The following is a 104,333-nucleotide window of genomic DNA, read 5'->3' as shown; positions in this document are numbered from 1 at the left end:
GAAACCAAAGTTTCTAAAGTTGGAAGTTTCTATTCTTGGAGGTTTCCATTTTCGAGAGTTTCTATTCTTGGTTTTGGGCTTTTAGATGACCTAAACCCTAATTCCTTGTGGACCCTAACCCTAGCCGCACCTAGGCCTCTAGAATATCTGATTTCCTTGCCTTGCAAGGCATTCTAGAAGGCCCATCTCTAAACCCTAACCCTAGCCGCACCTTAGGCCTTATTCCCACTAAAAATCTGATTGTTTTAACCTAATTTCTGGTGGATTTGGGCTTCTAGAAACCCTAATCTGATTACCCTAGGGTTTTGGATGCCTATATATACTCATTATAACCCCTAGATCAGATCATCACCTCTCATACATAACCATTCACGCCAGAAATTAAACCTTGATTTCTGCCGCACCTTTCCATCACCAAAGTCCCAAAATTCTGCCCAAAATCATCCCTAGCCATACCCCCATCAACCCTAAACCTTTCCATACCATTCCCCATCCATTCTACACCACAAATAACCCCAAAAACCTGTTCTAAAGTCTCTGCCGCAGCAAGGAGGAAGGAGAATTCGTTGGATGCGCTTGCTGCCAAGTTGGAGCGTTCTAGGTGTTTTCTTTCTTTGGATTTTAATTTCTAAATTTATGTATCTTGGCTTTGCGAGTATGAGGAACTAAACCCCCCCTTGGCTAGGGGGGATTCGAAACCATGTTTATGCTTGCTATATGATTTGATTACTTCTAATTGCGTTTCATAAGTTGGGAATTCAATTTACTTATCTACAAGAATTAAAACTGATTTGTGTATGTTGGTTGAGGGTCGACACTTAATTTGCATGCATGAATTTGATGCTAGGATATAAGGAAATTTCACCTAATCGTTATGGACTTATATTCATAAGTAGTAAAGGTTGATGATCTCAATCGCGTTAAGTAAATTCTTGGCATAAGTTTCATGCAATCATAGTAACAAGTGCTTCGTCAATGCTTATGGTTTTCATAGAACTTAATGATTCTTGCTTGTATCTCTATTATGCAATCATGTAGGGGACTTGTGGGGAATGCTTTGGGTTGTCGTATGCAATCATCCAATTCAATAACGTTAGGAAAAATCTGAAGGTTAATTTAAGCGGACCTAATTAACTTGGGGCATTGAGAATTCATGGGTTATTGAAAATCAATTGGAAATCGTTTTGAATGCAAGTATAACATGTGTGGAGATGAACCCCTTAGCTAGCTTTCTATCCATTCAATTCAATCAAATTCGTTTTAAAATCTGTTTTGATTTACAAGTTTATGTTTTGTTTTCAATTTCGTAAAAACCAAATCCCCCTTTGTTTTCAAGTGTCAAATTAGTTAGAGAGTGTGTTAGTTTGTGTTTTTAAGTGTTTTGAGTCAAGTTAAAACCTATTTTCGTCAAAATCTTGTTTAGAGTTCAAAACTGCCCAGAAAGTGGTTTTAAGGCAGTTTTGAGTGTTTTTGTGTTATTTTGAGTCTTTTGGTTTGTTTTGGTGTTTTAAGTTATAGTTTTACATTCTTTGAGTCTAGTTTAGTGCTTTAAACTTTGTTTTTACGTTTTTGAGTCAGTTTTCAAGTGATTTAGCAATCCCTCCTAATCCCCGGCCTAGAACGATCCCTACTTACATACTTACTACAATTGATAAAAAGAGGGTTAATTTGAGTGCTACTTAATATCATATCAAATTTTGGCGCCGTTGCCGGGGATTAGCAACATTGCTAATCCCTTGGATTGTTTATTTTAGTTTGTTTTAATTCGTTCTAGATTCTGAGTTTGTTTTGTTTCTTGTTTTAGGTACTAGTTTATGACTCGGAGTTCTCATCCGATTCGTGAACACATCTTGGACTCTGACGACGATTTTGAGAGGACTTTGAGAAGGAATAGGAATCAACAAGATCAAATTCCTGAACCTGAGCGTGAGGAACATCCCATTGAAGAAGAGGACCAACCCACGACAAGAGTGGGTGAAGAAGAGGAAGTTATGGCACAAGACAATCGTACAATCAAGGAGCTTTCGGCTTCGGGATTGGACAATGCCGCACCCCTATGCATTCAATACCCAGCGGCTGCCCAAGGAAAGACCGAGGAATTCGAGTTGAAGTCAAGTTTGCTACACCACATTCCTAAGTACCATGGTTTGTCCATGGAGGATCCTAACAAGCATTTGAAAGAATTCGAGGTGGTGTGTTCAAGCATGACTCCAATCAACGTGGATGGGAGCATATTGAAGATGAAGGCCTTTCCTTTTTCTCTCTTGGAAAAGGCGAAAGATTGGTTGTACGAATTGGCTCCCGGAACTGTCACATCTTGGGAGAGCATGAAACGGGCCTTCTTGGAGAAATTTTTTCCAACTTCTCGAGTCATCCTCCTACGAAAAAGGATAAGTGGAATTCAACAAGATGAAGGTGAGTCTTTTCCTACGTATTACGAAAGTTTTAAATCTCTTGTTGCTTCATGTCCACAGCATCAAATGAAGGAGGAGCTTCTTTTACAATATTTCTACGAGGGACTTCTACCAATCGAACGACAAATGTTAGATGCCTCAGCGGGAGGAGCATTGGTGGACAAGACCCCTACGGCTGCAAAGATGTTGATTGCTAATCGAGCGTTGAACGCTCAACAATACGAAGGTGTTGGACAAAGGAGCATGCCACAACAACATCAAGTCAATGAGGTAAGTGCCATAATCGAACTTCAAAATCAAATGGCTAACCTTACTACGTTGCTTTCTCAGGTGGTGGAAGGTTCAAAAGTCAAAACCGTAGCTTCTTGTGGCGTATGTTCCATGCAAAACCACCATACGGATAAGTGCCCCCAATTGATAGAGAATGGAGGGTGGGAGACACTCAATGCTGTGGGATATGGCAACCAATACCAATCACGTGGTGATCCGTTTTCCAATACTTACAATCCCGGTTGGCGTGATCATCCGAATTTCAACTGGCGAGACCCCCAACAAGGCCAACAACAAAGCGGATTTAGGCAACAACCCCAGGGTTTCTATCAAAAGCCGTTGGCACCATCACAAGCGCAAGCACAACCTGCCCAAAGCAATGCAGGTAATTCAAGTGATAATGATAAGATTTTTCAATTACTTACTACCTTGACGCAGGAAGTCCAAAATCAAGCCAAAGAGAGGCAAATCCAAGACAAGAGGGTGGACAACTTGGAGAAGCAAGTGGGACAAATTGCCGAGTTCATAGGGCAATTTCGTGAGCAAGGAAGGTTGCCTAGCTCAACGGTGGTCAATCCGAAAGGTGGATTCGAATCTGCAATGGCTATCACGCTAAGAAGTGGGAAAGAAGTAGGAATCGAGCCAAAACCATCCAAATCTGGCCCCAAGGAGGACGAGAAGTTGAAAATTGAATAGGAGGACCAAGCAAAGGCCACGGCAAGGATTGAGCAATCCTTGCCGCAACCACCCAAGCATTCCAATTCGGCCAACACAGGTAAGAAAGGTCCAATTCCATTTAATTCTAATGTTATTCCTCCGGATGTACCCTTTCCTAGCATATTTTTGCAATCCAAGAACGAAGAGGAGGCAAAAGATGTTCTAGAGACATTTAGGAAAGTTCAAGTCAACATACCCCTTTTGGATGCAATCAAGCAAATCCCGAAGTATGCGAAGTTCTTAAAGAAGCTTTGTACAACAAGGAAACGTTTTCGGGAGAAAGAAGTGGTACATGTAAGTGAGAATGTCTCCGCCATGTTGCAACCCAAACTACCCCCCAAATGCAAAGATCCGGGTAGTTTTACAATTCCTTGTGTCCTTGGTAACACTCGCTTTGATTCCGCCCTATTAGATTTAGGTGCATCTATAAATGTCATGCCATATTCAGTTTATGCATCTATGAATTTAGGCGAGTTGAAAAATGATGGCGTGATTATTCAATTGGCCGATCGATCTAATGCCTATCCAAAGGGAGTTTTGGAAGATGTTTTGGTGCAGGTAGACCACTTGATTTTCCCGGCAGATTTCTACGTGCTCGATATGGAGGATACAGGCCACTCTCCACCACCACCACTGTTGCTTGGCCGACCTTTCATGAAAACGGCTCAAACCAAGATTGACGTGGCCAAAGGAGAAGTCACTATGGCATTTGGTGGTGACATGATTTGTTTTAAAGTTTTTGAATTTATTGAGACTCCTAATGTTGTTCGTTCTTGTTGTGCCATTGATGTAATTGCAAATATAGGGCAGGAATGTTCAACACTCATCAAGACGAAAGTACCTCGAACTACCATCGAGGAAGGAATTGGAGTGAACAACCAGGGGAGCACGGCCCCACCCCTGAAGTCACCAAATCTGGCCAAGTGCACTCCTTGTGCATCTGTCCAGAGTGCTACCATTTCTTTGCCGTACAAAGGTAAGCCACCTATTCCAATTTCGATTCCCATTTCAACTAATAGGTTGTTACCTTGTATGGTGCAGGTACCAAATCGAAGACAACGTGGTGGGAGAGTTCGTGTTGATTTCGAGAAGCAAAACATGACAATAAGAAAGGATCATTATCCCATCCCATTCAAGGACCCAAAAGATGAAGTATTTCGTAGGTCAGATTGTGGAAACAACCCTCAATGCCGTGGGGTTCCATAAACCTTCAATAGAGCATCGTCCGGCTGGAAGACGTTAAAGCAAGCGCTTCTTGGGAGGCAACCCATGCAAATAAAGAGGACCTAGGAAGCTCTGGCATCATCATCAGATTTGCGTTTCTAAACCCTACTCTTTATTGCTTTTACTTTGCCATATTTGTCATGTTTGCTAGTTGTGTTATTTGCTTGTTTTTGTGTGAGTCTATGTTTGAAACATTGAGGACAATGTTTGGTTTAAGTGTGGGGGGTGAACAAAGTGTTTTTGTTGCAAAATTCGTAGGATTTTACCACCTAACATTTCAAAGGTTGTTTTTCATTGTTTTTAAGTGTTTTTAGAAAGTTTTGATGTGTTTTTATGTGGCTTTACCAGAAAATACGAAAATTCAAGAAAAAATTGAAAAACGTTTTGAAAAAAACCCAAAAAAAAGAGTCGTTTTACAGTTGTTTTTGTTTGTTTGTGTCGTAGAGTACCTTCCAACACAATGATGAGGATTTGGTTTTTAATTGCATGACCGTTAAAGAAAGTTACAAACATGGATGAAAGTTTGATATGCTCTTTTGTTTATGCTTGGTCATCGTTGTTGTTTACGAATTCACATATAATCACAAAGAAAAAAAATCAGTTTTTGTAATATGCTTGAAGGAAGTAACTCAAACTAACGCTACAACCTTGTGAGACTTGAGCCTAAACGTTTATTTGGAGAGTTAAAATCTGTGCATTGTTGTTTTCTAAAGTCGTTGCATGATCTCATTATTCTTTGCTTGGTTATTACTTAGAAGGCGTTTCATCATTTAGTTCCAAATGCTAGAACTCATGCCAATTTCATTCAAAACATGTTATTGAATTACATAACACATATTCAAGATGAAGTTAGTAGTTACCACCATAGCCAAAAAGCCTTCATTCCATGCAGTCGTTTTTGTAGGTTTTAACCCCGTTGAGCCTTGTTTAGCCTATGTTTTCTTCGTTAACCCACATTATCCTCACCTAGCCTAGATTAGGACCATCCATACCTTCGTTCTTGAAGCATAGTAATGAATGACTCAAAATGAATTCCTTTTGGTCATTGTTGGCAGAAAACAAGTGTGGGGGAAGTGAGTTTTGTTGTGGGTGTGCCAAAGTCTTGAATGAGGCACGAAAAAGAAAAGAAAAAGAAAAATTTCGTGGGAAATAAAAAAGAAAAAAAAAAGAAAGAAAAAGTTGAAAAGATGTGAAAAAGAGTTCTTAAGTGTTGTTTGTTGAAGGAAGGGTCCAAAATAGTGAATTCGGCCCTAATTGTTGTTAAATCTTCCCTTTGTGTTTAAAAGTTAATTTCTGCATGCTAATGGGAATTCTGAGTACGATTTCATTGTTTTGCTTACTATTGCTTAAAGAACGTTTGTTTTCCCTATCCTTTCGTTGTTAGCCAACTCCCCTAGCCCCGTTACAACCCTTGACTTTAATCTTGAGTGTTATGTGTTTCAATTTGTGGAGTTTAAAATTGGTATGAGCATATGGTGTCACTGGTTCTCGCATCTAAGTAGTAGCATTCCATTCATGAGATTATATCTAAACATGCTTATTAACTCCGAAAAGTGCTTTCTTTGTTATACATATATGTGAGCATTCGTTTTCATATTTACATCTATCTTCTCACATATAACTAGTATAGGGTGTGTAGTCAGAAAAGCTGTGTGAAAATTGAGTGCATATCTAGTAAGGAATTGAGCAAATTCTCTAAGGCATGTTACTACATTCAAAATCATGTTTTAATTGGTTAAATGTGAACTAGTACGTGGTGACTATGATTAAGTATGTGTTTAAGTGTGAAGATGACTAAAATCTGTGGGAGTGATGATTTTTAACATGTCATGGGCATTGGAAATCCCTGAGGCAAATGTTGGAAGGTTTAGATTGTGTTTTTGTTTTGTTTGGTTTCTTTGTTTTGCTCAAGGACTAGCAAAAGCTAAGTGTGGGGGAATTTGATAGGAGCATATTTATGCGACTTAGTTGGCTTGTTCTTAAGTATTTATGTTGTTTTTCTTTAGTTATTTTAGTGTTTAAAGTCATTTTCGTGCAATTTCAGGTTTAGAGACGAAGTATGCAAAGAAGTGCAAAATGGAGCATTTTAGAGCAAAATTGAGCTAGAATGGAGTGTATGCTAATGGAGCACAAGGAATGGACGAGTTTGAAGGTCAAAGGAGCTTAAGAAATGAAGAAATGAAAGTGAAGAACAAAGAATTCAGATTTGGAAACCAAAGTTTCTAAAGTTGGAAGTTTCTATTCTTGGAGGTTTCCATTTTCGAGAGTTTCTATTCTTGGTTTTGGGCTTTTAGATGACCTAAACCCTAATTCCTTGTGGACCCTAACCCTAGCCGCACCTAGGCCTCTAGAATATCTGATTTCCTTGCCTTGCAAGGCATTCTAGAAGGCCCATCTCTAAACCCTAACCCTAGCCGCACCTTAGGCCTTATTCCCACTAAAAATCTGATTGTTTTAACCTAATTTCTGGTGGATTTGGGCTTCTAGAAACCCTAATCTGATTACCCTAGGGTTTTGGATGCCTATATATACTCATTATAACCCCTAGATCAGATCATCACCTCTCATACATAACCATTCACGCCAGAAATTAAACCTTGATTTCTGCCGCACCTTTCCATCACCAAAGTCCCAAAATTCTGCCCAAAATCATCCCTAGCCATACCCCCATCAACCCTAAACCTTTCCATACCATTCCCCATCCATTCTACACCACAAATAACCCCAAAAACCTGTTCTAAAGTCTCTGCCGCAGCAAGGAGGAAGGAGAATTCGTTGGATGCGCTTGCTGCCAAGTTGGAGCGTTCTAGGTGTTTTCTTTCTTTGGATTTTAATTTCTAAATTTATGTATCTTGGCTTTGCGAGTATGAGGAACTAAACCCCCCCTTGGCTAGGGGGGGATTCGAAACCATGTTTATGCTTGCTATATGATTTGATTACTTCTAATTGCGTTTCATAAGTTGGGAATTCAATTTACTTATCTACAAGAATTAAAACTGATTTGTGTATGTTGGTTGAGGGTCGACACTTAATTTGCATGCATGAATTTGATGCTAGGATATAAGGAAATTTCACCTAATCGTTATGGACTTATATTCATAAGTAGTAAAGGTTGATGATCTCAATCGCGTTAAGTAAATTCTTGGCATAAGTTTCATGCAATCATAGTAACAAGTGCTTCGTCAATGCTTATGGTTTTCATAGAACTTAATGATTCTTGCTTGTATCTCTATTATGCAATCATGTAGGGGACTTGTGGGGAATGCTTTGGGTTGTCGTATGCAATCATCCAATTCAATAACGTTAGGAAAAATCTGAAGGTTAATTTAAGCGGACCTAATTAACTTGGGGCATTGAGAATTCATGGGTTATTGAAAAGCAATTGGAAATCGTTTTGAATGCAAGTATAACATGTGTGGAGATGAACCCCCTTAGCTAGCTTTCTATCCATTCAATTCAATCAAATTCATTTTAAAATCTGTTTTGATTTACAAGTTTATGTTTTGTTTTCAATTTCGTAAAAACCAAATCCCCCTTTGTTTTCAAGTGTTAAATTAGTTAGAGAGTGTGTTAGTTTGTGTTTTTAAGTGTTTTGAGTCAAGTTAAAACCTATTTTCGTCAAAATCTTGTTTAGAGTTCAAAACTGCCCAGAAAGTGGTTTTAAGGCAGTTTTGAGTGTTTTTGTGTTATTTTGAGTCTTTTGGTTTGTTTTGGTGTTTTAAGTTATAGTTTTACATTCTTTGAGTCTAGTTTAGTGTTTTAAACTTTGTTTTTACGTTTTTGAGTCAGTTTTCAAGTGATTTAGCAATCCCTCCTAATCCCCGGCCTAGAACGATCCCTACTTACATACTTACTACAATTGATAAAAAGAGGGTTAATTTGAGTGCTAGTTATTATCATATCAAAAGAGGCAGATGGGTTCTTTAGCAATTGAAAATTTATAAAATCATTTGCAAAAATTTGAGAGAAAAACAACAATCAGATTCAATCTGATTGAAAAAAAAAGTTGGAAGAGAAATAGGAGGGTAGAACAAAGAGAGAAGAAGAAAAATTGCAAGAAAACAGGGAGGAGGAAGAAGAATCTCAGATTCAGAATTGGAGAAAGAACCTTAGATTCAGAGAGGAGAGCAAGCGATGTGAGAGGAGTAGAGCGAGCGGTTAGAGGAACTCTTTGTAATTTGAAGCACTTTTCTTATCCCATTCAAGTTTCGTCAGTCCATCGCGATTGTCCTTTTACGCCGTTCGAGGTGATCAGAGAAGGAGGATGAGGAGAAGTTGTATGAGGGCGAAACTGAGGAGGAGGAGGAGGAGTTGCAGGAGGGCGAAACAGATGAGGAGAAGAACCTGGGATTTAGATTAGAGGGCAAGCCATGCGGGATAGAGAGAGCGAGATAGGCGTGTTTCTACCCGACTAAATAATATCGAGGTTTTGGGCTGTATAACTAAGCGGGTATCAGCCAGATAAAGGAGGGGGGTCAGATTATTTAATCCGGTGGTTATTTAATCCAAACTGATGTGAAAATTAACGAGCACTCAAATTAAACCCTCTTTTTATCAATTGTAGCAATGTATGTAAGTAGGGATCGTTCTAGACCGGGGATTAGGAGGGATTGCAAAATCACTTGGAATTGACTCAAATACGTAAAAACAAATTTAAAATACTAAACTAGACTCAAAGAATGCAAAACTAAACTCTAAAACACCAAAACAAACCAAAAGACTAAAAACACAATCTGGGCAATTTTGAACACTAGACACAAAATTGGACGAAAATTGGTTTTAACTTGACCTCAGACACTTAAAAACACAAACTAAACACTTACTAACTAATTTTGACACTTTAAAACAAAGGGGGATTGGTTTTGGACGAATTTAAAAACAAAACAAACTTTGTAAATTAGAACTGATTGTAAAAACGAATTTGATTTAAATGGGTGAATGGAAGGCTAGCTAAGGGGTTCATCTCCACACATGTTATACTTGCATACAAAACGATTTCCAATTGCTTTTCAATAAACCATGAATTCTCAATGCCCCAAGTTAATTAGGTCCGCTTAAATTAACCTTCAGATTTTCCTAACGTTATTGAATTGGATGATTGCATACGACAACCCAAAACATTCCCCACAAGTCCCCTACATGATTGCATAATAGAGATACAAGCAAGAATCATTAAGTTCTATGAAAACCATAAGCATTGACGAAGCACTTGTTACTATGATTGCATGAAACTTATGCCAAGAATTTACTTAACGCGATTGAGATCATCAACCTTTACTACTTGTGAATATAATTCCATAACTATTAGGTGAAATTTCCTTATATCCTAGCATTCAATTTATGCATGATAATTAAGCGTGCACTCTCAACCAACACACACAAATCAATGTAATTCACATAGATAAGTAAATTGAATTCATAACTTATGAAACGCAATGAGAAGTAATCAGATCATAACGCAAGCATAAACATGTATTTCGAATCCCCCCCTAGCCAAGGGGGGTTTAGTTCCTCATACGCACAAAACAAAGAGAATTGAATTTAAACATTGAAATCAAAGGAAAAGAAACACCTAAAAATTCCAGCGACGCGAACTTGAATTGCATGAACTTCCAAGCTTCCTTCTCCTCCTCCTTGGTGCGGCAAAGGGTCTAGGGACAGGTTTAGGACCTTAGGTGTAGGGATGCATGGTGATGGATGGATGTAGTAGTGTTTAGGGGATGGGGATGGTGCGGCAAAGGTTAAAAACTAGGGAGAAAGGTGTTTGGTGGCTGCGGCAAGAGTGTGGAGAGGGTTGGACGAATTTCTGGAGTGAATTGTGAATTGTGGTGAGTGGTGATCTGATTTAGGGGTTAATATGAGTATATATAGGCACTTAAAACCCTAGGGTAATCAGATATGGACTTGGATAACCCAAATCCACAAGGAAATAGGTCTAAACAATCAGATTTTGCAAGGAAAAGGGATAAGGGTGCGGCAGCAATGGGATAAGGTGATAAGGTTTCTAGAATGCCTTGCAAGGCAAGGAATTAGGGTATCTAGAAGCTAGGGTGCGGCACCAAAGTAGGGATTAAGGATAGGGCTTCTAGAAAGCCCCAAAACTGATAGGAATTGCATGAAACCCACGGCAAGGATGGAAACTTTCTAGAAACTTCTCATTTGTGTCCTACAACACTTAGGAGTCCTTCTAGCATTAGGAAAACATGTCTCAATCCTCTCTTGACTTGGAATTCTTCTCCTACTTCATCTTGGAAACCTTTCCTTCTTGGACTTGGAAATCTTCTTTGTAGCTGCAACTTGATGCCATTTGGATTTAACTTTCCTACTTCGAGTAGGAAACCTTGTTTGAGTAGGAATCTTCATTCTTCTAGGAATCCATCTTCAACTAGGAATCCCTCGTTGATTAGGAATCCTTCTTCAATTAGGAATCCTTTGTTGATTAGGATTTCATCTTTAATTAGGTGATTTCCTACTTCGACTAGGAAATCTTGTTCAAGTAGGAAACATCATCTTCAACTTTTCAATTTCGTCCATCCTCTTGGCTTCAAACATATGATGTCCATTCCAAGCTCTCATATGCTCCAAAAGGCTCCAAAATGCATCCTTTTGCATACTTTGCCCCTAGAACCTGAAAACACATAAAACTAGCTTAAAAGACTACTTTACTAAAGAAAAACACTATAAATGCACAAGAACAAGCTAAACTAAGGCGCATAAATATGCTCCTATCACAAACGGACACCAAACACCGTACTCCGTATTATTAGTACTATCCGGTGTGCCAAACAGGGTCTAAGTAGTCTGATCTTACATAATCCCACATCGACATTCGTCCGCACGTCATTAAAACTGTTGTGTTGGATAAACCGTGGAAAAAAGAAAGCATCAGAAACAAATCGAATAGCTCCAAATGTTTTCTCCAATCACAGAATCTACAAAATTCTTGTAGCACTCATGATCTACTACAAAGCTACACTACTAATGCCATGCAAGGGCATATGGCTGGATCTTAATAAGCAATTGCAGTAAATTATACTTGATATTCCAATACAAAACTTCGCAGAAAAACAAGCTCGGAGCAATTTATCAACGCTTAACCCATTGGAAACTCTTACTTGCCTTTGCATTTCCGGGTTTTTTCCTTTCCACCACACGCAAGTCCCTTGTCAAGAAACCAGCTGGAAAGACAAATGAATTGCTAGGTTAGCAAGCAAAGAACACGTAGCTATACAAAATCGTGTAAAAGAAAACAAATCAGTACAATCGACAATCTTGCAAGGTTAAGATCAGTTTCTCCCTATAAAACATAAATAACCAGCGGACAAAGGGGGAGGAGAAATATTTACATTCTTTTAATGCAGGACGCAAGCCGGGTTCCCAATTTTGCAAAGCCCTGCTCACTCCTAATTGAATTGCTCCAACTTGACCTGGACAAAATACCTTTTTAATGTTCCATATTTAACACAGACATATACATTTACGCAAAGAATAAACATAATGAACATATTAAACATTGTTCATTAAAAAAGGGTTTCAACGTTAACAGTAACAATGTGCACAATGTAGCAGTATCTTTGTACCTAACTACTATATAGGAAAAAGAGCTAGCCTAAAAAATACCATAAAACAATCTTTAAAATCTACAATCAATTCGTATGTAATTCTGTCAGGATTTTGGCTCCGATTGTCTCCACTTTGCCTCTGCTCTCTTCCAGTTTAATTATCTAATGTGAAATGGAAATCTAACCACAATTAGCCTAGTAAGAAAAGGCCACTAGCATTCATTTGACTCCATGAGAGCGGGGAGGAAAAGCTTTATTAACATATGGAACTGGACAAAAATTTGTTTTCCATGAGAGTCTAGCAGTGTAGGTACACGTAGACGTAGTGGTTTTCTGGCATGTAGGTATTTAGAAAGATATTTCTCATTGATTGAAACTGATTTTACATGATGATAGTTATACAAGTCAGCTAATAAAGATTAGATATTAACTAATGTAACTTGTTTGTACCATACTTAGGACCTCCGTATTTAGATCTCATATAAATACTCGGGGGACTCAAATGTCATTATGTAATAAATGAAGGGGCAAATATGTAATAAGTGAGGAGCCCTTATTCTATAAAAGGACCACTCACCCTCCTCATTGGGGGGAGGCCAAGATTGAGGCCATGGGAAGAGAGCACATAGAAAATGGGCTAGAGAGAAAATAAGCTAGAGATCACACTGCCTCTAACCTTCTTGTATATTCATCATTCAGAGTGAAACAGTATCAACATCAGTGTGGACGTAGCCCAAACATTGGGGTGAACCACGATACATCTTGTGTTCTTTACTTTCTTGCAGATTCACGGTCGGATTTATATTGTTTAAAGACCTTCGGTTTTGTGCATCAACATTTGGCGCCGTCTGTGGGAAGCGACACGAAAAGCTATGTCGGTTCTCTTTCATTTTTTATCTCACCACCGTGAAACTGCAGAAACCCAAGAACCTAGAAAACCTCACTCTTTGGGCTTTTCCAGAAAACCTTCGCAGACTCTGTGCAGTTTAAAAAACCATCCAAAAACCCATTTCTCTCTCTCTATTCATTTTTGGAAGATCTGCAACTCACAAATTTGTGTCTACACAAAAACTCTACGTTTTGCTGCTTCCTGAGAAAAGAAGCCATGAGCAACCCAACTTCACCACATCCCACCCATTTCGTGACCGCCGAGCGTCCTTCATAGCCACTGTTATTGAAATCCAAGGTCCAACCTGTACTAGTAATTTCCTTTGCTTTTTAAACACTTTTGTTTTTGGTTTAAATGGACCAAACAGCGACGGCAGCAGCTGTATCAGGTGGCGACCTTCGTGAGAAAATAGAGGCATCTGGCTTGAGAGCAGGTGTAGGGGCTGAGCTTGGCTTTGTCATTGCCAAGGGGGACAAGGATAACTCGGATCACAAGAGTAAAGTTCATAAGTTGGAGCGGAGCGGATCGATCCATGACCTTGTCCGTGCTGTAACTAGTTTAGGTGTCCTTATGAAAAAACGAATGATCAGACTGAAGCATTACCGCCGGGTCAGAATCCCGTAAATCACGATGATCAGACGGTGGACGACGATCCGTCCTCGACGGTCCTCGATCTCACCAACTTCCAGCTCCACGACTTCGACTCGATCGAGTTACCGCCGAGTCTAACAGAGTTAGACCTGACGACGAACCACCTCACCGATTTGGACCCTCAGATTGCGACCCTCTACAACAAAAAAAAAACCCTCAAACCCTCTGCTGCCTCTCTCATCTGCAACTGGAATCTTCACTTCCTTTTTCATAAGGCAAGCTTTAGGGATCAAATCCACGGGGTAGCAACCGTTGATCTACAGCTTCGTGGTGTGCGGCATGGTGATCCTCGCAGAGTACAAGGAATTCACTGGAAACTTCACCATCATAGCTTCCCAGTACCTCTAGAAACTTCCAGCCACTAACAACAAGTTCACCTCCAACTGCGACGGCCACACCTTCAACTACCTCGTCGATATTGGCTTCACATATTGTGTAAGTGCAGTTAAGGCGGTTGGTCGACAAGTTCCTATTGCCTTCCTCGAAGCAAATCAATGAGGATTTTACCGGTAGATATGGTGGGGGGAAAGCTGCAATCTTTGTTTGCCATGGTTTTGTAATTTTTGTTTGCCCCTACCCTCTCTCAGGACTTTCAAGCACCTAGCAGTGGCGCATTTAGGCATTCAGTAGCAAAGATGGGTATAGGTCTATCAATTCTGATAGGGTTGAAAGCAGCAATCTTGTTTTAGTTATTTGCTTTCCTCAGAAGCTCTGGTTTCACTGTGTTTTCGATACCATTTTTGTACACCTCTCTGGTATCCGCGTTGGTTTCACTTGCTACTCACCCATCCATAGACCTTCCCATGCTACTGGGGAAAAACCCAGATGAGAGTTTCCCCATTTGGTCAATTATAATGTTCAGCCCCTATTTGTATTTTGTTCACTTTTTCTCGGCGCTACGGAGATTGCGGAGTAGGGAGGCTTCGTATACTGAAATCTGTGAGGGTTTTTTCGTCGGCGGGTGGCCTTCTTAGCCAGATAAACTGCCACCAAGAAATCCTAAGTTTTCAGGGCATTCTTATTTGTGTGTGGCAACATGGGACACAAGGGCTCCTCCACCGACTGCCATTGAATCCGCTGTCAAGTGGGCTTGCCGGAAAAGGGATCAGAATAGGCATGTCTTCGTCCACTGCGCTTACGCAGAAAAAGAAAAAGGAGAAGGAATCAATCATGACGCTGTGGAAAGAAAAAAAGCAAAAGCAAGTCTGGATATGGGCTCTGCCAACCCTGACGCTCTGAAAGTTGCAGGGAATAGAGTGGAATAAAAAAGAAAAGAGGAAGTAATAATGGTGTCAGGTGCACCAAAAGCAATTACAAAAAAAATAAATAAAAAGGAATGGAATTATAGTGGCAGACACCACTCTGAAAAAGAAAGAGCAAGAAAGAAAATAAATAAAAAAAAGGAAAAGAGGAAGAGTGGAATCAAAAAAAGAAAAGAAGAAGTAATGATGGTGCCAGGTGCACCGAAAGCAATTCAAACTCCAACCTCCATCCCTCCACTTAAAGTTCACCTTCTATTATCACCAACCAGGTGATCAAAAGTACGCCCAGTACTCCAAAATTATTCGACAGCCTACCACTATCATCACCAACCAGGTGATCAAAAGTACATCCAGTACTCCAAAATTATTCGGCAGCCTACCGCTATTATAACCAACCAGGTGATCAAAAGTACGTCCAGTACTCTAAAATTATTCGACAACCTGCCGCTATTATCATTAACCAGGTGATCAAAAGTACGTCTAGTACTCCAAAATTATACATGAGCATCACTCATGTCAATCATACATAAACATTCATGAGCATCACTCATACATAAACATTCATGACCATCATTCATGTCAACATTCATGAGCATCACTCATGTTAACATTCATGAGCATCACTCATGTCAACATCCATGAGCATCACTTATGTCAATCAACATAAACATTCATGAGCATTACTTATGTTAGTCAGCTTCGAAAGCTTCATTTACAGAGCTTCAACTTCAAAAGCTTCATTTACAAAAGCTCCAGTTTCAAAGCTTCACTTGCAAAGCTTCACCTACAAAGCTTCAGTGTAGGGTATACAAATACCGTCTCCGAACAACTGCCAGTTCGGCCCATACATGGATTCAATTTGAAGTCTCCAGCAAACATACTCTATTAACTGAAGACTTGGGGGACTACACTATGTACCATATATTGGGCTTCCGTAACTAGGCCTCATGAAAAATACTTGGGGGACTTAACCCATTATTTATAGTGTACTATATATAAAGCACCCATTATTCATGTATTGAGGAGCGAACCCTTATTTTATAAAAGGAACTCCCTCACCTTCATTAGAGAGAGACTCTTAGCCCATCACTTATGTATTGAGGAGCGAGCCCTTATTCTATAAAAGGGACTCCCTCACCATCATTAGAGAGCATCGCTGTCTGCTGAGCAACCCCCTCGCCACGAACATCACTCTAACCCATCACTTATGTATTGAGGAGCGAGCCCTTATTCTATAAAAAGTGACTCTCTCACCATCATTAGAGAGCATCGCCCCCTACTGAGCAACCGCCTCACTGCGAGCATCAACTCTAGCCCATCATTTATGTATTGAAGAGCGAGCCCTTATTCTATAAAAGGGACTCCCTCACCTTCAACGCCACAAGCCGAACCAACCAAGGCAACATAAACCATAAGCCAAGCAGCCTCTCAATATGTGCTACTTCTAGTTGAACATCATTACACATTGGGCACCGCCTCATATCGAGTATCAGTTCTAGACGACATCTTAACTGAAGAGTTGAGGGACTACTGTTTGTACCATACTTAGGGCCTCCGTATTTAGATCTCGTATAAATACTCGGGGGACTCCAATGTAATTATGTAATAAATGAAGGGGCAAATATGTAATAAGTGAGGAGCCCTTATTCTATAAAATGACTTCTCACCCTCCTCATTGGGGGAGGCCAAGATTGAGGCCATGGGAAGAGAGCACACAGAAAATGGGCTAGAGAGAAAATAGGCTAAAGACCACATTGTCTCTAGCCTTCTTGTATATTCATCATTCATAGTGAAACAGTATCAACATCAGTGTGGACGTAGTCCAAACATTGGGGTGAACCACGATACATCTTGTGTTCTTTACTTTCTTGCAGATTCACGGTCGGATTTACGTTGTTCTAAAACCTTTGATTTTGTGCATCAACATAATTAATTAACCTTAAACTATGATTAGTTACAACAAACAAAACTTCTACACTAAGTAATTGTTGACTATACTGATGAATTGGATCCTAGCTGGCACTGTTGAGTTGACTGAGGATGATGTGTCTCTTTACACCCCCTTAAACTGAACGGAGGAGCACCAAGTGAAAGCTTGGATTTGAGAAGCTGAAATCAAGCTTTGGATAATGATTTAGTGTGAATATCTGCAATTTGATTGTGATTAGGAACAAATTGAACTGACAGAAGATAAGCTAGGACCAGTTCCCGAATGTAGTGATAATCAATTCCACGTATTTAGTTTTAGCATGGAAGACCGGATTAGATGCTAAAGAGATGGCAGATACATTGTCATACCAAAGTACTGGAACCTTAGACAGAGGAAAGGCAATGTCCTTGAAAAATTTTCATACCCAAGTAATCTCAGCAGATGTGTCTGCCAACGATCGATATTCAGCTTCTGTGGAGGAACAAGCAACAGTGTGTTGCTTCTTCGCACTCCAGCTAATGAGATTACTCCTAATGTAAACACAGTAGCCATTGGTAGAGCGTCTATCAAACACACATCCTGCCCAATCAGCATCTGAGAAGGCAGTGAAATGCAGGGAACTTTTCTTGAACCAAAGACCTTCATCAACAGTACCTTTGAGAAATCTTAGAACTCTTTTAGTAGCCTGAAAATGTGTCTCTATTGGACAATGTAAAAACTGACAAAGTTGGTTTACAACAAAAAAGAGATCAGGCTGAGTCCAAGTCAAGTATTGCAATGCTCCAACAATGGATCTGTATTCATATGGATTAGACAAAAGTGTACCATTATGATCCAATTTGTGAGTACCAAAAGGTGTAGCACAAGGTTTGCTACCATCCATTTTTGTTTTGAGTAGAAGATCAACTGCATATTTATGTTGGGAGAGAAAGAGTCATTCTGAGTTTCTGTGAACTTCTAAACCCAGGAAATAGTACAAAAGGCCTAGGTCTTTTACTGGAACTAGTTTACTGAGCTTATGAATGAAAGCTTGATAGATTTGTGCATTAGGTCAAATCACTAGGATATCATCAACATATACAAGGACAATAACAAGAGCAGGCTAATATGTAACAAACAGAAAACAATCTGATGTAGAATTGTGAAAACCAAGAGAAATCAAAGTCTGATATAGCTTGTCATACCATGCCCTAGGGGGCTTGCTTTAGTCCATATAGGGATTTGTTGAGCTTGCAGACATAAGATGGTTTGGATTGATCAATAAACCCCAGAGGTTGTTACATAAAGACTTCCTCCTTTAGTGTTCCATGTAGAAATGCATTACTAATATCCAATTGGTTTAAGAACCAATCAAACTGCACTGCTAAAGTCAAAAGAATCCTGATAGTAACTGGTTTAGCAACGGGACTGAAAGTTTCTTTAAAATCAATCCCCTCTTGTTGATGGAACCTTTTGGCTACTAAACGGGCTTTGTACCTGTCCACAGTGTCATCTGGCTTCCTTTTAACTCTGAATACCCATTTAGAACCCATCAGATTCTGATGGGGAGATGAAGGAACAAGTGACCAAGTTCCTGTAGATTGTAGTGCTTGAAACTCCTCAGCCATGGCTTTGTTCCAATGATCATGTTTGGAGACTTGAAGGTAAGTAGTGGGAACAAAGTGTAAAAGGTCAAAGGGATGTTTAGTAGCTGTCAAGGCCTTTGGTTTAAAAATCCCAGCTTTAGATCGAGTTATCATAGAATGAGTGTTTGTGGGAATATGTGGTTATGGTAAAGGTGAGGAAGAAATAAGGGTAATGAATCAGACCTTGAAGAAATAGGGGATACGTGGAAAGCTGGCTGAAGTTAAGGGAGTTGACTGTGATAATGAGGTTTGTGTGTGGCAAGGAATTGGAAATGGAAGTGTGAATATAGGTAGATGAGGGATTTGTGGCTGTGAGAATGGCACAGTTGAAGGTTTAAAATCATGAAAATGAAAGTGTTTTTCATTGAATAAGACATGTCTGGAGATATATACCCTGGATATGAGAGGATCCAAGGTATCTATAACCTTTGTGTTGCAAGCTATAGCCCAGAAAAACACACTGAACACTTTTACCATCCAACTTAGAAGTAGTATATGGTTTAAGCCAAGGATAACAACTACATCCAAAAACTTTAAGTTTGGAGTAATTTGGAGACTTGTGAAATAACAATTCCCATGGAGAGACTACAAGACCAGATATTGGAAGCCGATTGATCAAATACAAGGTAGTGGAGAATGCCTCAGCCTAGAATTTATGGGAAACCTTTGATGCAGTAAGAAGGGTTCAAGCAGTTTCTGTGAGATGTCTATGTTTCCTTTCTGCACAACCATTTTGTTCTGGTGTGTGAGGACAAGAAAACTGATGCATAATACCATGTTGTAGCAGAAAATATTTGAAATTAGAACTAGTAAATTCACCCCCTGAATCAGTTCTGAGAACTTTGATTTTATTCCCAATCAAGTTTTCTACATAGCTCTTGAAAGGAACAAAGATGGAATACACTTCAGATTTCAGTTCCAATAGAAAGAGCCAACTATACTTTGTAAACTCATTAACAAACAAGACATAGTACCGATAACCACTAACAGAAGATGTAGGGGCAGGTCCCCAAACATCACAATGCATAAGTTCTAAAGCAACAAACACTGAACTAACACTGGTAGTAAATGGCAATTTGTGATTCTTGCCAATTGCACAATTTAAACAAAAGAAAGAAGTGATCTTTTTACCAGTATAAGCAATATAACTATTATTTAAAGTCTTTATGAAGATGGCAGATGATGGATGACCAAGCCTGTTGTGCCAAACTTGTAATGGAGCTTTAGTGCTAATAAGTGCAGAATGAGAGTTAATTGCAGTTGGTGTGCCTTGAAACGGATAGAAGCCATGTTTAACTGGCCCCTGAAAAAGCATCATCCCCGAAATACGATCCTTGATTTTAGATCCATCATAATCAAGGGTTAATTTGCAGTGATTATCTCGTAGGAATTGATAAGCAAATAGAAGATTATGCTTCATTGCAAGGACATGAAGAACATTATTTAAACGAAAATTAGTAATATGAGTACTAAGAGTGGCAGTACCAATGTGATGAATTGGCATACCTTAACCATCATTTATATATACCTTGTCTTGACCATTGTATGGCACTGGAGATTAAATGGCAAAAACATCATTGGTAATATGTGATGTAGCTCTAGAGTCCATGAGCCAAGTAGGAGCAGAAGGTTTGTAACTGGTCTGAGCACACATAGCTGCCAGTTTTGCAAGAGGCACTTTACCAGCCAAGGCATGATTCATTCTTTTAAAGCAATCAATAGCTTCATGATCCGAAGAATGGCATATTTGACAAGGAGATTTGTGACCAGAATGACTACCAGATAAAAGTCCTCTAGAGTTGTGATTATAGCCTCTAGATTGCGATTGAAGATATTAGCATTGCCTCTGTAATTGCCTCGATAATTCCCATGATAGTTGTTACCCTGAAAATGACCTTTACCACGATAGTGAGTGCCATCAGAATTGTGTGGAGCATAAGTCTGTGGTGTAGGAAGAAGAAGGGGTTGAGGCTGAAAATATTGGGCTGCATAACCCTGAAAAGGTTCAGAGACAAAAAAGGCAATAGACTTCTTTTTGCGATTCACAAACACCTCTTTGTTGATCAACAATCCATGTAATTCATCCAGAGAGGTGGATGAGATACGGAGCATAATTGAGTCAATGAATGACTCATAATCATTACAAAGGCCTTGTAGTGTGATCGCAATTAGATCACTCTCAGAGATTGGAGCTCCTGCATCCATGAGTGCATGAGAAAGGTTCTTGATGAGTTGAATATACTCTGAAATAGGTAGATCTCCCTTTTGAACAGAATGATTGCGAGATCAAAGCTGATGGATGTGAGTGGCTGAGACACCTCCGAAGCATTGCTCAAGAGTGAGCCAAAGTTCACGAGAGGATTGAACACCAACTGTGAAAGGGATAAGATCTTCCGAAAGTGTAGAATTCAGCCAAATAAGGATATTTTGATCCCTTTCATACCACAAATCAAAGTTTGGGTTTGGAATTCCAGTGTTCTTGTCAAATTCATCAAGAACAAATGGCGAGGGACAAACCTCAGAGCCATCAACAATTTCTGTAAGCTTATATCGACGAAAGATCGAGGCAAATAATGCCTTTCAGACGAGGTAATTATCTCGTTTTAGCTTCGTAGGAACCATACAACTTATATTTTGTATTGAAATGGAAGAAATTGAGGGAGAAGAAAGAACCGTACCAAAATTAGGGTTCATCGGAGTAAAATTTAGGGCAAGAACTTCAGGATTCGCCGAAGAGGAGGTCAACGATGTCATTGTTACTGTAGATCACATAGAGGAGAAGATCGGCCAAGATTTAAGAGAAATCGAATATTAGAGATCGCAAATTGAAGAAATCGCAGAGATCAAAGAGCGCACAGAGATCGCAAAGATTGCAGAGAACGTAGAGATCACAGAGATTGTAGATCACATAAGTTGCAGATCACATAGATTACAGAGATCGGCGAGCACGAAAGGTGTAGAAATTGCAGGAAGCGAGGGAGAAGAAGATCGAGATAGAGGCGGTTAAGCAAAAAGGGATGATACCATATTTAGAAAGATATTTCTCATTGATTGAAACTGATTTTACATGATGATATTTATACAAGTCAACTAATAAAGATTAGATATTAACTAATGTAACTAATTAACCTTAAACTATGATTAGTTACAACAAACAAAACTTCTACACTAAGTAATTACTGACTGTACTGATGAATTAGAATCTAACTGGCATTGTTAAGTTGACTGAGGATGATTTATTCTCTTTAGTAGGTACACGTAGATGTAGCTTATTTCTGGCATATAAAGCAATAGAATTGCAAGTTCATGGATAACAGAGTTGAAGTGGATCTCAAACAAGTCAATATCAGAGCAACTCCACCCATGGAGCCCTCCCCCTGGCAATCCACTATTGAATCCACCCTATTGAACAATAACTGACTTTAATGAATAGTAACTGCCCTTAATGAACAGTAATTGTCATTTGCATCTCCACCCTTGGAGCCCTTCCCCCTGGCAATAGGCAATAAAATATTAGTTTTTTTTGTTTGTTTAAATAATACAAAATAAAATTATTTGTAATTTCGGATAAGATTTTTTAAATCGTTCTCGTTGCGCCACGTGTCATTTTATAAAAAAAACAATTATTTAGCAATGGATTTCGATAAGATTTTTATCCAATGTCATCGTGCCACGTGTTGCTATCTTTTGAGAATCTTTGACAATAGATTTCGATCAGATTTTAACTCGTTCAAAATTGTGCCACGTGTCATTATCTTAAAAGATAATTATTGAAGATCGATTTCGATAAGATTTTTATCCAATACGATCGTGCCACGTGTCATTATCTTTTCAGAATCTTTGAGGATAGATTTCGATCGGATTTTTAACGAATGACGGCATGCCACGTGGCCTTATCTACAATCCAATCCTTTCTGAATCGTCCATATAATCCACCATCCATCCTCACAAATCTCACACCAATTTTCTCAACATCTCTATCTCATTATTCATAGTTTATGCTTCTTCTTCATCAAGGATGATGTGGGAAATCGATCAGCAAGAGGAAGAATTGTTTAACCAATCTGAATGTTCAACCTTCAGATAGCCGAAGAACCCATGCAACACGAGCCATTAGAAAAGGATGGACGTTACAATGAAAGGGTCATTCAACGATATACTACACTTCAAAGGTCATCTATGCACAATAATCGGCAAATTGACTTGATAGAGCACCAGTGGGCATTGAAACAAGCTAAAGATACTTAAGTTTATTTAGTATGTTTGTTTGTATTTGGTGTGTTTATGTAATTTTATTTGGTGTGTTTTTTGTAGTGAGTTTTTTATTATTTGGTATGTTTATGTAATTTTATTTGGTGTGAATTATTTGGTATGTTTATGTAATTTTATTTGGTGTGTTTTTTGTAGTGAGTTTTTTATTATTTGGTATGTTTATGTAATTTTCTTTGGTGTGTTTATGTAATTCCAATTGGTGAGTTTTTTAGTTTTATTTGGTGTGTTTTATAATTTCATTATACGTGAACAATTTGATGAATAAAGATTCTATTATTATGATAAATCTATTACGAAATTAAATAAATGTACTCTCACTTTAAATAAAGTACTAACTTCAATAAATTGGAAACAACATAAATAATAAATTACAACCCAAAGTGATTGGAAAACTATGGGCTCCGATTACAAAAAGTACCCTATTCATCATCACTTAACCAATATGTGGTGCTAGGATCATCTTGTCTTGTTGTGCTAGGACTAGGGGTGGATTTTTTTGCCAAATTGCCGTGCCAACCGAATTGCCAACCGTGCCATACCGATTTTGTGCCAAATTTTTTGTACCAATCGGTAATGGTACGGTATTGTACCGTACCGAAATTTCATGGTACGGTATTGGTAATGGATACCATTACCACGGTATTACCGTACCATACCGAAAATACAATATAATATATAATTTAGAAATTATATAATAGATAATTATATAACACATATTTATAATATTACAATAATTTGAAAATAAAACCCTACTTATATTAGCATTGTTGTTGGTGACTTTGATCTCTTGAAATTGTGGAAATCAAACACAAAAGAGTTCCTAATTCTTTCACAAATAACCAAAATATCTTTGTAACCCCCACTTCTACTTTTGCTAGTGAAAATGCATTTAGCCTAGGGAGGAGGGTTGTGGACCCTTTAGGGTATCCTTGACTCCTAAAATAATGGAGGCACTAGTGCGTACTAGTGGTTGGCTTAGGGCAGATAAAGTAACCGTACCGAACCCACCCCTAGTTAGGACCATCTTGTCTTGATCTCGCTTCTCTTGCACGCCTCCTTTGCACCACATCCGTTTTCTCCGACTGCCAAAAATATTTAGAATTTGGAGACATCCCTTCTAAACGCGTGTTCATAATGTCACGATCTCGTTGTGCAATTATTTCTTCTCTAAGCAACTCCCTTTCTTGCCTAAATGGCTCTCTTTCCCTCTATTCAGCTTGAAATGCTTGTTGAATAGCTGCAACTTTTGCCTCATCTCTAGCCTTTTCAGCCTCATATTTCGCCAATTCCCGCGCCAACGTCAATTCACCTTGATAAGCAAGTTCTTGCATGTACTTTCCATAATCATTCTTGGAAGCACTCCCTTTCCTTTTTGAAGCCTTCTTACCTTGAGGCCTAATTGAATAACGCGTCGACCCCGACACTTGTTCAGGAATGGGCGTTTCAGGCACTTCTTCTCCATCTTCTTCATCAACGTGGTAGCCATGATCGGGTGTAGAGTATGGGTGGGTGCTATGTACAAAGGTGCTGTGTAGAAGGGTGCTATTCATGCATACTTCTGGACCAACAGGCACAACTTTGAATTTAGGACAATTTTTAACAATATTCCAACATTTCCACCGGTGGAATGATTTGTTTCTTGATTTGATTTTGGCAGCATACCATGCTTGTGCTTGAAGTTGCTACAAATGAATAATAATGAAATTATTAGGTAACAAATAAATAATACAAACAAATAATAATAATGAAATTAGGTCACAAATAAATAATACAAACAAATAATAATAATGAAATTATTATGTAACAAATAAATAATACAAACAAATAATAATAATGAAATTAGGTCACAAATAAATAATGCAAACAAATAATAATAATGAAATTAGGTAATAAATAAATAATACAAACAAATAATTATAATCAAATTAGGTAACAAAATAATAATACAAACAAATAATTATAATATATTCTTACCTCATCCGCATAATTTGCCCCACTTCGAACATTACTACTAGCTTGTGTCAAGGCATCTTTCCACGTACTAAAGGAATGGCTAAGTATTTTCCAACGACTGGACATCGATTCTTTGGTTCTTTTCCCACTCATTTGCTCAAGAAATTTGGTATGAATTAAACTCCACATTTCTTGCAACTGCATCTCATTACCTGTAAGGGAATTATGAGTAACTTCAACCCAACTAGTGCACAACGCAACATCTTCAAGAAGTGACCAATTCGTACCTGCATCGGTAGTCATTTTGTGGAAAAAAAATTGGATTGAAACTTTGAGAGAAAGATAGGAATTTGATTGAAAGTAGTTGAGAAAATATGAAATTGTAGTGTAAGGTAGATGGAGAAGAAGTGGTATTTATAGAAAAGTAAAAAAAAAAAATAATCACAAATTTTTTCCAGATTTTTTACAATTTTTTTCGAATTTTTTACAATTTTTTTTAATTTTTATTCAAATAATTAATCTCTGCCGTTGGATTTTAAAAAATTTGAATTCCAACACTCCAGATTATGCCACGTGTCACAACAGTAACTTTTCTTAATTTTAAAGCTATTTTTTCTATTTTTTTTAATTTATAAAGCAGATTAATATCAACCGTTGATCTTAGATCGAACGGTTGATATAAAATCAGGTTTTTTTTTTATTACCGTTACAAATCGGACTGCTCGTATTAAAGAGTCGTTAGGATTGAACGGACCGTGGGAAGCCACGTGGCTTCCCAACAGTAACTGGGTTTTCTGGGCGCACGGGGCTGTGCCCTGAATTCCTGTCAGGCGATGCGCCCCCACTCGCGAGTGAGGGGCACGCGCCTGACACAAAAAAAATAAAAAAATAAAGGCCGGACCCAGGCTTGACGTCACGGACCTCGGGCCACAGGCCTGTCTATTCCCCACCCCCGCGGCCCTCGGGCTCCCACCCTCACTCGAGCTCTCCAAGGCTGGAGGCCTACCAACCGGCCCTCGGGCCCTTTCCTGAAGCCTGTCCCCCGAGCAACCACCATGGGTGGACTTGCTCTCAAGGAAAAAGTTAAATATATAAATTAAAATAAAGTGAGATATAAATTAAAATAAAGTGTGTAGCAACAAACTTGGGCTTACCTGTGGTGCCGCCTCCTTGAACAGTACAATTGATGTCCCAAATGCCCAACGTTTTTGTCTTAGAGGAAGGTCGGAAGAGAGCAGAGCGATGATCAAGCATTGGAAGATAGGCATCGAATTGTTTATCATTAATCGTGAATTTACCATTACTGGGTTGAATCCAAACACGTGCTACACTGCATTTCCTTCTTCCTGTTCCATAAGCTCTCCCCTTGTCGTCTAGTGTTCTCATTCTTGCTTTGGCAACGTCCTCCTGTTTCTGACGCTCTATTTCAACTCTTGAGGATTTTCTTGTATTTTTTCATAATTAATGTCTTCAATCTCTGATAGAGGGGGCAATCCTTTTATCCCTTGAAAATCCTTCAATGCAATCAAAGTGTCAAAGCATTTCATCTGTGATTGCAGATGCAGCAATAAGCTCACCAAATGCATGATTCGGACCTGCAGTTACCATACTGAATCAGTATAACATCTAAAGAATCACCTAGCTGATAAATGGATAAGCAACTGCATTCAAAACAAAGTACCATATGAGCTACAAAATTCGAGAAAGCCAAATTAATATCCCATGTGGAGTGCTTCCAGCTAAAATTCGAGAAAGCCAAATTTTAACTCCTCCTCCCACTTTAAGTGCTTTTAAAATGACTGAAAACACTTTTGGTGAAATGATTTTAGGTTTTAAAAGCACTAAGTGTTTTTTGAAAGAAACACCAGATATGTACTTCTTGCAGGAAACACTACAAATGGTTTTCCAGGATCCACTTGGAATTTGCCAAAGGATTGCATTTCCAAATGAGCACAATTAGTATTATAGTTCCCAAAATCAAAAGCAGGAAAATAGACACTCCAACATTTTAATGAACTTGCAGAACTCTCAACAACAAAACATACAATTGGTTGATGCCTAAATCAACCCAAAAGGCAACAGTACAGTACAGGTTGTTCCACTAAGCTATCCACTTTCCTACATTTAAGCATATCAAATGTTATCCAGAAATTTACGAAAAAGAACTAACCTTTGAAAACAGCAATAAGATCATGCTCCTCTTTCTCAAGCCTCTTAGCCTGTTCAGCCTTCTTAATCTCCTCTATACTTGTATTTCTGTGCTGTATCCCACTTTCAACCAATCGGAATCGGCCTTGCCAGGTTCAACTCCAGCAATCCTGGAAATTTCCTCGAAGCTCTCCGAATAAAGGGTCGAAACTTACATCAGTTTCCTGAGAAAGTTTCCAAACATCTGATTGGGAGGGACCCTTTCCATCGTCATAGGAGAAGAACCTTGGACTGAAAGTAGTGAAAATAGGGTTTTGGGGTTGGGGACATGGATGGAACTTGGAGGAGATTAGGGTTAGGGAGAGAAATGTGACTGTTTGGATAGATGACGAGAGAGCATGGTGATGAAGCAGATAAATGTAATGCTTTTATCCCTTGTACAACATGCATTAATACAAACTGTATAACATCATTTGGGCACACCACCTGAGAGAAGATTAAAGGGAAATTCCAACCAAATATATAAAGAGTCATTCAACTGACAAAACTCAGAATCCATGTATGTTTGCAAATCGAACAAAATGTAGAAAATATATATATAAAAAAAACAGATAGGAAGGGACTTGTGCACAATAATTAGAATTGAAGTATGCACATGGAATTTTTCTCACTTTTCCCTATAGATTATATTAGGAGTTTAGAACATCAAATTTGTGGGACCAAAAGATCAAGGGAACGTGTAATTTATTTGAACCCCAATGTTAAAGTTTTTAAATATAGTAGAAATTTATATTGTAAAAAAGTGCATATTTCCGAAGGTTGAGGGAGTGACATATGCCATGCTTTGTTTGCAGCGTTTCCTAGTTCAGCTGGTGGAGGGAGTGACATCTGTCATTCACACTCGTCGGGATATCGGTAGGGCATAAGCTTCCTTTGGACATCGGTGGCTCCATTGTTGCATATAAACGTTGGGTATTATAAAAATTTGAAAGGAAAGGGAACATAGTCCCACATTGACCAAGTCAAGATCCTACAAGCTCCTGATAAGTAATAGTGTAAATTAATAACTAAAAACAAAGTTATGCGTGCCAATTGGAATAATTAATTAATAATAGACGGGCCTTGGGAGATGAAAAAACCTATTAATTCTAAATTTTAAATTTCGTGCGAACTTTTGGAGCCGATGTGATTTGCACATGCGTAAAGGTTATGGGGTCATGGCCAAAGAAACGGTTATTGAAAGTCATAAACTAACGGATGCGATTATATCAACTCACACGCACCGCATTCCATCAGAACTCCAAAGTTAGGCGAGTTTGGGCGAGAGTAGTACTAAGATGGGAACTCCGAAGTTAAGCGAGTTTGGGCGAGAGTAGTACTAGGATGGGTGACCTCCTAGGAAGTCCTCGTGTTGCATCCCCCCCCCCCGGCGTACCTTTTTTTTTTTTTTGAAATTCGTTTCTGCGTTTTTCTAGCGGCTTATTTGTGGCACGTGTCGTTTATAACTGAGTCCCGTGCTTGGGAGATGAAAGAAAGGAACCATAAGGACTATTAATTCTATCTTTTTGAATTTCGAGGGATTGTCTTGATTAATGTTTCTTGGGAGATGAAAAAACCTATTAATTCTATATTTTAAATTTCGTGCGAATGTTTCAAGCCGATGTGATTTGCACATGCGTAAAGGTTAAGGGATCATGTCCAAAGAAATGGTTATTAAAAGTCATAAACTAACGGATGCGATCATACCAACTCACATGCACTGGATCCTATCAGAACTCCTAAGTTAAGCGAGTTTGGGCGAGAGTAGTATTAGGATGGGTGATCTCCTGGGAAGTCCTCGTGTTGCATCCCCCCCCCCACCTTTTTTTTATTTTTCGTAATTCTTTTCTGCATATTTCTAGCGGCTTATTTGTGGCGTTCGTCGTTTATAACCGAGTCCCGTACTTGTAAGATGAAAGAAATGAACAAGAAGGACTACTAATTCTATCTTTTTGAATTTCAAGGGATTGCCTTGATTAATGTTTCTTGGGAGATGAAAAAGCCTATTAATTCTATATTTTAAATTCCGTGCGAACTTTTGAAGCCAATGTGATTTGCACATGCGTAAAGGTTACGGGGTCATGGCAAAAGAAACGGTTATATAAAGTCATAAACTAACGGATGCGAGCATACCAACTCACATGCACCGGATCCCATTAGAACTCTGAAATTAACCGAGTTTGGTCAAGAGAAGTACTAGGATGGGTGACTTCCTGGGAAGTCCTCATGTTGCATCCCCCCGCCTTTTTTTTTTATTTTTCGTAATTCTTTTCTGCGTATTTCTAGCGGCTAATTTCTGGCGCGCGTCATTTAGAACTGAGTCCCGTGCTTAGGAGATAAAAGAAAGGAACGAGAAGGACTGTTAATTCTATCTTTTTGAATTTCGAGGGATCGTCTTGATTAATGTTTCTTGGGAGATGAAAAAATCTATTAATTCTATATTTTAAATTTTGTGCTAATGTTTCAAGCCGATGTGATTTGCACATGCGTAAAGGTTAAGGGGTCATGGCCAAAGAAACGGTTATTAAAAGTTATAAACTAACGGATGCGATCATACAAACTCACATGCACCAAATCCCATCAGAACTCTGAAGTTAAGCAAGTTTGGGCGAGAGAAGTATTAGGATGGCTGACCTCTCGAGAAGTCCTTGTGTTGCATCCCGCCCCCCACCATTTTTTTATTTTTCGTAATTCTTTTCTGCGTATTTCTAGTGGCTTATTTGTGGCGTGCGTCATTTATAACTGAGTCCCGTACTTGGGAGATGAAAGAAATGAACGAGAAGGACTATTAATTCTATCTTTTTGAATTTTGATGGATCGTCTTGATTAATGTTTCTTGGGAGATGAAAAAACCTATTAATTCTATATTTTAAATTTCGTGCGAATGTTTGGAGCCAATGTAATTTGCACATGCGTAAGGGTTACGGGGTAATGGCCAAAGAAACGGTTATATACAACCAAAAGTCATAGACTAACGGATTCGATCATACCAACTCATATGCACCGGATCCCATAAGAACTACGAAGTTAAGCGAGTTTGGGCGAAAGTAGTACTAGGATGGGTGACCTCTTGGGAAGTCCTCGTATTGCATCCCCCCGCCCTTTTTTTATTCTTCTTAATTCTTTTTTGCGTATTTCGAGCGGCTTATTTGTGGCGCGCGTCGTCTAGAACCGAGTCCCGTGCTTGGGAGATAAAAGAAAGGAACGAGAAGGACTATTAATTCTATCTTTTTGAATTTCAGGGGATCGTCTTGATAAATGTTTCTTGGGAGATGAAAAAAACTATTAATTCTATATTTTAAATTTTGTGCGAACGTTTGGAGCCGATGTGATTTACACATGTGCAAAGTTTATTGGGTCATGGCCAAAGAAACGGTTATATATAATTAAAAGTCATAGACTAACGGACGCGATCATGCCAACTCCGAAGTTTAGCGAGTTTGGGTGAGAGTAGTACTAGGATGGGTGAGCTTCTGGGAAGTCCTCGTGCTGCATCTCCCCGACCTTTTTTTTTTCTTCGTAATTCTTTTCTGCGTATTTCTAGCTGCTTATTTGTGGCGTGTGTTGTTTGTAACCGTGTCTCGTGCTTGGGGGATGAAATAAAGGAATGGGAAAGGCTATAAATTCTATCTTTCTGAATTTCAAGGGATCGTCTTGATTAGTAATTCTTAGGAGATGAAAGAAAGGAATGGGAAAGACTATTAATTCTATCTTTTTAAGTTGAGAGGGATCGTCTTGGTTAATAATTCTGGGGAGATGAAAGAAAGGAATGGGAAAGACTATCAATTCTATCTTTTTGAATTCCGAGGGATCGTCTTGATTAAAATTTATTGGGAGATGAAAGAAAGGAATGTGAAAGACTATCAATTCTATCTTTTTGAATTTCAAGGGATCGTCTTGATTAATAGTTTCGAGTTTCGTACAAACGTTTGGAGCCGATCTGATTTGCATATGCGTAAAGGTTACAAGGTCATGGCCAAAGAAACGGTTATATACAACTAAAAGTCGTAGACTAATGGATTCGATCATTCAAACTTACATGCACCGGATCCCATCAGAACTCCGAAGTTAAGCAAGTTTGGGCGAGAGTAGTACTAGGATGGGTGACCTCCTGGGAAGTCCTCGTGTTGCGTCCCCCCGCTTTTTTTTTATTCTTCGTAATTGTTTTCTGCGTATTCCTAAAGGCTTATATGTGGCACAAGTCGTTTATGACCGAGTCTCGTGCTTGGGAGATGAAAGAAAGGAATGGCAAAAGACTATCAATTCTATCTTTTTGAATTTCGATGGATCATCTTGATTAATGTTTCTTGGGAGATGAAAGAAATAGATGGGAAAGACTATTAATTGTATTTTTTAAATTTCGAGGGATGGTCTTGACTAATATTTTTCAATTTCGTGGGAATGTTTGGAGCCGATGTGATTTGCACATACGTAAAGGTTACAGGGCCATGTCCAAAGAAACGATTATATACAATTAAAAGTCATAGACTAACGGCTTCGATCATACCAACTCATATGCACCGGATCTCATCAGAACTCTGAAGTTAAGCGAGTTTGGGCGAGAGTAGTACTAGGATGGGTGACCTTTTGGGAAGTCATCGTGTTGCATCCCCCCCCCCCCACGACCTCTTTTTTATTCTTCTTAATTCTTTTCTATATATTTCGAGCGGCTTATTTGTGGCGCGCGTCATTTTTAACCTAGTCTAATGCTTGGGAGATGAAAGAAAGGAAGGGGAAAGGCAATTAATTCTATCTTTTTAAATTTCGAGAGATCATCCAAATTAATGTTTCTTGGGAGATGAAAGCAATAGACAAGAAAGACTATTACTTCAATTTTTAAAATTTCGAAGGATCGTATTGATTAATATTTTTGAATTTCGTGTGAACGTTTGGAGCCGATGTGATTTGCACATGCGTAAAGGTTGCGGGGTCATGGCCAAAGAAACGGTTATATACAATTAAAAGTCATAGACTAATGGATGCGATCATACCAACTCACATGCATCGGATCCTATCAGAACTCTAAAGTTAAGCGAGTCTGGGCAAGTGTTGTACTAGGATGGGTGACCTCCTGAGAAGTCCTCGTGTTGCATCCCCCCGCCTCTTTTTTATTTTTCATAATTCCTTTTTGCGTATTTCTAAAGGCTTATTTGTGGCGCAAGTCGTTTATGACCGAGTCTCGTGCTTGGGAGATGAAAGAAAGGAATGACAAAAGACTATCAATTCTATCTTTTTGAATTTTGAGGGATCGTCTTGATTAATGTTTCTTGGAAGATGAAAGAAATAGATGAGAAAGACTATTAATCGTATTTTTTCAATTTCGAGGGATGGTCTTGACTAATATTTTTGAATTTCGTGGGAATGTTTGGAGCCGATGTGATTTTCACATGCGTAAAGGTTACGGGATCATGGCCAAAGAAACGATTATATACAATTAAAAGTCATAGACTAACGGATTCGATCATACCAACTCACATGCACCGGATCCCATCAAAACTTCAAAGTTAAGCGAGTTTGGGCGAGAGTAGTACTAGGATGGGTGACCTTCTGAGAAGTCATCGTGTTGCATCCCCCCGCCTCTTTTTATTCTTCGTAATTCTTTTTTGCGTATTTCGAGTAGCTTATTTTTGGCGCGCGTCGTTTTTAACCTAGTCTAGTGCTTGGGAGATGAAAGAAAGGAATGGGAAAGGATATTAATTCTACCTTTTTAAATTTCGAGGGATTGTCCTAATTAATGTTTCTTGGGAGATGAAAGAAATAGACGAGAAAGACTATTACTTCAATTTTTTAAATTTCGAAGGATCGTATTGAATAATATTTTTGAATTTCGTGTGAACGTTTGGAGCCGATGTGATTTGCAAATGTGTAAATGTTGTGGGGTCATGGCCAAAGAAACGGTTATATACAATTAAAAGTCATAGACTAATGGATTCGATCGTACCAACTCACATGCATCGGATCCTATCAGAACTCTAAAGTTAAGCGAATTTGGGCAAGAGTAGTGCTAGGATGGGTGACCCTCTGGGAAGTCTTCATGTTGCATCCCCCCGCCTCTCTTTTATTCTTTGTAATTTTGTTCTACGTATTTCTAGCTTCTTATTTGTGGTGCGCGTCGTTTGTAACCGAGTCTCATTCTTGGGAGATGAAAGAAAGGAATGGGAAAGGCTATTAATTCTATCTTTTTGAATTTCGAGGGATCATCCTAATTAATGTTTCTTGGGAGATGAAAGAAATAGATTAGAAACACTATTAATTCTATCTTTTTAATTTCGAGGGATCGTCTTGATTAATATTTTTTAATTTCTTGTGAACGTTTGGAGCCAATGTGATTTGCACATACATAAAGGTTACGGGGTCATGGCCAAAGGAATAGTCATATACAATTAAAAGTCAAAGACTAACAGACGCAATCGTACCAACTCACCTGCATCGGATCCCATCAGAACTCCGAAGTTTAACGAGTTTGGGCAAGAGTAGTACTAAGATGGGTGACCTTCTGGGAAGTCCTCGTGTTGCATCCTCCCGGCCCTTTTTTTTTCTTCGTAATTCTTTTCTGCGTATTTCTAGCTGCTTATTTGTGGCGTGCGTTGTTTGTAACCGAGTCTCATGCTTGGGGGGTGAAACAAAGGAATGGGAAAGGCTATAAATTCTACCTTTCTAAATTTCAAGGGATTGTCTTGAATAGTAATTCTTGGAAGATGAAAGAAATGAATGGGAAAGACTATCAATTCTATCTTTTTAAGTTGAGAGGGATCATCTTAGTTAATATTTCTGGGGAGATGAAAGAAAGGAATGGGAAAGACTATCAATTCTATCTTTTTGAATTTCGAGGGATCGTCTTGATTAATATTTCTTGGGAGATGAAAGAAAGGAATGTGAAAGACTATCAATTTTATCTTTTTGAATTTCGGGGGATTGCCTTGATTAATATTTTTGAGTTTCGTGCAAACGTTTGGAGCCGATGTGATTTGCACATGCGTAAAGGTTATGGGGTTATGGCCAAAGAAACAGTTATATACAACAAAAAGTCGTAGACTAATGGATTTGATCATACCAACTCACATGCACCGGATCCCATCAAAACTCCGAAATTAAGCGAGTTTAGGCGAGAGTAGTACTAGGATGGGTGACCTCCTGGGATGTCCTCGTGTTGCATCCCCCGGCCTTTTTTTTAATCTTCGTAATTGTTTTCTGCGTATTTCTAAAGGCTTATTTGTGGCGCAAGTCGTTTATGCCCGAGTCTCGTGCTTGGGAGATGAAAGAAAGGAATGGCAAAAGACTATCAATTCTATCTTTTTGAATTTCGAGGCATCGTCTTGATTAATGTTTCTTGGGAGATAAAAGAAATAGATGAGAAAGACTATTAATCATATTTTTTTAAATTTCGAGGGATGGTCTTGACTAATATTTTTGAATTTCGTGGGATGTTTGGAGCCGATGTGATTTGCACATGCGTAAAGGTTAAGGGGTCATGGCCAAAGAAACAATTATATACAATTGAAAGTCATAGACTAACGAATTCGATCATACCAACTCACATGCACCGGATCCCATCAGAACTACGAAGCTAAGCGAGTTTGGGCGAGAGTAGTACTAGGATGGGTGACCTTATGGGAAGTCATGGTGTTGCATACCCCTGTCTTTTTTTTATTCTTCGTAATTCTTTTCTGCGTATTTCGAGCAGCTTATTTGTGTCGCGCGTCGTTTTTAACCTAGTCTAGTGCTTGAGAGATGAAAGAAAGGAATGGGAAAGCCTATTAATTATATCTTTTTAAATTTCGAGGGATCGTCTGAATTAATGTTTCTTGGTAGATAAAAGAAATAGACAAGAAAGACTATTACTTCAATTCTTAAAATTTCGAAGGATCGTATTAATTAATATTTTTGAATTTCGTGTGAACGTTTGGAGCCAATGTGATGTGCACATGCGTAAAGGTTGCGGGGACATGGCCAAAGAAACGGCTATATACAATTAAAAGTCATAGACTAATGGATGCGATCATACTAACTCACTTGCATCGGATCCTATCAGAACTCTAAAGTTAAGTGAGTCTGGGCGAGAGTTGTACTAGGATGGGTGACCTCCTGAGAAGTCCTCGTGTTGTATCCCCCTGCCTCTTTTTTATTTTTCGTAATTCTTTTTTGTGTATTTGTAAAGGTTTATTTGTGGCGCAATTCGTTTATGACCGAGTCTCGTGCTTGGGAGATGAAAGAAAGGAATGGGAAAGACTAGTAATTCTATCTTTTTGAATTTCAAGGGATCGCCTTGATTAATTTTTCTTGCGAGATGAAAGAAATAGATGAGAAAGACTATTAATTCTATTTTTTAAATTTCAAGGGATGGTCTTGACTAATATTTTTGAATTTCATGCGAATGTTTGGAGCCGATGTGATTTGCACATGCATAAAGGTTACGGGGTCATGGCCAAAGAAACGATTATATACAATTAAAAGTCATAGACTAAAGGATTCGATCATACCAACTCACATGCATCGGATCCCATCAGAATTCCGAAGTTAAGCAAGTTTGGGCGAGAGCAGTACTATGATGGGTGACCTCCTGGGAAGTCCTCGTGTTGCATCCTCCCGCTTTTTTTTTATTCTTCGTAATTCTTTTTTGCGTATTTCGAGTGGCTTATTTGTGGCACGCATCGTTTAGAACTGAGTCCCGTGCTTGGGAGGAGATAAAAGAAATGAACGAGAAGGACTATTCATTCTATCTTTTTGAATTTCACGGGATCGTCTTCATTAATGTTTCTTGGGAGATGAAAAAAACTATTAATTCTATATTTTAAATTTCATGTAAACGTTTGGAGCCGATGTGATTTACACATGCGTAAAGTCTACTGGGTCATGGCCAAGGAAACAGTTATATACAATTAAAAGTCATAGACTAACGGATGCGATCATACCAACTCACATGCACCGAATCTCATCAGAACTCCGAAGTTAAGCGAGTTTGGGTAAAAGTTGTACTAGGATGGGTAATCTCTTGGGAAGACCTCGTGTTGCGTTCCCTTGCCTCTTTTTTATTCTTCGTAATTCTTTTCTTAGTATTTCTAGCTGCTTATTTATGGCACACATTGTTTATAACCGAGTCTCCTGCTTGGGGGATGAAAGAAAGGAATAGGAAAGACTATTAATTCTATTTTTTTGAATTTTGAGGGATTATCTTGATTAATATTTTTGAATTTCGTACGAACGTTTGGAGCCGACGTGATTTGCACATGTGTAAAGGTTACAGGGTCATGGCCAAATAAACGGTTATATACAATTAAAAGTCACAGACTAACGAATACAATTATACCGACTCACATGCAACGGATCCCATAAGCACTCCGAAGTTAAGCGAGTTTTGGCAAGAGTTGTACTAGGATGGGTGACCTCCTAGGAAGTCCTCGTGTTGCATCCCCCCGCCTCTTTTTTATTTTTCGTAATTCTTTTTTGTGTATTTCTAAAGGCTTATTTGTGGCGCAAGCCGTTTATGACCGAGTCTCCTGCTTGGGAGATGAAAGTAAGGAATGGCAAAACACTATCAATTCTATCTTTTTGAATTTCAAGGGATCGTCATGATTGATGTTTCTTGGGAGATGAAAGAAATGGATGAGAATGACAATTAATTGTATTTTTTTTTATTTCGAGGGATGGTCTTGACTAATATTTTTCAATTTCGTGGGAATGTTTGGAGCCGATGTGATTTGCACATGCATAAAGGTTACAGGATCACGGCCAAAGAAACGATTATATACAATTAAAAGTCATAGACTAACGGATTCGATTATACCAACTCACATGCACCGGATCCCATCAAAACTTTGAAGTTAAGCGAGTTTGGGCGAGAGTAGTACTAGGATGGTTGACCTTCTGGGAAGTCATCGTGTTGCATCCCCCCACCTCTTTTTTATTCTTCGTAATTCTTTTCTGTGTATTTCGAGCAGCTTATTTGTGGCTTGTGTCGTTTTTAACCTAGTCTAGTGCTTGGGAGATGAAAGGAATGGGAAAGGCTATTAATTCTATCTTTTTGAATTTCGAGGGATCATCCTAATTAATGTTTCTTGGGAGATGAATGAAATAGACGAGAAAGACTATTACTTCAATTTTTAAAATTTCGAAGGATCTTATTTATTAATATTTTTGAATTTCGTGTGAACGTTTAGAGCCGATGTGATTTGCACATGCATAAAGGTTGCGGGGTCATGGCCAAAAAACGGTTATATACAATTAAAAGTCATAGACTAATGGATGCGATCATACCAACTCACATGCATCAGATCCTATCAGAACTCTAAAGTTAAGCGAATTTGGGCAAGAGTAGTGCTAGGATGGGTGACCTCCTTGGAAATCCTTGTGTTGCATCCCCCCGCCTCTCTTTTATTCTTCGTAATTATGTTATGCGTATTTCTAGCTTCTTATTTGTGGCGCGCGTCGTTTGAAACCGAGTCTCGTTCTTGGGAGATGAAAGAAAGGAATGGGAAAGGCTATTAATTCTATCTTTTTGAATTTCAAGGGATCGTCCTGATTAATGTTTCTTGGGAGATGAAAGAAATAGATTAGAAACACTATTAATTCTAGTTTTTTAATTTCGAGGGATCGTCTTGATTAATATTTATGAATTTCTTGTGAACGTTTGGAGCCAATGTGATTTGCACATGCATAAAAGGTTACGGGGTCATGGCCAAAGGAATAGTCATATACAATTAAAATTCAAAGACTAACGGACACGATCATACCAACTGACCTGCACCGAATCCCATCAGAACTCCGAAGTTTAGCGTACTAGGATGGGTGACCTTCTAGGAAGTCCTCGTGCTGCATCCCCCCGACCCTTTTTTTTTCTTCGTAATTTATTTGTGGAGCGCGTTGTTTGTAACCGAGTCTCGTGCTTGGGGGATAAAACAAAGGAATGGGAAAGGCTATAAATTCTATCTTCCTGAATTTTGAGGGATCGTCTTGATTAGTAATTCTTGGGAGATGAAAGAAAGGAATGCGAAAGACTATCAATTATATCTTTTTAAGTTGAGAGGGATCGTCTTGGTTAATATTTCTGGGGAGATGAAAGAAAGGAATGGGAAAGACTATCAATTCTAGCATTTTGAATTTCGAGGGATTGTCTTGCTTAATATTTCTTGGGAGATGAAAAAAAGGAATGTGAAAGACTATCAATTCTATCTTTTTGAATTTCGAGGGATCGTCTTGATTAATATTTTTTAGTTTTGTGCAAACATTTGGAGCCGATGTGATTTGCACATGCATAAAGGTTACGGGGTCATGGCCAAAGAAACGGTTATATACAACCAAAAGTCATAGACTGACGAATGCGGTCATACCAACTCACATGCATCGGATCCCATCAGAACTCTAGAGTTAAGTGAGTTTGGACGAGATTAGTACTAGGATGGGCGACCTCCTGGGAAGTCCTATTTCAAGCGGCTTATTTGTGGCGCGCGTTGTTTATAACCGAATCTCATGCTTGGGAGATGAAAGAAAGAAATGGGAAAAACTATTAATTCTATCTTTTTGAATTTCGAGGGATCGTCTTCATTAATATTTCTTGGGAGATGAAAGAAAGGAATGGGAAAGACTATCAATTCTATCTTTTTGAATTTCGAGGGATCGTCTCGATTAATATTTTTGAATTTCGTGCGAACGCTTAGAGCCGATGTGATTTGCACATGCATAAAGGTTACGGGGTCATGGCCAAAGAAACGGTTATATACAATTACAAGTCGTAGACTAATGGATGTGGTCATACCAACTCACATGGACCGGATCCCATTTGAACTCCAATGTTAAGCGAGTTTGGGTGGAGTGTAGTACTAGGATGGGTGACCTTTTGGGAAGTCCTCGTGTTGCATCTTCGAACGTCTTTTTTATTTTTCATAATTCTTTTTTTCGTTTTTTTAGCTGCTTATTTGTGCCGCACATTGTTTATAACCGAGTCTCGTGCTTAGGAGATGAAAGAAAAGAATTGGAAAGGCTATTAATTCTATTTTTTTCAATTTCGTGGGATTGTCTTGATTATTATTTTTGAATTTCTTGCAATCTTTTTAGGCGGGTGTTATTTGCACATGCATTAAGGTTACGGGGTCATTGGCCAAAGAAGTGGATGCGATCATATCAACTCACATGCCCCGGATCTTGTCGAAACTCCGAAATTAAGTGAGTTTGGGTGAGAGTAGTACTAGGATGGTTAACTTCCTGTTAAGTCCTCGTGTTGCATCTCCCTACCTCTGTTTTATTTTTCATAATTGCGTATTTTTAGTGACTTATTTGTGACGCACGTCGTTTATAACTGAATCTCGTGCTTGGCCGATGAAAGAAAAGAATGGGAAGGACTATTAATTCTTTTTTTTTTTAATTTCGTGGGATCGTCTTGATTAATATTTTTTAAATTTTGTGTGATCGTTTTGAGTCAGTGTGATTTGCACATGCATAAAGGTTACGGGGTCATTGTCAAAGAAATGGTTATATACAATTACAAGTCATACACTAAAAGATGCGATCAAAACAACTCACATGCACCATATCCCATCAAAACTCCGATGTTAAGCAAGTTTGGGTAAGAGTTATACTAGGATTTTTGACCTTTCGGGAAGTCCTCGTGTTGCATCCCCTACCTCTTTTTCTATTTTTCATAACTCCTTTTTGAGTATTTTTAGCAGCTTATTTGTGGTGCACATCGTTTATAACCAAGTGTCGTGCATTGGGAGATGAAAGAAAATAATGGGAAAGACTATTAATTCTATTTTTTGAATTTCTTGGGATTGTCTTGACTAATATTTTGTCATTTTGTGTGATCATTTTGAGCTGGGGATTTGCACATGCATAAAGGTTACGGCGTCATGGCCAAAGAAATGGTTATATAAAATTACAAGTCATAGACTAATGGATGCGATCTTACCAACTCATATGCACCAGATCCCATCAGAACTCCAAAGTTAACCGACTTTTGGTGGAGAATAGTTCTATGATAGGTGACCTCCTGAGAAGTCCTTGTGTTACATCCCCTAACCTCTTTTTTATTTTTCATAATTCTTTTTTTTGTATTTCTAGCATTTTATTTGTGGTTTGCGTCGTTTATAACCGAGTCTCATGCATGGGAGATGAAAGAAAAGAATGGGAAAGATTGTTGATTCAATTTTTTTATTTTTGTGGGATCGTATAGATTAATATTTTTGAATTTGTGTGATCATTTTGGGCCGTTGTGATTTGCACATGCATAAAGGTTACGCGGTCCTCTCCAAAGAAATGGTTATATAAAATTACAAGTCATAGACTAATGGATGCGATCATACCAACTCACATGCACCGGATCCCTTCAGAAGTTCGCAGTTAAGCGAGTTTGGGCAAGAGTGGGAAAGACTCTAAATTCCTATTTTTGAATTTCATGTGATCATTTTGATTAATATTTTTTACTTTCGCTTGATCATTTGGGGGCCAGTGTGATTTGCATGTGCCTAAGGTTGCATGGTCATGGTTCAAAGAAATGGTTATATGTAATTACAAGTCATAGACTAATGGATGCGACCATATCAACTCACATGCACCGGATCCCATCAGAACTCCGAAGTCAAGTAAGTTTGGGCGAGAGTAGTACTAGGATGGTTAACCTCCTCATAAGTGTTCTTGTTGCATCTTCCCACCTTCTTTTTTATTTTTCATAATTCTTTTTTGCGTATTTCTAGCGGTTTATTTGTGGTGCACGTCGTGGATAACCGAGTGTCATACTTAGGAGGTATTTCTAGCGGCTTATTTGTGGTGCGCGTCGTTTATAACCGAGTCTCGTGCATGGGAGATGAAAGAAAAGAATGGGAAAGACTATTAATTCTATTTTTTTTTTTCGTGGGATCGTCTAGATTAATATTTTTGAATTTTTGTGAGCATTTTGGGCCGCTGTTATTTGCACATGCATAAAGGTTACGGAGTCCTAGCCAAAAAAATGGTTATATACAATTACAAGTCCTAGACTAACGGATGCGATCATACCAACTCACATGCACCAGATCCTTTCAGAAGTCCGAAGTTAAGCGTGTTTGGGCGAGAGTAGTACTAGGATGGGTGATCTCCTTGGTAGTCTTCGTGTTGCATCCTCCCACCTCTTTTTTACTTTTCATAATTTTTTTTTTCGCTTATTTCTAGCAGCTTATTTGTTGCGTGCATCGTTTATAACTGAGTCTCGTACTTGAGAGATGAAAGAAAAGAATGGGAAAGACTATAAATTCCTATTTTGGAATTTGATGCGATCATCTTGATTAATATTTTTTAATGTTGCGTGATCGTTTGGGGGCCTATGTGATTTGCATGTGCCTAATGTTGCAGGGTCGTGGTTCAAAGAAATGGTTATATACAATTACAAGTCATGGACTAACAGAAGAGATCATACCAGCTCATATGCCCCAGATCCCATTAGAACTTCAAAGTTAAGTTAGTTTGGGCGAGAGTAGTACTAGGATGGCTAACCTCTTGGGAAGTCCTCATGTTGCATCGTGTTGCATTCCCACCGCCTCTTTTTAATTTTTCATAATTCTTTTGTGTGTCTTTCTAGTGTCTTATTTATGGCACGCGTCATTTATAACCAAGTATCGTGCTTAGGATATGAAAGAAAAGAATGGAAAAGACTCTGATTTCCTATTTTTGAATTTTGTGTGATTGTTTTGATTAATATTTTTGAATTTTGCATGGTCGTTTGGGGGCCGATGTGATTTATGCATGCATAAGGTCGCAGAGTCATGGTTCATAGCAATGGTTATACACAATTACAAGTCATAGACTAACAGATGCGATCATACCAACTTACTTGCTTGTGTTGCCTTCTGGGAAGTGCTCGTGTTGGCTCCCCTACCTCTTTTTTATTTTTCATGATTCTTTTTTGCATATTTCTAGCGGCTTATTTGTGATGCAAGCCGTTTATAATTGAGTCTCATGCTTGGGAGATGAAAGAAGAGAATGGGAAAAACCACTAATTCCTATTTTTGAATTTCGTGTGATCATTTTGATTAATATTTTTTTAATTTCGCGTGATCGTTTGGAGGCTGGTGTGATTTGCACATGCATAAGGTTACGGGGTCATGGTTAAAAGAAATGGTTATATATTATTACAGGTCATAGACTAACGGATGCGATCATACCAACTCACTTCCACCGGATCCCATCAGAACTCTGAAGTTAAGCATGTTTGGGAGAGAGAGTACTACTAGGATGGGTGACCTTCTGGGAAGTCTTCATGTTGCATCCTCCCACCTTTTTTTTTTTATTTTTCATAATTATTTTTTGCGTATATTTAGCAGCTTATTTGTGATGCGTGTCGTTTATGACTGAGTCTCGTGCTTGGGAGATAAAAGAAAAGAATGAGAAAAGTATTAATTCCTATTTTTTAATTTCGTGTGATTGTTTTGATTAATATTTTTGAATTTCGTTTGATCGTTTAGGGGCCGGTGTGATTTGCACATGCATAAGGTTACATGGCCATGGTTAAAAGAAATGGTTATATACATTTACATTTACAAGTCGTAGACTAACAGATGAAATCATACCAACTTATATGCATCGGATCCCAACAGAACTTCAAAGTTAATTGAGTTTGGGCGAGAGTAGTACTATGATGGGTGACTTCCTAGGAAGTCCTTGTGTTGCATTCCCCCACATCTTTTTTATTTTTTATTTTTCATAATCATTTTTTGCATATTTTTAGCAGCTTATTTGTGATGCCTATCATTTTAAACCATTTTTTTAGTATTTTTAGCGGCTTATTTGTGACGTGTGTCGTTTATAACTGAGTCTCGTTCTTGGGAGACAAAAGAAAAGAATGGGAAAGACTATTAATTCCTATTTTTAAATTTCATGTGATCATTTTGATTAGTATTTTTGAATTTGGCGTGATTTATAACCGAGTCTCATGCTTGGGAGATGAAATGAAAGAATGGAAAGACTATTTATTCCTATTTTTGAATTTTGTGTGATCGTTTTGATTAATATTTTTTATTTTCACCAGATCGTTTGGGGGCTGGTGTGATTTGCACATGCACAAGGTTACAAGGTCATGGTTAAAGGAAATGGTTATATACAATTATAACTCACAAACTAACTGTTGCAAAGTTAATCAAGTTTGGGCGAGAGTAGTTCTAGGATGGGTGACCTCTTGGGAAGTCATCGTGTTTCATTCTACCCACCTCTTTTTAATTAATCATCCGCATGTAGAAGTAGGACAGAGAAAGGCCGAGCAAAGTTTTGGATGGCTTGGGCAAAATTGCTAGTGTACTAGAGAATATGGTGGAGGGTCATGATTCTAAAATGCACCAGATGGCTGATGGGTTGAAGGAGCAGGGCGAAAATGATGACCATAAGTTTGAGGGACAAGAGCTCAAAGAGATGGGGTTTTCAATTAGAGATCGGATTACCTTACCCTGTTTACGGATCTGGCAAAAGTGTGTGTGTTCGAGAACACTAGATGAAAGTGAAGATAGGTTCGAGTATGTGAGGACACTCCATGGAGATCGATCGTAGAGCTCATGACTTTTTTTTTATTGTAGAGCTCATGACTTAGATGTAGTTGCTTTTTATATTCTCTAGTTGAATTTTAAGAATTAACATTTGGATTTTGTTCTATTTTCTAGTTGGATTTTTAAGAATTTAACTTTGTTATGGAATTTTAATTTGGACTTTGTTATATTCCAAAAATCGTACTTTTTGGATGATTATATAGATGTATCTTCACATGATTTTCTTATTATCAAAGTTGTGGTTGTTTTATTTGCTTTGATTAATTATACGTGATATTGAATAAATGAAAATTAAAAAAAAGTTAAGTCCAATTTAGTCATGTACCAAATAGTCGACTGGATTTAAGTCCAATCCATGTTTCACCAAATAATGGAGTGGGATTCAAAGCCTAATCAATCCATGTCAATCCAATCTTATTCTAAGGCTCAATCTCATCCAGCCCACCAAACGGACCCTCACGGGAGGCAAATCGGCCCGGATGGAAGGGCAAGCAAACTCAATCTGCTCCCCTCCATTGTCATCCCTAATTATACAAGTCGAGTTTTCTAAGATGAACCGTTCATGTAAAATTCAATTTGGATTTATCCCAATCTTCTTTCCTTTTTTTCTCAGATCATGCATGGAATATGCCTATATTCTAAATTCCAGATTTTAACATACGCAGCTGAAGAACAAATATAATATCTGATTCCTCAGTGTAAAAGATAGTAGCAAGACTAACAAACAGGAGAGGTTCAAAATACTAACAAAGTCTACTTCCATTAAAAAATAAAAATTAAAAATTAACAAGTATATACATTGTGTAGTTTACATGCACACCGGCACACGTACGTACGTACGTTAAAACTACTTTCTTACTGGAGTTGGAGGGAGCGTGATGTTATTTATGCCAAAAGTGCTGCCTCTTGATCTGCTCGAAAAAGATGAAGTAGTTGATGCCTTCTTACTCTTAGAAATGGTGGCCTTCGGAAGTGTGTACGATCTGTAAGAACCCAAGCCACCGCCATAGCTCTTGCTTCCTTTTAGTGCCTTTCTTTGATTATATGGAGACTTTTTCTTTGCAAGATCTTCAATGCTCTTTACCTTTGATAAACGTGTAAAGGATTGGCACTTGCCTTCAAAATACTTTGAAAGTCCTCTCCTGTACATGTATAATAAGAAATTTAGCAGAAAGTTAACAAAACCTTTTGAAAGAGGATATTCTAAACTATTCAGATATGGGAGGAGAGATTTAAATTTGGATTTCAGAGAGCGATTATACTATCCTAACCAGCTGATCTAATCTATATTCTGCCTACTTAATCAAATGTTTCATTCTTTCATGCATTGTGTGGAAAATGGAAGATTTTGGTACTAATTAAATTAGATGTTTCTTTTCTTTTTTCATAACGCAATATAAACTTATGGAAATTTGGAAATATATACTAATATACCCGAATGCTAAAACTATCGAACATCCAAAACAATGCAAAAACTATCCAACATCCAAAACCTAAAACTAAATATCGTGCGTGGTTATAAATTAATGGAAAAGAAATTAGAAATATAGTCATGATGAGAATTGAGATGGGCTTTCTTTTTCTCTGTTCTTACTTGATGGGTAGCTGAGCCATGAGATCTGACAAGTCGAGCAACGATCCATGAGAATGAAAGGAAGAAGAACATGATGATGATGTTGATGGTGAAGATGCATCATCTACTAAGTCCGATGAAGATGTCGATGATCTATTCGAAATCGACGTCGAGGATGTTGTGTCGTACATATCATCATGATCATCATGATCATCATGATTTCCTTCCATGATCACCCAGCTATCTTCCCTTTTTGTGTAGTTGTCATAATTTGTGATCGAGCTTCCACCCAGAAGCATTTGTTCGTCACTACCTGCACCCACAGATTTTGAGGAAGAAAAAGAGGAGGACAAGAAGAAGAGCAAAAGAAACTTACGGATAATAATTTCGAAGAAGTTTCGTGTAAATGTAATTAAGCTAATTGGCACATTCTTTTGGGGAAGATATACATACAAAGGAAAATATAACATATGTACATAAAGAGTTATGTGGATTAGATTGCTTGCTTCCTATAAATGTGTATAACTATGACAGGCGATTACACGGAAATTCTATGATTTTTAGGTAAAGAAGCAACACATGCACTGGCTTTTAATCTAAAATCTTGGAAAGGATGGTATTTCAGACTTGTTGTAAATAATGTATTTTCGTATAATAAAGTTTATAATCAGAATTGCACAATATCTTAGTCTTCATTTGAAAATTATCTCTACAAAGAGTCATTCTAATCAATCATTGTTTATGCATCCAAATATAAAACAAATCGATAGTACGAATATCAAGTAACATATTCATGAACCGTCCATTTATTTGAAACATTTGAATGACCAATTAATCTCTTATTTAAATTTTGTGAATAAATGTTAAATGAAGATGAAAAAATTAAACTATTTTGATCGTAAAATTTATACCATAAAATACATTATTGGTAAAGAGTGGGACATGAATTCAAGTATTATTAAAAAAATAAACTAAAGATGCAATTGACAATTTTTCTTACATTTTAAATTATGGGTGCAATTATGGACCACAGCTAATCTAGACAACATGCAAGAATCCATGCACTCGACTGTCTCCCAATTCTTTTTTTTTTAAATAAAATTTAAAAACTTGGTTTTTGAAATTATACCTAGGTTGTTTCCTTTTCATACATTGCCTTATCATAAGATTCTTCATTATCTTCTCATACATGGTTCGAAATATTGACTTATAACTATGGTACGAACAAAAGAGGATAAGTTCTATATCCTTTAAGCCACCCATCCATCCACCCACCCACCCACGTAACTGAGTCACCATTAATTGGACAATAGTGTCTAATTTAATAATGCAATTTTCAATGATTGTAACTTCTAATAGTGGGTCAAAAATGAAGGTCGTTCTAGATGTACCAACATTAGGACACATTGTTTGGATAGGTATGGACTTACTCCAACATATTCCCTAAACCTACTTCTTTATTAAGAGAAAAAAAAATTATATAAAATGGTTAAAAAAATTATAAATTTGGAGGACTTAAATACTCATTTCTGTTGCAGTTCTAATTAGGTTTAAAATGTAATTACGTAAATCCTAGAAAATCCTTATAGGATTCAATCATATCTTTTAGGTAGTATCATGTTTAAGTTGTAATACCTATTGAATAAAGAATTTACCTGCTAATACTATAAATAGAGGCAAAATGGGGTGAGATAATATAACATTAGAATGACACCAAATTCTCTCTCCCTCTTATTTGCCAAACTCCTCTCTCTCCCGCTTTATAATTTTTTAGTTAAATAGGCCTACAACACATTATCAGCACGATCTTATCTGATACTAAGGAACTGAAGGTTCATGGAGGAGGTTCTTGTACACATTTAAAGGCTCGGTTTAGTTTTCTGCTAATCAAGTTCTCCTAAAACACAAATGTGATATTTCATACACCCTGTTGCGTGAAAATATTCCCCATCATTCATGAAGCCCCAGTCTACTATTTTTTTTTTTTTACAATTATATATTGTATATATCTGCAATATATATGTTCATGCATACGCAATTGATATTTTCTATATAGATTTTTGTGAGTAAAAAAGCTGAAAGAAAATAAAAGCATGAATTTTTGGGTTCTAAAAACCCTAAAACCCAAAAAAAAAAAAAGAAAAGAATCACGTCGAGCCGTGCCTTGTTGGCATGTAGCCAAGCAAACTTTAAAATTTGCAAAATCATGAAATAATTCAACAAATTAACTGATGCAGATCGGAAAAAAAAAAGCAAATGGGTTCGTCTAAATGCCATAATCGGACTCCAATATCGCATGCCCAGTGCCCACATTCAAATTCATAGTCAAGTCCACAATAGATCTAGAAAATTCCAAAACATATTCAGAGAAAAATACAAACTTTTCCACCTTAAATTACATAAATTTCAAATGGGTAACCATAAAATTAAAAACCCATAAACTGAAAAATAAATAAAACCCACAACCTTTGTTGCAACGATATCGCAATGATCGTCGCAAGCTCTTACAATTCCTCTTTTCGTCGGGTCTCAAAAGGGGCGAGGGAAAATCATTGTTTGGAAGAAAGAATCCGCGAGGAGGACAAGAGAAGACTGGAGAGAGAGTGATTTGGAGGAAGAGAGGAAGGAGAGGGAGAAAGAGAGAGAGACTGAGGAAGCAGCGGCGGGGAGAGAGAGCGAGTGTTTGAGAGAGTGGGACACTGAGACGGCTAGGGTTTTAAGCTTAACAAATTTTATAAAGCATTCAATATCAGAAACCTATAAATAACATACTGGTACAATTATAACAACACAAAGCCTACAGTCAAGTTGGCTTGCAGCACCTAAGGGTTTTTATGCTTAAGAAATTTTATAAAGCATTCAATATAAGAAACCTATAAATAACATACTGGTACAATTATAACAACACAAAGACCACAGTCAAGTTGGCTTGCAGCACCTAAGGGTTTTTAAGCTTAAGAAATTTTATAAAGCATTCAATATAAGAAACCTATAAATAACATACTGGTCAATTATAACAACACAAAGACTACAGTCAAGTTGGCTTGCAGCATCTAAACCCAACCTGCAGGTCAGGGGTTCAAACCCTTACGCTAACTTGTTTTTTAGTATTTATATATATATATATATATTTTTTTTTTTCGGTTCGGTTCGGTCCGGTTCGATTTTTTTCGACCTCGGTTCGGTTTAGTTTTCGATTTTTTTCGGTTTTCAATTATTTGAACCCACCCCTAATCATGGCAGTATCCCTCTAGCTTTCCTGAGCGCGTGCCACAGAGCATGCTTGATGCTTGGGTCCCTCTCTGATTAGCCTGAAGCCCTCGGCCCACGTTCCATTAGCAAGCCTGCAGCTTTTCGCGAGCCCACTTATAGCCTTCTGTGATATTGGGCGTTTGTTTTTCCTCGGCCCATGACTAAGCAAGCCGCAGGCTTGCTTTGCAAAATATTAGTAACCTGCACTGAGCCCACAATGCCTAGCCTTTGCTCCAGGCCGTGCCTTGACAACAGCCTACAATCCTTTTTTTTTTTTTTTTTTTTTTTTTACCAAAGCCTAACGTTGTTGGCCCTCGTTGCTTCTTAACCGCACGCAATTATTTTGGGGTGTCTTCAGCTAAAGCCTTATCAGGTCATATTTTCTTAATTGCATGGCCCGAAGCCTACCAAAGCTAATATTATTATTTTTTCTTTCACGATCGATTCTATATGGTCTCGATTTATTGAATATTAATTTAAGTGACCAACAATTCATTAATTCAACAAAAGTCTAAAATTATTGGCCCGCATTCCACTTTTTGGAATTACGATTCAATATTTTAGGCTTATTATATTAACACCCTACAAATTGTTGAATAAACCACATATACTTAATACACCCCACATTTGCTTTTTCATTTAAAATTTATCTTAATACACCCAACTTACTTCCCTGTAATCCCACACCCCACATTCTCAATATACACCTTATATTTTCTACATACACCCCACATTTCTCAAATCTTTTAACATTCATTTTTAATTTTCAGGGACTGAATCTAAACATTTGAATGTTTAGTTTGCCGAATGATTTCAAATCATCTGAACGTTTAGTTTGCCAAATGATTTGAAAAATGTTTAGATTCATTTGAACTTTTTCAATAATGGAGAGAAAAAAGGTAAGAGTTTTATGGGATTGGTGCAATGGTAATGTTCTGGATGGTTTGTCTGGAAAGAAATACCAAGATGTTTAAGCATAAATTTGGAGACTGAATTAAAAAATAAAGGATAAGTATTGGGAATTGTTTTGGGTTCGGTTTCTAATGACTTAAAGAATGCCCTTTCTTGTTGAATGTGAACATTTTCTTTGATTTCTCTTGACTAGAGGGTTATGTGTCTTTTAATTGCATTTTGTATTCTTTGACACATCTTTGAGGTCTTTGAGGTAGAATACTGGTTCAAAGTGTCTCTACTCATTCATACTATTTGTTTTGGCAAGCATTAGAAAAAGTGTAACCTTTTGGAAGCTTCAAATTTCTGCCTCAAGTCAGCAATCTCAGCCTCAGCAGCAGCTAGCCTTTGTTGAGAAATTGCCTCAGCTTCATTTGTTGTCTTAACTGGTAATTCCAAGTTTGCGTTCATCAAGAGAGGACTTCAAACTTTGAACACGAGCCCATGCCCTGCATTCTAAATCTCTAGATTCCAAGACATCCCTGTGAATAGAAAAGAACCACATGCTAAGAACATATTACATTTGCACAACGAAACCAACACATGACAAGAAAACCAACTATTTTTGTATAATCACATTAATTTACGGAACACAATTAATATAGTTGAGTTATAACACAACTGAATGCAAGTGAACTAGAACATGAGATCTCAAAAATTTAGTTGTAAATAACTAAGTAAAACCCCTGCTGCACACTTTACAAAATTTGTATTGATTTAGTTAATAAAACAGAAACGATTTAATACCAGAAAATAGAAGCACATGTTGAAAAGCCTTTGATACACTGAGAAGATGGTTCAAGTGTCATTCTTTGCACAATATGCAAAATTGAAGTTATGAATAACTAAATAACCAAAAACCAATAAATGTGCCTCACCTTGAATCAATCAACTCATTTCTATACATTTCCAAGATCAGATTTAACTCTAGTCACTTTCCTTTAAATCTTGGACCTACACCAAATAAATGAGGGAAATGAAAAATTGATCTAAACAAATTACATGAGAGTGAAAAAGTACAAAGCAAATTTATAATTTGAGAGCCACAAATATTTAATACTATATGAACAGATGCAACTCAATTTCATGCGTGTGGCTGTCTAACATTCAATTGAAATAGATTCCTATAGTTGCTACTTTTTTTCTCAAGGGTGGCCACAGAAAATGTTGCCTTTCTTAATTGCTAAATTTTTCTCTTTGGGATGACAAGACGGGATTTCACAGACATATGCTGCCATTCATATATTCAGGAACCAAGTCTCCATCTTTCTAATGCAAAAAACATAAAAGAAACAACAAATTTGATGGGGATTGGCACCAAATGATTCCATTAGACTTTCAAAATTACCTTCTCTCAATCCATGTGGAAGATACATCGATTTCGTGTTCCACTTGTCAAAAATATTTTTTCTCAATAAACATGTTTGTAGTTTCATTGGTTAGGATTTCGTTCAACAATAGAGGGTGAGAGGGGTTTTGATAGTTGAAGAAGAGAAATAATACGCTAAAAGTGATATGGGATGTATTTAGATATTTTTTATTTTTTTAACCTAAGAAGGACAAAATTGTCATTGCGTAGTGAGGTAAATAAGTGATTTAATATAAAATTTTAATGTGGAGTGCATTCAACATTTTGTGAGATACTAATATAAAAAGCCATATTTTATTTGTTTTCTTTGAACCATTGACCTCTTTTTGTAGTCCCAAAGCTACTCACACTTGGGTTCCTGAAGCAGCTACAAATTCACCACATTTAAATTGGATATTGTATTCTGAGTTCTTGCTGGTACCCCTTTTTATGAACCCGAAGTTCATAATAAACTTGAACCTATAGTTTCGAACTTTGTGACTTTGAAAACGCGAATTTTCAATCAAAACATATACTATGAAACCTGAATTTTTGCATGATAAATTAAACCAATACATGTCTATAGAATCTCGAATGCTCTAATTGTATGTTTATCAATCTTTGATTTTCCATAAGACTAACCATGATCTTGTTCCCTCCATTGCCGTGACATGTTGAACTTGAATAAACTCGACTGTACCACTTTGGAAGTATTCGAAGAAACTCCTTGAAGTGGGTTCAAGACATGAAGCTCCATCTCACTACCAAAAGTCTTAGACCCACCATTGAAAAGGCTACAAACGTTCCGGTAGGCAAATCTGACAAAGTCACTGTCATGATGTTCATCCGAAGACATATGCACAATGCCCTGCAAACTGAGTACCTTGTTGAAGAGAATCCCAACACTCTTTAACTCACTCTGGCAAGCACTTCAATCACTGGAAATATATTGTTGCCTAAATCAAGACATGACTGACAGCAATTACGCTTCCAAGACTTTGAGTCTGTAAATGAATACAACTCTGAAGCTTGTTGAATCTAATTGCTGCTCAAGTTCTATAGATAAGACTTCACTGAACATGATCTTGTTAACCACTTTAGCAACCTAAAAGATTACTAAAGTTTCTAAGCTTTAACCTTGCAAGTGCACAAAGATGTTAATAGTATAGTAAGCAAGCAAGGGTCAATCCCATTGAAGATTGTTTATTACTTTGCAACTCAACACACAAACACACATTTAAAAAGATTTGATTTGGTTTTGAATTGGTACTAAATAGAAAATTTAATAATAAAATCAACGAAATTAAGAATGGATTTTAAAATCAGATATGAGTCAAGTTAGAGCATGTAATCCACGACTAAACATTCATCAACCAACATTATAATACCAACCTACAATTCCAAGCAATTGGAATGAAGACATTCAAAACACATCCATGGCATGAAGATTATGTTATTGATTCTCTCTAAGATATGTAAAGTGCATGTTGTTTACCTCATTACAAGTATTCTATCAAGCAACCTAGCATGACGTTTACTCAAGTTAACGAAATAGAATCCATTAAGTTCAAAGAGAATATGAATATCACAAGAACCTTAGAATATGTCGTATATTACTAAGAATTCAAGATGTTACTTCACTTTATTACTTCATAATCAATTACTGCCAAAGAAAATATGATAGATATGTTGATCATCATATAATCACAACAATAATAACCCAAGACAAGATTTATAAGGTGATCAATCAAAGAAACAAGTCATAGGCATCCATTATAATAGTAAAGTAAGCATTCATCCAAAAAACTAGAATTATAAACTGGAATTATATTATAATGAAGCAAGAATCATGTCTAGGGCATCATACTAAGCCCTAACTACAAAGAGTTTAGTTACTCATGTCCAACAATAAAATAGCACACTGAAAACTCATAAAAAAAAAAAAAACTTTAAAAAATGGAGAAAAATCCAAGGAATGAGCAAGCACTTTCATCCAAGCTTCCCATGCGATTGCTATTTTTGAAGTTTGTCAAACTAGCACATTATAAACTTTACTTTTCGTTCAACCCTACTCTGGACCCTTCAGGTTCAAAAACCCATCCAATTTCTAAACGGCTAACTTCAAAAGCTAACGTATTCCAATTAAGAATAAGTTAATAGCATTTATCTGGGCCCTTTTTTTAATCTTGTGCATCTTCCACCTTTTATAATCAAATTAGAAGACCTAAAGACTCCTCCATTTAATGTGGTGTCATCTCTTGTTCCTTGGATGTTACTAAATCTCCAAACTCTCGACAATATTCGAACTTCGCAGGGAATCTTCATTATGCACTGTCTGCACCAAAATAGCAATAACGTCTTTTATAAAACTCGGAATCGTAAACCGTAAAATTCTCCAGAAACTAGATATCCAGAGCTTTCCAAGCTTAGAAGGCTCCATATTTGGTTCCCTCTGAGGAAATACAGTTTAATCTTCCAACTTGACTAATCTGCACAGCAAACCTCTACTTCCAAGGTGGAAAATGTCTTTCATCCCAATAATAATTTTTTTTAGCTTTAGACTTCAATTTTCTTGCCTGAGAAAACAAATGTAAACAAATTAATGAAAAGCAAAAGGAAAACATAGAATACGACACAAGAATTAAGTTTAAAAAGCAATAAAGATAGGTACAAAAACGAACCTATCAGATCTCCTAAAGAAGACCTATTCAACCTTCCATGCCACCAATATTGGCATGCAGTAACAATATTAGGCACGAAAGTTTTTCAAATTTTCAGATTTGATTTCCGTTTTATTTATCGTTGAAAATTAGAACTAATAGTTGATGAACAATCACTAAACTCGACCCACTGACTCGAACACTATGCTTGAAGCGCAAGCAATCACTTCTCGAAGTCACAAACGACAAGGACACCTTCATGGCCGCAGAAAGGGACGCAAATTCCTAGCCACAGGCCCAAGGTAGAAGTCCAACCAAGGTACGAAATTTAGCCTCGAAGCTCTATTCCCTCTCCCCTAATGCTTCTAACTTTAAGAACAAAGGCAAAAGCTAACTGCCATTAATTCAAATTCCACTGAATTGGACATATGTTATCGTCGTGGATCAATAGCACATTGGTCACGCATCTTTCGAGCTTCTCTTAAGGTCATTGCCAAGTATAATTCACGTCGTGCAAACATGGAGACTAATTTTGCACAAGTGGAAAATCCCAAAGATACCACCGCCACCACCATAGAGATTTCAGATTTTCAAGTGGCATATGCTCCTATAGAAGATTAAACTTTATTTTTCGTGACATGTAGGGTCAAGATTCCCCTAGTTACCAGAGCCACAAGCTTTGGCTAAACTCCCTTTTTTAATTTTCTTGTTCATTTAAGTTTCGAACAGTTTTCTATGTACTTCGATTATTTGTTTGATGTTTTGTTTTGAATTTTTTGATATTAAATTTATATATTTTATTTCTCGAATGATTATTTGAATGAATGAACTTATATTTATGTATGTACAGAGTTCAATTAATTTATTTCTAGGTATGTCTTATGGAGAAGTTAGTTCTCATGAGATAGTGCAACTACGCACACCATATTGCATGAGTGACACTATTTCACTAACTTTGTACCTGAAAATGCACCTCTGGCAACTTTCTCAGGCTCATCCAACCTAATTGAAGGATACAAAGACCATCTATTCTCCGCATTCATAAACATGCTCCTTAAGGAAGCTGAACCCAACCCTCAATTACAAAGATTATTCAAACGCCTCACCCCCCAAGTTTCTTCAAATGATTCAAGGGGATTGTTATGGACCTATCCAACCAACATACGGACTATTCAGATACTTTATGGTATTGGTTGATGCATCGACACGTTGGTCACACGTCTATTTATTGTTCATACATAATAGTGCCTTTGCAAAACTCCTAGCTCAATTATAAAGTTTAAAGCTCACCAACCTGATTATTTGATTAAGTTGATTTGACTAGATAATGCTGGAGAGTATACGTCGCGATCTTTCGACAATTATTGCATCTCAGGGATTGAAGTTGAACATCTAGTACCCCTATTTTCACACCCAAAGTGGCTTAACAAAAGAGTTCATAAAGCTCCTTCAAGTGATCGCTTGGACCTTGGTCATGCGAACCAACATGCCGGTATCTGCCAGAGGGCATGCAATATTGCATGTAACCATGTTGGTCTGCGCTGAGGCCCATTGTTACTTAATCCTATTCATCAGGTCCTTAGAGAAGAATGAGAATATATGTCGGTTATAATTCGCCATCCCTTATTCGCTACTTAGAGCACTTGACAAACGATCTTTTTACCACACATTTTGCGAATTATTAGATGAGACAGTTTTCCTGTCGTTATGGGGAGATAAGGACGTCGTGAATTGTTGTGGATTACCCCAATATGTATCATTTAGATCCTTGCATTGCCCATTCTGAAACTAAAGTGTGCCATATTCTAGATCTACATACCATTGCTCAAAGTATGTCGTATACATTTACCGATCTAGCAAAGGTAAAGAGATTATATATACCTATTACAAACACGCCTACAAGGATAAAGTACCAAAAGTACACTATACATCGCCCCAAAAGAACAAACCATCCTCGAATCGAGGTCAGTCTTACCTAGGGCACGACGAGGTACATTGGCGACTAGCTAATCATCTACTCTAACCCTGAAGCATGGCAAACTAGTTGGTTCAAATGATTCATAACCCCAGAAGAAGAAATTAGCACAAACTAGTGAACCTAGTGTGAATCCAACCATCACCTACTCAATTGTTTGAACATATAAGGTTATTCTAGTTACGGAGGCGTCCTGAACGAGACGTCTCCACTCCTTGATAATAGTGAGATTTCAATCCATTATGCAAGTTTGGATGAGTTGCCTTTGCATATATAGTAGCTACTGATATCATACTAACCAATGATAATGAACCATGTTTCGTTGATGAGTGTCGACGTAAAACATATTGGTCAAACTAGAAATAAGCAATCCAAGTCAAACTCGACTCACTTGCAAAACGCATTGTGTTTGGGTCCGTATTTCCTACACTTCCACATGTGAAGCCAATTGGCTACAAGTGGGTTTTCTTACGAAAGCGTAATGAGAAGAATGAAATAGTGCGATATAAGGCATGCCTCATAGTACGAGGCATCTCTTGACACCCAGGGATTAATTACAATGAGATGTATTCCCTTGTAATTGATATCATAATGTTCTGCTACCTTATCAGTTTGGTAGTTTCTGAAAAACTGAATATGCAGCTCATAGAAAGGGCAACTGCGTATCTCTATAGGGATCTTGATACAACAATCAATATGAAAGTTTTCGAAGGACTTACATTCACTAGATCAAATAGTTCTAGAGCCAAAACACCTTATCGATTCGTTTGAAGAGATCACTCTATGGATTTAAACAATCCTGGCAGATGTGGTATAACAGTCTGAATAAGTATTTGGTAAGTGACAAAGAAAACAAAACAAAGCCTAAACCTTCCAACAATTATCTCAGGGATTTCCAATGAAACATGACATATTAAAAATCACTACTTACATATATTTTAGCCATCCTTAATCTTAAGCTTGTACGTAACCACAGTAACCACTCGCTAGCTCGCATTTAATCTATTAAAACATTTGAAAGTAGTAACATGCCTTACAAAATTCACTCAATTCCTTACAGGATATACTCTCTATTTTCAGATAGATTTTCTGACTACACTCCCTATACTAAGTATATGTGAGAAGATTGGTGTAAACATGTAGACTAGCACTCACATATGTTATAACAAAGAAGGCACTTTCTAGAATTATTAATACAAACATGTATATGATCTCATGAACGAAATGCCACTACTTAGAAGCAAGAACTAGGGATTCCATATGCTTGTATCAATTTCAAACTCCACATATTGAAATACATAACAATCAAGATAAAAGTCTAAGGGTTGTAACGGGGCTAAGGTATTGGCTAACAAAAAAAGGTTAAGGATAAACAAAAGTTCTTAAAGTGATAGTAAGCAAAGTAATGAAATCAACTCTTAGAATTCAACTTTTGATTACAGCACCCAACTATAAACACAAAAGGGAGTTTCGTACAACTTTAGGGTCAGATTCACATTTTTGGACCCTTCTTCAACAACCAACACTTATGAACTCATTCTCACTTTTTTCAACCTTTTTTTTTCTTCTTTTTTTTTTCTTTTTTGTTCTTTTCTCAACTTTTTCTTCAACTTTTTTCTTCTTTCTTTCAAACATAAAACATAAACACTACTTCACTAGATTCAAAAGAACAAATCATTCCTCCACACTTGTTTTTCTACAAATTGTAGATCAAAAGGAATTCCCAATAAGTCATGCTTCACTATTCTTTAAGAATAAGGGTATGGATATTCCTATACTAGGCTAGGTAGGGATAATGTGTGCTAACAAAGAAAATAGGCTAAATAAGGCTCAAAGGAGTTAAAGCTAGATACATATGGAAGGGATAAGGCTTTTTGGCTCTAGTGGTAACTAGACACCTTCATCTTGTTATTTGTTATGCAATCAATTTTATGTTTTGAACGAAATGGGCATGAGTTCTAGTATTTGGAACTAAAATGATGAAAAAGCATTCTAAGTAGCAACCAAGCAAAGAAATAATGAGATCATGCAACGACTTTAGACAACAAGAATATCACAGATTAATAACTGTCCAAACAAAGCATAGGCTCAAGTCTCATAGGGTTATAGTGTTAGTTTGAGTTCCTTCCTTCAAACATGTTACAAAAACTGATTTTTTTTTTTTTCCTTTTTTGTGATTACATGTGATTCATAAATGACAATTAAAACTGCGTAAAGAGCATGTCAAACTTCCACCCATGCTTGTAACTTTCTTTATAGACATGCAATTAAAAACCAAATCCTCATCATTGTGTTGGAAGATACCCTAAGACATAAACAAGCAACAAAAACGACTCTTTTTGGTTTTTTCTCAAACTCGTTTGATTTTTTTGTTCAAATTTTGTTTTATGACACACGATATAACACTTTAAAACAATGAATAGCAACATTAGTAGTGATAGGTGGTGAAATTCAAAGAGAAGTCATGAAAAGCAATTTTTTTACACCCATGCACTTAAACCAAACATTGTCCTCAATGTTTCAAAATAAACTTAAACAAGAACGCAATAAAAGACAACTAGCAAACAAGACTATCATGGCAAAGTAAAAACAATAAAGAAAAGGATAAAAGAGAGCAAATCAGGTTATAGGAGTTGTTGTCTCTTTATTTGAACATGGGTTACCTCCTAAGAAGCGTTTGCTTTAACGTCTTCCAGCCGGACAATACCTCCATTTAATCCTCACTAGGAGTTGTGGCATGGAGTTGATCTTTGAATGGAATGTGATACCTGAAATGATTCAGTAATGGTTTAAATTCTAGAGTGGGTGCCTGAATCATTGAAATCAACAACATGTTAGCAGAAAACAAAATTGAAATTTAAGGAGGCGACTTACCCATGTGTTGTGACAAGAACTCAAGGAAAAACAATATTTCAAAAGTTTCAGGAATATTGCTCTTGGCTGGATTTGGTGTTAGGGCAGTGACTTGTCCCGTGTCATCAAATCTAACTTCTTTGGCAATGGTTGTCTTAAGTGCATCCTCTTTGATGAATTCTAGATATTCCCCCAGCCACTTTTTTCTCTTGAATCCTTCTTCTTGTTGTACAAAGCCCTTTAAAAAATTAGCACATTCTGGAACTTGCTTTATTGTATCAAGAATTGGGATATTAACTTGCACCTTAGGAAAGGTTTCGAAGATGTTTTTCTCACTCTCTTCTTTCTTGGATTGCAAAAAACCTACGAGGAAAAAGTTACATTTGGTGGAATAAGGTTAGAAAAAATTGAATTCGGAACAACCTTACTAGAATTGGATGGTGGTTGAGCTAGGGTAGCGGCAATACTAGGATTCAAGATGATTTGGTGCTGCGACAAGGCTTTTTCTAAGCTTGCCGTGTCTGAGTCTTCCACCTCATTTTCCAACAGCTCTTCTTTGTCTTCTCTAGGCTATGGTTAGACACCTTCAAATCACCTACAATCTCCATACCACTTCTCAACTTGATAGCTTCAGCAATTTCAAAATCTCCCATCAAATTGACAATGGTTGAGATAGAGAGTTCACTTTGTTCTTGAATTTGTCCCATGAATTCTGCGATTTTTCCAAGTTGATTTTCAATTCGACCATCTCTTTAGCTTGGTTTTCTAGATCCTAAGTCAAAGAAGAACAATAAGTATTTAGTGATTGAAGAATTTTAACATGATCCATAAACATACTTGAATTTGGTTGGAATTGGTGTGGGGCAATTTGTGGTGGCTGGATAGATCTTGGATAGAACTCTTGAGATGGCTACCAACATCCTTCTTGTTAAACTTGAAGAGGTTCCCTCCACATAAAATTTGAATGATCTCTCTAACCTCAATTGTAAGTGTTGGAAAACAAGTCGTTCCTTGATTGATTATGGCCTTGATAACCCCATGCATTGACACTATCCCAACCTCCATTCTCAATGAATTGAGGATGTTGACTAGTTTGATATCCTTGCCTAGAGGACACACCAAATGTAGCCACACTTTGCATTGTGGACCTTTCGATATACTGCGACATAAGAGAAGTAAGATTCATCATTTGAGCTTGAAGATTAGCAATTGCCATGTCTTGCTTCTTTAGTACCTGAAATCAAAGAAATAAAACTAAATCAAATATCAAAAGAAAAACAAACAAAGAACATAGACTGATTAGCAATTTTACTAATCCCCGACAACGGCGCCAAAATTTGATGTGGTAGATACTAACACACAAATTAAAACCTATAAATTATGCAATTGTAGTACGAGTAAGTAGGGATCGTTCTATTCCGGGGATTAGAAGGAATGCTAATCAACACAAATTAAACTTATAAAACTGAAAACTAAGTTAAATTAACAACAAAACAGTGACTGGAAAACATGAGTAAATGGCAGCAAGTAAATTAAGTTTTGAATGAAATGTGAATGAAAGGATAGCTAAAGAATTCTTCTCCATATATGAAACATATGCATACAAATCGATTTCCAATTATTCTTCCTATAAACTATGAATGACAATGCTCCAAATTAACCGTGAAAAGCACTAATTAACTCTCAGATTTTCCTAAGTTCATTGAATTGGACTCAGCGACACAACCAAATTATTCTTCTCAAATTCCCTAACTATGAAAAGCATGATAGAGATACATCTCAAATATCATTAAGTTCTATGAAAATCATAAGATTGACAAAACATTTGTAACTATGAAAAAGCATGATACCCCTGCCAAGAATTTACTTAACTCAATCATGACAAGTGACATTTTCTCCTTGCAAACATAAGTTCATAACGATTATGTGAAATTCCCTTATATTATAGCATTCAATCTTTGCATGCAAACTAAGCAAGCATCCTTAGTAAACATACAATAATAAGTTTTCTATAAAGCATATAAGTATTCACATTCATGTTTTATGAAACAATAACTGGATGTAATCAAATTATGTAAAACATATGATCATAACTTTGAATTCACCTCTAGCTAAAAAGAAACTAAGTTACTCATGTTCATCATAATTGAAAAGCTATCTAAAATAAACATTGAAACTTAAAAACAAAGATAGAAAGAACTCTAAAAATTCTAGTAACTTCAATGGATGAATGGTAGCCGTGGCACACTTCTAAAATATTGCAAGACACTTTATATATATATATATATATATATATATATATATATATATATATATAGGGCACGGTTAAATCCAAGGAGGAAAGGGATTAGGCGTTTTGCATTATTTTAGGACTCTAAGAAACAGTTGGAGAGTGTTGGAATGTGATTAGGATTCTTACTTGCAGCTGGAGATAAGATAAGATAAGATAAGATAAGATAGGATAATGTTTTACTTCAACTAGGATTCCTTTTTCTTGTGCAATTGCTAGTCTTCCAAGCCTTAACTTTAATTTCTCCAAATTTTAGCACATGTTTAACACCTTTTAAACACCAAAAACATCCATCCTATATGCTATCCACAACTGCTATCTAATCCAAGTCCAAAACTACTCCAAATTGCTCTATTTGATCTCTAATTGTCAACTTTACCAACTGGACCTAAAATAAAACGAAAATTACTTAAATTACTATAATAAATGGAAATTAACTAAGTAAATACAAAGAAATAAGACAACAAAGTTGCATAAATATGCTCCTATCAAGGGTTATGTGAACAACGAACTACGCCTATGCGTGTTTATTATAAGAAGTCACACTCCAGATTTTCAATTGTTGTAGTTTATGTTGATGACATGGTTCTCATTGGGATTCCTCATGACTCATGAGCTTGAGAAAACTACCACGCACTTAAAGTCGAATTTGAGATGAAAGATCTTGGGAAAATTTGATATTGTCCTGGCCTGAAGATCAAGGATTGTTTAGATGAATTTCTAGTACATCAATCAAACTATACTTGGAAGGTGTTGCATTATTTTACTAAGGATAAAGCAAAACCTTCAAGCACTCCTATGGTCATTTGGACAATAAATTTTAAACGAGATCATTTCCTTCCTAAGGAGGATAAGGAAAAGGTTTTGGAGCCTGAAGTTTCATACTTGAGTGCAATTGGTGTTTTATTGTACTTAGAGTGCACTAGACCTAACATTTTCTTCGCTGCATATCTTTTGGAAAAATGCAGCAATACACCCATATGCAGACACTAAACTAGTGTTAAAGACAACTTCTGTTACCTCAAGGGTACGCTGGACTTGGGCTTGTTTTACCTATACAAATCCTCGAGAGCAATTGCTGCCCCATCAATCCTAGGGTTCATTCTCGCCTTGTTGGTTACGATGATGCAGATTACTTATTCAACTCGTATAAGGCATGTTCTCAAATGGTTACGTCTTTATCGTTGGTGACACCATAATATCTTGGACATCCACCAAGCATTCCTTAGTTGTGACTTCCTTTGACCATGCTGAGATCCTTGCCCTGCATGAAGATACTCGTGAATGCTATTGGCTGAGAGTAGTAATAGAACATATTTGAAGCACATGTTGTCTTTCTTCTATCGTTGACATCAATACAACGATTTATGAAGACTACACATCATGTATCGACTAGATTAAGAAGGGATACATCAAAGGAGAGAACACCAAGCATATTGCGCCAAAACTCTTCTTTTTACATCAACAACAAAAGCATCAGAACATTAAAGTCAAGGAAATCTATACCCAGGACAACCTAGCCGATCTCTTCACGAAGTCATTACCAAAGTCTACTTTTTAGACCTCATCCAAGTAGTCTGTATGAGTAAATTATTTGATTTGAATTGCTTATAGTTCTCATTTTTGGAAGTTTTGTCAAACATAGAGAAAGTATCTAGAATGTGGGACCATGATTTTTTGGGCGCATGACACATGGAGAGAATGATCGAAATGCTCGAAGCCTATGGAGCATAGTTTGGTTGGATAGGCTTAGGCCTATTAAAGATATTACTAGTCTCCCAAGTAAAGGAAGCCATAGTTAAAGTCAAATTAGGATATCTTAGGGATTAGGCAATATAATCATGTTTCTAGGGAGATTGGATATTTTATCCTAGATTTCCTCCTAGATAGTCTCCCGATTTGATAAAGATTACTTTTCCTACAAGTACTCTCAAGATCCCTATAAATACACTAGCTTGGGTATTTATCATGAGACTTCGATCTTTCTTTCTCGGATCTATCTCCCTCTAGGACAATCATTTTATTCTCTACAAGACTACCATAGATATTCACCTACACTTCTATCTCTCTCTCTCAATGCCTAACAGAGGTCTTTACGCTGTCATCCACGCGTAGACACATGCATGGAGAACTCATCTCCCAATGCCCTACAATAGGTTATTCGTCAATGATGGTTCACACCATTCTTTTGTAGAACTACACCCGTGGTTTGATTCTACTTCCCAGAGATATGTAGGCAATCCTTTTCGGATTCAACCACACCCCCAATCAACCCTATTCTACCCTCATCGGTGATCATGGATAATTTCGACTTGGTTCTCGCCTCCGTCCGTGGAAGTGTGCGAATTTAGCTCCAACACAGAAGTATAATCACTTAATCAATGTACTTTTTTTTCTCTACGATTATGAGCATTTTTCTCACTGGATTTTTGCTACCTAACTAGGTTTTAACGAGGCATCCTGCCTAAGTTAGTCGTACCCTTATGAGGATTTTCTACTTTCGTCCCATAAACATTTAATGTTGACATTATGTGTACTTCTCACCTTTAGAGAGAGAATGAAAGAAATTCAAGGTTATACTGCACCAAGTAAAGGAAATCACTCTCTAAGTGCAAGCAGCCTTGAATCGTGGAGATAGTCATCTTCCTACAATCTTAGTGGTTCCTCCAAGCTTCCTTTGATCTTCCTTAGTCAATAAAAGCTCTCTAAGAACCCTAGGAAACCACGATCACCTCACTTTGAACATCATGCAATCAAGTAAAGTTCTCTCTCATGCTAAATCGACAAGTTTCTAGCATCCACGCCGCACTTTGCTTAGGCAAGTCATTATTTGTCCAATCATGTTGTCTTCAAACCATTAATCTAACCGATCAAGATAGACACGCTCATTGTTTCAAGGTATCCTTGGACTCAGTATTCAAACTGACCAGGAGAACAAATGGTGTCTACCCCAAGTCTAGTTCAACCGAAAAATCCCCCAACACATGTTTACCAAAAAGTCACCAAAATAAGAAACCGTATGAATGTTGGATCAAACTGTAGTCATTTTAGTTTTCTTTGAAGAACTATATTCGTCTATTTTCTTCATTTTAATTGGATATTCTTAGTGATTTTGAATCTAACTTTTGATAAAAAAAAATATATAATTACATGAATTATAATATAAACTATTCAAATCATCAAAGAAAGTTAAAAGTAGACCGCAACAAGGTGCCACCTCTTGTGTCTTAGCACACCAGAAATCAAGCTCCTTGTAAGATTTGAGATACATATTATGTATATAATATAAATCAAGAGATAAAGATAGGACTTGATGGGCAAACGAACCTTCTCACATCAATTCAGAATTAGTCATCGCCAACCGTGGCCTACCAACCATTTTCTCCCTCCCCTTTATCCATCCATATTTATTTTTCTACCTTAAACCATCCATCAATATCATATTTTACGACGGTCGCAAAGGATTAAGAATTTCTACTAATTTATCTTATTTCGTGTCTATCTTAACATATTTTTAGAGTGTGGGAGAAATAGTCAATTTCAGAGACGAAGTTGGGATTTTATCAGGTGGTTTATAACTTTAAGCTAAGCTATAAAAATTATGATATATAATGAATGCAAATCAATAATGAAAGTGGTAATTTTACCATAAACTTGCTTGAATTTTATTTTTCTCTCGTCCGATATTTGGTACTTACCCACGTTGAATGAGTACCCGGTGAGATTAAGGCCAAACTCAACCAAACCCATACCACCTCAATTTCCAAAAAAATTAAAAAAAATTAAAAATAAAATAAAATAAAAAACTTATACCACCTAATACATGGATCAACTGCCGTATAATTCATTGCGGTATTTTGTCGAGTACTTGGAGCACATTGCTGAAATCGGTCCACAGATGCACAATGGGCCTACCAAGAAGAGATGAGTTGGGCATTGACAAGTTATACTCCAATCTCCACCAAGGCTCATTTTTGTCCAACTTGCATCCAATTGTTGGTTACTGTTTAGATTTTTTTTTTTTTTTTTTTTTTTTTTAACAAACGATATTACTATATTAAGGGGGTGGACGAGTGTGCTAAACCTCATAATAGGTTAGCAATAATGTGGTTCAAATTTACATTTAGAGTGTTGTTAGACACTAACATTTTCTGCCACCGCAACTATAATACAAGAACATTTCTTCTTTGACATAGAAAAAATAATTTTTACTACACCGTCGTAAGGTGAAAATTCCCAAGGATACTCAGAACTTAAGAAAACAGAAAAATCGGACAGATGAACAAATCCTAGAACACCAAAAGACAATCCTTCCGTCACGGTTATTTTCAGTAACACTACCAACAAGTATATGCAAGCCAAAAAAGAGAACTTCAGGATATGAAAATCATGACGGTGATATGAGTTATGGAAATCGAATCAGATTGAACTTTACTACATTCTAAATGACTCAATCCATTTAAAAGATCCATCATGTCGATAACACATAGACCAGAACCACTTTGCGTAGACAACAAGCAATACATCATAAAGGAACATGAAAAAGGCATTAGCTTTGGTGGTTGCAACTGCACATACCTGCATCTGCAAAGTTACGGACCTCATAATTCATGAGATGCATCATGTTGTTGGGAAGAGTTTGTTACTAAACTAGCACACTAGACAAATCATATGCAATTAGGCAACCATGTGTTTTCGTACTTTAGCTATGTGAGACTATTTTCAACGACGACTGTGGGACTCTTGAAGCTCTATTATAGAACAAGGAACCCAAAAGGAAATTTGAATACACAAAAGAGGAAATTTAAAGCAATTCACCGGTAAAACTCTTGACGATCTATTACTATTCTTTTAATGCAATACTATTATCTAAAGTCCTCTAATTAGCAACAGATGAGAAGCCAGAATGTTGACTGCAACATAAAAAAACTTCAACAGATGGAATTGATGGTGAACAATTTTACAAGTCAAAAAGCTAAAACAATAGATGGTGAACAGTTTTAGAATCTATTGCATGATTTTGGTATGTAATTAGATAGTATCTGTTACATGAAGCTCGAACTTATGATCATTTCCACAAGCTTTCATTCTTCCTAAAAGCACACATGGTGAAGATTAAGAAGCAGTTCATGAGTGATTTAATTTGTTTATGCTTCATAGCAAGATCTATCGCTTGAACATAAATTGTCCACATTTCATGTTCACTTGTCATTTGAGAAAGCAATCATAATCGTAGACGTGATTTCATGAAAATGTAGGGTTCTTGGAGGTTACATTAGATAATACATTGTCTTAGTCGTTTCTTTATTCGTTAAAAATTACTATTTACTTGTTTCTTCTTCTTCTTCTTCTTCTTATTATTATTATGAAGTTAAGACCTGAAACCTTTTGCAAACATTGTGTTAGTCATGGACTGAAATCCTAATCAAGTACAACACTTTCGAAAGGGAATTTTCTCGAAATGATCATTTTCATCTCAAACAAATATACCTAACTTGAATTACTCCAAAATGAATTCAAACAATGTTATCAATGACCTATTGGTATATGATGAAGGAGAAGAGCAACATAACAAACCTTGCCACAAATAACAGCTCCGCCCTCGCCCTGAATAACCACGTACTTTGTCCCACCAAGGTGTAATCGAGTTGGAGCAAGAGACCTGGGCTCAACGAAATCTTTTATTATTGCCGTAATTTCTTCTGGCTTAAACTGCACATAAATAATGAAACAAGCAAACCAATCTGTCTCCATCACTCACTACCTACAACAGCATATAACATTTTCTCAGCAACCAAATAGAAAATATGAATCACAATTCACAGACTGTATCGATCAAAAAAATAAAAACAAAAATTGATTCCTATCAGAATCTCAATTGAAATGTCGAAATCAGTATCCGTTAGTTTTACAAGTCCTCGCAACTGCAATCCAATTACTTCACCTTCCGTGAAAATTGAAAATTTTCCGAGGGACCAAACCGAGCTCTGTGTACATATCAAAACGGAAAGTAATCGGAGAGAGGAAAGTGAAGAAGAAGGGAGAACCTTGGGAAAGGTGGAGCTCTAGGCCCACACACTACCGTCGTGACCGAGGATGGCCGCAGCGGTCAGGTGGTGGCCGTCGATGTTACACATCAAGTGATCGTCGACATACGCCTGCCACGACATTATCTGATTCAATCGTGATCGTCGAATTTATATCTTATAAAATTTGAGAAATTTTTTGCAAATTTCTCCTACTCCTGGTTCGAAGTAGGGAGGTATTCATGCACACGCGGAGTCGACTTGAAACTTGAAAAAGAAATGGAGGGGGAATTTGGTGGGGCCTACTGTATGTCGGTGTAAACATATGCACGTTGGTGTTGGGAATGTGATCTCTTCTCAGCCGTTGGATAAAAACGTGATTCATTGAGTGCCTTTTTTCGTTGGACGAAATTGATTGCCTGCCTTTAAAGTCCTGCTACTGCATATAGTTGGGCCGGACATCAATTTGGTACGGACCAAACCTGCCGATCCGAATAGGAGTGGCCAGTTTATTATTATTTTTCAAGGAAAGTCAAATGGTCCAAAATCTAACCGAATCATATGATAAATTGGTTTGCTTGTTGTATTATGAATTTAGTGAGGGGAGAAAGAGGGAGATCGGACAGAGAGAAGAAAGAGAGAGAAGAGTTTGAGGAATTTGTTCTTTTATATGTACTAAAAATGGAGAGAGAAACTCTCTCTAAGTAACACAAGTTGCTCAAGGAACATCTACATCTCATAAGATTCATATACTTAATCTACTAGGATTTACGCAGTCACACTTCTAATGGAGTTAGGACTGCAACACTTCCCCTTGAGTGTGTAAATACTCAAATAAGTTGCACATAAGGTCTTCATGTGATGGTATATAAATAGTTGATGAAGAAGTCACATCTTCTCGTCAGAACAATGAGTCAATGTGAGTCTAAAAAAATAAACAAAAGAATACAAAACTCAGAAAACCTAGCAATGTTAAAGCTCAAGGTAGGATAAAACTCATAGTCTAAGAAGAAAAGTGAGAAATTACATTAAGTCAAAACTAAGCGCCTTAACTAAGCAAGTAAAATGCACACAAGTGTATGACCAGCTCAGGATAGGTGCCTCGTCAAAATTTCATCAGATAGGAAAAAAATTTAAAAACAGTACATTAAGGTCAAGTGATTATACTTCTGGTAATTCCCCCTCTGTTTGACCAAACCTTCAAATGAGAACTACAAGCATTGCAAATGAGATAGTTTCGCATACGAATTCCTTGGACAAGCTTATGGAAGGCTGGCTTCAACAATGACTTCATGAAGAGATCGACAAGGCTGTCTTGGGATCAGATTTGTTTGACTTCAATCTCCGGAGGCTTTGTTGATGTGATGAGGGCGCAATATGCTTGGTGTTGACTCTGTTGATATGCCATGTCTTAGTCTAGTCGATACATGCGGCATTCTCTTCATAGATCGTCGTTAAAACTCAAGGATGGATGAAAACCGCAAGTATTTTGAATATGCTCAATGTAAGCTCTCAAACATATCATGGACTTTCAAGATATTAATGTGTCCCTAACAATAATGACATAACCATTTGCGAACGTGCCTTGTATGGGTTTGATAAGTAACATGTGTCAGCATAATAAACAAGGCAAGCATTATTCTAAGGATCAAGAGGTTGGATCCGCTCGAGATGCGTATGGATAAGCCTAAATCCGTAGTAACTTTGTGCTAGTAGAAAAATGTCTTTAATGCAATTCGATGTATGTAGGCGCAATGTTGTATATTGTCAATATATCAACATGAAAGAGATGTGTTGCCTAATGTAATAATCAAACTACAACAAAGCGCAATGTGGAACTTAGATATGGAACTTCAGGTTCTACAACCTTTTCAAGGGTCTCATTTACATCTAGTATATGGATGATCAAGGGCATACTTAAAATGTAACACCTTAAGGGTGTGGTTCGGCTTATGGACTAGAATATCATTAGAGCAATGCTCAAACTTCAGGTCAAGGCATAAATATGTTTTCCTAAGATCCTTCATCTCAAAATCCGTCTTCGTGTGCGAAACAGTTTTCTCAAGCTCTTCTAAAGTTTTAGTGAGATTTATGTTATCAACAGAAACTACAACTCTAGCAATTTGGAATACTTCATAGTTAACACGCAAGGGCTTAGTATATTTTCATATCCCTAATTGATCAAATAATCACTTAGACCAGTATAGCACACTCGACTGAATTGCTTCAATACGTAAAGTGAACACCTTGTTTGAATTGAGAAAGTGTAATTCTTTGGAAATTTAAACGTAAATTTCCATATCATATCCCTATGGAGAAATGCTTTGACTGCTGCAATCAATCACATGGCGTTTGAGAGAAAACGTATGCCATAAGGCGTGTAATCCATCGCACTATTTCATTAGTCTCATTACGCTTCCTTTCTCACTTGTAACACGAATGGTTACTGGGGGATCATGACATATGATGCAATGAGTGGCAAGAAGGAATGGAATTCCCATGCCCATGAAGTTTAGTCTGACAACCTTAGTCAGACAGACTAGGCTTAAGCCCATTAAAGATAGTACTTATCTCCCAAGTAAAGAAACCCTAATTCAAGTTAAAATTAGGACATCTTGGGGATTAGGCAACGTAATCCTAGGAGGATTTGATATCTTATCCTAGATTCCCTTTTAGATAGTTTCCAATTTAATCAGGATTATTTTCCTCACAACGTTTCTCAAGATCTCTGTAAGTATTCTAGCCTGATTATTTATCTCAATAATCTGATATTCTCTACAACACACATATTATCTATGTGAGTACAATTCCCTATAAGGGCTTTGCAATGAATCAATGAAGGAACAAATAAGGCTCTTGGATCTCTTTGATCTACCACAACTAAAGATATATCTCCCTCATACTATTCCTACGCCTAACACATACTCATCTTGCATATACGTCGTCGTCTACACATAGACACATCCATGAAGAACTCATCTTCTTAACACCTAGTCATAGTCTATTCTTCAAGGATGGTTAAAAATGTATTGTACACATCACACCATTCTTTCTTAGAACTACATCAATGGTTTGATTCTCCTTTCCAAAGATATGTAGGCAGTTTAATTCGGATTCAACCACCCCCAATCAGCGTCATTCCCCCCTCACTAAGATAATATGTGCACAACTGGATCTTGCCCTCATCCACGGATGTGCACAATTATGGTCAATCCTACAAATCCTAAATGCTTCATAAAATATGAATGAATAAAACAACTCGAAGGCCCATCCAATGGGTGAACAACCTTGGTCCAAACCATGGTAGCATTCCAAGAGATAAATATTTTTTATTATTTAATTATATACTTGATTAAATGTGGCTGGATAAAAAACCCAAAACTGGGACTGATCTTTTCAGATCCTCGCACGCCTTTGTTTGTTCTTCTTACACCATTCATTGCGGTACATGGAATGCTTTAAATTCCCAAATAACGCACTACCTTTGTAACTATGCAAACATCGCCATAGTCTAACTTACTCAAAATGTTAGTGTTAAAGTAGTCTCTTGCAGCATATTCCATTGTGTTTTATAGCAGTTTGGGAGGGTCGAGTTTTATTAAGTGCTGTTATGATACGAGGGTTATAGATACGGGGAAATAGCCCCATAATCTGGAAGTCCAGCGCACCATCCAGCCTCTTGAAAGATTAAACAATCTAAGCGTTGTGGGTTATAACATTCAAACCTGGGTCTATGCCATAATATGGAATGATTGAAAGGGCGATCTAAAAATCAGTTGATTGGTGGCTCTGAACTTCGACCTTTAATACAATTACTTATATCCCAGACTAACGTAAGTCAAGTATGTTTTGCGGCACCATGTGTCTAACCAGGTCTAAAGAGGCATCCAGACTAGGAAATCCTTAAGAGGAATTTTATTCTAACGGAGTTTATATACTTGGAAATGCCTTAGCCTAGTTAGCTTAATGTAAACTGATTAGAAATGCTCAGGTTCAACGCATAGAGTGACAAAAGAATTTTAAAGATGTTTCTGACCCACATGCAAGCGACCAAGTCCTAAAGAACTTTCGTTTAGGATTCACGAGCGATGGACACACAATTTAGATTGAGAAGGAAACATTTTTATTGGTGACACGTTGTGACAAAATCTCATAACCAGAATGGGGCAAGGTGAAAGAACAAATAAAATCAAAGTCATGCTTGACAAAAAAAGATCAGAATGAAACAAAAATCTGGAGAACATTCCAGATACTTGTCAATTTCTCATCCTTAATCCCATCAATTCTAGGAAGTTCAGAGCAAATGGTTTTCATGGGTCTTAAACCTGGTATTGGAGTAGGGTAGTATTCCGACTATCGCAGTACAAATCTTTATAAACACTAAGTTTGGGAGGTAACATTTTTTCGAATCAATGTTACCAATGGTGCTTTGAGCTTTGTCCCAGATCTACAAGCTTATTCGTTTTTCACTTTGTTACTCATTTCTCCAAAGTTGGTTTACTTCAGAAAGATTGTCAGGTTAAACTATAGTCTGCGATAAGGAAACAAATGATGAAAATTTGCAAGTGTTTTACTCTAACAGGCTTGATGAGTTAAGTAAAAAATACACGTAGCAAAAACTTTTCTAAAGTACCTAAGTCCTTCTAGGAATATATAGGCACATTCCCCCTCGCATCCAACTTTCCAACTATGCATTAGAAACCCCAACTAAGGACTTACAATATGGTTCGAACTTCAAAATATCAAATCTTTGATAGATAGGGAAGCAGGACTAGCCAGACTTGGCTAACTCCAAATCAAACAAACAGTCCAAAAGTCATTTTACTACGCATTCGAGAGAAGTTATTATAGGGAGATTTGCTCATGGTCCATTGGTAACTATCCATCTTTGAAGCGAAGCACACTCAGAGAAGCATAGTTAGTGGTAATTATGGGACCATGATTTTCTATGATCATGATGTTTTGGGATTATGACATGTGGTACCTTGGGTGGTAAAAAGGACCAAAATGTCTATAGCCCGTGAAGTGTAGTCCAACTACTTTAGTCAGACAAACAAAGCTTAAACCCATTGAAGATATTACTTGTTTCCCAAGTAAGAAAACACAATTCAAATTAAATTAGAACATCTTAGGGATTAGGCAACCTAATCGTAGGATGATGAGATATCTCATCCTAGATTCCCTAATAGATAGTCTCCTGATTTAATTGGGATTATTTCTATACAAGGACTCTTAAGATCTTTATAAGTACTCTAGCCTGAGTATTTGTCTCAGTAATCTAATATCCTCTACAACACATATATTATCTCTACAAATACAAATCCTTATGAGGGCTCTGCAATGAACCAATAAAGGAACAAATAAGGCTCTTGGATCTCTTTGATCTACCACAATTGAAGATACATCTATCGCACACTCTCCCTACGCCTAACATAGGCTCATCTTACATATACGCTGCCCTCTATCCATAAACATGTCCATGGAGAACTCATCTCTTTAACTTCCAATCATAGGCTACTTGTCAACGATGGTTCATGATGTATTGCACGCTTTATACCATTCTTTCTTAGAAATACACTAGGGGTTTGATTCTCTGTCATGGAGATATATAGGCAGTCTAATTCGGATTCAACCACACCCCCAGTCAACCTCATCCTCCTTTCATCGGAAATCATGGGCAATTATGACTGGATCTCGCCTCTATCTATAACTGTGCGCGATTTTGGTTCCAACAGTTACCTTGGGCAATGTAAGAACAATAGGTCCAAACACTCTTTAGTAAGGAATCTAATTTAACCTAGATTGTTTATTTCCAGTTAACGAATCAGTTCTACGTGTCACTAATCAACGGAATGTGGTTTGATATCATTGTTTTTCATTTATGTCGGTAAGTGCCATATAAGTAAAATATCATCTTCCTTATCTTACCTAAACTAGTATACTAGACCAAGAACTTTAAGTCTCGGGATAATCTAGATTAATCTCATGAGATGGAAATGGTTGAGATAGCGATCAAGTATGAATTCATTTCTGCCATATTCTTCCCCTTCTAGGGAAGTGAATCTTACGAACTGAGTGATCTGTTGATAGAACAATTATTCTGTACATTTTATCCACTTTTTATTTGGATTATTGTGATTGTTTTAACTAAGTTCAGTTCTATTGTACTTAGTTTTGTGTTCTTCTTAGGTTTGAGGAGTAAAGATTAAGAAAAAAGAAAAGAAAAAAAAAGGAGATTTGGTGATTAAAACGATGACACACCCTGACCTGGAATGTCCACGTGGACTCCGAATCAAGCTATGCTGGTCGACACTAGGAAAGTGACGAAGCTTTAAAATGTGGTGATGTGGAAAATATGGATAAATTTAGGGAATTGTTATTAGCACTCCAAAATTCTCATTTAGCACTCCAAACTTTCTATATTTAGAAAGAAAATAACACTTGTGAGGAGTGCAAATTGAGATTTTTGGAGTGCTAATAGTAGTTCCCTAAAATTAAACCTAAAAGTGACTAAATGCAAGAGTATGCATTTGAGCGGGCTTGAACCCATTTCACATGTGACGTTAGAGTATAAGTAAAGTACAGTACAGTAAAAGTAAAATAAGAATTATACCATCGAAAGAAATCTCCTATATCACTTTTTGCCAAAAATCCTTGTCGATGCACGAGCTCTACCACTAATTCCTAAAGGGGCGAAAAACAAGGGTAACTGGACTTGAAAATAAATCTTTGTAAAACCTTTTTGAAAACGTATAACCCCTTGCTGTAAAACAAGTATAGTTATACACACACACACACACACTACATATAGTATAAGAACGACTACTGTAAACAGCAATATTTCAAAAATGCAGTAAATCACAATATTTCACATAAACGGACATATAATATCGAGTGTTCATCAACATATGCTAACACACGAGCTCATGCAGAGATATTATGACATGAACAGGACTGGTGTAATAATGATTTATGCACTAGTACTACAATCACATAAAGACTAGCGCTATGCGTGTCACATATGAGTCTTAATTACTTATAGCAATCTAGGACAAGACTGACACCTACAATGGATCCAAAGTGAGCGTATCAGTGCGATGTGAGGCTAAGCCCACCTCTTTCCCATATTATAATATCGTTTGTTTAAAAAACATAAAAAAAATTATAAAAAAAAAACTATTCATGGCCATAAATATAATTAAGGGAACTTTAACGAAAAGTTCCCGATACTATTCACTTTGACGAAAAACCACATTTTTACACTAAAAAGTCAATCCTGGTACTATTCACTTTACCCTTTATTTTGTCCTTATCGTTAAAACTCAAAGTTTTCAAACCATTTTCATTAGTTTTCCTTATAATTAAAGCATCCTAATAGTACGCATACCTATGCATCCTGTAGGATGTATGATAATTTCATAGTTTCTATCATTACGACATTTCTTATAAACGTTAATTTAATTATGGCATTACGTAGAAATTTGTATTAAATATATATATATATATATATGAAAACTAAATAAATATATATTAATTAAAAGTAAAGACCCACCAACAAATCATGTCGTCGGGTCAACGCATGCATCAAAGATCCTTGCATTGTGTTTCACCTAAAAACGAAACTATTTACATAAATATATAACGCACTAACATAAATACGCGTTTTCGTACAAAGTACAGTTGATAAAAGAACTATTTAAAACGGTTGAATATTAGAAAAAAGAGGGCGGATTCGGGTTCGGGACGTCGAGAAACCTAAGGAGAGACCTCAGGTTCTTTCACGCGCCGCCGCATGTGCCAGACATTGGCTACCTACGCGTGCCGCGAGTACAAGCTTACTCATTATCTTCACGAAGGCCCTAGTTTTGCAAGTTTTTGGTCCAACTTCCAGAGCTCATTTTGAGCTAGACTCTCAATAGAAATCAATATAATTTATATAGAAATGAAGCTTAGTACGAGAGGAAAAAAACCATACTAGGTTGAGGTCGAGTTGTGATCGGTGTTGGTCGGAAAAATGGCCCGAAAGTCACCGAATCCCTCATTAAAAAACTGGGTTAATTTCCAGGGGTGTTTTCTACACCTAAACGTCACCAAAACATGCATGTAGCTTCAGAGATAGACTCAGGACAACGAGAATGGAGTGATTAAGGAAGTCCCAAGGCTTACCTTAGTCGGAAACTTAAGAAACTCGCCAGAAAACATGGCGCCGGTAGTGGTTCAGTTTAATTTGAAGAGGAAAGCAACGAGAGAGAGAGAGAGAGAGAAAAGCAAGCTTAAAGCTCCACCCCTCGATTCTAGTTGTACAAATAGGTGGTGATGGCTGATGGCAGCGATATGGAGAGGGGGGGAGAGAGAGCTTGAGGGAAAAAGAAAGTGAGATGAGAGAGAGAGAGAGAGAGAGAGAGAGAGAGAGAGAGAGAGAGAGAGTGAGTGAGTGAGTGAGTGAGTGAATGAGGGAGAAAAGCTAAGAAGGTAGGAGAAAAAAGGCATGTGGAAGAGAGTGGAAGGTGGGTATGGGCCCCACGAGCTAAAAATCTAACAAGAAAATAATAAAATAATAAGGGAGAAAAATCCAGAATAATGAATTTACTAAAAGACCATTTGGCTTTGTAGTTCTGTAAAATCTTCATCATAACACTAAATTCAGTTCTATTTGTGCCCACGCATTCGTATGGTCAAGTACTTCAAGAGTAAATGTGTGTGTCTTGGGTCAAGCCCAAATAACAATTAATTAGGCACGAGGCCTAATTAATAAAATACTAACGTGGACAGGCCTACTTGCCCACTTGCTTAATGAACCCAACAAATAAGCCATCAATATTACATTATGCAGCCCACAATACCGATAACTCACTATTATTTGATAAACAAGTAATAAATTTTTTAGAGTGCAAAATAACCATTTTGCCCCTCATTGGGTAACATGCATAAATCGTCTGATTTACACCTCGTTCACGCTCATGTGTTTGTAAGAACATGTACCACCTATAAATATGTGCAAAGAAATAAAGAGTAATAAGGACTCGAACGTCCACGAAGGATTTTTACATAGGATTTCCACCCATCTGGGGCATTTTCGTAATTAATCAATGTTAGAGAAAAAATTAATATTAAACGAGTTTTGCATCCTGGAAGCAGAAAATGTCTATGCAGATCAGCCAACTTGACGGAATAAACTGTACTTCCTCATAAGGAAATAGCTTGAACCTTATATCATTGGAAAGATATGAAATTTAGCTTTCAGAGGAATTTTGTGGATCGTGATTTCGAGTTTTCTAGGCAATGTTATGAAGATTTTCATAATAATCAAATCATAAGAATAGGGTTAGTGTTACGTGGTTTGCATGGCAAAACTCTATTCTTGAAGTAAGCTATCCAAATCTGGATTTCCATCTTCTTTGAATCTTGTCCATTGAATTAATTAACAACTAGATTAATTCAATAAAAGTAACAAGTTAATCAAAATAAAAGGATATGAAACTAATACTCTCCTTTATTGAATATGGGGAAAACTCCTAGATAATTCTAAAATGATATTAATTGGCATTTTAAATATAGCTCTAGTTAAGAATGCCCTATAAATACCAATAGCTCACACTTGTTCGAAAGATTACTAGTCGTAATCCTAAATATATAAATCCTATAGTAAAATTACATACATCAACAATTCACGCGTTCATCCACAAACCCTACCATTCTCCTTTTACCTAATTAATTACACTATGTTGGATAAAAGAATAAATTACAATGATAAGTCGAGAGAAAGCATCACCATATACATATATTATTCATTATGATTGGGAAAGAATAAAGGAGGCGCTCACCTAAGCATACACTAGTTGCATCACTTTGCATGCTTGATGCCTCATTCCACCTTAATTGGCACGCACTCTTTCTATGACTCATGAACAACGGTGGGGTAACAGGAAGAGTCGCATTCGTAGGTGCACCGCGTGGAGGACTTGCATGACATGAGTACAATGTCACATAATGTTCCATGCTAATACAACACATACGTTAGATTTTTTTTTTTTTTTTTTTTTTTTTTTTTTTACATTTTCTTGTGTTATTGGAACGGGATGTCATTGTAGAGATGAACCCGTGTCATACAAGTTGTTTCCGAAGTTTGAATGTTAAATAAATGCCCCATGAGTCTAAATCCGTAGTACGTATTACCTGCAGTGATTTCATGCTCATAAACACACGAAATGAAGCAGTCTTAGTCAACTTCTGTTCTGAGACTCCATCGTTCTTTCCCTTTTAACCCTAAGATCAGCAAGCCACCGCATCAGGTGCTCCCGTACAATGTGTCCTGAGCAAGTACTACATCAAAAGTCTTTGTGTTTTGTTGTGTGTGCTGCAGCCCACAGCCTACAAACAAAGCTGGAACACACCCTGTCAGGCTTCAGCTGAGTGAGAAATATTGTGAATGATAGTAACACTGACCATGTCGATGATAAAACTTTGTCTGCACTCATTTGCATGAAATGGGTGTCGAGGGTGCAAGAAAGTTTTTCTTTCTATGTCGACGTGGTGTATAAGTTCCATCATACTATTATACATATGCAAAATTACCCCTAATCCTAATATGTATGCATATATAAGTGAATGTATACCAATTATAATTTAAACAGAATTTGTAACGATATATTGACCGTTACAGATAACAATGCCTTTTTGTTCTATTCGAGACATTCGCCCTCTATAGCTATTAGTTATTTTCCGTACATTTCTTTTAACTTTTTACTTGAGTGCTTGAATTTTCCATGTGTGAGGTATAATTCCATTAACAAGAGCTCATGTTGGGATCCAAGTACGAAAGCACCCACTAGCCAATTTCTTATTACACTAATTGGTTTCCCCATTCATTTCGTGTCAATGTCATGGTTCAATTCAATAGTACTCGTGCATTTCACTAAACATGCATTCCATCCAGGCTTTTTATTATTATAATCAGTTGAGTTTCTCTTACAACATCTACTTTAATTTTCATACCTTTCGTCTCACCTTCATCATATTCCAGCCATCTAAAATTAGATGAAAAATGAAATAGTCTTTACGTTGGATATTCGTGTTAATCAAGAACTTAAACACACATAAGGAAGTACTACTTAACTAAACATACTTGAGAAAATTTAATGAAAAATGTTCAAACTTATTTTAACAAGCCTTATAATCCGAAATGGAGAATGAAATAAAATCTTAAATCATAATTTGAAGGCTAATAGGTTAATGATAGTGTTATTTAAGAAACTACGACCACTTCCCACGTCGGCAAAGAAGCCTCTACATACATAACATGCATATATTTACAACTTGCGCTTGTGGTATGTAATATATGTACATAAAAACAAAACTAGACATGTTATTATCCATTTGAAGCCATTCAAAGGGCTCGTATAAGCTGATAAAAGAATGATGGATTGGCAGCCGACGAACGTTGCCAACAAGGGAGTTATTTAATTAGTTTGGCAAGGGGAACACAATGATGGAATATGGATATATAGGATTGTGTTAATTAACATATACTAGGAGCACTATTTTTATATAAGGAATTGAAGCATGCATGTTTCGATTACCATTCATGATGTTTATAGATGATGATCTCTTAACACACTTGATTAACTTAATTACTGACATTTCTAATCCTCCACTGAGTTTATACCAAGTTACATGCACATTTGTTTACTCCCAATAAAACAGTGAGTCCTCTTGGCCATGTCTTTAAAGTGGTGGCCACTCTTATAAGCACCCATGCTACAACACACCACCACATATAAACCCTCTTGCATACCTCATCATGCAACACCACTATACTATAGATTTGTTTGGGGGGTCAATGAGTCCCCCACTTTCCACAAACAAGTAAAAAAAATTTGATCATAATCCATTTGTAAACGTGTACGAAATATTTTGTGAATGCTGACAATGATTCTCAGTTTGCAGATCCATACTTTTCTCAACTAAAATTATGAAGTTAACAAATACATTCATAAACTTACAATTCTAGTTATATATACAAACACTTATCTCCATCATTTTTCACAAAATAACAAAAAATATAGGGTAAATCTCTATTTACTACTCCCAAGTTTTGTGATTTTCAACATTTAGTACATCAAGTTTTTTTCGTCCTAGAGTCATACCTAAAGTGTGAATTTTGGGACAGTCTCATACATCTATTAGTCAAACTGTTAAGTCTACCATTAATTGATAACTTGACGCCCATGTGGACAATGACTGTGCGCCACATGTCATTAAAAAATTAAAAATATCAAACTATTAAAATAATTAATTATAAAAGTATTTTAAAAAAATCGCGCGTCTTCTACCTCACCTCCCCTCCTCTCTGGACCGCCAAATCACAGAAAAAAAAAAAAAAAAAAAAAAAAAAAAGGGCCACCCTTCTTCTTCAACCTGAGCTCTCAAATGGTCTACAACCAAACCATCAAAACCCCAATTGAAGTCTGACTTCTAGTTCTCCAATTTATAAACTTTCTAATTATTTATGTGATTGAATTTGATTTGACTTTTAGGGTTTAATTCATGTCTTGTAATTGGGTTCTGTTTTGATTTGGGGAAGGTTGCAGCTTTCGTTTGATTTCGGGAAGAAGACGATGATGGTAGGGATCAGGGGAGTCGAAGAGGGAGGAGGTAGGTCGGAGAGGTGAAAAGGGATGAGCGGGATGAGGACAACGAACGTGGCGACTCATACGCCAGTGCAAATAGGTAGATTTTCCATTCAAATCCAAACTAAAAACATAAAAATTGAAGCATTTCCTTTCCTAAATCTACCCAACAACCAGCCCACCAACCAACCAATTTACAAAATCCCCAATCTAAAACCCTAACAACCTAACCCCCGAACCCGTACAAAGTCCTACCCTGCCTCTTGAACGCATAGACAATGTCCATCGTCGTCACAACCTTCCTATTGGCGTGCTCAGTGTAAGTCACGACGACGAGATCTCCAGCGAAGGGAGAAAAGTGCTCGAACGACACTAGGGATGGGTCTTCCTTTCTCCATGTTTGTGCAGTTAGGAATGGAATTTATGAAAGAGAATTGGAGATGAGATTGGGGTGGGGACGACAGAGAAGGGGATGGGAATGGATCCACGAGGGAGGGGATGTGGTTGGAATGGTGGTCGGAGGAGGGGGAAGGATAGATGTGTAGACATTGGGGTAGGTGCAGTGGAGAGAATGGAGGGGGTCGGGGTGGGGAAGACAAATGGGTTCTGGGTTTCTTGTTTTTTTAATACTTTTTTTAATTAATTAATTTAATAGTTTAATTTTTTTTTAATGACACGTGGCTTTCAGTCATTGTCCACATAGGTGCCACGTCATCAGTTAACAGCAAGTTTAACAGTTTGACTAACGGATATATGAGACTGTTCCAAAATTTACACTTTAGGTATGACTCTGGAATGAAAAAAACTTGATGTACCAAATGTTGAAAATCATGAAACTTAAGAGTAGTAAACAGAAATTTACCCAAAAATATATATACACGAAATAACAATCAATATAGAATGAACTTTCAACTTTGGATTGAATTTGATGACAAAATATTGACTTCGTCTAGAATAAATTGTAAGAAGGGTGAAAACCATTGGAATTACTAGATATATTTTTTCAACAAATCTAGTTTAAGATGGATTGAATCACGGTACTCTTAAATCCCCCCATGGATGGGGGAGTTCAGAGATTGATAATGTAGGCAAGCTTTTTCTGATGAGGGATCCGAATTTCTACTTATTGGATGTAGGCCCCCAATAAAAAGGTGACACCTCATTTTCGTATAGGAATCCACATAAGATTCTACAATGACTGTAATTTCTTGGAATAAGGTTGTTTATTGCTAATGGATAAAGATAATCAAAAGATTAGTGCTTGGGCATGTAGAAAGTAGAAGCAGTTAGGCTTGTCTTAATTATTATTGCCTTTTGGGTTCTCTATAAAAAGGGCCTTTCTCGTTTTGGTGTTGGCATGCAAGCATAGAAGAGAAGTACAAGTAAATCGTACGAGAAGGTTAGAGAAAGAGAGTGTGTGTGTGACGGAAAAATAAAGATGGGAGACCAAAGTGCAAGAGGAAAATTGAATCTCTTTCTTCACAAGATAAAGCCTTACGTGGCTATGGTTTCTTTGCAATTTGGATATGCAGGAATGTATATTCTCAGCATGGTTGGTTTGAGGCTTGGCATCAATCACTTTGTTCTTTCTGTGTACAGGCATTTGATTGCCTTTGCTGTTATTGCACCATTCGCACTAGTTCTTGAAAGGTCTCTTTCTCTCCCATATATGCGCATGCATGCATATATATATATATATATATATATATATATATATATATATATATATATATATATGGATTGTTTTACCTAATTAAACTAATTATATATGTTGTTACTACTTGAACTTACTGTTTGATTTCAACTCTTTTTACAGGAAAATAAGGCCAAAAATGACTCTGGGGATCTTCCTAAGAATAATGGTGCTTGGTTTTCTCGAGTAAGTCACTAAAACATGTAGTATTTTGTTATTTACACGCAACTCCAGAAACACAATGAATTTAATTATACATGGCTAGATTTTAAGTTATTAGTTTTTGAATTTTGAGAGAGAATTATCATTTTCACGTAATGATCACTTCCTGCAGGCCTGTTTTTGCTCAGAACTTGTACTTTGTGGGAATGACATATACCTCAGCAACATTTGCATCTGCCACTGCTAATATCCTCCCTGCCATTACCTTCATTTTTGCACTTATTTTCAGGTAAAAGTTCATAATTAACCTATCATTATATAATTTTTACCACAATCGTCTACGGCATCATACACTAGCAAAGTTGGATTACATATACAACGCACGTGTTGGAGCAAAATTTCTCACAAGAAGAAATGCAATTAGTTAATGTATTTAAATTTTATTAACTTGCACTAATTAAGGTCATTATTCCAATATTTAGGTTAGAAAAAGTCAATTTCAAGAAGCTGCCTAGTGTAGCAAAGGTGATCGGGACTGCAATCACAGTCACAGGAGCGATGGTGATGACATGGTACAAAGGTCCCATCATTGAATTTATAAGTGGACAAGGACAAAGCCACCACACCAGCACCACATCCGGCGAACAACATTGGGTCACCGGCACTATGATGCTCCTAGCCCGTTGTTGCGGTTGGTCCGGCTTCTTCATTGTACAAGTGAGTAGCTACCTTGTCGTACGTTTAGCAAGACTCAAATGTTTATTAATTGTGAATTAATTTGAACATTATTATTGTATGTTTGGTGCAGTCTTTCACACTAAAGCTATACCCAGCCGAGCTCTCTCTCACTGCTTTGATATGTTTAATGGGTGCATTGGAAGGGGCCATAGCCACGTTCGTAGTCGAACACAGCATGAGTGTTTGGGTTATAGGCTGGGACTACAGGCTTCTTGCTGCTGCTTACTCTGTGAGTACCAATATATTATCATATAAATCAACTATTACAAGCTAATTACAAACTTTAATACTTTAATTCCTTGTTGGGACTGTTGCAAAGTTGTTTGACAAAATGAATCTTATTGTGAATAGGGGATAGTTTGCTCTGGAATTGCATATTATGTGCAAGGTATTGTGATGAAGGAACAAGGTCCAGTTTTCGTGACAGCTTTCAGCCCACTGGCCATGATCATCACCGCCGCTCTAGCCGCCATCATTTTAGCTGAGCAAGTCCGCCTCGGAAGGTATATACATGATTAGCTACAAATTAATATTTACGATCTATTTTAATTCAAGAATAGTTGTTACTCAGGATCTCTTCTATAACAAAATGAACCCTAAACCCTAGTGTTGCATGTTATTTTTCTTTTGTTGTTTGCAGTATACTTGGAACTATTCTCATAGTCATCGGCCTCTATGCTGTTGTTTGGGGTAAAAGCAAAGATCCTACAACCTCTGCCTTATTGATCAAAGACGAGAAAGCTGTTGCTCATGAATTGCCAATCACGGACAGTAATAGGTCATCGATCACTGTGGATAACAACACTAAGGATAGTACTACTGGAACTGCTGGGGACTTCAAGTTTCCAATCAAAGCACAAGAATCATGAAAAGTACTGTCCAAGATTAATCCCATGGAGGTTTAATTACAATTTTCAAGATCTCCTTAAGTGATATTGTATTTTGTTTTTCTTTTTTTCTATCTTCTAGGAATTTTATGAAAGGGATAAAATTCGAATTTAAACACCTTGCAACAAATTAAAGGTGGATTTAGCATCAAATCATCCTCATGGAAACAGGTGAGACTTCATCTGAAAATGTGTAATTTTGAATGTACCTTTGAGAATGAGGGTGGAGAGTTAGATTCTCTCTACTCATATTTCCACTATTTATCTCTCTATTTTCTCTTTTTCTCTCTCAATAAAGAAGGCAACACATGATATGTGTGTGGTATAATTTTGAGAGTTCAAATAGGAGGTAAATAGAGGGGAGGAGAGAGAGAGAATCCGGATCCAGAGGGAAATATATGTTTGCCTACATCGTAGGTTGTCTCTGTTTTCCAATTTTTCTCTCTTCAGTTTGTTCTTTTATTTTTCAATTTATCCGGGGCATGGTTTTGCTTATTATTCATTCCCATTAGGAAACTAAGAAAAATAATAAAATATTTTAGAAAATAAAACCCTAATTAAATTAGGGGAATCTGCCAAGCACTTGTCCAGCCACGTTTTAGCCTCAGATCTCCTCCAAATTAGGCCCAAGATAGCTTGTTTTAAAGATTAGGATGTTCTGAACACATCTTCAGAAGGCCACGAAACCATCCGAGGTCATCTTGGGCTCCAAAAACGCAATTTAAGCCCAGAAACCTCATTTTCCAACACTACGCATCACTTCTTTATTTTATCGCCAGAAAATAACCGTTTGGTGGAAAAATCCCAAATTTTGAGACAATTAAGCTAAGTGACTTACGAACATCTTCCAACTGGAATTACTCCAAAATTCGTCCATTTGGTCCTGTTTTGCTCCAGAGGAAGTCGAAAGTCCTATATTGAAAATACAATTCAAAGTATCAAAATTCTTCCAAAATATTAACCAAAATATACTACAATTAGGGTAAAATATATAATATAAAATCTACTCATCAACACATGGATAACAAAATTCTATTGTGGTCTGAAGTAAGCACCATAGAAAATCTTGAAGATTAATTGGAATTTCGACCTAAGGTGAATTCCTAAACTAAGATAGTACACTTTTAATTGGAAGTCCAACTACTAAGCCTTATGCGTAGCTCGACTCGCCTAATTCATATTATCCTTTCAAAAAAAATTATATACATGTATCCACTATTCTAAAAATCCTCGCCCTGGTGTCGTCTAGGCATTAGTCAGCTGTCCACTGCCTCGATTAATCCCTAGGCATTTAAAAATTAAGAATTGCTTAGACGTTTGCCTAGCCCAACTAGGTGCCTGCCTAGACCGCATAGTCTCGCCTAGGCACCCGCTTAGGTCGCAACTCTCACTTAGACAGAAAAACGATACCTTTCATTTTGCATTTTATTTTTTTCAATAAAATATAAGGGCTTTTTATCCAAAATGGTCCCTGAGATTTGCATAACACATAATTTTGGTCCCTGAGATTGAAAATCAATAGAAATGGTCTCTGAGATTTTACACCATCCATGATTTTGGTCATTTCGTTAAATGGTTCCAGAGCTCTTGGCCAGAAGTTTGGGCAATTTTCAAAGCTTCGTAACTCAATCGTTTCTTAACCAAATTGGACCCATAATATATCAAAATGAAGATAGAAAAGTGTAGAACAAGATTATACCTATTTGGAAGCCCAATGGTTGCCAGATATAGCCTGAAAAGTGACTGATCCGCGGTAAAACTAGAAAACTCACCGGACACTGGGTAAACTTTAAACGCTCATAACTTCTTCAATACTCAACGAAATCGAGTGATTCAATAATTAACATCATACTTATTGATAAGATGAAGAGAATGGTACCTTTTGAGATGGCTAACTCTCCGTGATTTAGCCGGAAAATGGCTCGAAAGTGGCTAACTTGACGAGACCAAAACAGCCACTTTTGAGTCATTTTCAGGCCAAACCACGGTGAGTTAGCCATCAATAAAGGTACCATTCTCTTCGTCTCATCATGAAATATGATTTTTATTTTTGAATCACTCGATTTTGTTGAGTATTGAAGAAGTTATTAACGTTTAAAGTTTACCCAGTTTCCGGCGAGTTTTCTAATTTTTCGGCGGACCAGTCACCTTTCAGGCTATTTTCTGGCCATCTCCGGCAACCATTGGGCTTCCAAATAGGTATAATCTTGTTCTATACTTTCCTATCTTCATTTTGATAGATTACGGGTCGAATTTTGGTTAAGAAACCATTGAGTTACGAAGCTTTGAAAATTGCCCAAACTTCTGGCCAAGAGCTTTGAAACCACTTAACGGAGTTTTTGACAGAATGATCAAAATCATGGATAGTGGAAAATCTCAAGGACTATTTCTATTGATTTTCAATCTCAGAGACCAAAATTATGTGTTATGCAAATCTCAGGAACCATTTTGGATAAAAAGCCAAATATAAGAAACTTGTTGAATACTTGCATGAACACTCATTATAAGATTTTTTTCCCACATGTTATCAATATGTTCTAATTATGTCATTTAATTTTGCAATTTATATATTCCTACACAATTATGTAATTTTTTTACATATAAATAGACACTTATTTATATGATATATAATAAAATTACTTAAATTCACCTGGGCCCTGTCTACCGCTTAGGTACTAGGGCTTCAGCTTGCCGTCCGACTAACGTCTAACGCCTAACGTTTTTTAGAACCTTTTATGTATCGAAACAAATTTGAAACCTTATCAAACTAAAAAAACCAAGGGTGTTATATGGGCTAACAAGAAAAGCGGACATATAACTTAACACGGAAAAGTTTACATATCTTATATTCTCAACTTTTGACATAAAAGTTTCACATGCTTACCAAGAAGCTAATTTTGCTAGGGACTCTAGTTAAACACGGTCATTTTCCACTAAGGGCCTTGGTGGTCTCAATCCTACCTTCACTAATCATGGAGTTTTTTGTTAACTTTAAGATTGATATTTTTTTTATTTATAATTTAATTTTAATGTCGAATTGTACAAGAAATTTATAGTTCAAGTGAATAAGAACATATCTATCTTTGCATTAGAGAACATGTCTTCGAATCTCCCTCTCAAAACACCTCCATCTTTAGGAAGTTCCTTTTAATTGATACATGTAAAAGAATCTATAGTATTTGCTTAACTTCATATGAAGGAAACCCGAATCAAATCAGTCATTAAATGGTTTGATTTAGTTTGATTCTACTACTAATTTGAGGCACCGAAGAAAACTGCGTTACACAGTTGTTAAGATTCCTCTCAATATGATGCTATACTACACACAAAAATTGCATTCCTTAAAAAAATGACATGAATAGCATTGTTCTAGTTTTAGAGAACTTGTGCGGTAGAGGTTTATCGCTACGTGTCGTTTCGTGTCAGTAACAAACAGTCGTGTGAGAAAAACTAACACATATCTTCTTATTATTAGTACAAAATGCTACATGTCAGCAAACTTGTGGCATCCAAGACCTTCTCCAAGTTTTATGCACATTTTACACATGCAAAATTTGTACGAAGGACGTGGCAATTTTCCATTAGAAGCTAAAAATGAGATTGGAAAGTAGATGTAGATGGCACAGGCGCTCGAAACCATGTCCCTCTTTATTCCTTCTCCTCTTCGCTCTTCGATCGCATCATCTTTATTTACCCGTAAGACAAAAACAAGGTTGCATCAGCGCTTTACCTAACTCCCTGTAGTCCACTTCTCCTCCTGCTGTGGAGGAAGTGACGAGCTGAGGAAGAATTTTGATCGGAATAGCTCAAAAATGGCTATATCGCCGATATGGGTATTTGGGTATGGCTCTCTTATCTGGAAGGCTGGTTTTAACTACGATGAGCGCCTGGTCGGCTTCATCAAAGGCTATCGCCGTGTCTTCTACCAAGGTCTCTCTCTATCTCTCTGGGTCTCTACATATAATATATATATATATGTATGTATGTATGTACATAGATATATTAATGTTTTCTGCAATCTGTTCAAAGTTGCGTTGGTGGGTCTGTTTTTAATAGGCAGTACGGACCATAGAGGGACGCCTGAATATCCAGGAAGAACAGTCACATTGGAACCTGCAGAAGGAGAAGTCTGTGTAAGTTGCTGTTCCAACAAGTTCAAAACTATTTGGAGTTTTTGTTTTTCAATTTGGTATTTTGCTATTAGTCTTTTGGATCGAAGATACATAATTTCTTTTGTAATGGTTGCTTGTGTTTACATGTCTCCCTATTGTTGAATACACCAGATATTCAGTTTAGTAATGTGGTGGTGTTTATTAGGCCCTCATCACTGCAGATTAGAGTAGTTTAGAACATCAATTTTTTTTAAAAAGAAAGAACTGCGCGGTGGTGTATCAATTTCATTTTGTGTTGGAATTATCAAATTGTCGTGTAATTTTATTGTTAATCTCCTTTATCTTGTGAGTTTGTAGTGGGGAGTTGCCTACAAGATCTCAAACAAGGAAGATCAAGAAGTTGCTATAACGGTAGTTTTTTAATCTTAAAAAGTTTATCTCGATGTTAAATTGGTTCTTTTGCTAGTATCTGTTGCTCTCTTGGTGTTGTGCACATGTTTTTTGTGGCTGCATTTCCTTTACTAAGATTGTTCAAGGTTCCAAGTTATATCTTTCGGCACTCTCTTTTCTGCTGCAATTTATTGGTTGTCATCGGAACATCTTAGAAGGGAAATCACAATGTATCGAATCTGTGGCATTAGGTCCAGTTCTTTCGGGGCTTGAAATTTCTAGACTATGTTACGATCCAGAATATACCATTTTATCCTTGTCACTTGTTGTTTGGCTCTTCCAATGGTGAGCTTGCGAAATGTGCTCATTCACAATTCACACCTTGTTCCATTTTTCTTCTTTTCAAGTAGCGATTAGTATCTCGAAACAGAACTTGATTTATGGCATTGTAACACAGTATTTAGAAGTGAGGGAGAAGCAGTATGACAAGAAGGCTTATCTTGATTTCTTCACCGTAAGTAAAAGATCCCTTTGTAGCGTGTTCTCTAGCATTTTTATCGTTTTTGTTTGTTAAGCAAAATATAGAAATTTCTCAGGATCCAATGGCGACAACTGCAGCTGTTTCAGGTGTAATGGTGTAAGTAGCGAAAATCAACAAGAACTTTCTGCATCTTCGTACATGTATTTTTGCATTTAGTGCAACCGGTTCAGAACTGACATTGTCACTATTTAGATACATCGCCTCTCCGGACAAGAAACATAATGTGAACTACTTGGGTCCTGCATCCACTGAAGAGATTTCCAAGTATGTAAATCTCATCGCTTCATGTTTATCTAGATTGATGTAGTAGAAAACATCTATAACGCCACTACTGGGCTAAACTTTGAATCTGCGTAGTCGAGAATTAAATGTAAGTAGGAGTATCTTGCTTCTGTTTTCGTGAAATCTGCCTCGTCGAAAATCTGAATGATAAGATACATTAGCTTTTATGCCTAATTCCTTGATCAGTTGCCAGTCATAGAAAGAAAAAAATGGTATTGACCCTGATGCATCCTTTCCTATATATCTGCAGACAAATTGTTCAGGCTGAAGGCCCCTCGGGGCCTAATAGAGACTACCTTTTCCGCCTTGAAGAGGCACTTCTTCAACTAGGTAAGGTTCTCTCCGGGTTTGGTACCCCGTAATTTGTTTATCCAGTCATTTCAGATCTCCATGCTTCTCCATTTCTTCGAAGTAAGTTCTTCTTTCTTTGCTTTTGTTTTTTCCCCTTTGATTTTCTTGCCGCAGGATGCAAGGACAAACATGTATTGGATCTTGCAAACGAAGTGAGGCGCATCCTGTCGGAGAGGGAGCTGACTTCAGCATGAGGCCAAAGCTTTATGATTTTACAGGTCCCCCGGCATAACAGTTATATGAATCTGTTACCAGAACATGTAGTCCGATAAAACATTGTTTCGCCTTTCGATTTATTTTGGATGGCACTTTGATGTCCATCATCAACAATTCCTCATTTGTAAACTCTTGTTCATGTTGAATTAGTCTGCATGACGAGAGACTCAATTAGTTGGGCGACTGGTTTAGCTTGAAGGTTCCGCTGGACAATGAGAACGAGCTTGTCCCGTTCAATGCTGACATCGTGGTTCGCCATTGAGTGTAAATCGACGTGGATATTTGACTAAATTCAGGTATTTTCAGGCAAAGTTGTAACAATCACGGTGAACCGCAAATTTTGCACGACACAGAAATCCTGCGAAAAACATGATCGAATTGGTCCCTAAACTGTATTGAACCAATTTACACCCACGAGTCCCATAAACAGACAAGTTTACGACATTGGGACGTTAGTTACAGACGTTGTTCTCAAACAGGAGAAGAAAAGATATCCTCTCCATGGGTGATTACTCTTAAATTGCATCAACTGGAAAAAGGCAATTATTCCACTAGCAAGGAGAATCAGAGCTAATAATACATCACAACAGCTTGCATTTCACATTAACCGCGAAATAACCACGAGACAATCAATCTTACAGATACAGTAAATTGAACATTACAGCAATGTACCTTAGCATCAAAATCGAACAAACAAGTCGCAATAGTTATCATTAAAAGTAGATGAAGTTGGGAAATGCTTGTCGGATGTTCCTCTCTGGCATGCTCAATCCAACTTCAAAAGAACAGTTTTATGCCAACTACAGCAAGACGGGCGTCGGCTTTAACCACCCGAAGAAAACAATTTGTTGAGAGAATCATCCTCCCTACTTCTGATGTGCAAAGAGCTGTTTTGGCAGTAAGATTGATAAGGTTATTTGCTGATATAACTCAAAGTTGTTGGTTCAACTTCATTACTGCTATTTATCCCACACCCATAAGAAATATCAGAGAAGGCTATACTGACTCTACATTGTACATAAACAGTTTAAAATTTAATCGCTGTCATCAGCTTCATCTGCATAAATAAAGGAAAACTTCGTCAGAATAACTTCGTATGAATCCAATGATGTTAACTAAAGAGAGCAACTCCAAGAATTGCACATATAGTACTACCACCAAGATAAACATTTGAACTTGCATCTTACGACTTTCCAATACACGTTTAATCTGCTCAATGTAAAAGAAACATTGTGATGTAATCCTTCCCTGCATGCCTCTAAACTCGAGATATCCTAACTTCCTTTTTTCTGAAGTTTACTCTGTGAACTGTATTATACAACTCTGACTCATGAACAGAATACAGAGATTTATTGTATTAGATGGAGGTCGAGCAAGAACTTAATGAAAAATACATCCGTGCGCTCCCTCTAAACATTAATTGACATTGGATACCTCATTAGCTCCAAATGTAGGATGTTAATGATCGTATCAGTTTTGGTTAATAAATAAATGCTAGAATCCTTGGTAAAACATGGAAGCCACAAACCGTAATGATTTGACCTCAACAAATGCATAATGAATGCATAGGTAACACTGCAGAAGCACTGTAAATCATAAAATTCTCATCCTCATAACCCTAGTTTCCATTCATAATAGGCAGTAAATGACATTAAAGTTCTTGAATTAAAACTTACCCTCGTCACTATGGTTGCTATCACTATTACCATTATCCTCATTGTCCTCATCCTCAACCTCATTCTCTTCCTTGTCACTGTCGTCATCTTCATCATTGTCATCATCTGAACTTTCAGCATCATCAGATTCACTTTCAACTGGTATTTGGGGAATTGGAGGAGGCACAAAACTAGTAGTGGACCTCCTACGTGAACTGGTTACAATGTTACTCATGTCAATGCCTTCGAGCTCTTTTGCCCTTTCCTTTTTCTTTTTGACTTCCTTGATTTCTGAAATAAGGTAATAGACGGTATGAATCCTTACAAGTGTGACATAGTCAGGATAAAAGATGTATGGTGAAACCACACCCCCATGGAGAATGATTTACACTTGCAAGAATAATTTCTAAGGTATTTTCAGGCAAACAAGTAGGAACAATCACAGAGAACCAGAGGACCCACTGAATGCATTCATTGTATTTCTTTGTATACTCAAGAATCAACATATGTGGGTCAACATATGCGGCCCAATCAATGCTATCAGTCCCTAACTCATTGAAAGCTGATCTGAATCCACACAATCCGATGCCATCCATGGGGATTGACATTGCCATACATGTGAAGATGATAAGGACGAACCAATGATTATGATTCAGCATTCACAAAGACTTAACATTGTACATCACATCTTCCATGTTAATCCTAAACCCAAATTCCTAGATGAAACCTAGCAAAGTTTCCTTTATATAACATCTGGATAAATTAGATCAAATCATATCCACAGTTGGTATTGCGAGTATCACCATTAAAGGCTACATTTGAATACTCACCTTTCTCAGAGGGATGTGCAGATAATCCTTCTCTAGCGAGTATCTCCTCTAACTCCTTTATCAGGTGCACTTCACGTTTGTTCTCAGGCACCTGCTTGACTTTCTTGTAAACTGAGGGGGCAACGCTGTATAACAGATAATAAACATCATAATGTAACAATGTCAAGGATACAAGTCTTAATATGCATAGAGTCATAGATGAAAAACCTCATTCCACATGCTTTGATAACTGATCGTAGATGCTCCACACGTTTCCCATATGCAGGTGTTGTTGAAACTTCTTTCTTCTACAAATTGACAAATAGTATGATTCAATAATAGACATAGCCTAGTTTTATGGTTCAGACTTGAGAAACATACAAGGTAATTACCTTTACAGGTTTTTCGGCAGATGACTGAGAATTGTCATCATCAGAGACATTTCCACCGTCTTCTGCATCACTTTTTTCTTCTGGTTCTTTCCGAGGAGGCTTGATCCTCTTCTTTCCAGAGACGTTAGTCTCCTTAGCCATTATTTTCCGTTTCTTAAGGCTGTCCATATTCTGCATCTTTCCTTTTGGAACACTTTTGCTTCTAGGTTTTACTTCATCTTCTTCCTCACTAATTTCATTATCTGAAGAACCAGACCTCTCATGGCCTCTGACCTTAGTGGATGCTTTTCTCTGAGCACTTTTCTGCGTCCTTCCTTTTGGAGCACTTTTTCTTTTAGGTTTTACTTCATCTTCTTCCTCACTACTTTCATTATCTGAAGAACCAGAACTCTCATCGCTTCTCACCTTAGTGGATGCTTTTCTCTGAGCACTCCTCTGAACATTTTTCTTGGCAGTTGTTGCAGGTTCAGAATTTTCACAAGATTCTAGAACCTAAAAAGGAGAATATATGCAAAGTATGACTACACCGATAGACGTATTCACTTCTAGAATTTCAAGATGCCTCTATAAAAAAAATATTATCTTACCTCGTCTAGTTGCTGACTTATAAACTTCTTAAAGGAGTCAAGAGTATATTTCTGAAGCTTAAGATCTTCCTCCAAAAGTCGGCGAAGTCCAACCAGAGTAATCTTTCTGTCATGAGAGGAAGGATAAATAATGAGTACTTCATCTAGGCAACTGACTACATTGAAAATTAACATCCAAAGACAAAAGTCAAATAGATTCTAATGACAATCAAAAGAGGAGCAAGAACATACATGAAAATTAGTATATTAATGCAATAGAAAGCAATAATTGATACTTAGTTCGTAGAAAGTAGCATACTCGGAATTAGCTTTGATATAAGAACCCCTTTTTATAAGGGCTGACTTTATCACACTCTCAGTTGGACCCTTTTTTTGGTTGGTAGTTTTAGTTTCTTCAGTTCCAGATTTGGCCGCTTTATGCCCTGTCAGAAGCCCCATTACAGGAGAGTCTTCCATTTTCTCCTCATCTTCTGAACATGTTTGTTTCGCATCTTTATTTGACTTTCGTTTTGGTGATTCTGCCGCTTCTTCTTTAACCAGAGTTTTTTCATCAGTCTCCCCCGATGTCTTTGAGGTATTGTCATCACCAGCACCTTCTAAGACCTAGCATTTCGAAAAGAATAAATGCAATGAAGAGATGACATATTTCATGCGAAAACATTTGGACTCCAATTAATAAATAAATAAATTAAAAAAGTAATACAATACAATACAAAATGAAATAACACGAAAGCAGAAGGTAAAGTGGCATGTTCCTAAATCATGGGCTTATGAGTGAGGGAATTTTGGCTATGGTGATTGAATTGGCCAGTGGCACTTCCCGAGCTCATGGGAGATGCCCTCAGGGTTATGGTGAAGAATCACCTACTTGAAACTATATTGCTTTCTTGGTCTCCGATTCACCTTGTTGGTTTAAAGATTTTTTTGTTATTTTGAAGCCCTACTACTACTTTGGACTGCGGACAGAGGTATTAGATCTGGTAAAAATAAACCCCAGTCAAAAAAGAACACATCAAACATCCAAGTTTCTCATCAATCTTATCCTGCATGATCACTTAAATGTTCAACCTTCATCTCTGGGAAAAATTAAAGCAACCAGACACCCAGTACTCCCCACCTCTCACCTTCCCTTGCAGTATCACAACTTTGGGACAGGTAGTAAAACCTAGCTTGGGTAAATACATCAGCATATGGCCCCTCAGGATTGAACTTGATGGTGGCCTGCCCCTTCCATAGAGTCAATGCACAGCCCAAATCCAAGACCAGAAGGGCAGGGCTAACCACATTAATTAGTTAGAAAGGAAATGTCTGAGTCAGAAAATCTTTCTGATATTATCTCAACTAAATGAAATTCTCAAGAACAAGACAAGATAGTTTTTTTGTTGAGCCAAAGTCGCCAACAAAAAACAATCTGAAAAAATATATGATTCAAAAGGTAGTTTTGTACAATCCATTGATCATAAAACATATATGAAGAAAGCTTTTGAGGTAAAAAGCCTTACCTTTTTTAAAACAAATTGACAAAACAAGGGGAGGCTTAGAAAATTTCTAAACTTTCACTTTAGGTAACTCTTTCTAGCACATCTTTTACTTGATTCTCATTTCATAAGAATTTATTTTAATGCTATGCATCTGTACTTGAGAAAAACTAAACGCTCACGAGTCTAGAAAGTTTCCCACAGAACAAATAAATTTCCATTCAAAACAACCATAGAAGAAAACATATACAGAATATTTCCAGTCCAAAAATCATTCCCATGGAACTATTTTCGATTGACGCAAAAACACTACAATGAAAGTATTGAAGAAACAGTATATGACCCATACGAAATTTAACAAAGGGAACATACTAAGCTACCATGAAAGTCATCAATAAAACATAATAAAAACGACGATGTTATGACCAAGTACACTATAGTCATACTAAATGACAACAACGATCTTCGATATTGAAAGATATACCTCCACCAAATGTTCCTTGACAAATCTTTTGTGCACATCCAACGCAAATGTTTCCAAGCCCAGGTCTTTCTCTAAGACTCTTCGGACGCCCTCAAAAGTCAAAGAACTGCATTCAAAAATAAAACTTTAATAAGTAATCCAACCTTGGACAGGTCTAACATGCTCAACCCACAACCATGGGTGTTAGAATGTTTGAACTAAAATCATCCATTTGAATTTTACACAAGATAAATAGTCAAATAAGCTTCTAAAGGCGTTGATAAAATAACCATTCATCTTTTAAAGAAAGCCTATTATCTGGGTACCATATACACCAAAAAGAAAATAATAATAACCATAAATCCACAAGTGCATCTAAATTAACTTTACAACAACTTTCTTGAGCTTCCATATGAAATCATTGTGATAAAACTTTCAAGCAATGAACCACTGCAATCAAGTTGCAAATGGGAAGAGCTATATCGCAACATGGTCGCAAAAATTGAGCGCATTGGCTTCATCCTCAAAAGCTTATTTTGAGATTTTTTGCTAAGCATATACAAAATCACTGGGGAGTTGAATTCGAAGTTGGGGTTTAAATAGATAAAGAAAGTCAAGTATTACCACACAAATTAGAGCAAGGAATGCTAAAGAATAAATAATTCCTATACCGGGAAATGACTGGAACAATCCTAACCGTCAGATTACGGAAAGGAATTGCATCCGTTACATTGCTTTTCCTTCCTTTTTCGAGAATAAACGAGGAGATATGACAACCTAAGGTGTGACAAACGTACAAAGTTCGCCTACAACGAGCCCAAAAGCGCTTATTTTATCCATTCCGCTATAATTCTACAAACCCAAATGAAGCGTAGAACATATAGAACACCCAGAAGCTTCAAAACCCTAAACAAAACAACTAAACATGCAAAGCCTAAGAACACAAAGCATATCAAAAACTGTTAACCGCACACTTAAACACGCTTGCATCTACACAGTGACCCTTAATTAAGTTATAATGCGCATAATTAAACCCTAAAACACACAAATCAAAGCTAGAAATTTTCAGGACAAATCAATCCATATGAATTTTTTTTTAACAAATTCTGGCATAAAACAAAAACTAGAAAAAGAAATATCACTAGTATTTGCAATTAAATTCATCAAAAGTAAACGAATTCAGTAAGGGAGGGAGAGGGAGAGAGAGCTTACTCGGATTGTTCTTTGAAGTAAGGGACGCGTAAGCGCATAGCAGTCTTAATCTGGGACTGGATATCGTGCGCCTCCTTCAGAGGGATCTCGCTATCTTGCGCGTCCTCCGCCATTACTATGAACCCCCTCCCTCTCTCCTCTGTTTCTGAGTGCAAGCGCTTCGAAAGAAGCAGCTTCCTCTCTCTGCGTTTAAAAACGTGGGAGCAGAACACCAACTGACCAAAGGAAGGGGGAGAGTGTAGGAGTTTACTTCCCCTGTATATGCTCACACCCGTGCAGTGTTTAAAATATGGAGAAATTAGGTTTATATCATTCTTTTTGCTACTGGGTACGACCTTTATCATTCTTTTTGCTACTCCACTGATTAAAATCTTTTTCATTTTCAATTTTTGATCAAGGTCCTTAGGTATTAATAACATCATTAATTATTTGAATTATAAAATATTTTTATTTTTAAATATATTCCTTTAGTGTTAATTTATTTTTATTTTTAGTTTGTACCTATTTTTAATTTGTACCATTTTTTTTTTCATTTTTAATTTGTACCTATATATTAGTTTCTTTTTGTGCCCATATTTTTTAAAGTTTTATTTGTGTTTATACCCATGTGTATACTTTCATGTGACATTGTATATTTAATCAATGATAGAAAAATTACATATGGTATAGTTATGTTTTATGTCTAAACTTTGTATCATATATTTATATTTTTAGTTTGTACCCACTTTTAATTTGCAACATTTTTTAAATTTGTAGTATTTTCTTTTTAGTTTTATTTTGTACCCATGTATTAATTTCTTTGAGCGCCTATATTTTTTAAACATTCATTTGTACTCATAATTTTTTAATCTTTTATATGTACCCTAATTTATTTATAATGTACTCATTCTTCTTAATTAATGTACCACTTTGTTAATGTACCCTATCTTCACAGATCGACGTCGAGGAGGTTGTTTATGTGTTCCTCGTGAGTCCAAGTGGTCATCCATGCCCTTAGTTTGACATGAAGACCTTGTTTTCCAGAGAACCAAAAATCCCAGTTTTGAGGCACTGTTCATGTGATCGTGAATGTGAAGTTTTTAGGAGATTTTAAGCTGCTAGTGAGCCTTACGACGTCTTCGCAAAGCTCGGAGAAGAAAAACGAAGTGTTTTGGATGTCAGGAAGTTGAGTTTGGCAAGTTTCAAGTTTAGCCGGATTATCAATGTTTCTCCGGCGAAATCCCTTGGATTTCAGGGTTTTAAATTGGTAAGGTTTTGTTCTACTCATTGTAAACTTCGTTTTGGTACAAATTTCGTGAATTTTGGTTAAGAATCGAAGAAGATATGAAGGTTTGATTATTTTCCCAGTTTCAAGTGATAGCAGCGGCACTTTTGAACCAAGGAAGAAGGATAAGAATATTTCGTCAAAGTTGACGGAATATTCTGACGTCGTCAGGTATAATTAACAGCATATTCTAGTTTTTAACGGAATATTCCCTAACGCCGTTAGGGAATCCGTTTAGTGTGCCAAGCACGTGCATGCGTGTGAGCCCAGCATTTGGCCGTGCCTTGGCCGGCGCGTGGGGTCATGAAAACTTTTTCTAAAAATATGGGGATGTTTCTAAGGTTGAGTAGATCATAGTGGTATATTCAAATACCCCATTTGAGCAATGTATGAGAATTTATTTCCTAGTTTTGTGTATGTGCTTGAAATAACGTTTATTCAGCATATAGGTGAGACCTATCCTGAGGACGAGTGCCATCAATCGAGGCTTGGGGGCTACGACCCTTCGACATATCAGTGAGTGGGCTTTTGGTTTTCCGTATATACCTATATAGTTGAGTTTTTCCCAAAAAATGAATTTGAATGATTATACGTTTTGAAATGCCATGCAAAGTATCTGCCTATTTTATTTATGCATTAGTAGTTGCATATATTTATGATTGGTGCTACGGAAACATAGGTAAGTGCCAGGTAAGTTCATAAATTAAAGATATGAGGTTACTTCAGTTATGTGAGATATGATGTGATGTATTGAGAGCTCATAAACATACACCCCGGTGTTAGTGCTCCCGCCCAGAGTTAGGGCACAGTCCTTCACCTGATGTTCACCTCCCACACCATATGCTCACCTTGGATCCAAGTTAGGTGCATAGGCTTGTCGTACAGACCATTATAGGTGGTTCCGACTCGTAGGTGACCCGCGATTATTCGCACAGTCTTCATGTGATCGTAGCATTAGAGCATATTTATTTTACACCTAGTTTTGTCGTACAGACCACCTTAGGTGATCCCGACTCGTGTGCAGGATTTGATTTGATATGATTGAGATTGATTATGAGTTATAGACTCAGCCGTATAGATTGAGTTAGAGGGATTTAGCTGATGCGATATCTGACATGGATATATTTTGTCTGGGTTACTTATGGCATTGCATTGAGATACTTTTGCATGGTATACTTCTATGGATTTTCATCTTAAGTATGATTTCTGATACAACTATTATTACTATTATTTTCTGGGAAATTATACAGGTTTTATGGCGAGGGGTTAGAACTTTTGAGAAATGAAATGATTTTGAAAAGCTTTGTTTTTGCCCACTCACACATTATGTTTTACGCCCCTCCAGGTTTTAGGTAGAAGTGCTTGGGTGGCTCACGGGGATTTCGACGGTGGTTCTGACAGAACATCATAAACGTAGGATCACCCTTGGGTGTTGTTAAATAGCACTTGTTCTGCTTGACTGCACTTAGGCTATTTATGCTCTGGTTGTGTATTTCACATTTAATCTCACACTAGCACTCTATCTTAGCTAATTCTGCTAGTAGTTTGATTTTTATTCTTTCGCTTTTCCCTTATATCTTTATTGTTTTCGCATTGTGTACATGGTTACATCACTCTCATGTGACGGCCAACACGCCCTGATTTAGGTCGGGATGTGTTACTTACTATTTTTAATTAAAGAATTAATATTCTATTAAACTCAAAATTATTACCTAAACTAATCTTCCAAACTCAATTCAAAATGTAAATTTATCTATACAACCAATTAAAAAATTAAATCCAAAATTAAATAATTAGATGAAGTTTCTACTTGTTAACACTTATCAATTTCTTGTTTTCTTGATATTTATGTCCATGTGATTTTATTTGCATGAAGGAATAATAGAGTTTCTTAAGTAGAAGAAGATAGTTCAAAGTTCAAATGTTGTATTTTCAAAGAAACTCAAAATCAAAAATCTTTTGGGTCCTTCGTCCCCCCATCCCACTTTGAGCTATTTGAAACAGGGCTTTTAGGGGTGGTTTGGGAGTGAGGTGCTTAAAAAAAAGCACCCATGAAAAAAAGCTATGAGGGTTTTAGGTGTTTGGTAAACTGAAAAAAAAAAGGGCTTATTTTGAAAGCTGATGTGAGAATAAGCTGAAATCAAAGGAAAAAGCTGAAACTGTTATTTGCAGCTTTGGAAAATTGACTTTTTTTCAAAGCACTGTTGGAAATATGCCCTGAAAGTCAATCTTTGGAAGAAACCTTTCAGGACAAATAAATCGATGTATAGATGAATCTTATACATCAAATGGCAAAGATACTAATTAGGACTATCTCAATAAACGATATATGTCCTAAATAGTGTATCCATGGACAATGGATCGATTGAAGAAGTAATCTAATGATGTTAGACTACAGAGACCTTCTTCACATAACCAAATGTCCAAAAAGGTTCCTGGTCATTGGATTGTCGGAGGGATACTGACAATGCTTAGACCGGTACATATTGTGTCTGCTTCAAATGGAAGGATGGAAAGTCTCATCCCATTCGTGTTGTGACACTAAGACATGTATGTAGGTGCTCATTAAGGGAATGAGTTCACTGAACACAATCGAACGAGAGTACTTGCATGGAGGTCTACTCACATGTCAAGCAAGTAACTCTAATGGTTGGAATAATGTAAGTAGTCCTTTGACCTGAGGCATCGTCGTTGTCTTGTGGTTAAGTACTTAATCTTTGATTATGTCAAAGTCTCCCCATTCACGGGTGTCCACGGCATAATTGGGGTTAAGCTACTTAGTCATGAAGGCAAGTGTATGCGCAACAAGGAATCTCTAATCCTCGATAAGAGAGGAAGAATACTCTAAGATATGATTCGGGAATCTTCGGCCGAAGTATCGAGCGTAATAAAGGAAAGCGTTCCTATACGACTCAAAAGAATCATATAAGAAGGAATAATCACATTAGGGGTTTGACATAATATTTCCATACCCTAGTAATGTGATTGAGAGTATTGTTTTAGAAAATGATCGAATTACATTGTAATTCCAACTGAATAGGTTCTCCGAACAAACTTCTACATTAGCTTGGGTAGCCATGATATATGGTTAGATGTCACTCATGGCTTGTGAGTTCTTCTAAATGATTAAATGTAGTCGTCAAAGAAGAAGGTGAATTAAAAGTATGTTTTAATTCACTAAGTGATTGGATTAAATATAATCAATTGGATTGGTGCCAATCACCTCACTGCCTTGCTAATTAGAACCTAAAAGATTGTTCACCAATACACTAATGTAGTGAGTAACTAATGGATGATGGAAATAATTAATTGGATTAATTAAGTGTTGTGATTAATTTAGAAAGTCTAAAGAAATCATAAAAGCGATAAAGATCGTTTTGGGCTTAAAGAAACGTTCGGGTTTAATTGGGCCCATTGGGCCTAAACCCATTGGGCTTTTATTCAAGCATTGAATGACTTGAAATGTATAAAAGCCCAAAGCCCAAGTCCAACACAAGAGGCCGACCACTTTAAGTGGAAAGGGAGAGATATTTAGTCAAGTGGTTGACTAGGTTTCTTTTTGTCTATATAAGGAACTTTATAGAGATATTGTTCATTAGGGTTTTTGAAGTGTTAAAACAACAAAGAGGCAAAAGAAAAATAGCTCTCTAACACTACAAAGGCTGGCCACCTTAGGGGTGTTTTTACTAACACATCTTTCACACCTTAGGGGTGTTTTTACTAACACATCTTTCACCCTTTTGGTTATTCCTTCATCCTTCTCACTACACTAGTGGGTGAGGATCTTTAGAGGTTTCCTACTTTGGAAACTTGAAGAGAACCTAGGAGCACTCATTCTAACAAAGTGGAGGAGGCAAGGAGTGAAGCTAGGCTCAAGGAGTTCAAGGAACAAAGGGCTTGGAGGTGGTCCATCCTTGGTCTCAAGTCTAGATCAAGAGGTATTAGACTAAACCTTCACTTTGTTCTTCTCTAAAATTGTTTTGATGCATTATATATAAACCTATGAACCTTGAAGGGGATTTGCATGACTATAGCTTTGATAATTTGTTATAAATGCTTCCGCTGCTTTCGTATATTAAATTTGATTTGTATATGCATGATAGTCATTTTGAAATCCCTATATGTGAAAACTCATAATTTTCCCTTCAAGCACATGGAGCTACAGTGCTCCTTTAATGAAAAGACCCACTATCAGACTACTTTTTTTTTTTTTTTTCCAAAAGCACTTTTACAAAAAAGTTTACCAAACACTCTGCTGATTTATTTCACATCCACTTATTCTCATAGCACAGCCACTTATTCTCACAGCAGTTTTTTTTTTCAAAGTACAGCAATACCAAACCAGCCCTTAGTCCTTTGTCTCCTCTTTAGCTTTTAGCTCTTTACTGACATAGCTTTTTGAATTTTTTTTTTCTAAATTTTTCTATCAATTACTTCATTGCATCTTATTCAATTTTTTTTTTTTTAAGTTTCAAAATTTCAAGTGGAGCTTTTTTACAGCACTATGGCATCTCCTATGTGTGCATCTTATTTGATCTTTTTCGTATAATCTTTATAGTAAAACAAAGGCCTCAATTTTCATGGGCTAACAATTTATTCATGAAAAGTCAATGATAGCATTGTAATTAATGCATGCTTAATGTAGAAGGGCAAACTAGCACGGCAATAAATTATAATGCCAAAGCAACATTTTTTTCTTTCTAATATGACAAACATATTATCATTACTTCTAATTTCCATAGAAATGGATTAGTATCCAAGAAATTTGGTGTCTGTAACTAATTATTAATACTTTCACTATGGTTGTTGCAGAAAGGAGTTTGTATTCAATAAATTTGGTGTGTGCAACATCTTTTGTAACATCTGCACTATTTCCCATAGAAAGTTTAGCAAACCATGCGCAGGCTGGGATTGATGAAAAAAAAATGAAACCCAACTACTCATCTTCAAAACTCTAAAAAAATTGAAATCAAACGATTTTTCTTTTCATAAATCGATTTATACTTTAGTTGGAGTATTCAAAACTTCAAAATCACCATCTAATAATCAAAAATCAAAAATCAAAATCAAAACTTGTTTTTCTCTATAAGAGCTATTAGGGTTTTAGTCGAAATGAACATATGATAAACAAGGAGTGATGATAGATTTAATTATAGGGTTTGAGTTTATTGATAAATTTAAGTTTTATTATTAATTTCATATTGTAACTATACAAAAGGATAAAAAAGACAATTAACATTTAAAATTTAAGTTGTAAGCAGAAAGAAGTTACATGGGTTCAAATAAAATTTTCTGTATGTAAATTGTGGAAATGTCCACATATGTATCGCATATCGATAACGGTTGCTTTTAATTGAAATGATGGAAATTCAAAATGAAACTTTAGGATTGTCAAATATTGGTTTGGATGAAATATGAGAGTTTCTTTGATTTTTAATAGATGTGTTAGAAATATAAACGATATTTATTGATTTTAACCTAAATTTAAAGAGTTTTGTCCAATATGAGGTGTGTTTGTACCATACTTGACCAACCCCGAAACTACTAAGCACCAGTCAACATTATACCGCCAAGGACCCATAAGAGTCTCCCTCCAACCAGGAGGCCAATCACAACGCGACACATGTTAACATCAGAGGCCAATCATAACGCGACACGTGTCGACATTAGAGGCCAATCACAGCACGACACGTGTCAATGTCAAAATGAAACTAGAAACTCTCTTCTATAAATAGAGATCATTCTCACACAATATTTCCTAATGTCATTTGTACTAAATCATTCACTAGTACTCATTAAATGAGAGCTTGAACCTATGTACTTGTGTAAACCCTTCACAATTAATGAGAACTCCTCTACTCCGTGGACGTAGCCAATCTGGGTGAACCACGTACATCTTGTATATGCTTCCCTGTCTCTATCCATTTACATACTTATCCACACTAGTGATCGAAGCAATCTAGCGAAGGTCACAGACTTAATACTTTCTGTTGTACCAAAGTCCCCACTGATTTTGTGCATTAACATTTGGCACCGTCTGTGGGAAACGACACTTATTCCCACTCTCTTCAGCTCTGTTAAGCTGGTTTCCACCATTCGTACACTCTCTTTTGACTAGGCATCCCTTTCCAACATGGGGAGCGAAAGAAGCCACAACACACAGAATGACACCCCTCTTACACCTGGTGTGAAGCAACAAAGAAAAGAACAAAAAAAAATTGCTCTTTAGGCTAAAGTCAATGAGCTGGAAGCTCAGAACAACAAGATAACGATGAAGAATGAGATTCTTCAAGAGCAGTATAAGAAGGTCTTCGAGATGCTCCATGAGGCTAAATATACTAAAACACACGAGCTCATCACCCATGTTGAAGTCAACCATCAACTGGGTGCCCCCCAACACGGGGGGTCATTTGCCCTCGACATGGGTATTCCTGTTGAGGAGCGAGCTACTCATCGAAATGACGACCAACATAAGACTTCTTTCAACCCAGCTGCTTCGACCCAAAGCAGGAGGAGTGAAGGAAGACACCTCCTTATAGAAGGAGTGGAAGGATCGAAAGCCGTCTTTCGCAACTGTCGAGACTTCCTAAAGCAACGTCGAGACAATCTCATCCATGTAAGCTCGAAGATTAATGACCCAAGGGTCTCTGAAAGACTCGGTCCCCTCCCATGTCCCAGGCCAGCTACTAATTTGAGAAATGGGCAACAAGTCCTAGAGAAACACGAAAGTATAAGGGACTCAGAGATGTTCCGATAAACATACCTTGGAAGTCAGTACGGCGAGTCCAAGGAAAAATCACATGCTCTTGATCAAACCTTCCTACTTCCAAGAGGAGATGGAAATTTACGAAAGAAAGCTCTAGTGGTACATAACTCCACTCAGGACCCTCTTGTCCTACAACTTCTTAAGGAAATAAACAAGTTGAAGGCCAAACGACAAGCTGAGATACCTGATTGGAACCAACCTAGGTCTGGCCCTCTTACAAGGAGGATCCTCGACACCCCCATCTAAGCAAAGACAAAACAGAAGCTTGGCTTGCAACTCTATTCTGGAAAAGAGGACCCGATTGAACACCTTAACCTCTTTGAATCCACCATGGCATACCAGATGCACACCAACGAAGAGCAATGTCTTCTCTTCCCCTCCACCCTCTTTTGCGGAGCTTTAAATTGGTATTGTCATCTTCCACCTGAGACAGTAAATTCATTTGAGGAATTGAGGAAACTATTTGTTTCTCAACACATTTTCCAGACCGATCACTTGCACTCTGCAGATAACTTGTACACTATTCACCAGAAGCCAGATGAGTCATTACGTATGTATGCTGGCCGCTTCAGCCATGAGTATTCTCGCTGCGCTGAGGTAGATGATAAGACCGCCCTCAAGGCCTTCACGGCAGGCCTACGTGATTGTTTCTTCAAGTACATAATCAATGCCAACACTTGGAAGACTTACTCTGAGGTGATGACATAAGCTTACAACCATGCCTCCACCGAGGTAAGGACATATCAAGGGAAACACCCCACAGCCACCCCTTATCAGCAAGTAGGGAGTGGAAGCAGATCCAACAAAATGAGAATACCTCGACCTTCCAAACAGCAGCGGTGCCTCCCCCTGCCTTACTTAATATTTTGCCAAGTCAACAGACATATCAATCTCAGGGCAAAAGGAAAGATTTTCATCCTCACCAATCTCATTTTAGTAAAAGGAGTAAGGGACACTATCGCGGTAACCAAGGGTATCGCCATGATAATCCCCGACCCCAGGCAGTCAACACAATGGGTCAAGTACGCGTCAGGACAGCCCCTACCCCGAGGTATGAGACATACATACCTTTGAACGCCACATGCGTGGCCATTTACCCCGTGGCCATTTACCCCAACATAGCACACCTGATACCAAAGCCAAAGCCGAGGCACCCGGATTACAAGCCCACGAAAAACACAGGCACGTTTTGCTGCTACCACAAGCATAACGGCCATGACGGCAAGAAGTGTATCACCCTTCGTGATCATATTAAAGCTTTGGCACATGAAGGAAAAATTGATCAATTCCTCATTCACCCTCCAAGGAGTAACCGTAACCAAC

The 104,333-nt window shown here is 37.2% G+C and overlaps 4 protein-coding genes, 1 long non-coding RNA gene, 10 other non-coding genes and 19 pseudogenes across 17 annotated transcripts; 30 read left to right on the top strand and 4 right to left on the bottom strand.

The window, feature by feature from the left end:
- Positions 1-11,711: 11,711 nt before the first annotated feature.
- Positions 11,712-27,317, bottom strand: LOC126632974 (30S ribosomal protein S9, mitochondrial-like; annotated as a pseudogene).
- Positions 27,318-28,172: 855 nt separating this feature from the next.
- On the top strand, positions 28,173-28,337 carry LOC126633604 (5S ribosomal RNA; annotated as a pseudogene).
- A 312-nt stretch (positions 28,338-28,649) lies between these two features.
- LOC126633600 (5S ribosomal RNA) lies at positions 28,650-28,768 on the top strand. The gene has a single exon (XR_007627104.1). It is a non-coding gene; the product is annotated as a 5S ribosomal RNA (ribosomal RNA).
- Positions 28,769-29,075: 307 nt separating this feature from the next.
- Positions 29,076-29,194, top strand: LOC126633605 (5S ribosomal RNA; annotated as a pseudogene).
- Positions 29,195-29,499: 305 nt separating this feature from the next.
- Positions 29,500-29,618, top strand: LOC126633603 (5S ribosomal RNA; annotated as a pseudogene).
- Positions 29,619-29,932: 314 nt separating this feature from the next.
- LOC126633660 (5S ribosomal RNA) lies at positions 29,933-30,051 on the top strand. Its single transcript, XR_007627136.1, has one exon. It is a non-coding gene; the product is annotated as a 5S ribosomal RNA (ribosomal RNA).
- A 922-nt stretch (positions 30,052-30,973) lies between these two features.
- On the top strand, positions 30,974-31,092 carry LOC126633612 (5S ribosomal RNA). Its single transcript, XR_007627106.1, has one exon. It is a non-coding gene; the product is annotated as a 5S ribosomal RNA (ribosomal RNA).
- Positions 31,093-31,449: 357 nt separating this feature from the next.
- LOC126633590 (5S ribosomal RNA) lies at positions 31,450-31,568 on the top strand. Its single transcript, XR_007627096.1, has one exon. It is a non-coding gene; the product is annotated as a 5S ribosomal RNA (ribosomal RNA).
- A 365-nt stretch (positions 31,569-31,933) lies between these two features.
- On the top strand, positions 31,934-32,052 carry LOC126633592 (5S ribosomal RNA). The gene has a single exon (XR_007627098.1). It is a non-coding gene; the product is annotated as a 5S ribosomal RNA (ribosomal RNA).
- A 357-nt stretch (positions 32,053-32,409) lies between these two features.
- On the top strand, positions 32,410-32,528 carry LOC126633595 (5S ribosomal RNA). Its single transcript, XR_007627102.1, has one exon. It is a non-coding gene; the product is annotated as a 5S ribosomal RNA (ribosomal RNA).
- Positions 32,529-32,883: 355 nt separating this feature from the next.
- Positions 32,884-33,002, top strand: LOC126633658 (5S ribosomal RNA; annotated as a pseudogene).
- Positions 33,003-33,358: 356 nt separating this feature from the next.
- Positions 33,359-33,477, top strand: LOC126633597 (5S ribosomal RNA; annotated as a pseudogene).
- A 519-nt stretch (positions 33,478-33,996) lies between these two features.
- Positions 33,997-34,115, top strand: LOC126633596 (5S ribosomal RNA; annotated as a pseudogene).
- Positions 34,116-34,472: 357 nt separating this feature from the next.
- Positions 34,473-34,591, top strand: LOC126633594 (5S ribosomal RNA). The gene has a single exon (XR_007627101.1). It is a non-coding gene; the product is annotated as a 5S ribosomal RNA (ribosomal RNA).
- Positions 34,592-34,947: 356 nt separating this feature from the next.
- Positions 34,948-35,066, top strand: LOC126633591 (5S ribosomal RNA). Its single transcript, XR_007627097.1, has one exon. It is a non-coding gene; the product is annotated as a 5S ribosomal RNA (ribosomal RNA).
- A 356-nt stretch (positions 35,067-35,422) lies between these two features.
- Positions 35,423-35,541, top strand: LOC126633661 (5S ribosomal RNA). The gene has a single exon (XR_007627137.1). It is a non-coding gene; the product is annotated as a 5S ribosomal RNA (ribosomal RNA).
- Positions 35,542-35,854: 313 nt separating this feature from the next.
- LOC126633598 (5S ribosomal RNA) lies at positions 35,855-35,973 on the top strand (annotated as a pseudogene).
- A 276-nt stretch (positions 35,974-36,249) lies between these two features.
- Positions 36,250-36,368, top strand: LOC126633615 (5S ribosomal RNA; annotated as a pseudogene).
- A 358-nt stretch (positions 36,369-36,726) lies between these two features.
- On the top strand, positions 36,727-36,845 carry LOC126633602 (5S ribosomal RNA; annotated as a pseudogene).
- Positions 36,846-37,196: 351 nt separating this feature from the next.
- LOC126633593 (5S ribosomal RNA) lies at positions 37,197-37,315 on the top strand. The gene has a single exon (XR_007627099.1). It is a non-coding gene; the product is annotated as a 5S ribosomal RNA (ribosomal RNA).
- A 954-nt stretch (positions 37,316-38,269) lies between these two features.
- Positions 38,270-38,392, top strand: LOC126633626 (5S ribosomal RNA; annotated as a pseudogene).
- A 302-nt stretch (positions 38,393-38,694) lies between these two features.
- On the top strand, positions 38,695-38,814 carry LOC126633607 (5S ribosomal RNA; annotated as a pseudogene).
- A 246-nt stretch (positions 38,815-39,060) lies between these two features.
- LOC126633650 (5S ribosomal RNA) lies at positions 39,061-39,179 on the top strand (annotated as a pseudogene).
- Positions 39,180-39,843: 664 nt separating this feature from the next.
- LOC126633659 (5S ribosomal RNA) lies at positions 39,844-39,963 on the top strand (annotated as a pseudogene).
- A 512-nt stretch (positions 39,964-40,475) lies between these two features.
- Positions 40,476-40,594, top strand: LOC126633611 (5S ribosomal RNA; annotated as a pseudogene).
- Positions 40,595-40,928: 334 nt separating this feature from the next.
- On the top strand, positions 40,929-41,047 carry LOC126633606 (5S ribosomal RNA; annotated as a pseudogene).
- Positions 41,048-41,325: 278 nt separating this feature from the next.
- LOC126633638 (5S ribosomal RNA) lies at positions 41,326-41,444 on the top strand (annotated as a pseudogene).
- A 626-nt stretch (positions 41,445-42,070) lies between these two features.
- On the top strand, positions 42,071-42,191 carry LOC126633609 (5S ribosomal RNA; annotated as a pseudogene).
- A 284-nt stretch (positions 42,192-42,475) lies between these two features.
- LOC126633608 (5S ribosomal RNA) lies at positions 42,476-42,594 on the top strand (annotated as a pseudogene).
- A 1,602-nt stretch (positions 42,595-44,196) lies between these two features.
- Positions 44,197-45,573, bottom strand: LOC126631209 (protein OXIDATIVE STRESS 3-like). Of its 2 annotated transcripts, XM_050301382.1 has the most exons (3): positions 45,405-45,573; positions 45,050-45,341; positions 44,197-44,597 (listed from the first exon to the last, which is right to left on the bottom strand). In XM_050301382.1, exons 1-3 carry the CDS (start codon positions 45,496-45,498, stop codon positions 44,303-44,305), a joined length of 681 nt encoding a protein of 226 aa, XP_050157339.1. In that variant the 5' UTR covers positions 45,499-45,573; the 3' UTR covers positions 44,197-44,302. The 2 variants fall into 2 exon arrangements, with proteins under 2 accessions (XP_050157339.1, XP_050157338.1); XM_050301381.1 differs by having other exon boundaries at positions 45,050-45,564.
- A 6,854-nt stretch (positions 45,574-52,427) lies between these two features.
- On the bottom strand, positions 52,428-66,610 carry LOC126631293 (uncharacterized). Its single transcript, XR_007626363.1, has 6 exons — positions 66,405-66,610; positions 65,935-66,121; positions 58,535-59,301; positions 58,089-58,430; positions 57,878-57,982; positions 52,428-53,155 (listed from the first exon to the last, which is right to left on the bottom strand). It is a non-coding gene; the product is annotated as an uncharacterized LOC126631293 (long non-coding RNA).
- A 13,774-nt stretch (positions 66,611-80,384) lies between these two features.
- LOC126631288 (WAT1-related protein At1g21890-like) lies at positions 80,385-82,820 on the top strand. Its single transcript, XM_050301463.1, has 7 exons — positions 80,385-80,662; positions 80,829-80,891; positions 81,040-81,156; positions 81,350-81,584; positions 81,676-81,834; positions 81,957-82,108; positions 82,246-82,820. Exons 1-7 carry the CDS (start codon positions 80,451-80,453, stop codon positions 82,472-82,474), a joined length of 1,167 nt encoding a protein of 388 aa, XP_050157420.1. The 5' UTR covers positions 80,385-80,450; the 3' UTR covers positions 82,475-82,820.
- A 3,296-nt stretch (positions 82,821-86,116) lies between these two features.
- Positions 86,117-88,695, top strand: LOC126632224 (gamma-glutamylcyclotransferase 2-3). 2 transcript variants are annotated; one of them, XM_050302525.1, is made up of 8 exons: positions 86,117-86,422; positions 86,522-86,625; positions 86,962-87,015; positions 87,452-87,508; positions 87,591-87,631; positions 87,728-87,799; positions 88,068-88,147; positions 88,283-88,695. In XM_050302525.1, exons 1-8 carry the CDS (start codon positions 86,305-86,307, stop codon positions 88,360-88,362), a joined length of 606 nt encoding a protein of 201 aa, XP_050158482.1. In that variant the 5' UTR covers positions 86,117-86,304; the 3' UTR covers positions 88,363-88,695. The 2 variants fall into 2 exon arrangements, with proteins under 2 accessions (XP_050158482.1, XP_050158483.1); XM_050302526.1 differs by having other exon boundaries at positions 86,121-86,422; positions 86,549-86,625.
- Positions 88,696-88,955: 260 nt separating this feature from the next.
- Positions 88,956-95,235, bottom strand: LOC126632223 (uncharacterized). The gene is made up of 10 exons (XM_050302524.1): positions 94,981-95,235; positions 93,790-93,895; positions 92,126-92,430; positions 91,828-91,933; positions 91,241-91,732; positions 91,077-91,156; positions 90,870-90,994; positions 90,061-90,330; positions 89,396-89,441; positions 88,956-89,271 (listed from the first exon to the last, which is right to left on the bottom strand). The coding sequence occupies exons 1-9, from the start codon at positions 95,091-95,093 to the stop codon at positions 89,419-89,421; spliced, it is 1,620 nt and encodes a 539-aa protein (XP_050158481.1). The 5' UTR covers positions 95,094-95,235; the 3' UTR covers positions 88,956-89,271; positions 89,396-89,418.
- Positions 95,236-104,333: the final 9,098 nt, after the last annotated feature.

This window comes from Malus sylvestris, chromosome 8 (assembly GCF_916048215.2).
Source record: "Malus sylvestris chromosome 8, drMalSylv7.2, whole genome shotgun sequence".
In the NCBI taxonomy this organism is placed as follows: Eukaryota; Viridiplantae; Streptophyta; class Magnoliopsida; order Rosales; family Rosaceae; genus Malus; species Malus sylvestris.
This window is presented reverse-complemented; position numbering and strand designations above follow the sequence as displayed.

What these genes read in the sequence shown, in the direction of transcription:
- LOC126632224 (XM_050302525.1), top strand. Translation starts at nt 86,305, where the DNA reads ATGGCTATATCGCCGATATGGGTATTTGGGTATGGCTCTCTTATCTGG. An exon ending in CTGCAGAAGGAGAAGTCTGT is followed by an intron (nt 86,626 to 86,961) that starts GTAAGTTGCTGT and finishes GTGAGTTTGTAG; the next exon opens with TGGGGAGTTGCCTACAAGAT. An exon ending in ATCAAGAAGTTGCTATAACG is followed by an intron (nt 87,016 to 87,451) that starts GTAGTTTTTTAA and finishes ATTGTAACACAG; the next exon opens with TATTTAGAAGTGAGGGAGAA.
- LOC126631288 (XM_050301463.1), top strand. Translation starts at nt 80,451, where the DNA reads ATGGGAGACCAAAGTGCAAGAGGAAAATTGAATCTCTTTCTTCACAAG. An exon ending in CCGGCTTCTTCATTGTACAA is followed by an intron (nt 81,585 to 81,675) that starts GTGAGTAGCTAC and finishes TGTTTGGTGCAG; the next exon opens with TCTTTCACACTAAAGCTATA. An exon ending in TTCTTGCTGCTGCTTACTCT is followed by an intron (nt 81,835 to 81,956) that starts GTGAGTACCAAT and finishes TATTGTGAATAG; the next exon opens with GGGATAGTTTGCTCTGGAAT.
- LOC126632223 (XM_050302524.1), bottom strand. Translation starts at nt 95,093, where the DNA reads ATGGCGGAGGACGCGCAAGATAGCGAGATCCCTCTGAAGGAGGCGCAC. An exon ending in TAAGTCAGCAACTAGACGAG is followed by an intron (nt 91,733 to 91,827) that starts GTAAGATAATAT and finishes TCTCCTTTTTAG; the next exon opens with GTTCTAGAATCTTGTGAAAA. An exon ending in TAGCAACCATAGTGACGAGG is followed by an intron (nt 89,442 to 90,060) that starts GTAAGTTTTAAT and finishes TTATTTATGCAG; the next exon opens with ATGAAGCTGATGACAGCGAT.
- LOC126631209 (XM_050301381.1), bottom strand. Translation starts at nt 45,498, where the DNA reads ATGTTATATTTTCCTTTGTATGTATATCTTCCCCAAAAGAATGTGCCA. An exon ending in ATGGCTCAGCTACCCATCAA is followed by an intron (nt 44,598 to 45,049) that starts GTAAGAACAGAG and finishes ATACATGTACAG; the next exon opens with GAGAGGACTTTCAAAGTATT.